We start from the raw sequence: 144,179 nt of genomic DNA, 5'->3' as shown, positions 1-144,179 counted from the left end.
TTTAACTGCATGAAATAGGAAATCAATGTTGTATTTATGAAAGCACCAAGGGGAACAGGATATAATTGAAGGTTTCAAGACACGTTCAGTACCAATATGATGAGTACACACTGACTTAGACAGTAGGTAGGATACAGGGAGGTCAGTCACATAAGAAGGAAAAACCACTAATATTATTCCTTCCACAGAGAGAAGGAATTTGGTTCTTTAAAATACAACTTTAGTCGGCTGTGTGGACGCCTTCCTCCCAGGGTGGCCGCAGCACGGCCTCTGTGCTGTGCCCAAGGGGCTGGTGTCAGCCCCGAGCCCGCTGCTCCACCTGCTGATGCCCGGCGCGCTCCACTCCCCTGCAGGAACCCCTTGGCGCTGCAGGTGCTGGTGGTGTGAAGTCCACGGTGTGGGGGCCCATGGGGCCTTTGCCCCTGCACGGCTGCCTACTGCCGGGCCTGCAGCCTGCTCTGGGGTTCAAGACCAAGGGCATCATCAAGGAGAACTGTAGGGACTGTTACCCCATGAAGAGGCGCAGGCACTGGTGCATCTGCTGCAAGACAAACCCAAAGCACAAGCAGTGACAATGTAGCTTTCAGCACTAAAATAACATGCAGCACTGCATCGCTTCTGGAGTAATGAAAGAAAAAATTTATACATTGCCTAAAAAAATAAATAAAATAAATAAAAATTAAAAATAAAAAAATACTATTTTATATTTTTGGCTCATTGATACATACACCATAATATAATCTAGGCCTTCTGATGAATTGTTTGTTTGTTTCTTTACCTAATTTAGTGTGATAGTAGTTTGGCTAAAATACTCAAAGTGTTTTCAGTTTAGTTGTTGGATGGTGAGGATCAGATCATGAGCTCAGGAGCTGTTGCATGGTGTTGAGGCTCAGATGCTTGACTTGGCATCTACTCTGCAGACCCAGGGCTACAGGTGTGGCTTTATCCCAAATACTGTGGGAAACTTACACAGTTACAGAACCTAAGAGAAGGGCACCCGGGTGGCTCAGCAGTTGAGCATCTGCCTTTGGCTCAGGACTGATCTCGGGGCCCTGGGATAAAGTCCCGTATCAGGCTCCCCACAGGCAGCCTGCTTCTCCCTCTGCCTATGTCTCTGCCTTTCTGCCTTTCTCTCTGTGTCTCTCATGAATAAATAAATAAAATCTTAAAAAGAAAAAGAAAGAAACTAAGAAGACTTATGAAATACATCTTAGGTTAAAATGATTTGGATTTGTTCTCTTATTCCCCCTCCTTTCTGTACCCCTTCAAGCTTTCTGGGGAACCCTTGTTTCGGGAAAAACTAAAGTATTAAAATTATCTTAAAGTACAAACTTTGCAACAACAAAAAAAGTACTTAAATGTTTGAGAAAGCTAATGCGAAGATGTTGTGACTTATCTCTACTTTAAAAAAGAACGTTAAAGTCTAAAAAACACTGAAGTGAGAAATTTCTAGACTATACTTCATATAAGGAAATATAATCAAAGAAAAGCTAAATTGCTTTCTCCCCAAAGCAGATCAAAATACAGGGGGTTTCGTGTATGATTGAGGGGAAAATGTATTTCTGCATCTACCATGTCATTTTTCTTTTCTTTTCTTTAAACATAGAGTCTCTATGAAGAAAAGAAGTATGGGGCAAAAAGGTAGATAATAGATTCAAAATAACTTTAATTCCCTCGTGTATACTTATTCTTCTATCTAAGCCTGAGTATGATTTTTTTTTCCCCTGTGAAAAAAGAGAAATAGATCTGGCAATCCAGTTGTAAATAGAGCAATATTTATCCTCTCATTTCAGAAGATATAAATTTGAAGTAAACTGATATTCATATTACTTATTTGAGTAACATTATATTCCTAATCCTAGAAGCATTTGGAAAAATAGTATACTTCAAAGCCTCACTTTCCCCAAAGGGACAATGTTAAAATCCGAGGGATAACTATAAGATATTTATGGTTAGAAATGAGGGTGAGAAGGGAAAAGGAATTCTTATGACTTGCTGCAGTTTTATCTTCTTGTTGGAATGAATATTGAATTTAAGAAACTACAATATTAGAAGCCCTTAGAAAAGAGTGAGTTCCATACTTAACAATTAATGTACTTAAATTATTTCAAAGTAACTTTTAATGCTATTTGTTAAATCTAGTTTGTAATATCAGACAGGCAGCTATTGGATAGAGCTTTTCAGGGACCATATTACTGTGATCAAATCTCTCAGATTCTATCAATATAATCAGGACAAATTATAGTGTAGTATCTGTGTAGCTATTCTTGTGCAAAAGCACTGCTAATGTTTCATTACTTGTACTCCAGACTATCTTCTGAAGTAGTAGAAACAAATAGAGATCACATATAGAACTTTCTTTAAAAAAAAAAAGATATTTTTAAACTCAGGCAATATACATATTAATCAATTAAAACTCTAAAAGTCATATGACTCAAAATATTAAATCTAGAATAATTTTATTTAATGTTTAAAATATACAACAAGGAGCTTAAATGGACATTAATCAAATAAGTTTTAATCAAATACACAAAAGACAGGACTATAAATCCCTGGCCCAAAGTTAGCTATAAGATCAAGTTAGCTTCCCCCAAATTAACAGATTAAATAATATGAATAGATATAAGCAAATGCACATATATATTTCTTAACAACACAATGGAATCTCAATTTGTAGCTCACTAATTAATTCAGATAAATATCACAGAATTTTTTTTTTTAAGATTTGTTTATTTATTTGAAAGAGAGCAAGGGGAGAGGCAGAAGGAGAGGGAGAGAGAAACCTCAAGCAGGGTCCTCACTGAACTCAGAGCCTGATTCAGGGCTTGATCCTAGGACCCTGAGATCATGACCTAAGTGGAAATCAAGAGTCAGCCACTTGACTGACTGAGCCACCCGAGTATCCCGATACCACAGAATTTTATAATCTATAAAGACCCTAAAGATATTCAAGAAAATATTTTATCATCTGGAGTCTCAAATTATTCCTATGACTTTGGTGTCCAATAGAGTCAAAGACAACTAAGCATATAAAAAATAAGACCCCATAAACAAAAATCAGCAGAAGCAACAGAAAACTGAAACAGATCCACAAGAATTATAGACAGTGGAATTATCAGACTACAGACTGAAACAACTAGTATTATAATAAAGCCAAGTTTAAAATTATCAGCACCAAAATCGAAACAGTGACATAGATGATTTGGGGAAAATCCACGTAGAAATTATAAAATTGAAAAATTAAGAACTCAGTGGAAGAGTCTATCAGATTACATTCAGGGAGAGTGAATCAGAAGATGGAAGAAATTAGCTGAAAGAAACATGAAGAAAAGATAGAAGATATTTTTTAAGTGTGGGATACACAAAAGTGTATATACTATGTGTTTAGTTGGAGGCTCAGGAGAGAACAGGAAAAATGAAGCAGAAGCAATAACCAAAAAAAAACAATGGCTAGGGACACCTGGAGGGCTCAGTGGTTGAGCATCTCCCTTTGGCTCAGGTTGTGATCCTCGGGTCCTGGTATCGAGTCCCACATCAAGCTCCCTACCGGGAGCCTGCTTCTCCCTCTGCCTGTGGCTCTGCTTCTCCCTGTGTGTCTCTTATGAATAAATAACTAAAATCTTAAAAAAAATGACTATACATTTTCCATTTTCTGATGGCAGATATCAGCCCACCTATTTGTGAGACCCAGTGAATGCTAAGCAGGAAAATATAAAAGAAATACACATGTATACTTATAGTGAAACTGAAAGAAACCAAAACAAATCTACAACTTTTAAGAGAAGCCAGTGAATAAAGGATAGGTTTATTTATTTATTTATTTATTTATTTATTTATTTATGATTTTATTTATTCATGAGAGACACACAGAGAGAGAAAGAGAGAGAGAGAGGCAGAGACACAGGCAGAGGGAGAAGGAGGCTTCATGCAGGGAGCCCAACGTGGGACTTGATCCGGGGTCTCCAGGATCACACCCTGGGCTGAAGGTGGCACTAAACTGCTGAGTCACCTGGGCTGCCCATAAGATAGATTTATTTAAATTTTTATTTATTTATTTATTTATTTATTTATTTATTTATTTATTTATGATAGTCACACAGAGAGAGAGAGAGAGAGAGAGAGAGGCAGAGACATAGGCAGAGGGAGAGGCAGGCTCCATGCACCGGGAGCCTGACGTGGGATTCGATCCCGGGTCTCCAGGATCGCGCCCTGGGCCAAAGGCAGGCGCCAAACCGCTGCGCCACCCAGGGATCCCCTAGATTTATTTAAATGACACATACAAAAGAACAAATAATCAATGACTCTCAGTTTTCATTGGTCTGAAAAGTTCTTTATTTTGTCTTTATTTTTGAAGACTATTTTGCTGGGTATAGAATTCTGACAAAGGTTCTCAAAGGCAAAAATGCTTCTGTCAGGAATACAACAATGACATCACAAAAACCTCTACCTGGCCATTTGGGGGTCCTTACACCAATGAACCAATAGGTAAAAAAAAAAAAGGATGTTGGTTTACAAATTGAAGTGATTATTCTCAATCACCAAATGAATATTGAGAGAGTGGAGGCAAGGAGAATTATGTCAAATTATGTCAACAACCCAGGGGATCCTCAGCGATGCCTCTCAGTACTTCCATGTCCCATAGTAAAAGTTACTTAGAAAATGCAACTAGAAACAGAATGGGTGAGGTCAAGCCATTCAGGAAAGTTTGTTTGGCTCACTTCACCAGATAAAGAACCCAGGGCAGCTGAGAGTCTGGCTGAGAGCAAGGGAGATACAGAACAGGCAGTTGAAGAAGGAAGACATAGCTAACAACCACAACCTTGTGACCAATTACAAAAGTGATGACTGTCAGAGCTTTACATATTTTCTCTTTGTTGTTGTTGCATAAATCTGTATAAACTCTAGCCACCTACTTCTTTCTTCCCATTCCTATTTTATACATGTTATTAGAAATTGCATTTAGATTTCGGTTTTTCAAGAATAGAACGATCTGTAGCTAAATTTGAGGAGGAATTAATATAGTCAGCAACTGATGCAATGATTATTGGGACCGTGAGGTTTTTCCTTTTCGGGAAAGGATAGGAAATTTTATGTGTCAGATGGATGGAGGTATCTTAGGTACAAAGATAGAATCGTTTTTGATGATGTAAGAAAGCTCATATGTACATAGAAGAGTGCATATGGAAGCTCAATAGGTAGTCAATAGGTGGACTGTGCCAGTTATCAATTATTGTCTCTCAGCTCCAAATTCACATTTCACTGTCTACTCTAGAAAAAAAAGGGATCTGGACCCTTTTTTTTTCCTTTGGCAATGGCTGTTAAGTTTTGTCAATAAAGGGTGCTAGGAAAGAGGAAGGGGCTTTCCATCGGGTTCTGGTGTGCTCATTTGGCAAGACTCTGCAGTGCATGAAGGCGGCAGCAGTCCATTGCCAGCAACTTCCCCTGGCGCCTTACTCAGGTGGCTTTGTAGCAAAATGCCTTCAGTGAAACACCTCCCCATGAACAGCTTTCCCCAGTGCCCAGGAGTATGGAATTTTAGCAAGTTCTCCAGAGGGCACATTTCCAGCAAGTTCCATAGCATGGCACCATGGTGACTTCTCTGCCATCAGTGAGCCACAGCTGTGCCTCTGCATCAAGATCTAGATCTCAACCCTGGAGAGAATCTTCCTTGAGCACTCTACCCTAGGGGTAGCAGCTGCTCCTTACACTACTGCTCCTGTATTCCTTAGAATCCTCTTTATTCCTTCATAGTGAATCTCTCATTATGCCAATCCCCTATTACAGTTCCCTTTCAAACTCTTTTTCCTTTCAAATTACCATGTGGTTTCCTTCTTCTAACTGGACAGACTGACACATGTGGTTTTCTCTATTTTCATTTTTCCTGGGGTTTGTTGATTTTCTTGGATTCTAAAAAACTACTCTGTACCACCCTCTATTTCCTCTAACTCTGACACCCTAATTGAACATACATTACACTGCTTGATATTCTCTCTCACACTTTATTCTGGATCCTTTCTATTGTTTATTCTTCAAGGCCATTGATCTTCTGCAGTGTCTGATCTCATGTTAATCTCATTCATTCTGTTTTTCTTTGTGGATATTGTATTTTTCATATCCCAATTCCTGTTGGTTCTTTATCATATCTACCATTTCTTTCCTCATCTTTTTCATGTTTTCTTTTACATCCTTGAGCATACTTAAGATTTATAAATGTTGTCTTAAGATCCTTATCTCCTAATTCCTTTATCTCTGTCGGTTTTGACTCTTTTGTACTGATGGATCTGGGTATCAGGCATATTTTTCCTACTTATTTGCAAGCAGAGTGATCTTTTTAAATCATTTCCTGACCGTTGTGGATTTCATGTCACTGGGTGTTGGATTTTGTTGTTTTCCTTCAGTATTTGGCTTTGATGGAATTTTACTTGCACATCATTTTGATCTTTTCAAGTCTTGCTTAAGCTTTATCAGGGCTGGCCTAGAGCACCTGCTTTAGAGCTAAGTTGCTGGAAACAATATTATGACCTCTCTGAGGTTTCTGCCTCACTCCAAGTCATATCAGATTTCTTCACCCAGGGTGGTGAGAGTGCAAACCCCCCTCAGACCCATTTGAACTCTGGGAATCATTTGGCCCACTGCCTTCAATTCACATTTGAGTGCAGACTCTGCAGATCTCCAGAGCTCTCTGTCTGTGCGGCACCCTCTCTGCCTACAAACTGTGACTACTTGCTGCCTCTCCAAACTAGTCTCTGTCTCCTCCAGTTAGCAAACCACCAGCACCACTTGGGTTCTCTGTCCACGCCACAGCCTGGAAACTGGCCCTGAGCAGCAACCTGAGGTGGTTGTAAGGCATGGCCCACTCTATGGTTTTCATTCTCTGGGGATCACAGTTCCATTTTCTAGATTTAACAGGACAGCAATTTCCAAAAGCATTTGACTCTTCAAGGGCAGAAGTGGAAGTCCTGCATTAAATATTATTTTATGCTTTCTTGGGAGTTAAAAGTGCAAATGCAACCCACACTTAAATCTAGTTAAACAACATATACCAACAGATATTTAGTTCCAGGATTATAAAAATCATCACAAATCATGTTTTCCATCTAGTGAAGCATCTCTAAAAAAAGATATCAGACATATTCTGTTATTTGTGTAAATGTATTCATCTGGATTTTTTAAATTATCCTACAAAGCTTTCATTCATTCACCCAACCCCAACTTTTCCAAATACCACTGATTTTTATGCCTGAAACTTCAACTACATTTGCTACTTGTTGGAGTTCTATAGGGGGAAAAAAAGGCCAGAAGAAAGGACACTGATGTTTGGCAATGGTGAAATCTGAGAGTTTCGTGTGTGTATGTGTGTAATACTAGCTCACTTATTGATAGGGAAAGAGGAGCACTTGCCCCAGACCACCTGGCTAATTAGAGACCATGATGATTCTGACTGCAAGTTCAAACTCTTTCTAAACCATCATGTTGTCTACACTGAGTGCTCTGTGCTCCTGTTCATTGCAATGACAATTAGCACTTAGAACGTGCTCAGAAAAGTGAAATATTTCTCTTCTAAGACAACTGCTACAGCCCACGTAGTCATGCAATGGGGAGAGCTCTGAACCTGGAACACTTCCATGCATTCAGTGTCATCTTGCCACTGGTGAGATCTGTGTGGCCTCTGTTCAGGCCTTGGTTTCTACCTCAAGAACCATGCATAACCAGAGAAGTGAAATATAAAAGTTCCTCATATGTACAATACTTCTTCTAGTTATGTCATAAGAGCTTTAAGCTAATGAAATTCCAGGACATAAGGTGCGAGCATCTAATGCCTCTTTCCCTCCTCCTCATCCTGTCACTTGACCCTTTTGCTCCTTCAAATAGTTGTTTAATTACCTGGCCACCATCATAAAATATTCACAGATGAGGCTTGATATGTGGAGGAATGACTATGCATTGTACTGAGTAGGCTGCCTGCCGCCCTCATTTACAGACTAACAAGGAATCTTACCTGTGATGATCCGGCTGGTCAAGGGTTAAGGATTAGTAATTTCTGTTTCAAAAATGACAATACATTCCTTGTCACTTCCTAAATCTGAGTCATTCGTATCACCCTGAGAGGTGACATTTTAAGGAATAGATCTTTCTCTGTGATTATTTTTTCCACTGGACTTATTTTTGCTATTTCTAAGGAAAGTGTCACAGGAAAGCAATATTATGTACATCCTCTGAGCCACCACACTGGATAAAGCATTAATGAGATGTTGGCTTATGAGTAGATCTGTGAGGAGAGGCAGGAGATAGGTGGAAGGGTGCAGATAATCAAGGGGGAAGAGAGAGAAAGAAATTTTGAAAACTTGGCAAAACAAAGCGATGCTATCAATGTGGAAAAAGTAAGAATTCTGGCATCAATATAACTCTATCACAGAAGGAATTCTAAGATTTTAACACTGCTCCACAGTCTTTCCTATAGTACAAAATTTACAAATGCTATATGTTAGGGGCCCCTGAATGGCTCAGTTGGTTGAGTATCTGCTCTTGATTTCAGTTCAGCCCATGATCTGAGAGTCCCGGGATGAAACCCCACATTGGTCTCCCCACTCAGCTGAAATTCTGCTCAGGGATTCTCTCTCTCAATCTCTCTCTCCCCCTGCTTGCGCTCTTTCTCTCTAAATAAATCTTTTAAAAAGTCCTTTAAAAAATGCCATATGTTAGAAAAGTCTCATACGGTTACAAAGATGGATATTTCTGACATCTTTAGAGAGAGAAGCAATCTAAATGGCCACCAAATTGTGAACAAATGAACACAATAGAGACATAAGATAGAACACTCTACAACATGCAGAGACAACAAAAACATAATATTGGGTAAAAAAAAGGCAAGATAAAATGATACTAACATAATAAATGTGTTAATAAAAACATGCAAAAGTAATATTATGTAGTGATATATATCTATATATATATAGATATATGCATTGAAATGAATTGGAAAACTACATACTAATTGTAGCAACTGCCTCAGAAAAACAGGTCAGGTAGTGGGACTGGTTACGTGGTCAAAGGAGATGTCTGCTTCATGTTATGCTTCACATCTTTAACAAGCGGGGAACACAGATATGGCAGATTTTTCTTTTATAAGAAGTTGGTATTCTTGGAGCAGCCTGGGTGGCCCAGCTGTTTAGCACTGTCTTCAGCCCAGGGTGTGATCCTGGAGTCCCGGGATCGAGTCCCACACATCAGTTTCCCTGCATGGAGCCTGCTTCTCCCTCTGCCTGTGTCTCTGCCTCTCTCTCTCTCTGTGTCTGTCGTGAATAAATAAATAAAATCTTTTAAAAAAAAGTTGGTATTCTTAATTTTGTTATCATTGTTTTAGCTTTTTATAAATTTTAAATTTATTGTCTAAAATAAAAGCAAAATAAAAAAAGACTCCAAGCCTGGAATAAAGCAGTAGTTTTCAGCAGCTTGCTTGGAGTGGTGATGGAGACAAGACACTGGAATCATGTGGATCAGAGTAAATGTGACTTTATACCATCTCCTTCTCAAGCTGTGGTACCATGTACCCTGAAATCAAATCAAATATATTTGTCTTATATATACTATACATAATATATAATATATTATATATATATTTATGTGCATTATGTGTACATACAAAACTGGTATGCTGAGATATGCACTGTGAACCGCCAAAGAAAATCTTGGCTAAGGGGATAAAAAGCCATTTAAAAACCAACATTTCAGTAGCGCAGGATGGAAGTATTTGTACAATTTATATACTTCAGCAGGGCTCTTTAAAAGAAACTCCAAGGAAAGCAGCAGCAGCCAACATTTGTTTTACAGGGGGCCTATTTTTATAACGCTGGCCAATAGTAGTTTAGGACACAGAAGTTAAGACACCCTTAGTTGGAGAGAAAGAAAGATGAGAGGAGGAAGGCAGGAAGAACTACAGAACTTGGAAGTGGTCAAAACAATCAGAACAAAATAAATAGAGGGAAAAAATATTGTAAATGTTCCTAACTTTTTAGACTTCCTTTTGAAGTTTAAAAACTCTAATAAGTCATATACAGTATTATGTATGCACTTAAAATCCACTGATTGAAAAAAATAATTGCAAAAAGCTGTTTTGAACTAGGCAATATTTCTAAAGAGGATTTATTTAATTAGTAATTCAAAATTATCTTTAGATACTTGAAAAATAGTAGCATACTATTTTTGCTTATAGGTAATATTTGAAGTATCTCTGATTCTGTGGAGCCCTATAACAATTTTGTAGAGCCCTTCCTCCTTCCTTCAGATTGTGGCAACATTAATCTGAATATAACCTCTGGTTTTAGGTGTTAAATGATTAGAATAAATGGAAAAACAACTCTACAGAAATTTGTGACTTGAGTTCAGCCGAGATTTCTGTGGACTTAGAAATGGATTAAGAAAGCTTAGTTGCTAAATGCTAAGTGGCAGAGCCAGGACTCAGATTAATCTGATTGATTCCAAAGCTTGCGCTCCTTCTACCCAACACACAACACTACTTTTTGAACACTGCATTTTGTACCCAACACTAGAATGAGTAAAACACAGTTAAAGCCAAGCTCAACACAAGTCATAAAGTGAAGACTTAAACTTTAGATAAATCAGTTGATATATTAGACTGGTAGAAAGTTATTTTTCATCAATCCAACCAAGATTGGTTTCCTGGGAATATATGGCTGAGCAAACCAACCTGGTACATCAGTGAGGCAATCTGGCAATGTAGGCAGGGCACTGCTGAATGGACAATAATCCTTGTCTTACTCTTCTGTATCTATGGATGCCTCACTCATGGATCCTAAGACCCACTGTAAAAACTGTCTTTCCATTTTTCCAATTTTAGCAAAAAGAGAGTCAGGGTAGACCTGGATCAAATGTACAAATATTTAACTGAAGAAAGGAATCAAGTCACCTGGTGTTTAACATCCTGACCAGGAACATGAGCAGCTAAGCAATGAAAGTGAAATCCTAAGTCATATTTCCAGGATCCAAATGCTGACTCTCATTTGGAGTATGGGTACAGTCCTGCATCTATATTGAAATGCAAGCACCATGGGATTCACATATCCCTACCGCTATATCCCCAGCACCAGCATGTGGAACAGTGCCTGAGACACAGAGGCACTCAAATATTTGTTAAATAAATGGATACTAGTAGCTGTGGGGATTTTTATTCCTGTCTTGTTAGTATAAATTATAAACATAATTCACTTGTAATAATGATAATACCTCTGAGCAGATCCATCTTAAGAACTGCTAATCTCACTAGGGTATCTGAGAGCTTCAGGATTAGCGGTCACTCCCTTACCTTTTCCATCTCAAGGCCGAGGCCTTTCCGAGTCCTTCACCTATGGTCAGTGTTGCATACCATAGGTAATGTATATATTTTGCTTTCACCTACCTTACCTCATTCAATTATCACAACAAATCTTTAAGAAGAAAAGCATCACTCCAATTTTACCAATGCAGAACCAAAATGTTCTTGTCAGGACTCAAACTAGTCTAATCAAAATGAAACACAAAAAGGTTAAAAGGAAATTGATTCCAAATAACTGAAAGATCCAGAACTGGATCCAAGTGAAGTTTAGAGTCTGTGACTCAAAACATGTCAGGGATCTCTCAGGTAAGCTCTCTCCAGCTCTGTGGGCTTCCTTCTCTGTGGGTTAAAGTTTATTCTTGGGTAAATTCATATCTGGAAACTAAGTTAATACCATCTATTATAGCTTATGATCCTGGGGAAGAATAACTCACTTATTCCTCTTTCCAGGAAACTCCAGGAACGTTCCCAGGTGGCCCACTTTGAGCCACGTGTCCTTCCATCCTGTGCTAATCACTGTGGCAAGTAAATTGAGTGTTTAGATTGCCCCATCCCACATCATATTATGGAGGAGGTCAGATATTGGCAACCTCGTTAGGTAGAACAGAGTTCCTATCCTACAGAAAACTACTGGGAAGACTAAATGTGATAGACTATCCACCATACCAAAGCTTAAAAAATTGAGTTCCATACACAAAATTCCATAGCCACTATGAGGCTGAGCGCCTGAGTGCTTAACACACATTTCCTGAGTAACGAAATAAATATGAGCCTGTGTTCTAACCCCTAAACCCATAACCTTCCACTGACTACACGGGGAGTCTCCTGTATTATTTTTTAATATTTTATTTAAATTCATTTTGCCAACATATAGTGGTACATCCAGTGCTTATCCCATCAAGTGCCCTCCTTAGTGCCCATGTCTCCTGTATTTTAAGCAAAATACAGAACTATCCCCAAATTCTCAAAGTGAATAGGATTGACCATGTGGATTGACATAGAAAATCGAATTACTGTCATTCTCAGAAGAACAATGCTACATAATATTGCCCTATTGTCCAATGATTTCTATTACTCTTGGTTTGTAAGGATTTGCTAATTGATCTAACACTTTGAAAATCTTTCATTTTCTGTGAACCTAGTCAGCCAACATCAGAGGTAGTTTAGCTCGATAGGAATGATAGACAGCCCTCCCTTAAGAGAGGAGGAACAGGACCACCGTGTCACTACTATTTCTTTCATCCATTATGTCTTATCTCTTCTCCTTTTCTGATTGATAAGACACTTGATTTGAATTAGTGAGAAAATGAGTGGCTGGTGTCTGTAAAATGTCTTTAAACCTCCCCTTTATCTTGCAAAAATCAAAATTATTTTTATTTTTACTTCAAGGAGAAAAAGAGAGACAAACCTAGAAAGCATCAGGCACAGGTGGGAGATATTTGCATTTCTGTTCTAACACTAAAGTATTTTTCTAGTGTCAACAAATGGAGAGCTCTATTTCAAATGTTGCTGAAATTCTTCCTAAACTCCATTATTCCATTCTGCTCCACTACAAAAAGGACAGATCTTCTTTCTTTATAATCTAGGATTCCTGGGGAAAGATTGAGGCATCCTTTCTGGCTTTGAGGTAAATGTGTGACTTTTCATTAACATTAACGGGAGTGCTTCTCACTGGAAAGGACAGACTCCATGTTTTTAAATGCCTGAGTGATGATTCACACAAAGCTGGGAAAAGCCTTTTTGTCTTATGCAGCTATGCCCACTGTTGCAGGACCAGGATTACGACTCACGGCAGGCTGTCCTTTTAAGAGAGTTCATCCATCCAGGGTCATTGCAGAATGCCCCTGCAGAGAAAGATGTCATGGCAAAGCAATGCAATGTGCCAGGCATGGCTCTTCACTGCAACATTTAGGTGACAAAGCTTTCAGGCAACAACACTCTTGTTAGGCAATTGTGAAAACAAAAAACCTAAGTTAATTGAAAAACTGCTTAGGGCTCTATATTTTCTCTGGTAGGTTTAAAGTAAAAGAAAAATAATAGCATTGCTCCTGTAATTGCAAAGGCTGAAGAAAATCCACTGAAGGACACATGGACACAACAAGCTAATCCTGGTAATTTTTTTTTATCCTGTATTTACCACATAAACAGAATGACGCTGTTTTTTTATGTTTCACTTCTAAATGAGGAAAGAAGCATAACTTTATAACCTTCTAAGTAAAATAATTATGGAAGAGGAAGAGATATTAATGGTTTTTTAAAGATCCAATAAATCATATAAACTAGTCTTTCCAGGGAATGTTTGCAAGTTGCTAAAGATATGAAGAGACGAAGAAATGACTGAAATTAATTCTGAAGACAAATCCCCATCAAAATGAGAAATAGTGCACTAGCTTACATTAAATGAAAAATCACTCGTGTGGCATAAAGTAGATAGAATAAATCTATTTTTAAAGGAATACAAATATGCAAAGGAGCCCTGTTCAAAAACAAGCAGAAAAGAGAGTAGAAGATCGGATGTTGACCAGGTAAAGGATGGGCCTATGAGACCACACGGTGAGTTTACCCATCCTTTGGGTTTGCTTTCATCTCCCTATCCAGTACCCCTCAGCCCGGCACCACTCAGTTCAAGCAACCTGCCCATGGACCAGCAGAGGAACGCCCAGCACCCACCTCCTCTGCTTTGTCTGGTGGATGCCCACCTAAAGTCTTTTTGGATTTGTCCTCTATAGCAGGGATAAGTCTGCTGGGTCTGGAGAAAATGGGGAACCTACAGGGTTACAGGATGCTGAGGAGGAGCCGAGGGGGCCGGGCCTGTGCATCCTCTTAGAGAACACTTTTAGAAAATAGAAACAAGGTCAGAAGCTGATAGAACAACCACATGTCCATTAGTTTTTATCAAGAAGACACGCCCATCCTGAGTGTACGACCCTGAACAACTGTGTTGTCAGCAAGGCAAAAAGAAGGAGGGTGATGTGGTTTTAGGATAATGTGAAAGGCCAGGAAGCTGCTGGGTGTTTTCCAGATGGCAAATATTTTTACCATGAAATCATGGATTCAGCAAGGATTGCAGGGAAGAGATGGGGGGGGCGGGGAGGAACACACACACACACACACACACACACACAGAGGTTATGCTTTACATTTCCGAAAAGATAAGTAAGTTAAATAAGTTTGTATTTAGTTGTTACTGAGGTTTGTTTGCATCTGGTAGTAAGTTCAGAATCTTTACCTCATTGGAGAATCTGTCAGGAATCAAAGTGTCTGGTACAAAACACGCTGTGGGAACCCATCAAAGAGATTGAAAATAGTCCTTATTTTTGAGGTATTAAACGCTGCCTGAGAGAAGCAGACATAGACCCAATACAATGTTTTGGAAGGCAATTTGCAAGTAAGACATTGAAAGCACATGAGAGAGCTAGGTTCTATTTCTCGGAGTCTAAGGAGTAATGTAAAATGTTTGCATGACTCGCCCCACAAAGTCAGCTGAGGGGTAGCAGCTCACTTACATCTAGACTCATCCGCTTGTTAGATGAGTGACTCATAAGGACATAAGCTTGTACATGTAAGGAGGCAGCCTCAGACCTCAGCTCGCAAGCCAGGAGGTGGAGCAGGCACCTGTCCTATCTCATCTGCTTCTCCATCTTGCCTCGTGACTCTGATCTGTCTTGGCCTGCCCCCATCTCTAGGGCACAGGCCTGCCAGTCCCCAGTTTCCCCCATTCCAGACCACCACGAATAATGTGGGGTCTAATCTCCAGAAACATCAAGCCAGTATTTGAAATTCTTCTGGGCCTTGTTGCTGGCTCTGGATCATTTATCCTCCATTGTCTCCAGTGCCTATTATAGTGCATGCTACTCATAATTAACTTGCATAATGAGTCCATTATCTCCAGTAGATAGATAAAGGTCAAATTTCATAATCCAGCTCTCAAAGTACTCAGTGTGATTAGTTCACCTGCCTTTTATTGTAAAATTTCTTCACTTTCTTGAATATATTTAGATTCAGCCAAAATGGCCCATCACCAACTCTGTACCCGGCCACCTGTTCCACCCTCCTCACCCCTCTCTTCCTGCTGGTCTACGTCCCTGGATGCCTTCCCACCTGTCTCTCTAACCTTCCTCTCCAGCTTTCAAGTCCTGTGCCACCTTCCCCATGAAGCAGTCCCTGCTCACCTCAGAATGTTCTTTTTTTCTTTTTTGAACATACTCTTTGCACCATCCATCTGGCTTTAGAAGATGCTCTGAATTATATTTAGATTTGTTTTGGGCAAGGATTGAATTTCCCTTAGCACAGCACTCTAATTGACACAAGTAAGAACTCAGTAAGTATTCATTGAATAAATAAATGATACACTTGCATGCTGTCACTCTCAGTGCCAAGGGAGAAATGTCAGATGTTACCAATCATGTTTAATTACAACAATAGAAGAGGAGAAAGAAACAGAAGGAGGAGCCTAACCACTGCACTTGACTTGACGTTGCCCATGTTTCCATGCCATCCACAGCCATCTTGTCTATTCCCTTCCTACCGTGCAACAGCCCTTGCCCTTGTGCATAGAGATGCCAGCTCACCAAAACACAAAATCTGCATCAGGACATGCATTATATTAAAGATAACTATAGACTATATTATAAGCATTAAATTAATCATCATTAATTAATCATCACCTGTCTGACCCCAACAACATGTAAACCTTATTTTATTCTACCTTCAGCTTCAAAGTGAGTCTGGCCCTCATCCCAGGAGGCATCTCAGTGAGCAGTACCACTTACCCCAATCAGTTAGGGGCCCCTCTCTAGAAAGCTCTACATTTCCAAAAGAGATAATGCATCATCTAAATGCATCCACACAAATAACTTCCTTTAGGAATAGTTTTCACAGTATTACACAGGGTATTTGTTAAATATTTCTGATGAGTGAAAGTTGAGAAGAATATAATAATGTACTGTTACATAAATTTCACCAGTCCTGACTACAGAATGGGCATGGAAAGAAATGGAATATGTACCTCAAGAAAACTTAACCAATGGTTATATTATAAATTGGGGTTTTGTGGTAGGAATATAAAGGAATACAATAAGGTAGTGTTCTAATAGGGTGGGATAATTAGAAATATGGGAGAATGGAATTAAAAGGACTACTGTTGGGATCCCTGGGTGGCGCAGCGGTTTGGCGCCTGCCTTTGGCCCAGGGCGCGATCCTGGAGACCCGGGATCGAATCCCACGTCAGGCTCCCGGTGCATGGAGCCTGCTTCTCCCTCTGCCTGTGTCTCTGCCTCTCTCTCTCCCTCTGTGACTATCATAAATAAATAAAAATTAAAAAAAAAAAAGATTATAGTTTAAAAAAAAAAAAAGGACTACTGTTAACTCACACTTATATTCTGGATCACCTCCCACAAACTGACATCCTGTCCAAGAAGGGACTTGTCTATTGTGTAAGTGAATGAGACTTTTAGTCCCAGGGTGACCCTCAAGTCTCCTTGTCACTTAATTCTGTACTCAATGTGCTACTGCAAAGAGCCCTGCCCATTTCCTAACTGTGCAATTCAATAATTCAGTAATTGCTGATTTTTTTTAGAACCTTGTCTAAAACCGAGTTAAAACAAAGCTATTAAAATTGTAATGTACTAGAACTAGATCAAACTCAGTAGCTTCAAGTTCACAGGTATCAAATGACCATCTATTTTTATCTGCTTCAGATTCTCTTGCTAGACTGTTTTCAGGCAGAAACTTAAGAAAGTTCTGTTCGCATTTTACATTTCCTTGGTGGATGAAGAGCAACTGAAAATCTACGTCTGTGCAGGTTTGTTCACTTTTTTGCACACACCAAATGAAGCAAACAGTCCAAGCATTGCAGCTGTTTGCCTTTGGTGCTCTATCATTATGAAGAAGTCCGATTTATCAATGTAGACGGGCAATCGAGGAGTTTACTTTCATTCAGGCATTTGGCCCCAAGAGAGGCCTCATTTATGTGGGCAATGAACAGACCACAGGCAAAACAAATGCTGACTCACCACTGGAAGGAAAAGCAATGAGCATTGATATCTAGTGAATACAGAAGTTCTTCAAATAACTATTTCACTTACCTTCACAGAATTTTCAACTCTCTCACGTAAGTGGCTCTTGGAAATTAAAATTTTACTTCCATTTGAGATAAGACAAGCTAAAAATTCCTAACAAGCTAAAAATTCTTAACCTAAACCTTTACCTAGCACACACCACCTGCGAATTAAGGGATTAAAAAAATCCCCATGCTACCCAGACTTCATGTTACTGCATAGGAAGTCTGGTGTGTGCTGTGATGGAATGTGGGAGATGATTGCAGTCAGATTCCAAGCAGAAAGTTACTTTTTCCAACCAGACTGGTGCTAAGTATGATATCTATCATGACATAGTGGAGAATGATATCAAGAGAGAAAGAAGCTGCCATAGAGGACACGAAGAGCAACTGTGAGATGGGAAGAGCAGAGAGCTGTGGCTTCTAGTGGCCACATTCATTAACAAGTCTGGGTAGCAGCCATCATCTCACAGAACATTATGGCATGAAGACAGCCTTCAAAAGAATCTGCTGAGAAAGACTCAGAACTTAACAACCGCACTTTGAGCAAGTACATAAGCAAAACTCTAAGAATTGTCAGTGCTGAGGAAAAAATTATAATGAGGGAAAAGGGAGTTGGCTTGGAAGAGAACAATCTGCAACACAAGGGCAAGATCCAGAGAGGATGATGTCTGTTCTTTTTGCTACCCTGCTTAAGGACTAATAACACTTCCTTCATGAGGAGGAACTGCAGATTTGTATCTGAGTCCTCAGTATCTTTCTTTATAGTTTGTTGTGTATAAATACTGAGTAGGACTTCCTTTACCAGCGTGGGCATCAAAACTCATCACATAACTCGTTTTGTAATGTGGCACTTTCATCTCCATATATCCTCATTCGCAGAAAGTCTAAGTACCCCCTTGAGGAACGCTGTCCCAGCAGCCAGCATTTGCATTCCAAGAGAACCAGTCTGGACACTTCATGTTTCTCCCATAGCCTTCAGGGTCACTCACATTCTGCATTGTTATCCAAGGCTGTGAAGGGTGGAGGGATCCTGAGAAGATTCCAGCCTCAGCCCCCAAAATACTGCAACCAGTCTTAACCTCCAACCTTTAGGCTTTAGCTTTCATCCAGTGTCCCCAGATCAGCCTGGTCCTCCCCATGTGTTGCATTGCTCTGCTGGGCCTCGGGGTGCCCTTCCCAAACAGTGAACTCCCATAGGTTTCCCTAACTTTCACACTCACTTGAGACACTTAGCTTCTTCCCTTCCCAGAAGGACCATAACTCTATGGAAACAGTGTCAACTCTACCCCTAAGCTCTCCTTACCGAAAGGAGCCTCCCCCTTGTCACACTCCCCTGTGCCCTTCTGCCAAGTGATGGATGCCTAGGTGTCTATGTTTGCATCTCTGAGAGGGGGTCCCTCAGCAACTCTAAAACACAAAGAAGTTACCCTTGGGAGACTGAATCTCTACCTAACTATACAAGAAGAAGGCATGGCCAGCTCTTTAAATTATGTGTCTGTGTCAACAGACAAGGACCGACTGACCAAATTACACTTTGTAAACATATACACTCTTCATTTCAGAGTATGGCTTCCCTCCACAAATTATTTCATCATCTTCCTTCAAGTATTTTGATATTCAGGCACCTATTTGAGGTCGATCCTTCCTAAGGACTATAGCTACTTTTAGTGCCCAGGATGTATGAAGGTGAAAAATGATGAGAGGAACCTCAGGAGATTTTGCCTTAGGGAGTAAGAGGTCCATGACCGTCTGTGCGGAAGCCCAGGTAGAGGCAGCCGCCATGAAACTGGTGATCCTTCCAAAAAGGCAGAAGTGAGTGATAAAGAAGAGAAGGAAGGGGACTGCATTGGGCAGTCCTGTTCCAGTTTCCCAGGGTTCTTGGCCACTGGTGGCAGAGTGCCTCCTTCATCCATGGACACACAGACCTGCCAACCATCACTAGGAGAGCAGAACCATAAGGATGGTCCATTCCAATCTCATGACAGAGTTAATATATATCATAACAAGACAAGGCAATGAAAACACTAGTTTCTTTAGCCTTTATATTGTACTCAGTGTCATGAAAAGTTTTTATTTGCTAGTTTGTCACAGGAATATTAAAGGTTAGAGAAAACCCACCTCTTGGTGTTCTGACCGAGAAATGAAAACCTGGAACTGGTTATCAATCATCTTGGATATGAAATGGGATCTGGGGAGATCTATGTAGTCTTGGTATGCAGAGAGGCTGAACACAGAGGTGTATACTCTGCAAAGTCTCCAGAAAGACTGAAGAATGGATTGGCAAGCTGAGGTTGCCAGTCAGCCTTTGCACTTAATGCCTGTCATTCTACAAACACAAGGATTGTTCTGACTCATTTATCACTATATCCCTATCACCTAGCACAATGCCTGGAACTTGTAAAATGGCATAATAAACAGTTATTGGACAAGTGGATACATCTTTTATATACTATCAAAACAACTATAGTGTAAAAGGGATTCTCTAATGTCTTAGACATTCCTGTAAGTGATGGGTAATAATACCAAACGCTCATTCATATATTCCCATGAGCACCGAAGCCTTAAAAACAAACAACTTAAGATTTAAATCTTGAGACCCAAAGACAAAGAAACTGATACCCAATGAGATTAAGTACATTGCCCAAGGTCACAGGCTCAGACTCAGAATTCAAATCAAGGAGGCTGGCTTTCGTCTATGCCTTGAACCTCTTGAATACCTGACCATCTGACCACACGATATGATGTGAGCACATAACTTGGAGTCAGACCAAAACCCTGCCCAGAGAATGGTGTTATGAATACCACCTTGAATTATCTAAGGTAATTACCCGTATCTACTACAGCCATTACTTTACTGTGGGTCTGGCTTCACTGAAATTCTTTGTTCTTCTTATGAAGTCTTCACAGCTCCTTTCATTCATGTACCTGCCCCAGGTGTGTTATCTTATGAAATGTCACTTTCTACTTGAAGGCCCTGTTCTCCCTCCCTTTGGCTATGCTGGGGCTTCCTTTCCATTCATCAGCTGGAAGAGATGCGCCACAGCTTCCTATTCCTGACTTTCCCACCTCAGAGAGTAATGGTGGGAAATAATGCTGTTGAGGCAAGTCTGTCTTGTTAAGAGTATCATGCAACACACTGGAAATATTCTAAAGGAAATCAAAAATACAAAAAAAAAATCTGCATCAGATGCAGAGGTCTGACCATAGGTACTTGACATATTTTTTTTCTTTCTGGTCAAAAACAGGAAAGGAAGTTTCTCTTGGCTAAATCAAAGGATAGAATTAAGAAACTCCAGAAATCAATTATGTCATCCTCTCTAAACAATTTTTAAAAGGTGATTTATAAAGAGAGAAAAAAAAGTTTCTTCTGGCTTCAACACTGTCTGCCTCCTTTGAACTAACTCCTATAATAGAGGGATTACAATGTAAGATCCGTTTAATACAAATGTATGAGAATATAAAAATACAGACCAATTGTCAATAACCCAGAAGAAAGAAAACTTCTCCAAAAATAGTACTGAAAATATGTATCATCTTGCCAAAGATGTATAAGTTAGCAACTATGTATCCTATAGTCTCAAGGAGGCTCTGAGAACAGAGGGACACAAGACTGGAACCCAAGGGTCAGACCTGCAGTGAGAAATATAATAGGAGTAATCAGTTTCATAAAATACTCTCAAATATGTGGTTTTGTGCAAGGACTAGTAGTAATAATGGTCCTAACCTATGTGTGATGTACCATTCCTGGAGCTAACTGCTCACCTGCTACTTGTCTCACACAAGACAGTACCACTTAGGACATTTTCTCACACTTCCATAAATGAGAAAATCACCTCCTTGGTGCTATGAAGTATTAATTTCTCTTCCTGGGAAGACCAATCTACTCATAAGAAGAACTATAGTTACATTTCCTTTGTGGGGACTTAGAAAATAAAAACCTCTGGAATTATTGGTTTCTTTGACCTGGTCTCTGCTTTTTCCAGACTGCCTTACATTTCTGGTTATGGGTGAAGGCTGAGCTTGGTCATCTTGACTATGGAGCCTAAGAGCAGAGGCCGCAAAGCCATCATAAAACACTTCAGTAGACTTGCATGTGAATTATTTTAAGTGCCTCAAATGTATTTATTGAATATTTGTAACTATTTCATATGAAAATAATTTCTAAATATGAATAGAAAAAAGCAGAAGAAATCACGTATATTATAGGAGTTTTTTTGTACTAAGACCATTTCATTCAAATGAGATTCATTCAAAAAAGTATTCATAAGGAAATTTATTTAATATGACTAAAATTTGAAGGGATCAATTTTCATCTCTGTCTTGTGCTACAATAATACTGTAGTTCTCCTTTATGCCATAAAGAAGCATCTTTATGTTATAAAAGATAACATGTTTTTCATGCACTGTATAGACTTTAATCTGCATTTTAAGAAAATCCCTTTGGGCCAGATTCTAATACAATTTCACAGGAAAATTCCTATTGAGGCTGACTGAATTCCAATATAATTTGAAAGCAATTAAAGTTTATCAAAGGGATTATGCAGTAGAGTTATTCTGGAAATGAATCAGGCCCAAAGGCAGTAAAACAAGCATATTAGGTCTTTGGAGTAGCTCTGAGAAATTTCTTAAGTTCTATTCACTTACTAAAACTATAGTGTTCCAGTGGAAGGAGGGAGGACAAAGGCCTATAGGGCAGTTTTATACAGATTCATTTAGTTTCAGAAACTGAAAAGTTTCTTAAATCTCGATAATGTCATTTCCAAATGGGCATTCCTGTACAACATGAAGTAGAAAACTTCTAGTATGCTTTAATAAAATACATCTAAGCCTGATACAACACAAAATTTCCAATTAAAATCCTTTCTTCTGTGTTGTTTTTATCTTTCTCAAAAATGTCCGAAGTGTCATGTTTCACCACCTCACTACCTCAGTGAGTGCCAGTTAAGACTTTCACACAAAAGTAACACCGGAAACAACTCTAAACAAAGGAAGGGAACATAGAAAAGAAGGAAAGAATGTTTCCGTGTGCATAACCTTAGGGGTCGCATTACATCATTGGTGTACAATACCTCATCTTTTCATAACATTCTATATACTATTAATTAAATTTAATTAATTGTAGGCTGCTTCTTATCATAGAAGTATTTGCTATATTAATATGTTCTAAAAGAAGAATAGATTCTAAGGAAAATGAGATTTATCAGGAATCTATGTATATCCACCCTAGGATTAAGTTTGTAGAGTTAAAACTTGAAAATCATCAGCACATGCTAGTTATCTGCTTTTAATTAGTTGGATAAATGGAGAAAGAAAATCTCAGAGTAATTAACTCAATAAGTTAATGACCAATATTATGTCCATCATTTCATTTTAAGAAATTTTACCAAAGACCACAAGTCTACCCTCAATCACAATGATGATATTTGACACAAAATTCTGAAAAATATGCTCCCTCAAGCGTAAATTCCAAAAGGGAACTAATAGCCAGACATTTCAAGCAATACACTATCTTAAGTGAGAGAAAATTATATCCAGAATGACAACATGAGGAGCTCCACAGACCTGCTCTCCAGCAAAACAACCATAACTGATAGAATTGGGGGGAAAAAAAAGAAAAGAAAAAAAAGAGAAAGAAATTAAAAGTCTCAAAAATTTTCTAAGGACATACAGCAAAAAAAGAAGCATTTAATCAAGAAAATCTACATCTCAGTAAGAACAGTAAGAATATTTGGAATTTGAGCCATAAACCCATTCCTTCCCTTCCCTTACACCAGGCTTAGCATGATTAAATCTCCACTCATGGTGGAGATGAACAGGAAGATGGGGCTCCCTCTCAATTCCCAATCAAGGAACACCAAAAAAGTTGCAGAGGCTAAGCCCTTGAAGACTCCAGCCAAGGGCTCACAGGCCCCTTTCTTCTACAGCCCCCCACTAACAGAGCAGAGGTTCTACGCCAAGTACAGCAAAGTGAGTATCCTGCAGCCTTTGTCATCTTTGTCCCAGCTCACACATACACTGGCAGTTCCATTCTGGGAGAGGCAAGTCACAAAGATCAGAGGCTACTGCCCCTACCCAGAGCCCTATTTGCAAAGCAGGAGTGTCACTCCAGAAGCAAGCCACTGACCCACCCACAGCTCAAGAGCTGAAACTTAAAGATTTTGCCTAGGGCAAGAGGCAGTTGGTAAGAGCAAAGAGCACCAAAACTTTCTCTCCAAGAACTAACTTGATTAGTAACAGAGTCTGGGGAAGTTCAAGCCTAAAGCTGTCTAGAAAACAATGGAGATTCTGATGGCAAGTAATTAAGAGGAGACTATTAATTGTATGAGGATTACAAGTTCAATCACTAGCTAGTTTATCAGAGAACCACGGAAAGTGACAGCCAAGAACCCTCCTAGGATGGGAACAAATCTCAAAGCTGACCTCAAAACCATTCCAAATTTAATTGAACCAGATGTAAAGAAACTTATATCCCAGGGCATTGTCAAAAACAATGAAGTCAACTAGGAATTAGTGGACCTAACAGCTAGGTGTGTTTGTGAGGCAAAGAGCTTACTGGAGAGATCAAGGAAAGAGACCACCAGAGAGAGTCCTGTTACATCACTGTCATCCCAGGATCACTGTACATATGCCCAGAGTTGCGGTTCTCTGAGGAGCCACATCATAGGCTTCACAGTGCATGGAGTAATAGATGTGATAAAAAAAAAAAATAGTCCAGTCAAGTCATTAAACAAATAAACAAAGCAAACAACAAAAACAAACAGGGGATGGAATGGATGGAAAGGGGAGAAAGTGAACATAGGATCAGAGAAATATGGGACACTATCAAGTGCGCTAACATTTACAGAATGGGAGTATTAGAGAAAGAGAAGGGAGAGACACAGAAAAAAAAATTAAAGCAGCAATGAACAAAAACATCCCAAATTTGATTAAATACTAATCTACATACCTAAGAAGCACAACAAACTCTAAGTAAGGTAAACACAAACAGATCTACACTCAGACAAATCATAATAAGAATAATAGGTAGGGGTACATGGTTGTGATCCTCGGGTCCAGAGATCAAGTCCCGCATTGGGTTCCCCACAGGGAGTCTGCTTCTCCCTCTGCCTATGTCTCTGCCTCTCTCTGTGTCTCTCAAGAAAGAAGAAAGAAAGAAGAAGAAAGAAAGAAAGAAAGAAATGGGGAGGAGAGGGCAGGTAACAGGAAGGGCAAAAAAAAGAATAATTTGACAGTAGCAACATAAAAATGACTTTTCATATAGAAGGGAACCCCATTAAATTTAATGGCTGACATCTCATGAGAAACAATGGAAACAGTGGAGGCCAAAAGGCAGAGAGATCATATTCAAAGTTCTAAAGGAAAAAAAACTGTCAATCAAGAATCTTATTTACAGCAAACTATATTTTACACAAAGGTACCAAAGACCACTGGTAAAAGTAATTATGTAACTATAAAAGACAGTGTAAGTGCATATTTCTTGTGTCTCTTATTTGAAAAGCAATTGTATAAAACCGTATTACATTTGACAGTAACATAGCTGAAGACAAAGTACGAAAATGACACATGGGGTCCCTGGGTGGCTCAGGGGTTGAGCGTCTGCCTTTAGCTCAGGTCATGATCCTGGGGTCCTGGGATCAAGTCCCATATCAGGCTTTCTGCGTGGAGCCTGCTTCTCCCTCTGCCTGTATCTCTGCCTCTCTCTCTCTCTGTGTCTCTCATGAATAAATAAAAATTAAAAAAAAAAGAAAATGACACAGATGGCAATATGAACGCAAAAGGCCAAATTAAAAGAACCAGACATGACAAATAAGAAAGCTAATATAAGAAATTGTATGAATAAGAAATTCTACTTTTCCTTCCTTTGCCTAACTGCTTTAATAGACAATTCTATAAAATGATGATCATAACAATGTGTTGTTTGGCTTGTAGCATATATGTATGTAATATATAAAACAATAGTAGCACAAAAGGAAAGGAGAGAGAATAGAGAAATATAGAGGTGATATTTCTGACCTCACTGTAATCAAGTTAGTATAAATCTAAAGCAGATTCTGATGAATTACATGTATATGGTAAGCTCTATGGGGTGCCTCAGTGGCTCAGTTGGTTAAGTATGAGACTCTTGACTTTGGCTCAGTTTGTGATCACAGGGTCGTGGGATTGAGCTCTGCTTCAGGCTCTGAGTTCAGCATGTAGTCTGCTTGGTATTCTTACCTCCCTCTTCTTCTGCCCCTCCCTCTGCTCACACTCTTTAACAAACAAACAAACAAACAAGCAAACCTTAAAAATAAGTATATGGTAAGCTCTAGAGCAAGCACTAAGAAAATAAAATCCAAAGAAAGTAAAAGAAAAAAATCATTAAAGCAATTGAAATACTACAATGGAAAATATTCACTTAATGCAAAAAAAAAAAAAAAAAAAAGAAAAAAGACCATTAAGGAGGGCTAGAACAACAACAAAGACATGAGACCTACAGGAAACAAAGAGTAAAATGGCATGGTGGGCACATATCTAACTATATCAGCAATAACACTAAACGTAAATGGGTTAAACAATCCAATCAAATATCAGAGCTTATTAGGCTGCATGAAAAAAACAAGATCCAACTTTAAATGTCTACAGGAGACACACTTTAAATTAAAAAATACAAATAGACTGAAAGTATGAGGATGGAAAATACAAATCATGCAAATAGCAACCATAAGAAAACTGCAATGGCTATACTAATATCTTACAAGGTACTTTTTAAAGGAAAAAAATGTTTTTATAGATAAAGAAGGACATTTTATAATAATAAAAGGATAAGTCCTTCAGAAAGATATAAAAATTACAAACATGTATGCACCTAACAACAGAGTCCAAAATGCCTAAAGAAAAAGTTGACAAATGAAAGGAGAAGGAGATAATTCAATAATAATAGTTGGAGCCATCAATATCCTATTTTCAATAATAGAAATAGGAAGATCAACAAAATATAATACTTGAACATCATACACCAACTAGACTTGACAGACATCTATAAAACACACCAACAGCAGTATATTACACATTCTTGCCAAGTGCACATAGAACACATTCCAGGATAAACCATATGCTAGCCCATAAGACAAGCCTCAACAGATTTAAAAGAATTGAAAACATGCAGAGTAAGTTCTCTGACCACAATGGAGAGAAATTACAGATCAATAACAGAAATTTGGGAATTCATAAATATATGAAAATTAACCAACACAAACCTAAATAATCATTAAATCAAGAAATCACAATACTTCGAGATAAAAGAAAGCAAAAACATAGCTAACAAAACTTATAAGATGCAACAGAAAGCAATGCTTAAAGAAAATTTTACAACTGTAACTGGCTTTATTAAAAAAAAATCTCCAACCAATAACTTAATTTTCTACCTTAAGATACTAGAAAAATCACAAACCAAACCCAAAGCAAGCAGGAAGGAAATTAAAGATTAAAGAACTTATTGAAATAGAGAATAGAAACACAGTAGAGACAACCAAGAAAATCAAATGCTGGTCAGTCTTTGAAAGGATTGAAATTATTGGCAAGCCTTTCACTCAACTGACCAACAACAAGGGGGAAAAAAGTCTCAAATCCTCTTTTTTTTTTTTTTTAAGATGAAATCATCTAAATTGACAAAACTTCTGAGGACAGTATTACTTTACACAGCATCAGGTACATTAATTACCATGAATTAGAGGCGCTTTTAGATGTGTAAGCTATGTGGAAAAGCACTTCAGTTTGTTGCTTTTTTTCCTGTTAGGTAAACAATCCCACCCTAAATTACATTTCAAGATTCGTGAAATGTGTCATTTATCCCTAGTTAACTCTTTCCCCCAACACAGACACACACACACACACACACACACACACACACACACACTTTGGCCTCGGGAGGCTCCCTCCTCAATTTCAGGACCCATGACATACCTTTCACTATTCTTTCCCATGACACCATCAAAACAGAATAGATTGGAGACCAGTTATTTGCACTTGTGTTGATTTACAAAGTATGCTTTCAAATTTATTCCTACATAAGCATCACTCTCACCAGCATTCATATTCTGAGCCTGAGGTACGTGTTTCCTAGATTAAAGCTTAGTAAATCACCACACACACAACCTCACCAATAGACGCCACAAGCTGGATCAAGTAGTTCATTTCAGTCTTTTGACTGAAAAAATACATGGTAAATAAAATTGATTGCTTCAATTAAAAGACATTGGAAGGGAGAATATGGGCAACTAGGTATCTCCCTAACGGTCACTTTGAGTTGTTGTTATGTTTATTCTGTGGTTTTCAGGGACAGCTGGTTGGAGACTCTAAGAAGCACCAGAAATCAAGTCCAAGAAGATCCCTTGGATGCTCAGTACCAACTGTATCAGAGCAGAGGTGGGGTGCATACTGCTTTCAAGGACTCAATACAGGCTCTCCCAAAAGAATGCCAAGGCATCTTTTGACTGGCTTCTCATCCACAAGAAAATTAAATCTTCAGAGGTCATCTTTGGAGGTCAGCTACACCTGCGGCTAAAGCTACAACCCATGTTTGCATGTGTGTGGCAAGCTTTAGTTTGGGAGATAGAAGTGTTTAAATATGCTTCAGTTTTTGCAACCATGCTTTGCCATTTCTTCGTTTTTGTATACAAGAAACTACGGAAAGGATGAATCCAGGGCTTCTCTCCACTTCTCAGGGGCTCTGCCCAATGCTGCCCTCGTGATCCAGGGCTAAGGGCAGACCCCAAACCTTTGCAAGCCCCCGCTTTTCCTCACTCTGCTGCCATGCCAGTCCTTTCTCTCCCTGATCAAGGCTCTACCAGGATCTTCCTTTGCTGCTATTTTCAGGGATACTTGGTGTCCTTTTTATTAGTGTTTAATGCTTTCATTATTACAGCCTCTACCCAACACATGTAAAATCTCACAACACATACTTATTGTACCTGTGTTATCTCTAACTTAAAACATTTTGCATCACAAAATCCCTCCAAATTAGAACTACGAAGTCTTTAGTTTTACACTAAGTATAACAACAAATAACATTTATTAAGTACTTGCTTTGTGCCACTCTACTGCTTTACATAAATTATCTCATTCTGTCACATCTAACTGCTTCTAAGCATATGCTTACATTCGCCAGTAGCACTTAAAATTAATTAAAATAAAGATATTGTTATCTTAGAAAGCAAGGTCTCAATATACTAAAGTAAACTCCATAGAATAAAATATTTTAAGGTCTTACAAAATGTACAGCACTAAATTATTATAGGTTACTATTCAATTTATGTTACTATCATGGAAAATACAGCATTTCTGGTACGTTGTACCCACTTATTTTTTCTCCAATTTTTATGCCTTTCTCAAACTCCTAGAAACCAGAGCTTCTAATATGTCAAATAAATACAATTAGATTCATACATTCAGTTTGATCCTTTGAGAAATATATAAAGTGATTTTGTTCTTGCATTAACTCCCAAATTGTTTTGCATAATAACCAGCCTGACATTAATTGTGGTATGAGGGCTGAAAAACAACATGAGATACGACTTTTACTAATCTTTCACATTCCATTTTCAAGCCATATGCTGTTCCTGATCAAAACTCTTATTTATTATCAAGAATTACATTATTCTCCGAATGAGTGAAATTTTCTCTTGGAGACAGGAAATGAAGGATCGCTAACACTGGGAATGTATTTTTCCTGTCTCAGTATTAATACATGATATATATTCATATTAATAACAACTCTGAAAACCAGTTACATTTCTTCTACACATAAGCAATAAACAGTATGTGCAAAATCTGAATCCTAGCAGTAGTGGTGTGGATATAGAATATTGGGTTTCCTTTGAATGTACAGCCATTTCTAATATTTCATTAGAGCAAGTGTACAGGCAACTGTCACAGATGTCCATCAAAGCTGGATTAGATGAAGACAAACAATGCAGGCTTTGAGGATAAACTGAAGCTGCAGCTCAAAAGTTTCCGTTTCTCATCGAAGGGCACTGTGGAATCATTGTCTTCCTCCTTGAGGCAAAGAGAATGAATCAATTATGTTACTGACATCCCTTCATAGCCAACTGAAAAGGTTTTCTTGCAGTCCAACAAGAGACAGTGAAAACCAAAGATTTCATAAGACAATGTGGAAATTTCAAAAATATCTTCACACGCAAGTTTGTAATCTCTGCGTTTTTTCCATAAACTCTGCCATCATTTTATTTCTGTGGCAGAAGCTACTAGGGCAAAATTTCACAGAACTGAGTGTTTTCAACTGAAGGCAATGCTTAAGCTGAACAAAAAATGTATGGAACATGTTTAAGGATAAAATTAAGCTTTAAATTATTGTCATTAATTTCATGTGTATTAATCACAGATGGTAACTGCTTGCACACAGACTTCTTCTTGCCCCCCCAAATAACTTTGCAGTCCTACTAAATACATGGATAAATAATAAATACAAAATAATACATGAAACAATGAGCTTTTTTGAGATAGTGCATTTCCCATTTAGGAAAACAAAATCTGCTAAGATTTTAGTTCAAGAACATCTACTCATGTTGCCAACGATGGGAGTGGCAAATCCAACTTTCATACAGTTGCTGCATGTGAACTCTCCAATCCTTTGGGCAATAAATACCTATTAAAATTCAGATGCATATATTCTCTGACCTGAAATTATATTCCTAGAAGCTTATCGTACAGATAGAACCATCCAATCATACAAAGATTTTATATGTAAGGATATTCACTGAAGCAATTAAATGACTTTTCCTGAATAAAGAGGGACATAACAGAGTACTTGAAAAATGGCCACATGTGGTGTGTGTGTGGATATATTTCACATACACATACATGTGTCTGCCCATGTATGCATGTGTGCATATAGGTACATGCAACTTCTGGAACAATTTATTAGAAAGTATTTGTAATGCTGGGGTATATTTTTCCAAACTACATTTCTTTTTTTTTAATATTTTTTTATTTTTATTTTTTTATGATAGAGAGAGAGAGAGAGAGAGAGAGAGAGAGAGAGGCAGAGACACAGGCAGAGGGAGAAGCAGGCTCCATGCACCAGGAGCCCAACGTGGGATTCGATCCCGGGTCTCCAGGATCACGCCCTGGGCCAAAGGCAGGCGCCAAACCGCTGCGCCACCCAGGGATCCCCCCAAACTACATTTCAAAGATAGTTGAGTCATAATCAAATCTTTACAATCTCAGAACTTTAATGGTAAAAATAGGACTTTGTGTGTATATTTGACAATTACAACCGAGCAAATTGTAACTCAAGGTGATTCACATGAAACTGATGACCAAAATTGTGAAGCCACAGCATTTTGAAGCTAAAATAAACCTAAAGGTCATGATGTAAGCATTTTCTGCAAAAGAAAAATAACCTGGAGTCCCCCATTTCCTAAATGTGTTCTGCATAACTAAAAATCAGTTGGAAAAAATGAAACTATGTTCAAAAATCTGTGGAAACCCTGGTCAAATACAGTAATATATGGTTCTTCCATACAAGACCATATCAGAGTCTTGAACATGCTTATGTGCACTGTAAATCTCCAAGAGGAGACTAATAAATCCATGAATCCCCAACTCTGTTGACAATCAGCTCTTGACTTAACAGACATCCTTAATGGCTATCTTATTGGCTCTGCAGAACACATTTGGAAAAGGCTAGTCTACAGGCACATATATTCCCAGTTTATGAAAGTAATGAAATTTCATTTTAAGGGTATATGAAATCATTCTAAAAATTTAACTACTGTGGTTCCAAACATCAATTAAACAAAAGATAGTTAATATGCAGTCTCCCTAATCATACAAATGCAAGTCTTAGCCCAATGCATTTTAACACTGTACATCCAAAATGCAACAGATGCACATGCTCATTGGCGTCTCATTCATTCTGAGGTTCTAAGGGTCTGATGTAAATAGTTCTCAACAGGTGCCAAGTGAGTTCTAATCTATCAGAGTGTGGACTCTCCTGGTGAATTTAGTACTCACTCTGCTAAAATCTCCCTTAAGAAGAAAGTAAAGATAATAATGCCCCATGCTTACTGGACTTTTTCTCCTCTATAAGGCACTGTGAGGATGATCTTTCTATTAGCTCCCCCCAAAAATGGATGTTTGACCTTGTTCACTGCAGAGACTGAGTTACTTGGGGAAATATTTCAATCAATCACAACCTGGAGTATGGATTTGGAATCAGGGAAATGGATGTTCAAATCCCAGCTGCCCACAAACTTTCTGTGAGATTTTAAGTAGCCTACTTGCCCCTTCTGAGCTTCAGATGATAGCTGAACCAGATACAATCTTCATAGGGTTCATATAGAGAATGTAGTGAGACAACAAATAAAACGTGACAGCAGTGAGTCCCAGGCACATAACTGAGTTACTAATGAGGATTTCAGCTGATTTATGGACATTTTACTAGCTGAAAATTGAACTACACCATGGCCTATTATTTTCCATAGCATGTGTTCAAAATTTACTTTTCAGAATTTCAGAGAAAGTTTTTATGGGATGAAATTATATTTGATCTCATTTGCACTCTGTTCCCAAAGTCCAAAGCAGTATCTGACCCATATCAAACATTGCAAAAAATGTGTGTGTGCGCACTTGCATGTAAATACATTAAAAAATATAACAAAAGGACAGTGGCAACTTTATTATATAATTTTATTTAATTTTTAAAATTCGTATCAAAATTACACATTCATATAAAAGGTTAAAGAGCTCTAAAAGGTTTCTTATGAAAACTAGCAGGCCCCTGTCTCTTATGCCACCGATTTCCTCTACTCTTTTAACTGGTCATTTTATTAACACCATAGAGCTAAATAATGTGATTCAATTTTTAGGATTGTTGACTTTCCCTATGGAGTATGAAGAGGAGTCCCTCCTTCCTTCTGTCAGACACCCTACACACATGCACACACCACCTACATGCATATAAACCCTTCCTTCACTCCAACCTTCCAATATGGTTATATAGAATTTTGGCTGGATCAGTTTCTATTATTTCTATTATTGTGATAATGTAAATATTATTCAGAGCTGAATTGTGTGTACTAATGTATCATTTTTTCTCTGTACTTTTTTTTCTCTGGAGTGAATAATTATCTTGGGTTTTTTCCACCATAGTTTTCTATGTATTCAATCCAAAACTACTTCCCAACCATCTGACACTCAAGACATTAAAGGCATATCATGCAGTCTATCAATTTCATCTTTCTGGAGGAAGTTCTAGAACCTTCTCATTGCTCACATCTGGACTCACAATCTCTATCTCTACAACTCTAACTCTCAGTCATTTCAGTCATCTCCTTTGCTGGATCTCAGTTTCTTGAATCCTCCACCTGTTCTCTCTACTTTGGTGAGGTATATTTTCTAGTACTCCCTAGGAAATAATTTTCAATGACCTTGATTTTAGAAATGACTACTTGAAGTTTGGGTAAAAAACTCTAGGTGAGGTATAATTTTCCCTCATAATTCATGTTTGACATTCAGCTTACAGTGTTGATGTTTATTTAAAAGTTCAAATTCCAGGTTCTTTGATTTTGATTTTTTTTTCCTCCCTGTAATTCCTCCCTCAGTGTCTAGAAATTTCACAGTGATACCGGCTGTATTTTGATTAACCGTGCTGGAAATTCAACAGGTCTTTTTAAACTGTAAATGTATGTCCATGAGCCCTGAGAAAATGTTTACATGATTTTGTTGCTGCTACCTCTCCTCCATTGTCTCTGTTCTCTATATTGAGTTTTCCTATTATTCAGATAATGGACCTCTGGACTGCTTCTCCAATTTTCTTAATTTTTTTTAATCTCTCTCTTTTTTTTTTTTGCTCTACTTTCTGACATTTCAGTTCTGCCTTCTGATCCTACCATAAAAGTTTTCATTTCTGCTATCATGTTTTTGATTTCCAAAAGCTTTTTAGAATATTCCTTTTCTTCATAACATCCAATTCTCATTTCATGGTTGCAGTTTCTTCCTTTACCTCTCTAAAGATATTAATGATCACTTTTTTGAATGTTTCTCTTTTCCTAAATATTTATTTCTTATATCTTGTCTTCTTCAGTTTGTTTTGGGCTCTTACATGTTATCCACTTTCTTCAAATGTCCTTAACTGACTGTACCTAAGAATGGGAATGACCACATCAGTAGTATCCTTGGGTAAATACCCAGTAGTGCAATTGCTTAGGAGGGCACTTGATGGGATTAGCACTGGGTGTTATACTATATGCTGGCAAATTGAATTTAAATTTAAAAAGTAATTTAAAAAAAAAGAATGGGAATGACCACTATTAAAGCAACAACAAACAAAACGAGAGTGGAGACTCTAAGCACAGAGCAGGCACTTATTCACCTGTCCTGCCTTCACCATAGAATGCACCAGCTGGGCCATTTCATTAAAGAAGTCCCTGGAGTTGCTCAGATTCTCCAGAAAGACCCTTCCATGCCCCTGTCTAAAGAGTAGAGGCCTTTCGGCCAGTGTCCTGAAGGCCAAGTGGGGGAGGAGAGAACATAAGATATAAGGATGTTATTTAATTACCTTATTTTTCAGTGAGGTATCTTGATACTCCATTGCACCTATGTCCCCTAATAGGGAGACTCTCTCCTCATCAGCTTTTAGCCACTACATATGATTTCAGCCTCCTCTCACTCCAACTTCTAGAGATTATCCATTGCCACCAATTCCTGAGACTTTGACTTTGTCACGTAAACAGGCTTATTCCTCACATCTGCTAAATCTGTTACCTCACAACCATCTGCTTCCAGCTTCCAAAATGTTTTTGCTACTGTCTCTTTTGTTTCTTCTCTCCTTGTAAGCCTGTGCACTTAAAAAAAAAAAAAAAACACTTTCCTGTTATTTTAATGCAATTTGTGATGGAAACAAAATTAATTGCCCATGTTCAATGGATTATCATTATTTGATACAAAAGTTCCTTTTTAAACATTTGTGGACTTTCTCAAGCTTCTACCATAAACTGCATTACTTGATAATCAGAATATAAACTTATTTAGAAAAGAAATAATACTTTCAATATACCAAGGTAATCAGGCTGACTCGCTCCCCTTTGGGACTTCCTCCAAATACCCATTTATGTGTGTATATATATATAGTATATAGTATAGTATATATAGTATATTTTATATATATCTATATATAAAATAAGAAAGCTTAACTCTAAAAAAGAATGTTCTATTATACAATAATCACTGTTAATAATGAGAACCTGAAGTATGGCCATGTCCTACGCAGTCCTCTAAATCATCTGCTATTTCATTATAATTGTAACAGATGCTATCTTTTCACATGTGACTTTTTCTGAACCTTAAATTACTTTCTGTGAAGAGACCCTTGGGAATGGGAATGAGTGCAAATCAAATCACTACTGGGAGAATTTCCTGAAAAGCTATAAAAAATAAACATTTAAAATTAAAAGAAATGATAACAAATAATAAAATAATAAAAAGACACGTGTGCACACATGTTCTACTTCTCAGAGGCCATGGCAGGTCCCAGGGCTGACCTAAGTTCTAGTGAGTCTGGCTCAGCTCACTGACAACCCATTAAAGTTTCCCTCTCTAACTGAGATAACTCAGGATAAAATCTCCAAAATAAGAATCTTGTAAGAGGTGATCTCTGGGTGGCTCAGTGGTTGAGCATCTGCCTTTAGCTGAGGGTGTGATCCCAGAGTCCTGGGATCGAGTCCTGCATCAGGCTCCCCACAGGGAGCCTGCTTCTCCCTCTGCCTGCGTCTCTGCCTCTCTCTCTCTCTCTCTCTCATGAATAAATAAATAAAATCTTAAAAAAAGAATCCTGTAAGAAATAGGGATATGGGGGTTCCTGGGTGGCTTAGTTGGTTGGGTGTCTGCCTTCAACTCCGGTCATGATCCCAGATCATGGGATCCAGCCCTGCATCAGTCTCCCTGCTCAGTGGGTAGCCGCTGCTCCTTCTTCTTCTGCTTCCCCTCCCTTGTGCTCTCCTTCCCTCTCTCAAATAAATAAATAAATAAATAAATCTTAAAAAAAAGAAAAGAAAGAAAGAAACAGGGACATGTCAGACGTGAGGATTCTCTTTCAGAATGGTCTCTTTGTCCTGTACATTAGAGGAACACCTTCTTGGGAAAGTTTTCACATGCTGCTTTAATTTGGAGTTAGCCATGTACCTGATTTACTCCCAACTCTAGGCTGGGAGAGTCTGTGTCTGATTATGTTTATATTTTCACACAGCCCCTAGAATAACACCATACACAGAACAGAAGGTTAAAGATAAATGTCCTTCCATGACAAGAAAGGGTGCATGGCCACCTTTTCTCCCCCCCCCCCCAACATACCCATTGATAACAACATCAGGTCATGAGGAAGGAAAGTAAAGGGAGAAAAGATGAAGAGAAAGGAAGAGGTCAGGAATGTCCAATGCATCTGAAGATTCAAAGAAAAGAGAGTGAGGAAAATGCCACTGTATTTGGAAAGAGAAGTCAAAGCATATCAGAAATAAGAAAAGGGTGCCAGATTATTCGACATTATTCTGAAATTACTCTATGGTGCGATAAGTACTGAAATTAGAAAGGAGAAGATTGTCATTATTTACATATGTGATCATGGTCTGTTTAGGAAATTCAAAATAATCAGCTAAAATGTTACTGGAATCTATGTGAAAGGTTAGATAAGAAAGCCAAGGACAAGGGCAGCCTGGGTGGCTCAGCGGTTTGGCGCCACCTTCAGCCCAGGCTGTGATCCTGGAGACCTGGGATCGAGTCCCACGTCGGGCTCCCCTCGTGGAGCCGGCTTCTCCCTCTGCCTGTGTCTCTGCCTGTCTCTCTCTCTCTCTCTCTGTGTGTGTGTGTGTGTGTGTGTGTGTGTGTCTCATAAATAAATAAAGTCTTTAAAAAAAGCCAAAGACAAACCTAAGCAATTATTTGATCAATGAAGAAATATTAACCCATAGAAAAATATAATGGAAAATAGCACTAATCAATATTGATAATGACAGCAGTAGCAATAATAATAGTAAAAAAATAATAATAATAGTAATAGTTCACATTTGTTGAACGCTAACCCTCTGCTAAGCACATGCTGCCCATTTACCTTATTTCATTTCACCTGCACATTTCTAGGAGGTATTACTCTTAGTATCTTTACTTCATAGATGAGGACACTGAGGCTGATAGAGTATCATAAATTTGCCCAAGTCGTGGAACAGGTGGCGCTGCCGTGCTCCCCACCCAAGGCTGATTCTAGAGCCCAAATGCACATCCCGTAGTAAGTCTAGTGATAAGAGAGAGCCATCCAATGAATGAAGAACATACAAATTTTAATAAATACTGACCTATGCATTGGTCCTTGATAGAAATATTCAATACTAAATACTGAATACTATATATTCAATGCAATCCAAATGAAATATTCTAGCAGGTTTTTTTTCTTTTCTTGAACTCTCTTTTTTGCACCCCCTCTTTCTTTTACTCTTTATTTCCATCCTTTTGATAGAATGATCCTCCAGTTTATCTGGAAGAATTAATTGTGTGCATAGCGAGAAAAATTCTGAAGGGACTAGTAAGGGATATTGACCCACCAAATGCTGAAACATACACTAATGCCACCAGCACTGTGGGTCATGAATAGGTGGACCCATGGAACAGGAGAGGGACTTCAGGAATAGAACCAAGTAGTCACGGGATTTAATGCTGCAACATATTTTTTTTCCTTTTAGTCAGACAGGTATGGATGAAAAATGTGAAAAGAGTTTATGTTGGTGAAGGTGAGGAGAACTATGGTTAGTGGAAGCATAAATGGACATAACTCCTGGGAAGAGCAATTTGCATATATACATATACATACTATATACTATATATATATATATACACACACACATACACTATAATTGAAACTCTCTGACGCAGTAATCTCATTACCAAGAATTTTAAGGAATTAGATTCATAAATCAACCACAGTAGCATTGATGATATCAAATACTGTAAATAACCTAAATGTATAATAATAGAGGAACAGCTCAGTAAAATTTTGGTACATTCTTAAAGGTCACGTATTTAAAAGGTAATCATTTATAAGTATGGCATAGATCTACTCAATGGCATAAAAAGATACATTAGTAAGCAGATATAAAAACAGCCTGGGGCACCTGCCTGGCTCAATTGGTAGGGCATGCAACTCTTGATCTCAGGGTTGTGAGTTCAAACCCCGCACTGGATGTAGGCCTACTTAAGAACAACAACGATGACAATGACCAGATTCTCCAGGCCACCTGACTGGCTCAGTCGATAGAACATGTGACTCTTGATCTCAGGGTTCTAAGTTCAAGCCCCATGCTGGGTATAGAGATTACTTAAAAATAAAATAAAATCTCTAAGAAAAAAACAAAAGAAAAAGAAAACTAGGGATCCCTGGGTGGCACAGCGGTTTAGCGCCTGCCTTTGGCCTAGGGCGCGCTTCTGGAGATCCGGGATCGAATCCCACGTCGGGCTCCCAGTGCATGGACCCTGCTTCTCCCTCTGCCTGTGTCTCTGTTTCTCTCTCTCTGTGTGTGACTGTCATAAATAAATGAAAATTTTAAAAAAAGAAAGAAAAAGAAAACTAGCCTTAGTTCCTTATGGGAACTTTATATGTCTACATATCCATAGGAGATAAATGTATAGAGACCAAAAAAGACAAAAAAAAAAAAAAAGACTAAGTTTTCACTGAATACTTACACTGTAGACCAAAAACATGTTAAGCACATTATATCCTCTCATTTTACCTTCACAATCACACTATGAAGTACTTATGGACATCTTTTAATTGATGAAAAAATAACTTAGAGAAATTAGTAACTTTTCCAAGATCACACACTAATTTGGTGGAGTCAAAATGGAACGCGAAACATCCCCACTATGCAATGGGGCCTCCACGTGCACTCCAGAGCTCGTGACAGCTGTCATTGACAGGAGGGTTTGAGAAATCGCTGCTGCTTCTTTATTTTGTTCTATATTGTTTGAAGTTTCTGTCATGAACGTGTATCATATTAAGAAACACGGGAACAGAGGGAGGGGCAAGATGGCGGAAGAGCAGGGTCCCCGAGTCACCTGTCCCCACCAAATTACCTAGATAACCTTCAAACCATCCTGAAAATCTACGAATTCGGCCTGAGACGTAAAGAGAGACCAGCTGGAATGCTACAGTGAGAAGAGTCCGCGCTTCTATCAAGGTAGGAAGACGGGGAAAAAGAAATAAAGGAACAAAAGGCCTCCGAGGGGGAGGGGCCCCGCGAGGAGCCGGGCTGAGGCCGGGGCGAGTGTCCCCAGGACAGGAGAGCCCGTCCCGTCCCGGAGGAGCAGGAGCTGCACCAACCTTCCCGGGCGGGTGGAAAGGGGCTGGCAGGGAGTTGGAGCAGGACCCAGGAGGGCGGGGATGCCCTCGGGCTCCCGGGGACACTAACAGACACCTGCGCCCCGGGAGAGTGCGCCGAGCTCCCTAAGGGCTGCAGCGCGCACGGCGGGGCCGGAGCAGCTCGGAGGGGCTCGGGCGGCGGCTCCGCGGAGGGGGCTGCGGGGCGGGAGCGCGAATCCACCAGCGCAGGCCCCGGAGCACAGGGCGCCGGGACACAGCCCAGGATCCGGCCTCCCCCGGGACAGGCAGAGGCCGGGAGGGCCAAGGACAGCGAGGACGCTCCTGCCCCGAGCTGAGCAGATCAGTGGCCCCGCCCCGGAGCCTCCAGGCCCTGCAGACGGAGAGCCGAGAGCCCCGAGCCCCGTAGTTCCTGCGGAGGCTGAATCCAGGCTTCCAGAGTTGCCATAGCAACTGCTGCTGTTCCTCCTGGGGCCCCACGGGTAAACAACCCCCGCTGAGCCCTGCAGCAGGCAGGGGCAGAGCAGCTCCCCCAAGTGCTAACACCTGAAAATCAGCACAGCAGGCCCCCTCCCCCAGAAAACCAGCTGGACGGACCAGTGATACTCCCCCGTGTTCCAATACAACTTGTTTTTGGCCACTCTGCACTGAGCAAAATGACTAGAAGGAAAACCTCACCTCAAAAGAAAGAATCAGAAACAGCCCTCTCTCCCACAGAGTTACAAAATCTGGATTACACTTCAATGTCAGAAAGCCAGTTCAGAAGCACCATTATACAGCTACTGGTGGCTCTAGAAAAAAGCATTAAGGCCTCACGAGACTTCATGACTGCAGAATTTAGATCCAATCAGGCAGAAATTAAAAATCAATTGAATGAGATGCAATCCAAACTAGAAGTCCTAACGACGAGGGTTAACGAGGTGGAAGAACGAGTGAGTGACATAGAAGACAAGTTAATGGCAAAGAGGGAAACTGAGGAAAAAAGAGATAAACAATTAAAGAACCATGAAGACAGATTAAGGCAAATAAATGACACTCTAAGGAAGAAAAACCTACGTTTAATTGGGGTTCCCGAGGGCGCCGAAAGGGACAGAGGGCCAGAATATGTATTTGAACAAATCCTAGCTGAAAACTTTCCCAATCTGGGAAGGGAAACAGGCATTCAGATCCAGGAAATAGAGAGATCCCCCCCTAAAATCAATAAAAACCGTTCAACACCTCGACATCTAATAGTGAAGCTTGCAAATTCCAAAGATAAAGAGAAGATCCTTAAAGCAGCAAGAGACAAGAAGTCCCTGACTTTCATGGGGAGGAATATTAGGGTAACAGCAGACCTCTCCACAGAGACGTGGCAGGCCAGAAAGGGCTGGCAGGATATATTCAGGGTCCTAAATGAGAAGAACATGCAACCAAGAATACTCTATCCAGCAAGGCTCTCATTCAAAATGGAAGGAGAGATAAAGAGCTTCCAAGACAGGCAGGAACTGAAAGAATATGTGACCTCCAAACCAGCTCTGCAAGAAATTTTAAGGGGGACTCTTAAAACTCCCCTTTAAGAAGAAGTTCAAGTAACTCTGAACGTGAATGGACTTAATGACCCCATCAAAAGGCGCAGAGTTTCAGACTGGATAAAAAAACAGGACCCATCTATTTGCTGTCTACAAGAGACTCATTTTAGACAGAAGGACACCTACAACCTGAAAATAAAAGGTTGGAGAACCATTTACCATTCAAATGGTTCTCAAAATATACCCTAAAAACTACAGAACACTTCTGAAAGAAATTGAGGAAGACACAAAGAAATGGAAAAATATTCCATGCTCATGGATTGGCAGAATTAATATTGTGAAAATGTCAATGTTACCCAGGGCAATTTACACGTATAATGCAATCCCTATCAAAATACCATGGACTTTCTTCAGGGACTTAGAACAAATTATCTTAAGATTTGTGTGGAATCAGAAAAGACCCCAAACAGCCAGGGGAATTTTAAAAAAAGAAAACCATATCTGGGGGCATCACAATGCCAGATTTCAGGTTGTACTACAAAGCTGTGTTCATCAAGACAGTGTGGTACTGGCACAAAAACAGACATATAGATCAATGGAACAGAACAGAGAACCCAGAAGTGGACCCTGAACTTTATGCTCAACTAATATACGATAAAGGAGGAAAGACGATCCACTGGAAGAAAGACACTCTCTTCAATAAATGGTGCTGGGAAAATTGGACATCCACATGCAGAAGAATGAAACTGGACCACTCTTGCACCATACACAAAGATAAAATAGATGGAAGATCTAAATGTGAGACAAGATTCCATCAAAATCCCAGAGGAGAACTCAGGCAACACCCTTTTTGAACTTGGCCACAGTAACCGGAGAAGGACAAACAGTGTATGTTCTCATTCATTTGGGGAATATGAATAATAGCGAAAGGGAATATAAGGGAAGGGAGAAGAATTGTGTGAGAAATATCAGAAAGGGAGACAGAACATAAAGACTTCTAACTCTGGGAAATGAACTAGGGGTGGTGGAGGGGGAGGAGGGTGGGGGGTGGGGGTGAATGGGTGATGGGCACTGAGGGGTACACTTGACGGGATGAGCACTGGGTGTTATTCTGTATGTTGGTAAATTGAACACCAATAAAAATTAATTTATAAAAAAAAAAAAAGAAACACGGGAACAATGAACAGAAAAAGAAATCAAAGGTGAGTCTTGCCACAGCAATTTCAAGAGGTAGATGGAGATGAACACATTTCAAGAAATTGAGGAAGAAAAAGATGAGGAGGAGGTAGAAAGTATATGAGTGATTTTTTAAAAATGGCAGAAAGACCTTCTATAAAATATTTAATCAGTGGTGCAAGCATACATACAGATATACATAAAGGGACCAAAAAAAACCTGCATTTTTTTTCTCTTGTCCTGCTTTTATTCTTACTAAGCCCTATACCTCCCCCTGCCCACTACACAGTTAATGTATGTTACCCTTGCAGAGGTCAAGGAGTTAGGGATTCTTTGGAGTCTTCCAGCACAATAGATAGCATCTTAGGAGTGACCAAGCAGGGTCATCATGAACGTTTTCCAAGACCACTGATTCACCAAGAGCCCTGGTTCCAGGGCATACATGACTAAAGGGTGACACCTGAACACTCATCTTTGTTCCTGGATGCCAGGGAAGACATGTGCACTGGACCACAATCCCCAGTAAAAACCCCAGGCCCCAAGCAAAGATGAGATTCACTCTCCTTTCTTCTCCTTTTCCAGTTTCCCAGACACTCCGTGTGAATCTGCACTTAATCTTTCTCCAATATACTCTGCTCTCACTTCTTCTTGGCTCGAGTTTGATTTCTATCCTGCGCTAAGCCAAAAACTAGGTTGGCTGGTCCTGCAGGAGCCACTCTGGGTCCTCAGGGATCCAGCCAGCCTGCATCATTAGCATAACCCTTATTATCATAACCCTGTATTTAGCAGTATGTTGCCAAATATGAAAACATATGTGTCCTTTCTTCCCAGAAATCTCACTTCCAGGAAATTATCTAAAAAAGATAAGGAGGCAAATATATACAAGGACTACATGACTTTCTGCCCTTTGTTATTTGAAATGTGGTTGTAGTGACAAGAGCTCCGGGTTTGCAGTGAAACCTACCTGGGTCTGAATCCCTGCTCTGCACTTTACTATGACCTTGAGTATGTTACTCAACTTCTCTCAGCCTCAGTTTATCTCTAACATGTCAATCAAAACACAGGCCTCACAGGATCCTTGTGGGGATTAAATGACATAAAATACAGCATCGTGTCCAAACTATAACAAAGCACTCACGCTTTTTCTTCCCACTACTCACTAATATGTGTAACTTAGAATGAATACATAAACTTTAATCAGAACTCTAAGATAAATCATACAGCTTGGTAATTTCTACATTATTCTGCATCAGAGTATCATAAAATATTAAACTTAGCTTTTAAGGTTGTTCAGTAGTAAACCTATGTTATGATACTTTGACACTTTCTCAATCTCAATTAGCAGTAAACCAATTAACAAAACTTTTATACACTACAGTGAGTCACATTTTTCTTTCTTCTTCTCTAATCCCTGGTGTGTTGTAAGGGTGATTGAGTATCTAATTACTTCTTAATTGAATGCACATATTATACATTTTTCACTAGTTCAAGCTTAATGCTTTTAGTCTAGAAATCAAAGTCAATGAAATTAAGTTGAATTGGGATTTGGGCAACTATTATAATGAGAGAAGGTTTGTATTATGTCTAATTATAAGTAAATGTGGATTTTAGCATTATTTCCTACGGAAATATTTCAGGTACAGGAATGTGCCATTACTGACTAATTTAGATGATTAATAACATTGTTATTCTTATTTACAATCTTTTATTCCTCATTACAGTGATTTTATTGTTGGAACCCACTAAATATAATCATTCTTTAAAGAAAAGATACCATTAGAGAATCATTAGTTGTACCAAAATCAGAATGAACATTCACATCTGTAAAAAACGAGATGAGTTTCTCTGCAGCATAAAAGTTATAGGAATTCTCACACGCTGCCAAAAGAAGAGAAATATTGGAATATAATTAGTTACATTAACAAAAAAATACTTATTTATGGCAAGCCATAAAAATTTTAGTATCAAAATGGCATTCCAAATTCAGTTAATACGTTATAGAGAGCCTATTTCATAAGGAGTTTTTTTTCCCTTTTTGCATTATACAGAAGTAAAAAAAAAAAGACATCTGAAGTAGATATTCTCCAACAACAAAGGTTTGCTTGCTTCTTTATATAGATGAGGAGACCAACTATCTGAAATAACTGAGTTGAAGACTTCTTCCGGCAGTTGACTGACTGGATTAAGCAATTTATTAAGGTTCAGTTCAACTCCGTGTTTACAAGATGTCCTAAAAAGATTTTCTGTAGACAAGCCCTAAAGACCTTTAGGAGTGTCTAACCACTGAAAGTACAAAAATGCAGAAATTTTGAAGGGGGTTAAAGAAACATTGTAATAGAAAATGGACTTATACAAAACCAATGTGGTTTTCTTGTTTTAACAACTAATTTATTTTGAGAATGTGTTACCAACCTAGTGGCAAATTTCTTGACTGGAGAAACTTCCCCATCACCTAAAAAAGACATCAGATTCTGCCCAAGATACTGGGTATTATCTAGATTATTTAGCTTTATATGTTACCAAAACAAGTTTTAACTGTACTGTTTGTCCAATTAAAACTGAAATAGCCAAAAAAATAAGGCAAACTTAGACACACACACACACACACACACACACACATCCAAGACCTTGCAGTTAAATGAATAACTTTTTATGGCAAATTTTTACTAGAAATATTTTAAAATATGTTGTTTCTCACATTTTTTAAAAAAGATTTTACTTATTCATTTATTCATGAGAGACAGAGAGACAGAGAGGCAGAGACATAGGCAGAGGAAGAATCATGCTCCCTATGGGGAGCCTGATGTAGGACTCAATCCCAGGACTCTGGGAACATGCCCTCAGCCAAAGGCAGATACTCAATCACTGAGCCACCTGGGTACCCTTGTTTCTCACCCTTTGAGAGTCAATATTCAACTTTCTCTTGCATGGTTTCTTCTCTATTTTACCTTTTTCCCTTCTTCAAGAGATGGCTTTTATCCCTAATAAAGAGGCCTGGGGTAGATTCCTCCACATTATCATGCCATAATTCTTTCCTCACCCTCATGCTATTTCATTTCCATGCTGAGATTTCAGATTCCCTAGGTTTAGCTATAATGTAAGAAATTTGCTATATATAATCATCAGGACCATAACTATTGCATAAAGAAGTGAAAATATTAAAAAGAAGACTTCAGTCATTCCCTCATGCTTCTATATTAAATATCAGTAGATCTAATGCAGATAGGTTTTCCAAACCCGGTTTTCAGGAGACTCTGCACCTTAAGAGTGGACATTTCAATCAGATGCCAGGAAGAGTAACTTTCATTATGGATGGCAATAACAAACTACAATACCATCATCAAACTCCAATGGCAGATGCTGCCAATTAGTCATAGCACTCCATCCCCCTATACTCATAGGTGGATTCAGTATTCTTTTCAACCAAGCACAGCTAACAGACAAGTTTGACTTCACCACATCATCCAGGTCTTTTATTTTTATAAATCTTTAAAAAATAATCCTATGTAGAAGAGAGGGGGGATGCTCTTGTGACAGTCTATGTGAGAGACAGGGCTAACTTCATGGGATGTGATGTTGGGGATGGAGACACAGAGACTGATTTGGGAGTTATCAGAAGGCAAATCTCAAAACCAGATGATAAACTGGAAATGTGAGGTGAGGTGAGGTGAGGAAAAGAGTTGTCAAGTATTACTTGTGTTTCTAAGAAAACTGGAAAAGAGCCAATTCTGTGGAGCAAGATCATAAATTCACTCTTTTATATACTGAGTTTAAGATGTCTCTGACACATCCAAAGAAAAAGTCATACGTATTTAACACTAGAACTTAATAGAGAGACCGAGTCTTGGCCTATAAATGGACGGGTCATCTGCATTTGGTGGGAACAGAAACTGTAAGTATGGATAAGACCTATAAAGAGAGCATGACTCAGGCTGAGCTGTGAGGACTCTTAACAGTAAGTGGCCTCCATGAAGGTCCATTTGAGTGCTGAACTTTTATACTTCCCCAGGTTGAGGATGACTGCTTTCCTAAATCTCTGTAAACTTCATCAAGAAAAAAAGAGAAACTTGAGAGAATAGACAGCAAATAAACGAGGAGGAAATGGAAATGAGTGCCTCTTTATGAATATGGTTTTCTTAAGAACTAGTTTTCTTAATAACTAGTCAAGCTAAAAAATTGATTTGAGGAAATTACCAAAAATGAGCACCAAAGGCCTGATGCCAAAGGCATAAGAGAAAATGTTTAAAGAAGATAACCTGCTCTTGGTAATTTTCTTATGAAAAATATAGCCTCTAGGTTTAAAATCGTGAAACCTACCATATTCAAGATATCAGATATATGAATGTTGAGCATAACTACAGATAAAATGTTCTCTTTTCTTCTTCCCAAAAACAATTTTGTTTGAATTCAGAGGGAGAAAAAAACTAAATCATTCTGCAATTTTTATCCACAATAAATCATTAACATTTCTAAAACATTAAAAAAAAAGGAAAAAAGGATAAATATAGAAGTGATGATTATTTTCTTTGTTGAGTAATCTTGAAGAAATGCCTATACAACTTTGATGTTTTTCCTTCTTGGGTTAATAACAATTTTTATATCACATAATCAAAACATAATATAATAGGTTGAGCACCCTTGATATTTTGGCCTTTTCCTGAAATCATTTTGAAATCCTTTAGGAAATCCATTCCATTTTCAAGAAATTCTATATGATACAGTAAATAGAAAACAGCTATATCCATCGAGTTTTCATTTCTCACCCTAATGCTGTGCATCAAGTTAAATTATTAGAGTGAGGGTAAGTCCAAGTTCTATTGACTGAAAATATGGCTTTGAGCTTTCCATTTGTTTGGGAAGGATAATAGCTTTTCCCTACTTGGTCATTCAGAGTTGACACTCTCCCCCCCTCCTTTTCTAGAATGCCTTCTCCTTTTCTAACCTGTAACTCTTTAGATTATAAAAGAGAACAGATAAGAAACTGATGCTTGCGATAGCATTATTAAACCTAAAAAAAGTTTTAATTGCAAAAGTATATTAGGGGGTGGGGAGAGTTCAACACAGTCAAGGATGGCTTCAAAGACCCAAAAAGAAAAATGAGGGCAAGCCTAACAAAGGGATCTATCAGAGCTGTTTAGTTAATAACCCTCTTTTTTCTTCTTCCTTTACTGTTTTATTTTTTTTCCCAGATTTACTTGGGGGCATACTTAGATTTTTCCCCCCTTTTAAGAGGGGAAGAAAGGAAACTATTTAAAGAGCCCCGTGGCATTGGTTTTACAGAAAATACATAATTATAATCAAGTATAGTTACTGTACACATGTTCAGCTTAATATTTGAGTTACTGGGGAAACAGATAAGTCTTTGAACAGTCAGAAAAGCTTTAAATAATGGGCTAATATTTCATGAAACAAACAGGCAAGTAATTATGTCATCAGAACATAAGTACCAATATTCAGATACCGAGAGCAACAAGTAAACTGGACCAAAATTTTAGTCTTGTTTTTTGTTTGTTATTATTAAGATTTGGTTTTCACACAGAAAATTCAATGGGTAAAGGATCATTTCATGTCCATTAGCTCCCAGAAATCTGAACTAGTGCTGCCAAACTAAATAATTTCTAGCACCTGGATGAGTTATGTCCTAGTTCTTTAAACAAGTATAAAACCTTACTTCACACTGCTTAAATGGTAATATAAAAAGTCACAGATTATTCATGGAAATAATAAGTCTTGGTTATCAAAGCCCTCCAGATGTCTAGACATGTCATGCAAAAAAAGGGAAAAAAAGTCATTTTAAGTCCAAAAACTAAAGTTATTTTAGTAAGACATAGCTAAAATAAATCTGAATTATTTTAAACATTTTTTTAGAGAACCACCAGAATTTTTTTTTCCTTTTCAGTTCCAAGAGCTTAAATGAAACATTCATGCATTAAACTCAAAGTCTGACTGTCAAATCATTTCACTTTAATAAAAATTTGAATTACCTGCCTTAGGGCATTATTAAATATCAAATAAAAAGCACACATCCATAAGTCTGATTTCCCAATATAATTTTTATGTAGAACTATGACTAGATTTGTATTACACATTTCAAGATAAAAGGGTCAAAAAATGTATTCATAGAAGGATGAAGTCAGAACTGGAGTTGCCTTTGAAAGAATTCCTGCATTGTTCTTAGGAAATTTGGGGGAAAGTGACCCCTTTTAAGTTACCTCAGGCACCAAGGTAAGGACACAAATCCATCCTCCTTTTAAAAGACCTAGATCATAATCAAATTAAAGCTTTGAAAAATTATACACTATCTTCCTATCATACAAAGAATATGAGGCATCTGAAATACATATCATCTCACCAACACAACATTTCAGTCTGTGTGCATGTGTGGGAGAGAAAGAAAAGAGTGATGGTTATTTAGATAGTTGGAGAAAGGCAGCTCTGGTCTAGGACTAGATATGGATAAAAAATTCAAGATAATAATCTGACTTCATAAAAAGTGTCATTTACAGTTACTGATATTCACAGAGTACACTAAACCCAGACTGGAGGAATTAATAAATTCACATTCACCAAACCTCACTGCACCTCCCCGCCCGCCCCTCTTACTGGGTCTACTGGGTCGCTACTGCAAGCCCACCCTCTCCCCCTTGTCTCCTCCTGTCACCTCTCCTAGCTGCAGCCCCATTCTTCCTGAAATAATAAAAGCAAGTAATGGAAATACTAAATCCATAAACCACCCTCTGTTTCCCTTCCTAGTACAGCCCAGAAAGTGACCATTCACATAACAAAGGCAGTCTTAACATTTGCTCAGGATTTTGTTGCCTTTCTTTTTTAGTAATCTCTACACCCAATGTGGGGCTCATCTCAAGATCCCCAATCAAGAGGTGCATGCTGTTCCAACTGACCCAGCAAGATGTTTCAGATTGCCCCCTTCCAAGTCTTTAGAGACTTCACTGCTAGGATTAATCCCTCTGAGAAATGTCACCTTCATCACTTCCCATCTCTACTGGCTCATTACCCCAACATACAGACAAGTGCTAGTGGGTTTTTTTCAAAAAGAAGTGTCCTGGGATGCCTGGGTGGCTCAGTGGTTGAGCTTCTGTCTTTGGCTCGGGATCCTGGGATTGAGTCCCACATCAGGCTCCCTTGCCTGATGTCTCTGCCTTCTCTCCCTCTGTCTCTGCCTCTGTCTTCTCCCTCTGCCTATGTCTCTGCCTCTCTATCTCTCATGAATAAATTTTTTTTTAATCTTTAAATTAAAAAAAGAAAGAAAAGTGTCCCTCAATTCCCTATCCCCCTCACTGCTGCAGCCTTCTGCTCTCCTACCACCCAGCTCATCAACAGCTGTCATCGCAGGGTTCCTCCCATCCTCCCTTCCCACTCAACTTCAGCCTGTTGCCAACACGCATGCCTCCGTATCACACGAACCTCACCGTCAGCATGCTGATGCTCTCTGGCCTCTGCCAGGCAGTGGATAAGAAAAAGGGCTCTACCAGTCAGGCTGCCTGAGTCCAATTTCCAGCTCTACTGCTCTATGACTGCATTATTTTGGCCAGTGATCTAACTTCTCCATGCTTCCATTAACTTACCTATAAAGTCTCACATTAAATTTTGTGAATGCTTAATGAGATGGTCCCATGCAGCATTAGAACATGATACATGTATATATAATCTCCATGCCAATGACTCCCAGATTCAGTTCAGACCTCCTTTCTGATCTCCACTTTTGAAATTACAGCTGGCTGCACGATGGGTCCACTAATTGACAGACATCTCTCATTCAACAAGCTCCAACTCAACTCTAACTTTCCAAAAGTCTCCTCCCACTTTCCTGCTGTCATTCAATGATGGCACTTCATCCACACAGTTTCTAAAGCCCCAAATCCCAGAGGTTATCTCTGAGATTTCCATTCCTCTCTGCCATCATCCAATTTGTCAACTAGGTATCACTTTTTCTTTAAAAAAAAAAAGATTTTATTTATTTGACAGAGAGAAAGAATACAAGCCGGGGGAGCTTGAGGCGGGGAGCTTACAGAGGGGGCTCAGCAGGGAGCCCAACACAGGGCTCAATCCCTGGACCCTGGGTCATAACCTGAGGCAGATGCTTAACTGACTGAGCCACCTAGGCACCCCTAAATATCACTTTCAATGTCTATTTAACATATTTTAACTTTTCCCCATCTCCACCACTCCTATTCTGACATCTGAGCTTCTCTGTCTTTCATCTTGGCTACCCAACAGACTTCTAAAATATCTCCCTACTCCTGCTCCTGGCCCATTATAATCCAATCTGTTCACTCCAAAGCTACTGTGATCTACTAAAAACGTACATGAGATCAGGCCACTCCCCAGAGCAGAAGTCTTTATAGGCTCTCAATGCACTAATGGCAAAATAAAGATGCCTTAATGTGGCTCACAGGGCCTCCAAGATAAGAGCCCGGGCTCTTTGATTACTACATCCCACACTCACAGGAGCTTCCCATTGACCTCAATGCATCAAATTCTTACCTCCTCCACAGGGCATAGCCCGTCAGGACCTTTGCAAAAGACATTCCCTCTAGCTGAAATCTCATTCACTGCATATTTTTGTTCTTCGCATTCTAAGTTGTAGCTGTAATGCTTTGGAAGTATTTATTTTTCCATGGTCAGGCTCCCCACATTAGATTCTACGTTTTCTGAGAGCAGAGACCTTAACTGTCCTTCTGACCGTTGGATACCCCGAACCAATCACACAACCAAGTAATGATTTTTGGTCAAATATAATTTTATTATTTGGTTCTTCCATTATAAGGCTTAGCTTAAAGTAGTCTTGGATTCTCTGTCGTTACCACATATGAATTACTAAAAGTCCCTTCTCATTCATACCAAAGCAACTTTGCCTGGCCCTCACCATCTCCAAAATCTTTTTTTTTAAGATTTTATTTATTCATTCATGAGAGACATAGAGAGAGAGAGAGAGGAGAGAGAGAGAGAGAGAGAGGCAGAGACACAGATAGAGGGAGAAGCAGGCTCCATGCAGGGAGGCTGACATGGGACTCGATCCCGGGTCTCCCAGGATCGCACCCAGGGCTGAAGGTGGCGCTAAACCGCTGAGCCACCGAGGCTGCCCAACATCTCCAAAATCCGAAGAGGAAGAACCATACTGGCTAGCTCAGAAATGGAGAGTCAGGGAATGACCAGCAGTGGCTGGCTGACAGACACTATATGTAGCTCTGAAGAATTTCTAATTGACCAACAGACACTCAAGACACAAAGTGTGATGTGTCATGACAGATTCAAAGTTACAGATTTCAACCCTTTAAAAGCTTGACCGTAACACAGAAAGAAATACACAAATAGTTAAATGGAAGAGACAGTGTGAATAGAGAGGTACAATTTAAGGGAGAAGAAGAGAATTCATGCTGAGAACTATATTTGAGTTGGGCTTACAGGGTAGCAAAGATTTTAATAGGCAATAAAAGGGGTGGGAAGGACTGTATGAGCAAAGCACATTCATACAAAAAAAAGACAGTTTGGATGGAGTACTGGGTATATATGGTATAGTAATAATAGAGAGGCAAGAAAAATGGATTGGGGCACACATGGACAAAATGGTCACCTTTTAAAATTCCCATGTCAACTGTCTAGCTCAAGAGACTGTGAGTCTCTCAAGGCCAGAGATTTCTATTCATCTGTGACTCCTAGTCTATACTGTTCCACTCATACAGTATGTGAGCTCATACTCACCAAGACCCATTAAACCAAGTCCAAGCTCTGTCCTATATACCTGTGTAACTTCCAACAGATGCTTTCCTCTTGTGGAAAGCAGTGGGTGGCCAGCTATGTGTGCTGACCTGTATGCACTCTTAGGCAATTCACAAGGTAAAGAAATAATCCAGTATTTCATTTTCCAGTCATTTATTCGTATTTGATCTTTCCCATGTCTGTGGTGTTTTATTTTGTTAGCTCTTTAGGGAGAAGGTATACATATATTGAATTCAATATATTAAAATGCAGAGATCATATTTCAGTCAATAAAGAAACGTACCATACTCACATACCTAATAAGTGCTTCTTGATCAAATAAAAACACTTCCGTTGGACAAGGATTTTAATGCATATCAGATCTACCCTCACCTACCCTAATAAAGAAGATCGAATCTGCATTAGACAGGGGTCAGCTCTGAGGCTCCAGTGGCTTTCTTTATGTTCCTTATGTTCCTCAATCATCAGGAGGTGACCGCTGCCATTTCAAGGGTGAGTACTAACAAAGACTTTACCTCTTTACCTTGAATAAAGAGGGGCTGCCTCTCTGCCTTGGGGCTCCCTACCATATAAAGGCCAGTATTAAAGCAAAATGAGAATTAAAAGCTGCTCTGGTAGGAAAACGTAAGGATTGTAGGTTCTTTATCAACACTGCATGAAACTTTTAAAGCCACCTGACTGGTAATTAAACAGGGCTTGAGAATGTGTCATCATTTTTATCAAAATGAAGTACATTCATACTGCTAAATTATCAGGATCACCGTGAGAATAACTCTGGCATGACAGGTATACGTAATTGTGAGCCCCATTTCCTTACATAATCTGCACATACCCAGATGAAGACAGTCTTGTTCCTGTTCTCTTTGACTACTGAAAGGCAGCTCTAATGACTCTGTCACTAAGTGGCTGAGTAGGTCTAAAATTGTCTCCCAAAATCCCATCACAGCCTTCCACAAGTTCTGCCCCCTTAACATGTGTCCTCAGCCTTCGAAACTCTTCGATCTGAAAAGAAGAACAGAACAAAACAGAGTCATTATTTACTGGACATGAACAAGACTGGAGTTTCATAAGTGGCTTAAAATATGCATGAATTATAACAATTTGTAAAAAGAAAATTGAAATTAATCTTCAAGAAGAGTAAAACAGACTTAATTCTTCCAAACCCAAGACACTGGACAGAACTGCTGCTCAAGAAATGGAGACAGCAGAAGTAGAAATACCAAGATCTCCAGAAAACCCAAACAGCCACAGAAACCTGCTGGATGTGGCTCATGCAAAAATGAAATACATCTCCCTCCAAAAGTTTTTATGCCTGTCTGTAACATAGAAGAAGTGAACAGATGAATTCTAGTCTAACTGTATGGTAACACTGATTAGATGTCAGATTTATCAGATGGAGGTGTCTTTCATCACAAGACCCTCTCCGCTGCTCCTCTAGACGTTTGGAGAGCACAGGTCCAATGAATACTTCTGACTTTCCAAAAATGTTAAGCGCAACTTCCTCCCTTAGCAGTATCAATTTTCAAGTTCATTTCCCTTTCTCAGGTGGCCTCCCTAGATCCCATGGATTCTCATTACACGTGAAAAAGATTCCCAGAGTCCCAAGGGTCAGTTTCTCTGACTTGCCAGGTCCGTGCCTCCTAAGAACCCATAAGCCTCTACGATCCTCCAAGCTGTAGTTGAGCAACAAGCAAACATGATGAACATTCTCCACGCTCATTCCCATTCATCAGTTTATCTACAGGACTCATTGTCTGGCATTTTGCTTAAATGCCACATAGTCATATGACAGTCTTCACTCCTTTCACAAAAGAAGAAACTGAAAGATTTAAGAAAGTTTCCACATTAGCGAGGTCTGACAGGCCAAGTCCACTCTTCTCCCAGCTTCACTGCTGCCACTTCAGAAATTCTAATCAACTCAGTATAGCCTGTCGCCTCCATATACCCCAGAATGTGGAACAAACGTGCTTTAAACAGCACCAATCCACCAAAAATCCACCAAGTGTGTATCATAGGGTTTTTTTTTAAGGATTTTATTTATTTGTTCATTCATGAGAACACAGAGAGACAGAGAGAGAGGCCGCGACACAGGCAGAGGAAGAAGCAGGCTCCCTGTGGGGAGCCCGATGCGGGACTCCATCCCAGGACCTTGGGATCACGACCTGAGCCAAAGGCAGACGCTCAGCCACTGAGCCACGCAGGTGCCCCTATCATAGGGTTTTAACTACAAGAGTGCTTCATACAGCACAGCCACAGAATTTTGCTGTTCATGAACTAAAATGAAATGCAAATCAATTCAGGGGGTTCTAATCAAAGTCTAGAAACCCCTAGAGACTTTAGGGGCTCATGAAACCCCCAAATGATATGCAAAATTTTACATGTGCATTTCCTAAGAAGGGGTTCCTGGATCACAAAAGAACTGAATCACACAGGATTCTAATATTCCAACCACTCATATATATGTGGGGAAACCAAGCTGAGGGGAAAGGAAGTCACTTGTTAGATCAGCACACAAGTTAGAAATCTAATATCTAAGGCCTTATTTTCTTGTGTCTCCACATGTTTTCCCTAAATAGGGTAAGACTGACCCTAACCTGGCGCTGTCCTGTTTGTTTGCTTTTTTATAATACCTACGTTCTGTACTTGTACGCAAGTGCCAGTGACACAAGCAATTAGGTGTTTAAGCAACACAGTGGTTTCTCCCTAGACCTTCTTGGGATCTTAGGTTGGAAATATGGGCATCACCTATCGTTTGTTGCACCTGAAAAATTTCTATAGCCAAGGCTGCAAGAGAATCCCCTGTCATTATTTGTTGAATGTATTTTTACTGACTTTTTCTCTAAGTCTGAAGTAGAAAGGAACCTAGTCAGGCTTTTTCAAACAGGAGACTTATGAAGGTGAAGGCAGCTGGGCTCTTCATCAAAAGTGTTCAGCCTCAGACACTTAAGACCCAAATGGCCAGATTATGTCACCTCCTTAAGCCTCAGTTTTCACATGTGTAAAAGAGATGATAGTAACCATATTTGCAAGGACAGTTTAAGAAGTGAGATAATTAATGAGAATCATTCAGTGTCCTTGCAGCACACAGAAGTGTTCAGTAGGTACTAGCACTTCTTTTGAAGTCAAACCTTCAGCACCTTGAGATAAATATTTAGCTACAATTTTCTACACAAAAAGTAGACTGGAAACAATAAACCAACTGACTGAGAAAACAGACAGTCCTCCCTCCTCGCACCCATTTTACATGTAATCACACGTAATGGCAGCAAGAAGAATCTACAAACCGTGCATGGGGTCACTGCTGAGCAATGCGGACTATAAAGTGTACTGCCTAAGCAGAACTTAAGAAATACTACATTTTGGAATGACTTTGAAGCTTATTTTAAAGCCAGGTTAATTTTATATTTACATATTCTGAACTGACAGTAAATCTTTCAAGCCCCAGACCTCAGCCTGAAGCAAATTCTGTGAAAACTGCTTCTTCTAGAACAGACGATCTGAATCCACAGCCAGCCAGTCTCAAATCACTGCATTCTTGGAGACAACTATTTCACAAGAGATGTTTTTCTCTGATCATAGCAACACTTTGAAGACTTCAAACATCAACAGAGATCGAGGGAAGAACACATCTTTCTGAAATGCCAATTTTTCTGAAGTAACCACCCCTCAAAACCTTTAGTCACTTCAAATGGTTTCAAGCCCGTCCTGCATTATCTCCCACTGAAAAGAGAGGTAGTGAGAAATGAGCAGAATAATATTTCAGGATAAAAGTCTGCAACGAAATTCAAATGTCAGGGCAATATAGAGACTATCACTATCACACGGATCAGTAGAGATGATTTTGTCAATTTTTAATGCCACTCTACTTAAACATGGCTATTTGTTTTTAACCAATATGAGAGAGAGAGAGAGAGAGAGAGAGAGAGAAACAGAGACCCATGCTTCAGGGAGAAATTTTGGTCTTCTGAAAGTAGCAGAGTTGAATAGCTACTGTTCTCTGAACCAGGCATGCACTCTACTTGGTCTAAGGCACTGACTCCAACCTTCACTGACTCAAGAATCAGGTTATTCACTCCAAGTTCAGCTTTAAAACCACTTTCTTTAGGAGTGCATTTAAAGTGCTAATTTACAGTGCTTGGGGTTTGGCACTAATTAATTTTAAAAATTCCCAAGTTCCTATGCATATCCTCTTAACAGACTTTTTTTGACTTGCATCTCTGTTACCATGTTAAAAGAGAAAAAAGGACACATGAAAGTCAATGTTCTCATTTTATTTTCTTTTATCATCAGGCAATGACAATACGTGAATTAGAGCAATATAATTCCTTATGGCAGCAATCAAGTAAGCATGAAAAGCAAGCTATGCTTAAATAGCCCATAAACACATGTATATACACTGAGATTATATGTCATTTATATGTCTCTCCACCTTTCATATATTTGGTCTTATCGTTTTTATTTCATCTTCTTCAGCCCAGTATTTCACTTCTTTTCTAAAATCACTGCTTTTTTTTTTTTTTAAAGACTTTTCATCCATAAACCAACTCATCTGTCATTGACTCCTTAGTCTGGTCTTTTCTAATTCTTCTGAGGAAGAGCTTGGAGAAGACAATACCCTCTACCCAGTAAGACTGATGTCAACCCTCCCTTATTCCAATCCCAAGTCCTAGTCTCTTCCCATCTTCACATGAGAACAGTTACTGATGAGTTACACATAAGCAAACATAGTCAAGAATTACAGTCCAGACTGGGTGATGGGCACTAAGAGGGCACTTGATGCAATGAGCACTGGGTGTTATACTACCTGTTGGCAAACTGAATTTAAATAAAATATTTAAAAAAAAAGAATTACAGTCCAGAGTTCGTGACCCAGGGTAAGTGCTCTCTATCAGGGAAGTCACTGAGGAAATACATCCAAAATTCCCCACAGGAAAAAAAAAAAAAGAATTCCCCACAGGTGCCTAAAAACAACACATTTTAAGAAAGGGAAGAGGGAGCAGTCCCAGGAGAGAAAATCTAGAGTTGCACTATCCAGTACAGTAATCACCAGTCTCCTGTGGCCACTGAGCTTTTGAAATGTGGCTGGTCTGACTGGAGATGTGCTACAAGTGCAGGACACACACTGGAAGTCAGACTTAGCAAGAAGGAACAGTATAAAAATATCCCACCCAGGATTTTTTATATTCATTACATGTTCAAAATGGTGTTTGGGGTACATTAAGTTAAAATACAATCTTTAAATCAATTTCATGGCTCAGTTGGTTAAGCATCTGCCTTTAGCTCAGGTCATGATCCCATGCTCCTGGGATCAAGCCCCACATTGGGTCCCTGCTCAGTGGGGAGCCTGCTGCTTCTTCTCCCTCTGCCCCTCCCCCTCGCTCATGCTCTCTCTCTCTCTCTGCACTCTCTCAAATAAATAAATAAAAATCTTTTAAAAATTAATTTCAGCTGTTTGTTTAGTGTTTTTTTTTTATTGTGGCTACTAGAAATGTTAATCTTATATATGTAGCTCACATCATTGTTTCCACTGGATCGCCAATGCTTACCTTGAGAAACTTGCATTCTGGTGTTAGAGTGCTGCTCTAAATTATACATGGAGGGAGATACAAATGGGCAAGAAATAAGGGTACTCAAAGTGTGCTTCCCGGAATAAATCCCTACCCAGTCCTACAGAATCAGCAACCGGGGGTGGGGGGGTGGGGGGGGCAGCAATCTGTGTTCTAACAAGCCCACCCAAGTTTGAGAATCACGGATACAGAAGAAAATTCACAAGTGTTCCAATTCACTTGAAATCATTTTCAGACATGACCATGCCATGGTCCCACAACAACTTGGGTCTTTAGGGTTAACAGACCCTCAAAACTCATGTGGAGCACACAGACAAGAGAGGCCCTACTGCTGAGTCCTAAACCTAATGAGACCTCATTTGTCAGTCGCTCAGGACCAGGTGGGCTCCCAGGTCCCACCGGCCAAGCACACACCATGCCCTCACTGGGGCTTGGGGCTGTGAAGAGTCACACTTTTCAACCTCTAGGAAACATGGAATGGGGAAGGATGAAGAGGAGGCAAAACTGAGAAAAAGAAAATTAAAAGTGGTCTTCCAAGTTCTAACAGACATAGATCCACATGGCGTAAAACAATAAACACAGTCCTTTGCTTCACTGGTGTTACTTACTGAAGTTGAAAGAGAAAGAAAAAACAAAGACAGGCGCATCTAACCTGAGAAAGCAGGTAAATTAAGAAATAGGAATAGATGAGTAAGAGGGGAACAGAAAAAGAGAGAAAAAAGAAAAAGAGAGTAAAATTTAATCATTTCTCTGTATGTGTGCATACTTGTACACATGCCACAGTACCAAAATACCACATTTTATCAATTCTGAATATTGTTCACATTTTAATGTCTCCGGAAATTAGGATGTGTCTTACAATCTGTTGACATATTTGCTGAAATTTGGTATTTTTCATTCTGTTCTTGGAACCTCATCTCCAAACATAACAATTCAGCTGAGAAAGTTTTTTCCTTCAGCTTCCTCATACTTGGACCACCGTTTACCGAAAAGTAATTTAACAGTTAGGGATGATAGCAAAATAAAAGAAAATTATACTCATTCAAATCTATCTGATCGCATGCTTTTTTTTCTCTAGCAAATGGTATGCTAACCAAGAATAAGACGAAAAATTCAACTGAGCAGAGGCTTCCAGTTGCATACTCTAGAATTCTGAGTACCCAGGAAGATGTAAATGTTCCAGGATAGGCTTAATCATCAACACTACACGTCAACAGAAGACTCCTCCTGAAATTAAGTTGCTGTGCATTTCATTAAAATACTGTGATGATTTAGAGCCTTTTCTTTAATGTGGCTACTGCCATTTCCTATGGCAGATGGTATATTTCAGGATACCAACTGTTTCCATAATAATGCCCAGCAGCTTAATTTATGTATGTTAACCTTGTGATCTAAAAGGAAATGTTTTTCCTTCAATATAAAGTTTTCTATTTCTCAATCTACTCAGCTATGCAAAGACTATCTACTATTTGCCATACCTTTTGTTATTCTACATACAAGTAATATTTTATAATTGACAGACTGCCTCTGTCTGCTCCTCTTTAAGGGCAGTAATAGGAGATGTCTCAATTTTTCTTGGTCTAGATTCTAGAATCCCATCCCTCCCTGTGGTCCTTCTCATTTTTTACTGCCCTCTCTGGACCTTTTCTATTTTTGCTCTGCTTTCTCTGAAGTTATATGAGCAGCAACAGTGAAACATTCAAGGACAGACTAATTTATATTCTCCTAAAATTATATTTTTTTCCAAAACCACTCTAAATTGCATTTTAATATGTGTGTGTGTGGGCATTTTACCACTGCTGCCCTCTGAACAGATGCTATAATGGAGCTTTGTGCTAATAGTTCCTAAATCTTTTTTTCTTAAAGTACCTAAACCTTTTTTTCTCAAAAAGCTGTAGCTAGTTGGAAAGTCATCTATTCTCAAGAGCAGTTGATGTTATTCCTTCCAATACACATTCCTTTGGTTCTGACTCCCAATTAGGAAGATATGGCTTTTCCCAACAACAATGAAGAAACATTACTTTTGGTGGGTCAGGGTTATTAGAGTTTGTCATTGGCTTTACTCAGAGGGATAACAGAAAGCAAGTTTCCCCTTGAAGACAGCCAAACAGACACAAAGGCAGGCACAGTGATTTGTCTCTGAATTTTAGCATAGCATGCTAGTCAACAGGGGAGTAAAAACATTATTTCTCACATTTACAGAATATCACTTAACATTCACGGTATAGTTCAACTGTAACATTCCCACGCTTTAACATGCTAGCAAGGGAATCCTTAATGGAATTCTAAGAGGAATTGAGAATCTTCTCTTCTGTGGCTCAACAAGGTTAATCCCAGCTAACTTTCAATAAACAGAAATTTATTGTGGTAATAAAGTTTTATTTTTCGCTAAAAGGTTTGATCTATTTTTAGAAAAATACTCCTAAACAAAGCAATGCTGAACAAATGGGACTGTAGACTCAGCTGCTCCTATTTCATCTCCATGTCTGAGATACCACGTCTCTTTGTGGCTCAATCCTATTAATACTTCTCCACCCTTCACTTACTGTGTGCAGAATCTGATACTTTTCATCTCTCCCTCCTCCTTAAAACCCACACTCCCCTTGGCTTCCAGACATTACATCCCATCAACCTCCTGACTACTCTTCCCACCCTTGAGTCAGTCCATGGAGACAACTCTCCCAATGCATGCACCTATCAGCTGCCACTCTCCATGCTCTGCATCCTTTCTTTTCTCTCCTTAAAGGACCTCCTCTTCTACCTGGATGGCTTCTACTATCACCTATGTATTATACTTCTTTCTTGGATGTCTCGGAGGCATTTCAAACTCTCAGTATTTAAAATCATAAACTCCTAATACTCTCCATAAAGCCTGCTCTTCTATTTTTATTCCGTCATGGTGAAGAGTGATATGTTATATGCACCAATCACTCAAGCCAAAATCCAGGGAATAATATGCAGGTGTGTCCTCTCTGGAACTCCTCCCATGTCGTCAGTCACCAATTGTACTGATTCTACTACTTTAGTATTTCTGAAGCCATTCCTCTCCTTTCATCTCACTGTCACAATCTTAGCTCAGATTTACATCTTAATACTGTAGCTACAGAGAGGTTTCTCAAACTCAGACTTGGCCTTGTTTCTCTCTCTCTCTTTCTCACAACATTCAGTAATTCCTTGCTGCCTTCAAGAAACCTCCACAGCACAACATCAGGCTCCCTGATGAATGTCAGGCCCATGATTACCTCTCCAATTTTATTTCATGACACTGGCCCTTTACACTAACAGTGGGCATCTTCAAATGACTCTGTACCCATGCAGACACTTCTTCCCCAGTTGGCAATGCCCACTAACACTCACACCACACCCAAATTCTGGACTGGTGAAGGTCTACCAATTGGCTAAATCTTATCAGGTGCCTGTCCTATGTGCTAGGACATATTCATGTTATACCAAGGCAGTGTTCACATGAAATTACTGTTCTTTAAATGTGAATATATTTGCCTTTCCCCTAGATGGTGAATTCCTTGAGATGAGAACCATATTTTATTGGTCCTCCCACTTTCAGTGCCTACTACAGCCTCTGGAATATAGAAAATTTTTTTCTTACCAAATCAAACAATAAATGCTTTTATTAATGAATAAATTACCCAAATTATTCTCAAAGAAGAAATTCCACATACTAACATCTGCCAATGGCAAGGGTAAAGGAAGACAGGACTATGACAACATATTACCTTATCATTAATTATTTGTGTTAATAGAATCAGTGACATATAAAGGCCAATGAATGAATCCTCAGCATCACAAAACATACTACATATTAAGCCTCGTTGCTTTGAAACTTAGTCATCTAAGATTCTGTGCTACACACAGCAACAATGAAGAAATATGCATAACGGTCCTAGAAGCAAGTTGTAAGAAAAGTAAATGCAAATGGATGATTGATCTTTGATATAGGTCATTCCCAGAACAATCACAACTCTCCCACCCCAGCTCAGGGTGGCCAAGGTTGCAGCTTCTCTCAGTTTTGAGCTGGATGGGGCAGCCAACAATAAGCACAGCCTTCCCATGCCCACCTGCTAATCCCACACGTTTTTCCCTGCTTGGAAATGTGATGCCAGTGAAAGAAGGGATTTCAAGTAACCAGATGGCAAATGGGGAGTAGTAAGTCCTGTAGGACCCTACCAGCTTAGAAGAGTTCTCTTATAAAAGACAGGATGCCCTCAGGAAAACCTGGTTCCCAGAACAACTGCAGAGAGAGAAGCCTTCACTGTGAATCAGAAACCCACTTGCTGGATTCTGAATAAAAAATAAATTTCTTCTGGGGCACCTGGGTGGTGCAGTCAGGTAAGCATCTGATCCCTGGTTTCGGCTCAGGTCATGATCTCAGGGTAATAAGACTGAGCCCCACGTTGGACTCTGGACTCAGCATGGAGTCTGCTTAAGACTCTCTCCCCCCCCACCCCACCCCCCAAAAAAAAGACTCTCTCTCCCTCTGCCTCTGCCCCCACCAACCCCCCACACTGGTGCAATTGTACACTCACCCTCTCTAAAAAAAAATAATAAATCTTTTTTTAAATAAATAAATAAATTTCTTCTGTGATAAGTCACTGAAATGCTGAGATTTATCTGTAACAGCAGCTACCATCTTTGTGGTCAGAATCCACACCCATAATCATTAGTCCAAACATCTATTCCTAACATTAAACTCAAATTTCTCGGGGATCCCTAGGTGGCTTGGAAGTTTAGCGCCTGCCTTTGGCCCAGGGTGTGATCCTGGAGACCCAGGATGGAGTCCCACATCGGGCTCCCTGCATGCAGCCTGCTTCTTCCTCTGCCTGTGTCTCTGCCTCTCTGTGTCTCTCATGAATAAATAAATAAAATCTTAAAAAAATAAATTAAAAACTCAAATTTCTCATTTCCTCCTTCTCCTTTACCAAACTTATTCCCACTATTTATCAGGAATTATTTCCTGTCCCTCCCAGGCCAAGTTGAGTTTCTTTCCTATGTGTTTCTGGAGCACCTTACTTCTCATAATTAACATAACCATATGATTGTTTGCCTCCTCAACTCTACGGTCAACATTTTGAGGGTAAAGACTGTGTTTTAATCTCTGTATCCTTTGTGTGTCTGCCTGGCACTCAGGAGGAGTCTCTTATAAGAACATAGGGATGAATGAATAAATAGGGATTTTTCATATTAAAAATATGAAGGCCTAAAGGTGATGTGATCCAAGTCTTTAAAAGGATGGAGAAGCTAAATTGGGAACTTTTTAAAATTAATCCTTAGAAAAAGAAAAATAAGAAGAAACTGTTAAAGGTTGAAAGGGTTTTGAAGATTTAAGGACAAGCAAAAGAAGGCTTTACTGAGTAGTTTAATAAAGTTAAAGTTCTTAGAAAGTGATAGGGGATATAAAAAAAAATTGGTAAAAAGTCACTAAAGGTAACTTGGTTTGTTTAGAGTACAGTCTAAATCTGCTGAGGCTGATCATAAAGAAAAACATTGAGCCTTTTTAGAACACATCCCTTAGGGATGCCTGGGTAGCTCAGTAGTTGAGTATCTGCCTTTGGCTCAGGTCATGATCCCAGGGGTCCTACGATTGAGTCTTGCATCAGGCTCCCCACATGGAGCCTGCTTCTCCCTCTTCCTATGTCTCTGCCTCTCTCTGTGTCTCTCATGAATAAATAAAATCTTTAAAAAAAATAAAAGAATGTATCCTTTAGATCCCTGGAGGACAGGAGACATTTAAAGGACCTCTTTTGGGCAGCCCGGGTGGCTCAGTGGTTTAGCGCCGCCTTCAGCCCAGGGCGTGATCCTGGAGACCCAGGATCGAGTCCCACATCAGGCTCCCTGTATGGAGCCTGCTTCTCCCTCTGCCAGTCTCTCTCTCTCTCTCTCTCTCTCTTATCTCTCATGAATAAATAAACAAAATCTTAAAAAAATAAAGCACTTCTTTTGTAATGATATATCATTTATATATCATATTATACTATTATTATAATAAACATATTATAATGATGATGTTGCTTCATACTCCACCAGTTAACGTCCCATGACAATTCAACTCAGTGCCCCCACCCACTGTGCATCAGCATTTAGAGCACCTATGCAAAGCCCAAAGTGGGAAGTAGGTAACCAAAAAGGGGGCTAGAGAGCCACCCAGCTCTTTGCAGAGCATTCTTTTTACCTCCTTCACCTTCCTGCCTCCAGAACTTTCCTGGGCAAGCCAAAGAAGTATTACAAAGCCTACATGACTCACAGAAATAACCAACATTTTCACTTCCAAAACTCTCTCCTCTCCAATCCTGGGAAATCCCACATAAAGAAATAACTAGACTAATCAAAAGTCTGACTATTTCAATGACTTCTATTTACTCTATAAAAACTTTTAAAATACAGATCATAAATGACAGCTGGGTTTTATTCATCCCTGACCTTTCCATTGCTTTCACTGGTTCAAGACATCTAACTTTCATCTGCAAAGACATGACTGATCTAAAGGAAACTAAAGCATACAACAGACGTTTCCCTTTTGCAGAAACAATATTTAACCTTTAACTCAGAACTTCTGAAAGATTTAAAGTGCTGTACTCACCTGCAGCTGGGATATAGTTAAAGGGTATCGGAATAATATCCAGGTAACACCTTCGCTGCAAGGTGGAATGGTAAGAGAACCTTCATACACCCAATAATCCCGCAGCAAAGGATCTGTGCAACCATGTGGACATGTCACAGAAAAGTTAGTTAATTAACAATAATTGTGAATATTTCAACAATAATTCTCAAAGTTACAAATTGTCTGAACAACACTTTTCAGGATGAGGTCATTTTAAAGTACAGCCTCACACATGAATTCTTAAACTAATCATCACCGAGAAAATAACCAATGGGAAAATATGATGAACCCTCTATTATTTATAGTGACTTCCATCTAGGTATCACTATGTAATCCAAAGGTGGCTATAAAACTTGATATATACATATATGTGTGTAAGTATGTATCAAGTTTAGTCACTTTAGAAAAAGTGTATCTGTGATATGTTTTACTTTATTGAAGGATTTACTTGACTTATTCACACCTAATCCAATACTTACTACATGTGAGGCACCATTCTAAGCATTTTACATGAACTCATTTAACCCTCACAACAAACCCACAAGACAGGTACTATTATCAGCCCCATTTTTCAGATGGGGAAACTGAACGACAGAGGGTTACATAACTTACTCACTCAACTAATAACTGGCAGAGCCAGGATCCAAACCCAAGCAGTCTGACTTCAAAGTCTGTTTTTCTAACTATTCGGTTCTAGTTATCTCTGAGATAATTAAAAATAATTAAAATATGAAAATAGTATTTTAAATATTATTAAAATATTAAAGTCCTCGTATGATAGGACAAAAGAAAGCATTCCTACGAAATCTTTTAGCTCTGCATTAGAGGCATTCACAATCCAATACGATGGATAAATGTTCAACACATGACAAAAACTGGTTTGTTCTAGAGCAATTAAACATAGGGCATAGAAGATACAATGCATCAGCACATTTGGTTTTGATCAAAAAACTAAGTAACAGCACATAATTTAAGCAGAACAAAGTGAAGACCAAAATCTTGCACAAAACAACCTTTAACTACAAACTATGTTTTGAATATTTTATACACAATTCTTATATGTTTAGGTATGCCGAGGTAATTAGACTAACACTTATATGATAGTATCACTGCAAAGGGTTATTTCACTCTAGAGATTAGTAAGAACCTCACTGACCAATCCTAGAAGTATATCAAAGTATTGTTATTACGCTCTTGCTGTACACAGAGGTAGCGATTTTTGCAAATGAAAATCCAAAGGAAACTCTTCAGAGAATAATGGCAAAAGTGACAAAACATTTATTACTTCAAAATGTTTACTCTCATATTTAGACCAATCAGAAACTGATACCTACTACAGAGAAGGCGAATTGTAAAGAAACTTTATTAACTAATAATATATCATTACATGCATTTTGAGGGAAACAATGCAATCATATTCACCCAATTACAATTCATCTTATGCGATAAAGATAACACGTACCTGGTAATAAAGTGTTAGGATTAAAGCAGGGTATTGTTTTGGACTTCCCCTGAAAAAGAAAAAAAAATCACCCTATGTTAACATAAAATTTCTTAATTTTAGAATAAAAAACATTACTAGCACTAAAAACCCAGATTGATGCCTTTTCTGAGTAACATCCTGGACCAGATGGGTCTGTAGGTATCTCACTCTGTCCTCTCACCAGAGCCAAAGCACCTGGTTCCAACAAGACACTCCTGTTCTGGGTCTGTAGCTATTTCTTTGCTACTACAGTTTGATTTTCCCTATAATTCCTGGAGTAAAACTTCCAGTTGTCTGCCTAGTGTCTATCTGGCCCACGCCAGCTACTTTTCCTGCTCTGAGCACATCCACACCAGAAACTTGGGCTTTTGGTGTAAAATGCCTGAACCCTGGTTCAGAGAATTCTTTTGAAATGACCTTCCTCCTGCTACTCTGACCTCCACTCCTAACCTTCTTGGCATCAGAACTTGTCTCCTAAATTTGCATTTTGTTTCATTTGCATTTGATAACTTGTCTCTATGTTCTAGATGTCCTGTCCTCCAGAGAGTGAAAACTAACACCAGAATGAAAACATTCCATTCTATGGGCGCCTGGGTGGTGTAGTCGCTTAAGTGTCTGACTCTTGTATTTGGTTCAGCCCATGCTGCACTGTGCACTGGGCATGGAGTCAGCTTGAGATTCTCTCTCCCTCTCTCTGCACCTCCAGCCTGCACTCTCTCTCTCACGTAAATAAATAAACCTTAAAAAAAAAGAAAATATTCAATTCTAATCGACTTTTATCAAAGCTGCATTTAAACTTCAATAAAATTAAAATAAATAACTCCAGAGGCACCTGGGTGGCTCAGTTAAGCATCTGCCTTCGGCTCAGGTCATGCCCCGGGATCCTGGGATTGGGCCCCACATCAGGCTCCCTGCTCCTCAGAGGGCCCGCTTCACCCTCTCCCTCTGCCTGCTACTCCTCCTGCTTGTGCTCTCTATGTCTCTCTTAGAGATAATATCTCTAGAAATAATATCTTAAAAAATAAAAATAACTTCAATAAAATATTTGTGCCATTACTCAACAGTTCACATTTGCGATCACTATTTTAAATAGTGCCACTTAAATTGCTCAGGCCCTTGAGGCAAAAAGATTTGTCACAGTAGTTAGAGATCTCTTTTATTACTCTATCAATGCAGACATAACAGGGCAAGTGAATGCGTAACCTCTTAGTCTCTTTCTTACTTCCACTTGACACATTAAAGAATCCAGCTCACTTGCTTCCCACCAGCCCCCTATATTCCATAAAAAAGAATGTTGTATGAGCTGAAGGAATAAAAGAACGTTTCTGAAGCCATTAAGACAAATGTCAGTCAAAATGTACCCTTCCCCCTCCTTACCAGGTTTTTGACTAGTCTGTGTCTTCTCTTGGTAGCTGGATTTATTCTAAGCCTGCCTGGGAAATCTATGGTGGATGTTCTTGCCTGGTCCAAGACGCCCTGGGCTTGTTCTAGCTTAGAGCTAATCAAACTTCATTCTCATTGATTTTTGGATTGGCCTTGGGTCTTTGGATCTCTGCACTGTATCTCTCATAGCCATTCAGGATTAAACTACTGCCCTCCAAGGCCTCTCCGATTCAATCCATCCAATATAAGCATAGAAAGTACTGGTTGTAACAGAACTGGGCTTCCAGGCAAAGCTGGGCTGAATCACGCCAGAGTCGCATCAAACCAAATCACTTTCTCTGAGATATAGGATCTTACAGCTTACATGTATTTGTCTTTTTTTCTTTTTTTAACATAAATGCTTTGAAGTATAGTTGCCATAATTTTAATTTGTTTCATTTACACAACTTTCCTATAACCAGTGGGCAGGAAGGGTTAACTCAGCAGGCTTGGGTTGTTCAAAAAGATGTCTGTCTTGAGGACTGGCTCCGAGGTCTCACAACATTCTGTCTGACAAGAGTGTTTTTGTATCCTAAGGCCTTGGGCTATGCTTGGGCTATGTTGGACCAGATTGGTTTATCCTGACAATGTGACTTATGATGACAGCTTGGTTTTGCTGGGGCTGGGAGCAGGAGGGATGGCGTCGGAGCAGCTGAGGGTCATTACACAGACACTGCGTGCTCTTATAGCTGACCCCTAATAAAATCCCTGTACACGAAGCAAGGCTTCTCTGGTTGGTAACATTTCACACATATCGTGGCATATCACTGCCAAAAGACTGAGGTTCATCCCTGTGTGATTCTACTGGGAGGAGACAACTGGAAGCTCGTGCCTGGCTTCTCTTGGACTTTACCCCACGTACTTTTGCACTGACCTCATTTTTACACGTGGGTCCTTCCTCTGGAATAAATTACAACCATGAGAATAGCTACCCTCTGAGTGAATCATCATATCTGAGAGTGATCTTGGGGACCTCTTTCAAGACCAGTGTTTCTATTTGCTTTTAAACAATAACTTACCTTGTACTGAATATCCTGGAGGATTTCGGTCACAGCCTTCAAGCCTACGTGTTCTTTTCCTATCTGAAATGCATAAAGTATAAACCATACCACAACAATTTTTAAATACTTAGCTTTCATTCAAAATAACTAACAGAAAGTGAAACTCAAGTTTCCCTGAATTGCCTTCTCAGGGAATAAGTAAATGATCATTTTATTAATAACCACATCAATAGCCACATAAGGCAATTGAAGGTGTAAGAGAGGCTAATATAAGAACCTATTAGTTCTTAGACAGCTTTAAGAATTCATTCTAAATACACCTTGCTGTGTATAGATTATCACCCACTGTGCTATATACAGTTAACCCCTGACCGATGAGGGAGTTAGGGGCACTGACTCCTGTGCCATTGAAAATCATATATATAGGGATGCCTGGGTGGCTCAGCAGTTGAGTGTCTGCCTTCAGCTCAGGGAGTGATCCCAGGATCCGGGATCAAGTCCCACATCAGGCTCCTTACAGGGAGCCTTCTTCTCCCTCTGCCTATGTCTCTGCCTCTCTCTGTCTATCATAAATAAATAAATAAAACCTAAAAAAAAGAGAGAGAGAAAGAAAATTACATATATATAATGTCTGAGTCCCAAAAACTTAACTACTGATAGCTTATTGTTGACTAAATGCCTCACTGATAACACTAGTCAATTAACACGTATTTTGAATATTATTATGTATCATATGCCACATTCTTACAAAAAAGTGAGATAGAAACAAAATGTTATTAGGAAAGTCAGAAGAAGTAGAAAATACATTTACACTACTGTAAAAAAATTCATGTATAAGTGGATCCACGCAGTTCAAAGCCATGTTTGTTCAAGGGTCAATTGTGTATCAGATGATATAATACTGTGATATAAACATTTCAAGGATACTTCTGAATTAAAATTGCTCATCACATTCCAAACCCTTTCATTTTTACCTTTGGCATTTCTAGACCATTGTTATAAAGACTGTATCTATGCTGAAATATTTAATAATTCAGAAAAGTAAGATTGTGATTTCATATGTTAAAGTCACCAACATCAGGACATCTCTTGATTACTACTGGATATAACTGTATAATTCTATTCTTAAATACATCAGAATATGCTGTTCATAGCCTTCTATTTTAAAATACTATATATCATTATATATTTTTAGCATATAAAATGCTCCAAAGTGTGTGAGACTTCAAAGAAATTTGACACTAAGTATTCTTGACTTTAACTGTGAAAATTCTAAAGGCCACCTGATTTCTATGTTCCAACCAGGTTTCAATGGCCCCTGACAATGGAGGACAATAATAAGAAATATATTTTAAAATCTTAGATAAACAATGTTATCATTTGCTTTTTCTCTTCCATATAAATTTGTGCAGGATGTCCTATAGGAGCTAGAAAAGCTGCCAACGTGTCCACACTCTCAGTTTCTCTCCACATGCACCAAATATGAAATGTGCCAGCCGAAGGGGCAGCAGAGAGAAGGGAAAAGAGACAAGAAACTTACATAATCTAAGATAAGCAATTCAAAAACAGTCAAGACTTCTACTGTTTCTTAAGTGTCTGCAATTCCTCAGACTGGCGTTAAAGATGGAAAATGAATTCTCTGAAGTTAAAAAAGTAACATGTAAGGCAAATGTACTCTTGAGTGCAGAAACCTAGGCATTAGCAGAAGCCTCTGCCAATCTGCAAGGGCAATGGACCTCTCTTCATTGTACTGCTTTAACCATGATGTAGAATTTGGAGGATGACGCCTCAGTTGGCATCTGTTTTCCTTTCATGTATCTTCTGTCAGATTACAGCTCTTTGAAGAATCCTTATCTGAATGTTGTAAGGCCACATACTGTAGTAGTTTGGGGGCAAGGCCACTTACACTGGATGCCCAGGATTCTGATCTGGACTCAAGTTTTTAGCCTTAAGCAAGTTAACTTCTATGTCCTTCTGCTTCCTCATCTATACAGTGGGGGAGAGCAGGCAGGCGGGTAAAGTGACAGGGGTTGAAGGTAAGACTCTAACAAGGACCTTAGAAGAGGGCATGGACCTTCCTAATTCAATTAATATCATCCATTATTATCCTTACTTGGCATCAGGTACAGGTACAGTTTTTACATACAGTAACACTTAACTATCACTGGCTCCTCCTTCTATAAAGATTCCATACTTTGTGGGCAAGAGTTTTAAACCTGCAACAAACTCCAGCTATTGCTCCATCTCTTCTCTTTCCTTCTTTGCCAGATTGCTGTAGGAAGAGGTTATAAACACCAAAGAGCAAGTACAGATGAAACTCTGTACAGCCCAGTCCCCAGAATTCTAGAGCAGTCCAGGTGATAACAGCCTGGAGCCAAGAATGTGCCAACAACCATGAGACCAACACCTCCTTCCCTCTCACCTTGGCCATCCTTCGCTGCCATCCAAAACACAAACCATCAGCCCTGCCCAGCCCTGGCCCTGTGTTTTTCAACTTCTCACTCTATCTCACCTCATTCCGCTGTGCCCTCTGGAACAGGATGTTGCCCATCTCTGCCAAGCTCTACCACCACCTGTTGGTCTGCGCGAACCCCTCATGTCTGCTCAAGGCACAGCTCTCCCGGGCCTTAAGAGCGGACACTGGGCCATTTCCTCCAGGGACAGGGCTGAAGGCTGTGGTCAGTGGCCTGCTGTCACCCACTGGTGGATACTCTGCCCCACGGGCACAAGGCCGTCCTTTTCTGGGTGGACCATCCTCCTCAGATACCACCACGCTCTACTTGTTGCAAAATAATGCTGTCACCAAGTTTTTTAAAAATGACCTGCTGGCCACTCCCTGATAGTCATCACCTCCCGCTGCTACTATGGAGGACTTCAACACCCTGGAATGCAGCTTGACCGCCCCTCAGTTCGTGGCTTTCAGCTCCATTCCACCTCAGCACCCAACCTGGGAACACACCCTGAATTTGTTTTCACTCTGAAAACTTCAGCTCCGAAGACCATTCCCTCTGAGCACAGCTTCTCATGCATCAGCTCTTACCCTCTTTTCTCTCTCTCCACTCACTGATCTAAGGAGCCACGGTTCAGGAGCATCTGGGCTTTGTCTCCTTCCCTTCCCACCTACCTGAACGACACCTCTCCAACCACCCTCAAGGCTCTAACCCTGTGTCTTCCAAAATCATCTGCTCTGCAAGAGATCAATGCAACAATTTGCTAGAATCTTCTACTCTTTAACTTGGATAGAGACAATCAACAGTATCCTGTTCCGTACAGTCTGTGATGTTCAGTCACAAGTGGGTCTCCCACACTGACTGTAAAGTCTATCATCGTTCCCTTCCTGGGCTATTTCAAAACCCAATCATCCACCCATGCTTCCCCCTTACACTATAAATAATTTTGCTTTGTAGGTCTCAGAGATAAGGCCATCAGGCATGAGCTCTTCTAATTTCCTGCCTTTCTTCACCTTTAAATTCATCCCATTTCTACCCATGTTTTCTTCCTGACCCTCTATTTTGGAGAAAGGGTGGGTGCCCCCTCCTATCCGGGGTTAGGCTAGCCACAAAACTCTCCATTCAGCATCCTCCTGTCTCCTCTAGGACTCTTTCACATCAACTATCCCTTCCCCCCCCCCCAGTATTTTTAAACTCTGAGTCTGCACTAGTGCTTTTTGCTCAGAATAAAAATACAGGCAGATCGCAGATTCTTCAAAGAAACAAAGAGGACATTCCTGTACATCAGCACGAGTTATTACCCCATCTGTGTTTCTTTTCTTGAGCCACGTTTCTCAAAAGAGAAACCTGTGCACATTGCCTCTGCCTCCCCGCTCCCATTCCCCTTCTCCTGCCCAAGTGTGAGAGCCCCAGATGGACGTCAGACCCACTCCGCTCTGCTTCAGTTGACCCTCCTTATCAGTCCTCCTTTCCTTCATGAACTTCCGCTCTCAGAGTTTCTGAAACCTTCCTCTCTCCTAGATCACCGGAACATCTCCTCACAGCAAACCTGGGGCCAATTAGAACAAGTGTGCATGCTCTCAGGCTTCCCCTTGCCTACAACGATGTGCTTCTTCCTGGACTAGTGATGCAAGTCCCCAGAATCCTGGCTTTCCAATCTAGTGCTCCATCAGCCCCCACCTGTAATAGGCTAAGGATCACTAAGTGAAAATATTCTAATACTTAATTCCATCCACAAATATTTATTGAATACCAACTCCAGAGATGAAACTAACATGTTCATGTTCCTTCTAGATATGACTGCTCGGTTATTTGTACTATTTTATTCATATTTTATTATTTTTTAATAACAAGACATTGCCTTCTACTTCTATAGCCTCAACTTCTCAATTTTGGGTGCTTTATTAACTTCTTCAGGTCACAAAAATGGACTTCAGCAGTTACTACTTTTGTGCACTAAAGATTATCAAAATGTATGTGTATATTTAAAAACATTTTTACCGATATCTTGATACTGTGATTCCATTCTATTTATATAAAGCAGTTATAAAATAGAAGGAATATAGGCCCTTGCTTAAAAAAAAAAATAAAAGCCATGAAGTGAACATTAAGAAGGTTCACTTAAAACTCTAAGAATTTGCTTTTAAATTCTATGACCTGTCATACTTTCAAGATACCGGTTGTAAAATATTAAAAGGCTAAAACCAGGTGACTGCTTCCAACCGTCAATAGACAAATACCTGAGAAAGAAATTTATAATGGAAAATTGTTGTACTTAATAATACTATTGAAATATGTACCACACAAAAGAAAGCAGGTTTGCAAAGGCCCAATTCTCTTTGGAAAATTAAGTTACTAATGATCACTATGCTAATATTACTACTCCAGGCCCACGTTTTCCAGGAAGCAGCCTGGAACCACACAGAGTTACAGAGTTACAGCAATGGTTTCTGACCCTTGACAGTGACTGTGTGTGACTGTGAACAGTGACTGACCTCTCTGGCCCTTGGTTTCTCTCCTGTAGGATAGGGAAGGCAGGGGGAAAGCAGGGTCTCTTCCATCTCTTCATCTTTTAGGACATCCAACAGATGATAAGACAAAGGTAAAGAGATTCACGGTGGGCGGTGGGGGGGGTGACGAGGAACTAGATTAAATTTTTACTTTTGAAAGTATGTGCTCTGTTTTTGTATGTTTCACAAAATTTAATTAATATCCTCTGCCCAGCACAGAGCTCAAATCTAAACTTTAAATTGACCATATCCACCAAGATCTTTGCCAGTCTTATTTTATCAGTGTTTCCTATTGGACGCTTCAAATCATCTTAAGAGTGAAAATTATTAATAACAAAGAGGCAAAAGAATCTGCTACATGATTACATTATTGATTTTTCTTCAATTTTGCAGTAAGCCAGAGTCCAAAAACATTTTCAAAAATTCTTTTTCATTAATAAAATGAACTCCTACCTTCAGGAGACATTTTCGACATCATTTCTCCAAAGACCCTAAAGGCCAGCATGAAGAAAATTTCTACTAACTAAATAAGCCATTTTCTACCAATGAATATGGCTGCTCTCTCACCAGCCAGAAAAATCAAGTTTTGTTTTTAAATTATCTGTGTTCTCTGTACAGGAGTTTAAAAAGTAATAAAATGGAGAGAGAACAGAAAATATTCTGCAAAGGAATTAGAAATAAGCATCTCTGAACAATACAATAACCACAGGAGGAGACCATTTACCTGAACAAACAAAGCAATGATGGCGATGCCATGCGGCTTCCCCACGGCCTCATCAATACTGCCAAACAGGGTCGAGTTCCAGTGGATAAGATGGAGCTGAGTAAACAACAGACAGGTCACCTCATTATTAATGTATTTCCAGTTAGAAAAACAAAGATAGATTAATTCTCCTTAATTGTATCTATTACATCTCTATGGTATCACATACAACAAAAGTATCCCAAGTCGACACAAACAGACCACTGCTTTTTTTTTTTTTTAAGATTTTATTTATGTATTCATGAGAGACACAGAGAGACAGGCAGAGACACAGGCAGAGGGAGAAGCAGGCTCCACGCAGGAAGCCCGAAGCGGGACTAGATCCCGGGACCCCAGGATCACGCCCTGGGCCGAAGGCAGGAGCCAAACCGCTGAGCCACCCAGGGATCCCCCAGACCACTGTTTTAACACAGGTTCTCTGTATGAGTTTTTTTACTTATTTCTAAACAGAGGTGATGCTCAGTGGATCGCTGCCTCTTGCTTTAGGGCCTAATCAGGAGCATAACTAACGTGACTGGCAGATTTCACATTGATTTAGTTGCCTTTCCTTAAATACTATCCCATCTGGCTCTCAGTAGAACAAAACTCTGGGTTTGGGCATAAACACCAGCACTCATGCCAGGGATTAGTACCTGTAAGATTGAATACTGTGTCACCCAGTATTTCCATCAAAAATAAGACAAAGCCAGCCTCAAATTCTGGTAAATTATTTCAGTTCTCTAAGGATATACAGAGATAGCTCCCTATAATGCTGCATCTTCTTAAAGTCATGGTAATATAATGAATGTTGATGTGGAGCCCTAAAAGAAGGCCATTTCCTGCACCGGAGATAAAATTTTATCTGTGAAGGAATGACAAACAATGCTCTAGAGGACTCCCTCACTCCTAGCTTCATAAAGCTTTGTAGCTTTCAAGTTTATCTAGAATATGCACTTGCTCCTACAGCACTGATAAAACACTTGCAAGAAGGCAAATTCAATTCCCTGGTTAAAATCAAATGCCCACTGAGGTTCTTAGTAAAACAGTAGCTAGGTAAACCTTCTGCCTAGAATGCTATCTTCATCACTATAGCTTTTAATCAAGTTATAATTACTTACCACTCCAAAACACTGCCTCATTTAAAAATTAGTTCTAATCCAAAAGGACATAGCTAAAATTCAATCACCATGTCATTTTAGCATCCGTATTAAAACGTGGAGGAAAATCATCATGAGAATAGTCACTAATTTGATTCTTCTACTACTGAATTTCTCCAATTAGAACTCAAAATTGCAAAGCTGACCGCTAGAGGGAGGTAATGAAGTCCTCTGCCTGTAATAGAAAGCCTAACCTAGAAAAAGACCACATTCAAGGCCAAGCTAGGACAGGCTATGAAAAACCAACATGGACCGTGACCACCCACTAAATGTAACTGTCAAGGCACTGCCTTTGAGAAAACAACGCTCTATAACATTTCAATTAATAACGAAAGACAGACCAATTTTAATCTTTCCTCTTCTGGCTGCAACAATAGCACGGAGTCCCAGTGGTAGAGATAAGTGTACAGTGTACAGATAAGAACTGATTGCCTTAATTAAATAAACAAAGGAGGCCCAAGGTTGAAATCTATTTTTATTTGACAAATCACAAAGTTCAAATCAACATTTTTCTTACTTCTCATAGCAACATTATGGGGTATTTTTTCTGAAACGAAACAACCCAAAAATACCCATGATTTGTTTTTGTGTTTTGCCTTGCCACTCCTTATAATTGAGCAGCATCATTACTCACACCCAATCTTCAAAACCTGCTTCATGATTTTTTTGTGTTTAAAAAACTGAGGGTCCTCACTCCTTAAGTGGATGCTGCACATGGTAACTTTGTCTGAGAGAGTAAATTCACAGTGGGAAAATAAACAGACAAACACTCCCTGGGCCGGGTTTGCAAAGTCGGCATCAACAGCCCTAAGTCGTGTTGATCGAGTGCACCCTTGACATGATGTGGTGAAAATGACATTTTATCCCTGTAGTCTTCCCCCCCAAAACCTATAACCCCAGCCTAATTATGAAAAAACATCACACAGATCTCAGTAGAGGGGCATTCTACAAAATACCTGACCAGTATTTCTCAAAACTGTCAAGGTCAACAGAAACCGAGAAAGCCTGAGAAAATGTCACTGACAAAAGGAGCCTAAGGAGACATAAGAACTAAATGTAACAGTATCATGGAGAGCTTTTGGAAAATAAATTAGTTTAAAACCAAGGAAATTAAATAAAATTAAAGCTTAATGTATAATTTTTGGTCCACTAATCATAACAAATGTAACATGCTAAGGTAAGATGTCAATAACAAGGGAACCAGGTATGGGTTATATGGGAACTTTCTGTACTATTTCCATGATCTTCCTATAAAGTTAAAAGTATTCTAAAGAAACATTCTATTAAAAAAAAAAGGAAATGCTGGCACTCAGCTGAAAAAGGATAATTGGAAGATCACTAAGACTCTTGTGTGACTAGCACATAACACGAAATGAAATAGAGGTCCTCTACCACCTGTTTTCCTTCTACCATCTGGGTCTTAAATGACCACCTGGGACTTGGCAATTCAGTGGCAGAAGAGATCCCCCCCCCTCACAATCAACAAGGGACCCAAAATTTGGAAACACAGCTCTGTTCTCCTACTTACTGGAAACCCTCTTCATGTGGAGGCTCTTGTTCTCACTTTAAAAAGGCCAAATATCATTAGAAATCCCCTTTCCACGCCATTAGAATGGGGTCTACTCAAGGACCAGGCAAATTTCCAACACTTTTGGAAATCAGCTGTAACCTAGTAGTAGTAACTGAGAGGCACAATCCACTAACCTAACACTCCACATTTCTGGGGCCTCTCCGCTCCAGTTCACTCTGTGCTCCCCAAGCCCCCACTCCATCTGTATTGGTTTGCTAGGGCCACAGTAACAAAGCACCACAGACCAGGCAGTGCAAACAACAGAAACTTATCTTCTCACAGTTCTGGAGGCTGTTAAGTCCAAGATCAAAGTGCAGCAGGTTTGGTTTCTTCTGAGGCCTCTTTCTTTAGCTTGTAGATGGCCACCTTCTCCCTGTGTCCTCACATCATCTTTCCCCTGTGTGTGACCGTGTCCAAATTTCCTCCTCTTATATAAAGACACCGGCCATACTGGATGATGGCCCACCCGAACAACCTCATTTTAGACTAATTACCTCGATAAAGATCCTGTCTCCAAATATTACTTCCTGGGGTAGCAGGAGTGAAGACTTCAACATATACGGGGAAGGAGGGCATAATTCAGCCCATAACACCCTCTATCTCATTCTTTCCTCTCCCCTGACCTCAAGAAAGTTTTTTCAGATCTCAAAATTTTGAATTATTCATATTGATTCTCCCATACCCCCTCCTTATTCCTATTATCTTATATTTTGCCTCATATTAATCTTGATTCTATTTCATAAAGCAAAGCCATTGGGATGGGAAATTATCAGTGTATACAAAGAACTAAAAGTACCTCTTCCTCGGAGGGTAGCTAGAGTATATGGGTATCTGACTGTGACGAGAAAGATGAAGCCAGAAGCTAGAGAGGTTCAGGTGGCACATAACTTTAAATTTTTTCCTAACTGTATTTTGGGGAATACTAAAGAATACATTAGCCCAGTGAATAGTATTATTATTTTTTCTGCTTAGAATCAAATTCACCCATGCCACTGTCTGTCCTTCTAAGGTCCTGTGGCAGTATGAGGGTGGAAAAGAAGTGGAAGACAGGCATAGGAGGCTGGAAGATAAGCTAAGAGGACATTACAAAAGCTCTAGCTGTAAAATCATGCCAGATGTACATGACGGTTAATTTTATGGGTCAACATGGGTAGGCTATGGTGCCCAGCTGTTTTGTCAAACACCAGTCTAGATGGCTGGGAAGGTAGTTTTTAAAGATGTGATAACATTTAAGTCAGATTAATCCCCATAATGTGGGTGGGCCTCATCCAATGAGGTGAAGGCCTATGAGCAAAGATTGAGGTCCTCTGAAGAAGAAGAAATACTACTTCCAGATTATGACACTTACAAACTCTACCTGAGTTTCCAATCTTTGGCCTGCCCTGCAGGTTTTGGACTGGCCAGTTCCCGTGATCACATGAGCCAGTTCCTTAAAACAAATCTTAGTTTCTCTGTCTCTTTCTCTCTGTGTGTGTCTCACATATGTATTCTCAATATATATTTTGTTTCACTAGAGAATCCTGACCAATAAACAGGTTGTACAAACAAATGAACAAACCAAAAGTGTGAAGACAAATGGAGGTTGAAATATGAACAAGACTAGTAGCAACAGGAATAAAGACAAGGAACTCTAACAAAGTGACAGTATTTGGAATTTACTCTCCTAAGCCTAAGCATGGTTCCCATAGGGAAGGGGAATGGAGATACAAAACAATTCACAGAAGCTCAGAAAATACATAGCAGAACTTCTACTCTTTTTTTTTTATCCTTTTTAAAATTTCAGTTTCCCTATGCTTCACAAAATAATTATATATACAGAAAAAGACAGAAGATAAAATATGTATTAGTGCATGATATACTATACATGCACAGGAGTAAAATTATATATTCAAAAATTTGCTGAGGGACAAATGAGTTTGAAGGGAAAGCCTTCTGACACTAAAGAACATGGTTTTAGAAAATGATGAAGCAACCCAACAAGTCAAAGGGAAGCTTTAGTAGAAGTCCAAGCAGATAATTGTTACCACTGAAGGGAACTCGGAAGCTAGTTTCAAAGTGTGACAGTCGAGACAGGCTCTGGGGGCTGTGTCTGGTCCACAGGACTTTACAGAGTGCAGAGGCAGGGACACACTTTGGCAACCCTACTGATAAATTCTTAGAGGCAACATGCTTTCCTAAAAGGTCTCTGAGCCAGCAATCCCAAGTCTTATTAGACTCTTGGTTCAGTTCATAGCTCTTTAGCTCTGCAAACTTCACAAGTCACTAACTCGTCTGAGCATCAGGATCTGTAACATAAGGAGAGCTGGAACTTCCCAGCTTGGCTTCTTCACACCTCTCTCTGCCCGCCCTGAGTACTCTCACTATTCCTAGATTTCTAGCACGTTTTGTGCTCATTAGCATTAATTATATGCAGGCAGCAAATGCAGAGAAGCAGGGTGAGGAATTCTGAGAATGGAGAGCAGCTTACTTGATAGTGAAGCTCAAGTATATAAATGCCCCTTAGCGTTTCCAAGGAGTATAGTAGGGGTTGGGCAGCATTATCACTACATCTGCTGCCTCGACTCACGACAGGCCCACTCTGCACGGCTGCCTTGCTCTATCAGGGTCCATGGCACTGAAGGGGACTGCAGACCTCAGCCTCACTATGGCCTTCTGAGGCCTAAACACACAGCACGGCAGGTGGCAGACAGCCTGCCTCCTGCCCTTTGAACCTCAACTCCTGCTATGGCTTCTGAAGACAGTAGTTGAAAAAGAGAGGAGAATTCTTCAACCAAAACAGCAGGGCAACAGGGCAGTTCTCAGCTCTCCCTTCAGAGACTCTCCCTCAAAGGACAAAAGGTGTTGGCTTTCTCCCAATTTGGGTATGTCCAAGTAGAAATGGCTTTCTCTATCAAAGCCGAGTCTTTCCTCACTTCTTACTGTTCTCCCCCCAGCCCTCACCACTGCCCATGTATGTGGCCTCATGTGAGTTAACAATGTACATATTATAGAGAAATAAAAAAACAAAGAGCCATTATTACTCTTATCAGCATCATGACTATCATTCCTTCCTATTAAAAAAAAAAACCTAACCATATGATAACTGTAAAGCATCCTTTTATAGTTTCAGAGAAAAATCTTTAAGCTTTTGCTATAGGGCTCACAAATTCAAATTTCCTGCAATTGATTATGCCACTACGCCATTAGTACCCGTGAAACGTTAATCTTAATGTACTTAACTCACAGCAACAGATAAATTTGTCCAAAGTTATGAAACTGTGACAAGCCATAGCCTTATAATCACTTATTTGTCACCGAGAAAAATAAGTTTGAAGATTTCATGGCAGCCTAACAGAAAGCTATCTTCAAGATAAATGAGGTTTATTATTAACATAAATAACACGACAGCATTAAAGTACAAAAGAATGAATCACAAGGAATGGAAAAAGCAGAAAAGGCACTTATGACTCACAAAGTTCATTCTCCAGCCCTATGCACTCGCTCACCCAAGTTCTGTGAAATCTCCTACCCTCAGATGTTTGATGGACAATTCCTTAGATGGCTTCCCGTCAGCTCAAGCTAAGTATCTCTAAGAGCCGACATCAGCTCCCTTCAGAGGTGCCCTCTTACTATCTCACCACGGAGCCCCAACCTCCTGGGCTTGAGACCTTGAACCCCCCCACTCACCCCTTTATCTCCAACTCACCAACGCCTTTCCTGGCTCCTAATTGTTTGCATTATAAAGCTCAACTGAGGTCTATTTCATGCAGCTTCCACCACATTTCCTCTGTTCCAAAAAGTCTAATTTGCTTTATTTCCTGCCCACACAAAATTATATTTCTCTTACCCCATCCCTCCCCATCCTATCTCCAAAATACTCAAGTATGACTCCTGACCGTTCACAACAGCCTCCCTACTTTATGTTCCATTCAATTGGAATGCCATACCCTATCCTATCCTGAGACTTAGCCAAGCTCTACCTATCCTCCTGGGCCTCGACAGGCATTTGATAGGCTGAAGACGCAGATGATGGAGATGGAAACAGATACAACTTGAACCAGCAGATACAAAGGGAAAGGAAGAACTGGGTTTCCATCTTGGACCACCTACCAAAAGAAAGAGGAGTTCAGTTGTAGAGAAGAGTTGAAAGTTACATCACAGTGGTCCAACTGGTTTCCCTTGAGTAAGTGATGCAGAATGAAGAACTGCCTTAAAAAGAGGGGCTGCTGGTACTGAGTGCAGATAGCCTTAGATATCTAGAGAGCTAGACCTACAGAGTCCATTCACCCATGGATCCAGTCACAAAACAGAGTGACAAAAGTATGAAGACTGAGCTTTCAGAAATGGTGAGATGAGAAAAGGAGGAACATCAAATATGCAAGAGGAAACCCAAGAAATTTCAAAGTCCTGTTTGGACAAAAGAGAAAAAGCTTTCTAGAAGAAAGTGTGGTCCACAGTGTCAAAGCTCTGCTCCCAACAAAGCTACAAAGAAACAAAATAAAATGAGGGAAGGAAGAGATTTGGGATTTCTTTCTCTTTAAAGATTATTGAGAAGGCAGTGGAAATAGAGAAAAGAAGCAGAAAGAGAATATAAAGACATTAGGATAAAACCAGTCAGGCAAGGCCACTCATCCAAGAAGGTGAGCAGGGAGTATCAGAAAACAAATCAAAATCAAAAGGTAGCTGAAGTGAGCGCTCAATGATTCCTTTATTTTAAATAAGGAGACACAGTGTGCTCGAATTTAAATCAAAGTCATATTGCGCCTTTAATATTCTTTTAATCCATTCTTGCCATGGGCAAAAGTAAACCTGAGAGAATCACAAGCTGCTGTAAGTTTTGACAAATCAGTATACTGATTTGACAAATCAGTGCATCTATGAACTCAGATGCAATTGTACCTGAAAACCATTTTTCTGCCAAACCATAGTCATCAAGTCTGTCTTCTGAGCTGGGCCACTACCTATTGTAGATTTTTCAAGAAAGGATCCTGGTTTCTGGGTCCTGATTTTGCTTAACTGCTTTCCTTGGTCCCAAAGAAATTTAAACGTGAAGAGTTGTAGCCCATTTCCCACTAGATGCTGAGTTTCAGAAGCCAAGAATGTCACCTCACCAGTGCTCTACTGCACTATGAACATCCATTTCCAGAGCACTCAGGAAGAGCCATGAAATGAGAAAAAGTTAAAGAAAAGACAATGTTCCAGCTACACTTATACTGAGAGGGTTGAACCAAAGACTGATGTTAAGTACTCAAATTTTAAAAACGACAGGGAAATTGGAAGTGAAATGTTTTAAGTAACAAAACTGGAGCAGTAATTAACTGAAGAGCAAGAAAGCAGCCCCTCTCTCCAGATCCACTCCTCCTTATTTGAAGCGGCCATTCATCTGCAGATAAACTGAGATTTAATGTGTATTATTTTCAGGTGCTGCTGCACTTTAAGATGTCACTCTCAATATATTATGCAGCTATTATTCAGAGGACATCCAAGGTGCAGACAGATATAATAGTGACAAAGCGCTGTAAAGCATGAAATGGAAAATAAATTATTTCAAATTCCATCTCTGACTGTCACTTACTTGTTATGTTTGCCTAAACTTAATTATGTATCCTCTTACATAGGTAGAAGAAAAATAGGAGGGTCTGTTAAAACATTTCAGGGCAACTTCATCTATTAATATATTAATATCAAAAGCTATTTATAGTGTTCTTCATGTTCAGAATTCTCAATTCAAAAGGCACTGGAATTCTCTGTAGTTTCTAAAAAGATTTAAAAAAAAAAAAAAAAACCAGAATGACCTCCTCTTTGAATGCTAATTTCCTTTTGTTTGCTTTGATACTGCTGTCCTCTTTGGAAGAGGGTATCTTGATGCTGTGAGGGCTCTTAAAAATGGAAGCTTCCTTCAGGAAAATCTCTAGGAAAGGTTGGAAAAGGCTTGTTGGGGCAGTCATACAAATCAAAGAAAACAAACACATCATTTTGAAATAATTTCTATTTAACAAAAGATGAAAAGCAATTAAAATTGATTCTTTGACATTGGTCTCTTTGTTTTCCAAGAAATATCCCATCTTTTTTTTTTTTTAATTTCCCTTTTATTTTACAAGGGAAAAAAATCCGAATTGTGGGTTATGGCTGCAATTAAATTGCTGTAACTAAACCTCTATATTTCATTTGTTATTCTATATAAGAAAGAAGGCAAGGAGCTGTCAAAGGGTCTTGGTGTTACAGAACAGAAGTCATTTAATACTTGCATCTGTTCGCTCTGTATGGTGAATCAGAAAATAATGTCTGTGTTCTTTCCCCAGAGCCCCGAATAAAAAACACATTTGACAAAAGAGTTCTGAAGTCACGGCAGCATTCAACAAAACGTTTACTGAGCACCAGTAATACCTGGGTTTTAGCGTTCACTGCTTTCAACACTGGAAGCACAAAAGACCTCAAATCTTTTTATAATACATTAGGGTATGAATAAATAAAAATATAAAACTTCTAATTCAACAGAAGAAAAAGATGAGTGAAAAGGGGCAGCTGCAATATAAATTATGGAGGAGGCTTTGGGTATCCGTATTTATTTAATATGTACTACCGGGACATTCTGCACCAGGCGCTGTTCGTTACAAACATGACCTCACTCCAGTCCTTGCCATCATCTTTATCATGACAGATGCTATGACTGTCACCAACACCCCATCTTAATGAGAAGGGAATGGAGGCACAGAAGGTAAAGTAGCTTGCCCAAGGGCACACAGCTAACCAGTGACAGAGCCAGGATGTGGCCAGGGTGGCTGGGCTCCACGACCTCTAGGGCAGCTCTGTGCTCCAAAGAGGGAGGGTAGAACAAGACTGGTCAGGGTAGCTGTCACAGCATAAGTCCTCACACAGTGTGTGGAAGAATGACACACGACGTGCTCTCTTGAGACAAGGGAAACCAAGGAGAAAGAGGGAAGAGTGTACAAACCAAGAAATGGTTTGCCGGGCTGTGCCTGATGCCAACAGTGCACACAGTGCCAAGGTGCACACCCAGTGTGAATGAACACTCTTACTCACTCTGAGCTCCTGGGGAACTTATCTGAGCTCTCGGAGTCTCTGCTATAAAAGAGAGATCATACTATCTACCTCTTAAGGCCATTACAAGAACAAGAGATATTACCTGGAAAGCTCCTGGAAAATATCAAGTGCTGGCCAGAGCCAATGAGACTGGGGAGAAAGAGGAGGGGCCAAGAGAAAGGTATTGTATTAAAATTGTATTAAAAGTCTTAGAAGGGGTGCCTGGGTGACTCAATCAACTGAGCATTTGCCTTTGGTTCAGGTCATGATCCCAGGATCCTGGATCGAGCCCATCGGGATCTTTGCTCAGCGAGGAGCTGGCTTCTCCCTTCCCTGACACCCCACTCCCCCACTAATGCTCTCTCTCAAATAAATAAAATCTTAAATAAAAAAAAAGTCTTGGAAAACAAAGGGATGCTCATCTACCTTCCTTTTGGCTATTTTCTCATTATGCTGCTGAACTCATCTATTTATTTTCCATTATAGAAAGCTGGATCACTTCTATCAGGGTTACAAATTCAAATGCTTCCAGGAAGCAGGCTAATCAATGAGAGAAAGCATGTGATGAACAGGGAGAGAGAGCTAGAAAAAATATCCTCTTGTCTCTTCTCTCCCCATTGAGCATATTGTTGTTGGGTAATTCTATACACTCCCAGGTCTTCACTGGCCATCTAGATGCCCATGATTCCACAATCAACGTCTTTCACCAAAATCTGTCCCAAGTCTAGATTCCTTTACTAAACGGCCTACTGAAATATTATAAAATTAGCATTTCATCATTGAAGTCCCTCCACCATTCCTTAGAGCTATGTCACCCTCTCTTTGCTTCTAGCTCTGTTAATGGACCCACGCCAGAAATCTCTTTCATCATCTTCTTCCCTTACGAATAACCAAGAGCTATGTCCTGCCATTTTCTACTTCCTTAAAATCCATCCACTTGACTTATTCCCAAGCTACTTTAGTTTAAGATATCCATAATCTATTGCTAGAATTATGGCCCAGGTCTCTTAATTAATCTCCATGCCTCCAAAGTTGGCATTTCAAATTCATTCCCCACCTTGCAGTTATAAGGTGCCAACGTGATGTCATCCTCCTTAGGAAAGCTCATCTAAGTTTTCTAACTGCCCCCAGCATACAGCCCACACTCTTTAAAACATAGTGCACTACAAGAAGGTCTTTCTATAATCTTCAAAGTGTGCCAACTTTGTTTATTATATATTAATGGTTCACGTATGTTGGTGGTAACAATTATAGTATTAAGCTCTTTTTAGTAATAAGAATGAACATAAAATGATTTTAATTAGGCTTAAAACTCACACTATTTCATTTCTCTGTAAAATACCTGTCAATTTCATATTCCAACTTTATATACCTACTACATTGCCTATTAACCTAATTTTCAGGAAATATATTTTAAATCCAATTAAAATATTCCAATTCACAATAAAGTGCATTTATCTGAAAACATTAAAGAAAATCCACCCTAATCCTCAAAAGGTACTTGTCTATTAACACAGCATATTCAGAGGCTTTCACTTTTACTTTTGAATTGCAATTATCTAGAGCAAAAATCAGAACCATTCTATTAGAAATATGAGAAGGCATATATCGTAGAAGGTAAAGAATGCTACTTGGTCTGAGTCTTAGCCATTACCGACATACCTGGGGCAACTTATTTAACGCCTCTTGACCAGATCATTCAGTTGAAAAATACACATAACATCTTCCTCTAAGGGATATTTTAATGATTAAATAAGACATAGCATATGCCTGACACATGGATGGTCTTCACAAGCCTTAATGCCATCTCCACAATTCCCTGAGCATTGCAGTAAAACGAATCCTGCATTAACTCCATGGACGTGAGATGATGCAAGGGACATAAAACTTTCCAATAAAAACATCTGTGTCTTCAAAATACTTTGAGAAAAGTGAACTTCAACAGGCTGAAGAAATAAATGTATACATAGAAACGCATGTCACAGATTTCCAGCAAAACACTCCACCCGATACAGGAATGTGGCTCTACAGCTAAATGAAAACTGAGGACTGCTGTCATCCTTAAGACAAAATGCTCTGCAAAAATCTGCACCTAGGCTTTTCCCACAAAGTACTTCCTTATTTATGTAAGTGTTTAATTCACTTTAATATTATAACAAACTAATCCAACTCACTTGTTGCTCAAGAGAGCAGCACAAAGAACCATTCTTCAAGAAACTCACTGTAAACCACATCACTTCTAGTGCTAATGAAAGGGGACCACGTTTCCCTGAAATGTGTTAAGACTCTCCCGTTAACACAGGAACAACACTACAGGGAACCAAATGTGGATCAAATTATCTTAAAGGGCATTTCAAAAAGTGGGTTTTAGCCTACTACTGACCTAAACTATGGAGTCCAAGTTTCTTTTCAATGCTGTGACAAGGTAAAGTATCACTCTGTTTGACTGAGATGGAACTTGTACCAAAGCACCTCGGGTAAAAAATTAAAAATAAAAAAATTTTTAAAAAAGGTCAACTAGGAACAGGAAAGGCATGAATGGGTGTGAACCAAAAAAAGCACAACAATTCAGATAGGAAATTTAACCTACGTTTGTATGGCAGTGCACTTCAATTTTGTACAGCTCACAGTGACTTAGGGGAAAAACATTTCTAAAACAAGATGATTACACTTTGTACATAATCCAAACTGAATAATCACCAATGACCATAGTGCTTTAAGTGGTCAGAAGGCAGATATGGCAGACAGGGGAACACCAATCAGAAAAGGAAAAACTGGGACACCTGGGTGGCTCAGTGGTTGAGAGCCTCCCTTCAGCCTAGGGCATGATCCTGGAGTCCCTGGATGGAGTCCCTCATCAGGCTCCCTACAGGGAGCCTGCCTCTCCCTCTGCCTGTGTCTCTGCCTCTCTGTGTCTCTCATAAATAAATAAATAAATAAATAAATAAATAAATAAATAAATAAATAAAATCTTTAAAAAACAAAACAAAACAAAAAAAAAAAAAAAAAACAAGAAACCTTGCCTATGCCTGAATTTGCCTACGAGTGGGGCCTGTCTCTCCAGTACTGACCCGAGTCTCTGTTTTACACTTATTCCACTGATGTGCACAATCACAGTTGTCAAACTCCTACTTTTACTGGACTACTCAGTGCCTTTATCATCTTGGCCATCCAAAACCATTCTCAAAAAAACCTATATAATTTCTTTTTTTTTTTTAATTTATTTGTGATAGCTACAGAGAGAGAGAGAGAGAGGCAGAGATATAGGCAGAGGGAGAAGCAGGCTCCATGCACCGGGAGCCCGACGTGGGATTCGATCCCGGGTCTCCAGGAACACGCCCCGGGCCAAAGGCAGGCGCCAAACTGCTGCGCCACCCAGGGATCCCAAAACCTATATAATTTCAAATAGAAACAAAATTATTTTTTCTAGAAGTCTTTATTATAGGTAGCGTATTTGTCTTAGACAACTGAAATATGTGAGTAAAACTATTTTGTGCGTATATGCAGTCATAGAGATGGGCCCCTTAGAAAAGCAAAGACCTTCCGTGCTCCACAGTAAAATATCTCAGAAGATAATTTTGCTATCTATAATTATTGGACAGGTGTACAGGTACTTTATTATTTTTGCCTTTATATAATACCGTATATGATATTTTTAATTAATTTGCAGTTAAGCCTTAAACAGTAATGAAAACTTAATGGCAATCCTGTTTCTGTGGGTTTACAGTGAGCACTTTCCAGCACATTTTCAGTAAGGCTCTGAGATGAAGATAAGAGGACTCACTACCCTGTGCAAAGGTCGACTTCAATTTATTATAGCAGGCCTAATGAAAATGTAATGTTAGAAAAATACAAATTAAAATGAGAAAAGCACAACCACTATGGAAAATACTTATTGAGACTTGCTATACTGAGCTACCCTGAACCAAAAGGCCTGTTAAATTTTTAAAGTAATTCCAGAAGAGCTATCTTCTGGAGCAAAAAGCCACTTTACTGATGCATCGAATTGGTTTGACTAGATGTTCCTACTCTTGGCAGACACATCTGACTTCCACTTGCCATCCATTCCCCTCCCCTTGCCTCCATGAGGACAGAACCTCAATTGTATTTATGTTATCAGGAGGCCAAGGGCTTATGGGAAGGCTACATCCCTCCTCAGCCCCACAGGGTGTACCTAATGAAACTTACAGCCTTGTCATTTCAAGGGAATGGAACCTGCATGTCCAGAAATTCTGGACAATGATACACGAGGTGAATTCGGCTGAATGGTAGGGGTGAGGATGACTTCTGGAAAAACATCTCCTGGTTATTAAAAAGAGATTCATAAGACTGGTAATGATATTCAATAGGGCAAATATTTTGGTTAGTTACTTGGCATCATCCACTATAGCCAAACTATGCCCTTCCTACTACTCATGCTACCCCTCTAACTATGCATAGCAAAAGGCTAGAATATTCACAGAAGCTCCATTCTAACAGACCAGATCTGAATGTAATCTAAATGTCTATAACTAGAAAAATAAACTGTGGAGAATTAATATAATGAAATACTATGCATGAAGATAAAGCAAACAAAAAGTACACAACATGGCATAAAACTCTACAAACAATGCAGAATTTAAAAAATCTAAGACACAAAACAACAACCACTATATGACTCAATTTATTTTTTTTTTAAATAGAGATATGTGCTCTCAATCCTGTGAGATTCTAATTTTTTTTTATTTATGATAGTCACAGAGAGAGAGAGAGAGAGAGAGAGAGAGAGAGGCAGAGACACAGGCAGAGGGAGAAGCAAGGCTCCATGCACCGGGAGCCCGACGTGGGATTCGATCCCGGGTCTCCAGGATCGCGCCCTGGGCCAAAGGCAGGCGCCAAACCGCTGCGCCACCCAGGGATCCCTATATGACTCAATTTATATAAAGTCCCCAAACAGGCAAAACTTCTCTATGATGCCAGAAGTCAAAAATATGATTAACCTTGGAGGAACCATGAAGGGAGCCTCTGGGATACTGGTTATTTCTGTTTATTAATCTCAGTGCCAGTTTTTCAGAAGTATGTTTACTTTCTGAAAATCCAATGAATTGTCTATTTGTAGTTTGGGTACCTTTCTGTGCATATGTTATTTACCTATAAAAATATTTTTGCTGTAAAAAAATAGAAATGGGACCAAAAGCACAAAGGTAAGAGAAAAAATTGAATTAGATTTCATCCAAATAAAAAAGTTTTGGACGTCAAGCAACACCTTCAACAGAATGAAACATGATACATATTCATATTTGTATTTGTGGGCCAGCAACCACATGAAAAGATGCTCAACATCACTAATCATCAGGGAAGTGCAAATCAAACCACAATGAGATGCCACTTCAAACCCACTGGAATGTCTATATAAAAAGGCAGACAATAATAAGTGTTGTCCAGGATGTGGAAAAACTGACACCCTCATACAGTGCCAGTGGGACTAGTAAAATGTTGCAGCCCCTTTGGAAAACAAGTTAGCAATCCTAAAATGTTAAACCCAGAGCTACCATATGACCCAGTAGCCTCACACCTAGGTATATGCCCAAAAGAAATGAAAACATAAGTCTCCACATAACCTGTATGCAAATGTCCATAGCTACTTTACTCACAACAGCCAAAAAGTGGATACAAGTGAAGGATCCATCAACTGGCAGCATGTGGTATATCCATACAATGGAACACTCTCCAGCAATAAAAGTTATAAAGTACTGATTCAGGTCACAACATGAATAAATGAACCTTGAAAACTTTGAGTGGTTCCATTTACATGAAATGTCTAGAATCAGAAAGTCTATAGACAGAAAGCCAATCAGTGGTGGCCTAGGGACAGGGGCTGAGGGTAGGGGATGGGGAATAGTTTTTTCTTTTTGGGGTGATTGAAGTGTTGTGAAACTAGACCATGGTTAATGGCTATGCGACACAGTAAGTATGCTCAAGCCATTGACCTGTACACTTTAGATGGGTAAATTTTATGGTATGGAAATTTTATCTCAGTAAAACTATTTTCTGATGCAAGAAAATACAACTTTAAATCATTAATTTGTGAGGATGTGACACTTGGAGGTGATATGGCCATCTTGCAACCATGAATCAACAAAGGTGAAAAGCCAGACTCCTAAAATGACTTAGCAGAAAACAAAGTAACTGTCCCTTAGAAACATGGCTTAGCAATTCAATTACCAACCCTGGAACTGCCCTTTGGGACCTTCTGTAATGTGGAAGGAAAAGCATCTGATCATTTCTTAGTTATGTCTCCTATTACTTGCCTGAAACTAAGGCACTCATCTAAAAGAACTGCAGGATGCTAAATGAAAGCACTCTGTTGGTTTCTCACATCAAATCTCTTCGATGCATGCATAGCATAATAACTCAATAAATAAAAGAGAAATTTTATTACAATGCAAATTTGGTCTTCTGGTAGACAAAATGCAATATTTCCTGAAAATAAAGTTAGGTCTAAAAACGGACAAAAGTGGATTGAGCTTTTTGCTCTGACATAGAGCTTTTCACAAAAATATTCCAAGAGGCATTTTCTATACCATCATTTTTAATACCTTGCAATATAAAGACATGAAAAATGTAAACCAGTTATCAGTGAGCAGAAAATGTATCATCAGCTGAAGCAATTTTAGGAGTATAAATCTAGTCTTAAATCTCTTATGCTTACATTAGTATTTCTTAATAAAAGCACTGGATTTTATCACTAGTTTATTATTGAGGTGAGTAGCTTAGTAAGTTTCAAGAATGGATTAATTATTGATGTGGATGAAGACAACATATGCTACTACGGCAGCTACAATCATAATATGTAAACTAAGGGCATAAATAGCCATTACCAGGATTAAGAATATAATTTCCCCTTGGTAAAGTATCATTAGGCTTACTCAGGAACATTACATACTCCTGTGATACCAATAAGCAGTAGTGATAGGATACCAAATTAAAATTGCAACTGTTTTCCCATGACATTGCAAAAAGAAAAGATACGGTGTGTTCTTATATTAACTCATTTACCTAGAGCCAGATTCAAATAGATACATAAAGTAAATAATATCAGCTACTGCAATAAATTCTGGTTGGTGACCTCTCTCCTGAGTTTCAAATCTGCATTTCCAGCCCCTTCCTGGGCATCCCCACTTGGAGGAAAGGCAGCTGTCAATTCCAGACCTATCAAAGTATACACCACGATTTTCCACCACAACAATCCCCCAGATGTCAAATTCAACACACAACAAAGTATGCACCACAACTGCCCACCAAAATAGTCCTCTTTTCTGACATTCCTTAAGATGCCCACCATTTTTCCAGTTACTGAGGCTCAAATTTTTTTTTTTTTAAGATTTTATCCATTTATTCATGAGAGACACAGACAGAGAGGCAGAAACATAGGCACAGGGAGAATCCGGCTCCCCGCAGGGAGCCAGATGCAAGACTCATCCAAGGACCCCAGGATCACAACCTGAGCCAAAGACAGACGCTCAACCACTGAGCCACCCAGGTGCCCCGACACTCAAATCTTCAAGGAATCAGACTCCCCTCGTTTCAACTGATCTCCAGAAAAGCTATCAAAGCCATTGGTAAGCTCTGAATGTTCTTTCTCCACACTGTTCCTCACACTTACTTCTTTTTCCTATCAAGGCCATCATCCCAGTTGTATCACATCTGGTGTTTAAAACGAGCTCCCCCATTGATCAACTTTCTGATCAATGAAAACGATTACATGTATAGTTTTATCAGGGAAGCTATTTTTGCATACTTTGCCATTGGTGTGTTCCTACTCCCTAAGACAGCCTGCCACCTGCATAGTCGGTGCTCAATAAATATTTAGGAAGTACATGAAAAAAAATGTATAACTGTGAAAATGTAGAACAGTGATCCTTTAGTGAACTGCCACATCATACACCTGACCAAAGAAGAGCTTATCAATATTAACCTGACATTCAAAATTTATCTCCAGCGACTTAATTTCTAGATCCCCTAAACTCCAGCTGCAAGAGATGACTGCAAAATTACTGTAGTTATATGTCTATACATATGGCATACACACACACACACACACACACACACACACAAATAATTACATACACTAAGTCACTGTGAAATACAATGGAGAAAACCACAGCAGGCTAAGGAAAGCTAAAGTTAGCTTCACTGATTACATGACATTGGAATAGAGAGGCGAAGGTGCTGAAGGAGCAAGCTACATGGCTCTGCAGTAGGAGAATATTCCAGACAGGGGACTGCAAGGACAAAGTCCTCCAAGTGGGAGAAGGTCATAACTGTCCTATTTACATCCTCAGAACCTGGCCTAGAACTTTCCCATATATTCTTTCACACTCACTTGTCTATATTTATATACAGCCCTCACTAAACCAGGAACTGAATCAGATTTCTATTAGAAATCAAACTTCCCAATGTGAAAATCCCTAGAATTTCTCTTTCAGTTTAATTGTATACAAATATCAACCAATCTCAGATTCAGCATGATTTCAGTCGACCCTGACAACTTTCCTCCAAAATTCCCTCTTCCTCCAGGCATCCCTGTGTCATCTCACAACGCACAGTGCTCCCAAGCCACCCCCCTCCACCCCGCTCAAAATGTCACTTTCTTTTTGACAAACATAATACTATGTACGTGCTTACTGAAGATTTTCTGCCCCCTCCCCAATTATAGTATTTGGGCAGCCAATTTTATACCATCCTCCCCAACTCCACCCCAAAAAAAGAAGGCTGGGAAGAGAAAGGCAAAGCCATTATCTCAAATCTTTGTCCCTACAGGATTCAATATTTATTCAATGAGATGCAACCAAGATGTTTTTGGCATTAGACTCAAATAACCAAGGATAATTATTCCTGTAAAGGAAGTTCAAACTTGACCAGAATTTAGCAGCACAAAGTCTAGTTCTCTAGAGCCTTCTGACTCACCAGAGCAGTAATGCCAGCAACGCAAACCCTAATAACCAAAAACAAAATTCTGTGTTGTTTATGCAAATATGGTTTTCACACCGAATTCAAAATAGTCTCTAATAAAATTTAGACATATGGAAATGTAAATATCAGCGTAACTTGATGCACCTTCATTTATGCTATTCCCAGTCGCTATTCCCAATCACTACCCTTTCTTTTTTTTTAATAATAAATTTATTTTTTATTGGTGTTCAATTTGCCAACATACAGAATAACAGCCAGTGCTCATCCCGTCAAGTGCCCCCCTAAGTGCCCGCCAGCCAGTCACCCCCACCCCACCCCCTCCTCCCCTTCCACCACCCCTAGTTCATTTCCCAGAGTTAGGAGTCTCTCATGCTCTGTCTCCCTTTCTGATATTTCCTACCCATTTCTTCTCCCTTTCCCTCTATTCCCTTTCACTATTATTTATATTCCCCAAATGAATGAGACCATATAATATTTGTCCTTCTCCGATTGACTTATTTCACTCATCCTTTCTATTTCTACCACTTTCATTTTTAAAATACAGAACTTCTAGAGCCATCAGGTGCACTGACAAGGCATGGATATCCATGTTAACAAATAACATGGCCAGAGGAAAGGTAGGATGAGGAGACACTCCAGAAACAGCAACTGAAAATGACAAGCTGTAGCAATTCCAAGGAGCACTGATATCAAGAGAGTCTCTTCAAAAACACCACCAGAAAGGAGAGGTTCTGCTAGGGTGTTGCCTAGGAAACCCAAGGCAGAAATACATGTTACCTTGCGAAGATCAATACTTTCAGATCATCAAACTAAAAAGAGGGGATGAAAATCCCAAAGCTGAAAATTATTTTCCTGAGAAAACAAATCACCTCCAATTAACAATAAACACAAACTAAAATCTGACAATCCTCCATTTAATGCACTTTCCTGTTGTGTGGAGAAAGATTAGCCCTGCTTTCACTCAGATTCTAATTGTACAAGGCTTAGGAGAACTTCAAATATTTTTCTCTCTTCACCTTACCTACAGCTGAGAGCATCTTTACAACGTTTCAAGGTACGGCAACCCCAACTCATGCTGTTTTTTACCTAATTTGAGAGTGTTCTGGGATTTAAAACAGTATGGATGGAAGTAAAGTGACACTTCTTAAAATAGTATCATTCATTGGGCAGCCGGGGTGGCTCAGCGGTTTAGCGCTGCCTTTGGCCCAGAGTGTCATCCTGGGGACCCGGGATCAAGTCCCGCATCCAGCTCCCTGCGTGGAGCCTGCTTCTCCCTCTGCCTGTGTCTTGGCCCCTCTCTCTTTCCTCTCTGTGTTTCTCATGAATAAATAAATGGAATCTTTTAAAAAGAAAAAAAAAGAGTATCATTTGTTAACCCAAATTCATCAGCCTCTCCCCACCATGGTATCTCACTTTCTGACTCCCTCATTGTCCTACTAATCGTCCCATGACTAATTCAGTTAGTCACATTCCATTTCTCAGTATCATATTGGCCTTTCAGAATCACTCATCAAGCCCTATCCCACTTGTCCTTTATGACAGGACTTGCATCCACCTTTCTTTTTCTGTATCACTTTTTCCTGCAAAATTCCTACCCAGTTGTCAAGTCCCAGCTCCAAAATCCATTCTTTCCACAGCTTTCTCCAAGCTTAGCAGAAATCCACTATTCTGTGATACATACTCCCTTTTTATATTTTATTCCCTAAAGCTTTTTTCATATTATAGCCAATTTTTTAAAGAATTTATTTATTTATTTGAGAGAGGAAGAGAAAGAAAGCTCGAGCACATGGTGGGAGGGGCAGAGGGAGAGAGAATCTCAAGCAGACTCCCCACTGAGTGTGGAACATGACGTGGGGCTCCATCTCACCACCCTGAGATCATGACCTGAGCCAAAATCCAGAGTCAGCCACCCAACCAAATGACCCACCCAGGCACCCCCTAATAGCCTTTTTTTTAAATTTTTATTTGTTTATGATAGCCACAGAGAGAGAGAGAGAGGCAGAGACACAGGCAGAGGGAGAAGCAGGCTCCATGCACCGGGAGCCCGACGTGGGATTCGATCCCGGGTCTCCAGGATCGCGCCCTGGGCCAAAGGCAGGCGCCAAACCGCTGCGCCACCCAGGGATCCCTAATAGCCATTTTTAATAGGTCTGCCACCCTATTGGGAATGCAAACTTCTTCTAGATCTGGATTATTTTTCATTTATTGTCATGTATCAGCACCACACACAACAGCAAACACACAGTAGTTGCTCCCTAAGTGTGGTTTGAATCATCTTACAACTAACCCTCCAATTGTTATCTCATCACATGTTTCTACCTTAATCCCACTTTTTCCAACCACACTCCAGTCATTAAACACAAATACCATTGTCTTATGGGTTGTGTATCTCACAGGCTTGGGCTTTACATACAAATACTTAACAAACGTTTGTTCACTGAACAGTATATACCCCTCCACCATCTTGCCTTCCTGAGAGACTCAAAATCCAGTTGTAGCTTTCTTTTCACTTGCTCATGGGGCAAACAGCCTCTAGAAGGGAAAGCCTCACAGGAGGCAACCCACTGGAGCTCAGCTAAGGAAAAGGTAGCACAGCACACATTACTACTGGTACAGCCTTTCTTCCACTAGACCCAAGCCACTGACTGACACAGGCAAGCTCTGGATCTTCTGGAAAACAGCAAGATTGGGAGTACAGTTACAGCATGTCAGGGCGAATAAGGTAATCAGAAACAATGCCTGCTGATAAAAATCTGTGATATTTGTTCTCCATGACAAGGTGGCTAAGTGACATTTGTTCTTAAAAATTATTGCAAAATAGTTTCAGCACAACCCCAGGATTAATCATTTAAGCCCTGGACTCAGCTCACAATTTTTGCAAAGTGCAACAGTTATTTATACATATAAACACAATTATATCTTCGTTTTAAACAATGAGTGGCCCAAGCTGAGATGCTGCACTGGGCAACAACCCAGCCAAGTAAATTAGAAAGGAGGAAAAAAAAAATTAAAGCCTGCACATGCATCAGAATCCTTGCTCACTCCATCACCTAGCTCCTTCTAGAAAGTGGGAAACTGTGTGACTATCTTCAGTACAAAGGAGCAGCAAGCAAAAAGGGATTTGGTCCCAGATGGTTAAAATGAGCAAACCTGCAATAAAAGGAAACAGAACTTCCTCCACTGATTCCCAAACATAGTTGGTCTCAGGCAAGCATCTAGTGCCATCGAATTTTTAAGGGTATGTGGGAGAATTTTTTGAAGAGTGTATCTTATTAACAGGAAATGCCTCTTCCCTGTTCCCGGTTCCTATAAAGAGGGATTTTCCCTAAACAAGACTGGCCTTCCTCTATACTCTGTCAACTAACTCCTCTTTTTTTTTTTTTTTTCCTCTTTTGAAATCTGAGCTACCCTTAGACAGCTGGCTAACCAACCCTACCTGGACCTCCCTACGGAGATCAGCTGGGTCCTCCCCCTTGCCCTACCCCCCTGCCTATAACTAAGTGGGCAGAGCCTTTTCTCTCTCCCACAAAGCTGCTGCGTAGTTCTAGTCACAATAGAGGTGATGTTTTTGTTCTCTATGTGATGTGTAATGACTCCAATAATGCCCTATTTCCTCATTTGCACAAAATTCAGGCTGGAGAAAGGGATCCTTTTATGGATCTCAGAGAACTCATCAATTTAGAGAACTTATCAAGGAATGTTCGGGAGAAATGCATTAACTCTGAGGCCCAATCAATCGGTTCCACTGAATAAGCTCTATCATCTGGAGCTCTAAGTGACTTGTTAAGTTGGGTTTAGAGAACGTACTGCTTCAGGGTCCCCAAGAGAAAACACTAATTGATGAGAAAAAGGTCCCTCTTTCATCCGTCAGGTCTTAGAAGCATAAATGTCTTCCTTCTATTTATAATGTTGATATTCAACAGTTTAAAATCAGGATTTCTTTTCTATTCAAGGCTTCTTAAAAAACAAAAACAAAACAACTACATGGCCATAAATTGCAAGATTTACACCCAATGCAGCTAATTATGCCCTTAAAATGCTTTTACAAAGTACTCTAAGTGAACACCAGATTGTGTTTAAACCACCATAGGAAACACTTAGTGCATGGTGTCTCCAATATTACACCATTAATTTTTACGGCCTCTCCCTACGTTTCATAAGGGTAGGTACAAAAGTATTCTCCTCATGTACCAGCGCAGGAATTAAGCTTAAATGGCTACATGTTAAGTCCCACAGCAAATACGACAGTGAAGTGAAATCAGAGTGGCTCCCCCTGACCAACCGTGCCTGCCTGTCACCAGGACAGGCTTCCTCCTGGAAAACCATGGCATGCAAAATTCCAGTTTCCCCTAGGGTTCCAGGCATGTGGTTCTCAGTTTCCACAGTAAGCACCTGCTGTGTGCAACCCTAAGAAGCTGAAAGAAAAAAATGTATCCAAGCACAACAAAGCTGTGACCAGAGCACAATTATCTTACCAACATCACTGTGCCACTTCAAGCTGTCATTCTTAAATATATTAAAAAAAAAAAAAAAAAAACAGAACAAGGGGCACCTGGGTGGCTCAGTGGTTGAGTGCCTTTGGCTCAGGTCATGATCCCAGTGTCCAGGGATCGAGTCCCACATCAGGCTCCCTGTGGGGAGCCTCTGCTTAGGTCTCTGCCTCTCTCATGTGTCTCTCATGAATAAATAAATAAGGGCAGCCTGGGTGGCTCAGCGGTTTAGCGCTGCCTTCAGCCCAGGGCCTGATCCAGGAGACCTGGGATCGAGTCCCATGTCAGGCTCCCTGCATGGAGCCTGTGTCTCTCATGAATAAATATATAAAATCTTTTTTAAAAATTAAATAAATAATCTTTAAAAAAAAAACAGAATGAAACATGCTCACATAGTTTTTATACTAATCAAGATCTTACAGAGTTAAAAATCTCTTAATCCTCTTCTGTTTGATTAGAAGTTTTATCATGTCACTCAACTATATTATACAGGATATATCTATTTGATTTTCACTGCAAAATAAGTATAAATTCTGCTGTGTATCCACACACCATAATCATAAAAATTTTCCTATCCTGTGTCTCACTGAGTCTGGTTTTAAGTTATTGAAGTTAAATTCACCCTGTAGCAGGGTTACACCTGACACAGAACCTTCTATATACTAGTTAATAAATGTTTTTTTGGTTGACAATCATTTACATCTTAAATAATGTATTTGCTTTCTAGTAAGCATCTTCAAAACCTTACTCTAATTAGCTTCTGACAGCCAGAGTTTGAATACTACATAGACAGGATAGAGGGGATGAGGCCTTTAACTGCCATGGAAACACTCTATTTAAATGCTCATCAATTTAGGGGAAAAACTGGGAGTTGACAACTTACAGTGCATTTGTACTCCCTCAATGTAATACGCCCCCCTGGTTGTCTTTCCCACTCGTTGTTGTATCGCTATCACTTAGCCCAGAGTCTGAACAGTGGATTCCCCAAGAAATACTTGATCAGATGCATGGATGCATGGATGGATGGACACATGGATGAACAAACAACAGATGGAAAAATGGATGAATATATGTAAGTGAGTTATTTTAAAGATGACCACTTCAGGGCACTCAGAGGGTTAAGTGTCTGCCTTCAGCTCAGGTCACAATCCCAAGGTCCTGGGATAGAGCTCCACATGGAGTCAGGCTCCCTGCTCAGCGGGAAGCCTGCTTCTCCCTCTCCCCACTACTCGTGTTCTTATTTGCACATGCTGTCTTTCAAATAAATAAATAAAATCTTTATGAATAAATAAATAAGTAAAGACAGCCACTTGATTATGGACTATATATTTAAATCAGAGTCTATCTTTTATCTGAAGACATATATTTTTTTTTCTAGAGGGTAGGGAAGCAACAGAGGGAGAGAGAGAATCTTCAGCAGGTTCTATACCCAGCATGGAGCCTGACAAAGGGCTCATCTCACAAACCTGAGATCACGACCTCAGCCAAAATCAAGTCAGATGCCTAACCAACTAAGCCACCCAGGTGCCCCTATCTAAAGAGGAGATATATTTTATTGTAGAATTTAGATCTGTTAGAACCCAATTTAAAATATTTTCTACCTGCAAGTCTATAATCACCTATGAATTTTTTAATCACCTATAAATTAATTACACATCATGCACATTTATAGAAACAATTTTTCATTTCATACAAATTTGCCTTAAGCTATAAAAAAACATATAAATGATCCTTTCAAAATTTAGTTTGCCAAAAACATTTTATACATCTTCAAACAACAAAGAATAATCAACAACAACAACAAAAAAACCTTACAAATATAAAATCAAAGGTAGGTTCAAAGACTACTCAAAGGTCAAGTTGGCCTTATACACTTCTATTTCTAAGTGGGAATGGCAGATTGCCACATCATGTGGTACCAGCTAAAAGAACACTTCTGTTTGTTCAACACTGTAATTTATTTCCTACTCAGTAAACTGTGAAGTTTCTACACTAAATACATTTTCACAAATGAGAAAATAAACATGCTAATTCAAAGCAGGAACTGTGATTTTTATGAAGTAAAAATGCAAGTGTTCATCAGAACTCAGGAAACATAAAATTTGTTTGTTTGTTTGTTTGTTTGTTTTTACCCAGACGTGAGAGGGAGTTTCCGCAATTATGACCACAGCAAGGCCATAGCAAAGATTCTAACTCCTTCATCTGTTTATCTATGAGATTCAATCTGCTAGCCCTGTGGAGGATTCCAGGATGCCAAACTGCAATCATAATAATCATTTTATTGACAATTTGTTCCTTTTTCTGATCAAAATAATAAAACCTCCCAGAGAAGCTGAACCTTCAAATTTCAAATCATTTCCTTTAGTATCAGTCTTAACTCCTCTTCTTTTTCTACCTCTATCCACAGTGGTAACCACCACTGCAAATAAAATCTCAACATTATCATTGATTTTCCTGCTAAGAATTAGCTTTGGAACGTGAAAAACAAAGCTCTCCTTGGAGAAGTCAGTTCACAGGTCTTGTATGGCCCCTGACACTTCCTAGGTGTACGACCCTCAGCTAGTCTCCAATTCCAGACCATGGTGAGCACCCCAGTAAAGTGGGGGGAGACTACAGAATCCATTAAATCCACCCCACTTCCCAGGGGGCAGCAGGAATTCTACCTTCATGACATCACACTCCTGTTATCTTCACAAAGCCACTGAGCTTTGTCTTCACAGCCTGTAAAGACAGGGCACTATGCCACAGCGTCCCTACCATCCTCCACAAAGGCTACAGCTTGCCCATCTCTGGATGGGGGTGCATGCAGACTGAAAAGCTCCTCACAGGGGTGTGGGGGTCAGGGGAGGTAAGGAGACAAAGACTGTTGTATTATCTCTTTCAATCTAACTCATTAGGGAAAAGACCAATATTAAAGGATAATTCTTTCTTAAATGGAATATTTAATTAAGCAAAAAAAAAAAAAACCTTCTCTACCCAGGCCATATACATTATGGCTTCCTTGAAGTTTCCCTGTGACCCTTAACCTTTTGGAGCTTCAGATTTCTCCTCTGTTAAACAGAAGTTTCTGCTGGGTGAGCTCTAAAGCTCCTTTTGAAAATAAATGATTTAATCATCTATCTTATAAAACAATAATGATGATGATTATGTAACTTACAGATCTAATCTCATCACATTCTCACACCAAAGTCAAGGAAAGTCAAAGGAAGTCTCTACTTTGGGAGCCATTCACAAACATGATGCTCTACTTGAGATACCTGTGGAAATAAAGTAACTTGAAAAGATACTCATTTCACTGTTAACCAGGCAAACTCTTCCTGGTATCTCCCCATAGTAAGACAAATGAATACACAATAAATGTCCTTCAGTGAGTTAGATATGCAAATGACTTGGGAGGCAGTGAAGCAAAAGGCCAGATCATTTTTACTAAAAGAAAATTTAAGTGGTAGACACTAGTATTTGCCTGAAAAGGAGAGAGAAATATAGCATAACTTGGAAGACCTGAGATTTGGAGTGTGGGGAATGGGTTATTCGAAACTGGCACAGCATTATGAGATACATTCTTCACAAGTGTTCTGTTGGCCTATTTTGCAACCAAGGCCTAGATTCTTCACAACTGAAGAATCCTGCTCTGCACAATCAAACTTACTTTTTCTTTTTTTAAATATTTACCTAATGCACTCAACTTCCCACAAACAGCTGGTATGTGGCTCGGTTACCACTGAGCCCTTTCAGAGTATACAGAGCAATAGCTGCTCTTTCAATAACAATATCAAGATAAGAATGTGTCCTACGACAGGCTCCTTCTGGGTCATTCACTCGAAAATTATAAACTTTTAGCCCCAAAGGGCAAGAAAGCCAGATCCACCATGCATGATCTCCTGCTGGTCTGTGGGCAGGATCAGTGTCCATCCTGACAAGACTATCATTCATCTAAGAAAACAGAAGTAATGTAGTGAGTTTTTTAAATACTAAAATCTGTTCAACTTACAACTTTATGTTTATTCTCAGACTGTATCCTTCCTACATTTAGCTAGTAAAAGATGCTCTCTCTATAAAATGATGGGGTCAGCATAGTTAATGTGTTCTTATTGGAAAAAATAAAACTTGGCCACACTATTGGTTTCCTCATCCTCTAATTTTTTTTAAAGAGTTATTTATTTATTTGAGAGACAGAGAGTAGAGGGGTGGGCAGAGGGAGAGAAACTCAAACAGATTCAGTGCTGAGCATGGAGCCAGATGTGGAGCTCAATGCCATGACCTCAAGATCATGACCTGAGCTAAAATCAAGAGTCAGACACTTAACTGACCAAGCCACCCAGGCACCCTTCTATTTTTTTTTTTTTAATTTTACTGCGCCAGCATAAAATCTGAATGCCTGGGAAGCACTCTACCATAAAAGTATGGAAGTAGCAATTCAAGTGTAGAGATTAATCATAATTTCTGAGAGTTATACAGACCACAGAGTAAGGCTACCTTGAAGCAGCAAAGAAGCTGACAGTCTTCTGAGACAAGTGACAAAAACAAAATATACAGCCTGAAAGCTCAATGTGAACCTAAATACTTAGAAGTTCCTCTATCAGTTAGATTTGTAATAAAAATCAATATGAATGGAATAAATCCAGTGGGATGGCAGATGCATGCAGCACACTACTGTGAGCAAAATGGCAAAATTCAGAGAGCATTAAAGTTGGACGTCATGAGCTACGGTATCTAATGATGTCCAAAGAAAATATGAAGCTTCTGCAGCCCCCAGAAGGACCAAGACACAGGAATTAATTTGACTGGATCTCAGACTTATCTTAAATCAACAACCTTCTACTCCTCTTGCCATCTTGATTAAATAGCTCAATGCAAAATATCTGCACGTTAAATAAGAGAATTCCAGCTGGTAGACATGACTCAGACGTTTGTAAGAATATAGTTAATACATGCAAACCCATTAGGTTTTCAGGTTAACAGGAAGAAAAATGCAGTGCAATTTATTCTTCTCTTGCTAAGGCACTGTCATGTAAGCATAAACCCAGAATATTAATAATAGGATTCAGGTTTACAAGATGAAAGCACAGTGAGAATGTCAGATGCCGTGAAAGCTTGTGCGTTTCTCAAAACTAAAAATCGCAGGAAGAAAAAACAGAAATGGCACGTCTAATCCATCTTGCTTAGCAAAAGAGCAGCAGTTTAAACTGTTTAAAGTCATAAACTGTTAATTTTTTTAAATGATGTGGGTGCTACTAGCAGTATCAAAATTATATTCAGGATTGCTTTTACTGTATTTACAGTTTTAAAAAGTTGAGGGAGGCTGATGAATTACTACCAATAGCCATTCCTGTGCCACATATAACAGACATGGTAATTATTTCTCTGCAGAGTTTAGTAAGCCATTCATTTAAGTTTAGGTGAACCCAACAAGTGAAATACGTAGAGGCACCTGGGTGGCACAGTTAAAGCTTCTATCTTTTGGTTTTGGCTCAGGTCCTGATCTTAGGAACGTGGAATGGAGCCCCACGATGGGCTCCGCACTCTCCAGGGAGTCTGCTTAAGACTTTCTCTCCTTCTGCCCATCTCCCACCAAAGGAATAAATAAATCTTTAAAAACAAAAAGAAAACATGTATACATATGAGATTGGAAATAATAGAGTTAAAATGTAAATAAAATATGGAAAGAGTCTTAAAAAAATTTTTAATCACATTCCCAAGGAGGTACCTACTTGATTCCCCTCACTCTCCACTATTCTGTTGGCAATGTCCCTGTGTTCAGTGTGACCCTCGAGGGCAGTTCAGACCAGGGGACCAGTGGCAAGTTACCTACTTAGCTCCATGTCAGCCATCTCATTCCCTCCTGGACTATTCTACGGAGAGTCTGTCTCTTCTCTCTCAGCACACCACGTGAACCATCTCCTCCCTAAAACCCAGCCCAGGGGCACCCAAGTGGCTCTGTCAGTTAAGTGTCTGCTTTTGGCTCAGGCCTTGACCTCAGGATCCTGCAATCAACCCCCATGTGGGAATTCCTGCTCAGCCAAGAGTCTGCTTCTCCTGTCTCTTCTCCTCCCCACCACTCATGCTCTCCCTCTAGCCCTCTCTCTCAAATTAATAAATAAAAGCTCTAAAATAAAGTAAAATAAAACCCAGTTCAGTATTCACAGCATCCATTAAAACAAAACAAAATAAACAGAAAACACGGGCCTATAGATCTCTCCCTGTACTTCTGCAAAGCCCCACATTTATGCACTCAGTACGGCACTAAACAAACCTGGGATGATGATACAAGCATTTTCTCTAGGACTGAATCAGGGATGATCTGGGATAACGAAGACCACAAATATTATTCATCACTTATTTTGGAAAAATTACAGCCAGTAATTCCATTATCCTAAATATAAATATTTCTGCAGAAACAAAGCCTATCAGAATGTAATCTTCACTCAAAACAAACCATTACCTGTGTTTAATGGACCAGAGCAGTCAAAACGCCACCAAATAACAGGACCAGCCTGAGCATGTGGTCTGGAAACTCTATTCAACCACAGAGCAAAGAGCACACACCACTGACTCACGTAATCTAATTAAGCTTTCCCAAGGCTGTAAATTCTGTGTGTTGCAAGCAAAGCCACTAAATTCTCATCCGGAAGTTGTTGCCTACCAGATTGCTCCCATCTCTCCGTAAATTTTTTTATATTATAGTAGGTCTTTGAAGACCGGTTTAGAGGAGATGATGAAAGAGTCTTTCAAATCCAAAGCAGCCCTGCCCACCCAGTGTCCTCCTCCCCCCACCCTGCCCTCCACTACCCTGCAAGTTGAACAGTTTGGGACTGTTTTGTGTCCTCTCTCCTTTCTGACACATCCTGGTGTGCACTTTTCCTTCTCGTGTTGGTGGGGATGGCACAGTCGCCAGAGGTGACACAGAGATGGCATAGAGCTGTTTTAAGTCAGTGCAAGTGAGACGATGCCTATAGGCACTGAGAAAAAACGCCCCCAGGGTGGTAACATGTGAAGGCCCAACCTTCCCCGACAAGACCTCAATCCCAATCACAAGGCCACAATCACATACTCGGGTGCTCCTCAACTTAATGCACTGTTTCCCCTCCTTCGCCCTCCTATAAAAAACATTTAATATTTCACTTTTAAGACTCTAGTCTTGAGGCAGCCTGAGTGGCTCAGTCAGTTAAGCATCTACTTTCAGCTCAGGTCATGATCTCATGGTCCTGGGCTCCCTGCTCAGCAGGGAGTCTGCTTCTCTCTCTCTCCCTCTGCCCTGGCCCCCCATTTGTGTTTGCACGTACTCTCTCTCAAATAAATAAACAGAATCTTTTTTTTTTTTTATGATAGTCACACACAGAGAGAGAGAGGGGCAGAGACACAGGCAGAGGGAGAAGCAGGCCCCATGCACCGGGAGCCCGATGTGGGATTCAATCCCAGGTCTCCAGGATCGCGCCCTGGGCCAAAGGCAGGCGCTAAACCACTGCGCCACCCAGGGATCCCAATAAACAGAATCTTAAAAACAAAGACAAAAACAGACTCGAATCTTTTTAATAAAAGGGATATCCTGAGATTTCAAAGGGACTTTCTTAAAGTGTAATTAAAGTAACATAGAGAAATACTTCCTCTATCTTCGTTCTGTGAAGTATATGTATCACTCCTGTGAATTACACAGTGATTTCCAGTTACTGAAATGGAACTGGGCATGGTACCCATTGAGCCATGCTCAATCCCACGCTTCATTAAGGATATGGGTACTTGGGAACTGGGAAGGAAGACAGGCACTCCAGCATCCCCCCAAAATACACTGTCAAGTGTCACCAAAGTGCTGTTTCCTGGAGAGAACTGCAGGTCCTTACAGAAAGAAGTATCAACATAGCCTGGGCCAACAGCAACATTGTCTGAAGTTCACCAACATGGATAGTCTCTGAGGTACCCAGCTATGGACTAAATAATGGGTGTAAAGAGAAGAACTGGAGGGAGACTCATCTTAAGGAGCTGTTTTAGTCAACGTCAACCGCTATAATAAACTACCACAGATGGAGTGGCTTATACAGACATATTTCTCACAGTTCTGGAGGTTGGGCGACCCAAGATCTAATGCTGGCACAACTGATGTCTGGTGAGGACCCACTTCCTGGATGGTAGGGAGTCACCTTCTTGGTGAGTCCTCACATGCAACGAGCAGGGAGGAACAAGCTCTATCTGGACTCTTATAAGGGCACTAATTCCATTCACAAGGATTCCACCCCTGTGACCTCATCTAACCCTAATTACATCCCAAAGGCCTCACCCTCTTAATACCATCATATTCAACATATGCATGGAGAGAGGGGTACTAACACTCTGGTCCATAACAGGAACCCAGAGGATCAGTGAGAAAGATACGGGGAACACTAAAAGTTATAATCCATGAGTGCCAAGGCAACAATCTGTCAAGTAGACTGGGCAAAAAGAAGAGAGAGAAATTAATTCTGCTTAGGGAAAGGACTCAGGAAAAGTCCCACAGAAGAAATGATACTTCAGGTAGGTATTGAAGAAAGAAAAGGAATTGACTAAGAAGGTAAGCAAGCAGTGAATTCTTAGACAAAAGAATGACTCTCTTAAAATTTCTTTTTCTTTCTCTCAAAATCAATCTCTCTCTCTCTCTCTCCTCCTCTCTCCCTCTCTTTCTCTCTCTCTCTCTCCTCCTCTCTCCCTCTCTCCCTCTCCCTCTTCCTGTCCCTCTCCCTCTAATTGCCTGGGGTGATTCAAACCAACTTACCAATTTTAATCAGAGCTAAACTAGACTTTTCACTAATGTTGACATTTGTCTAAAAGTTACTGGTTTGCAGTTTATCATCTATTCACAAAATCTACAAAAATGACCTACTGAATTTGCAAAGGCAAATTTTTAGAACAGTAACAATACTAAAATGAAACTTAATAGTGTAGATTACCTTTATGACCAATCACCCTTGTGCAATCTCCAAACTCAACAAAGTCAATGGGAAGTGTCATTTGCTGCCCAAGCATACATTTCCTTAAGCATTTGTTATTTTAATATAAACTGGTAAAATTTAAATGCTGTGCTTCTACTTCTAAACTAAACCGTTCTCAGTAGATTGCTGAATAGTGTACATGAACAATAAGATTTTCACAAGATGATTTTTTATTCTTACCTCCATGGGAAAAGCTTTGAAATTAACTGTGTGCTCAGAACCACGCTGGTTTTCTCTCCCCCAATGAAATCTAACTTCATACAGTTCAAATTCATGCCCTTGAGGCAATGGACCTCCTGATAGAACTGAAAAAAGAAAGTAAGTTCTGTTTAATTAAGAGAAAACATATTCAGCAGTACAGCATTCTCAACACGGAGGACATTTTCAGCCAGAAAGATCTCATGAGCTCTACAGATTACATTTATGTGCCAAAATAAGAAACATATTCTAACTGTGGGATGCGTTTACACTGTCATATTGATACAGTAGAAGTTTAAAAGCTCTGAAATACTTGCTAATATTGCATACCATCAACCTCCTGTGTGTTACAGGTAAAGGAGTGGTCAGAAAACACACAGCACTTAATTCTCCCTGAGGCTTACACTTAGCACTGCTCAGGAGACAAGAACAGGGTCTGTGCCTCAGACTGACTGGTAATTTGCTATCGACCTATCATCGACCTATCAATAAATTAAATTTTGTCTATAGATTATCCCCCATGTGTACCATACTCAGTTTAGAGAATAAGTGTAAGCTAACAAAGTCACCCATGACAAGAATGCTTACACCAATATGATTTTTAGACAAAGAAATCACACTTAAAAAGCGATTTCCCACTTAGTACCCCAGAAATGCAAATGGAATAAAATTACAGTAAAATATTAACAATACTTAAAATGTTAACCTTTGGGGGAAAAAATGTTAACATTTTGTCCGACAGGGCCCTGTCTCTATTTCTTAATTCCGGATATGACCCAGAACTTTGTCCCAAACAAGAATAACTCTAAAGGATGATGAAAAATACATTTGTGTAAGAACCTGTCTTGAAGCAATAAAACACTTTCCTAAGTTAAACACTTGCCGATGTCAAGGAGAAAAACCTCCTTTATGACGGATGATCCACTTTGACACAAATAAACGTTGTTTGTGTTCTTCCTACAAAAACTTCATTCCAAATGGCACCAGCTAAGAATTGTAAGTTCTTTTTAGCCAAGGAGCTGACAAAATTTATCCCCTCCCCCAAGAAGCAGTCTCTGAAAGAGATTAGCATTCACACTTGGGCCACCAGTGTGGAGGAGGCAGTGGTACCCCAAGCCGAGCACTACCCAGAGGGACAGTCTGCCTGTCCATCCCTATTCTAAACCTGAGAGGATTGGAAATTGGTGCAGCAATATTTATTTGTTTGCCTGGTTCTTCACCTCATTCCTTGTTGCAAAAAGAATTTAAGGTTTCTTCTGTCAAGTACCTGTCATACAGCCAGAAGACATAAATTAGAAGAGCAGAGGGAAAAGGCAGACAAGAGACAGAAACAGATGGAAAAGTCAAGTCCTTACAAAAAGTACCCTCCAAAAGTTTGGTTTGAAGCTTTCTATCAGCCCAAAGAAGAAAAATAGTACCAGCAGCAAAACACAATTAAAATTTTCCAAGGGTGTAAACCTCACATCTAAGCAGAAAGGTAGTGAGACATGTGACTTTTAGGGTAATACTATCTCACACGATTTTTATGTTTTCTTAATGCTTGGTCTTATTTTAAGTTATACAACAAATCAGAGGGGTCAGGGGCACCTGGGTAGCACAGTCGGTTAAACACCCAACTCTTGGTTTCAGCTCAAGTAGTTGATCTCAGGGTCTTAACTTCGAGCTCTGCATCAGGCTTGGTCTCAGTGCAGAGTCTGCTTGAGATTGTTCCTCTCCCTGCCCCTTCTGCTTGTATGCTCAGTCACTCTCTAATAAATAAATAAATCTTCAAAAAAAATTGGAGGGGTCAGTCAGTCACCATCCCCACAGAAAGGGGAGGAAATGTGGCTGGGATGGGCTTGGATGGACTTCAGGAGCCTGGAACTCCAATCTTCTGACCCACATCTCACACTTAGGACATGGAAATTCAGATCTCCGTATCCGTGAGCAGATAAAAAACAGTGAGTTCTTTAAGCCTGGATTTCTAAATTACAGTCCCTCCTTTGAGTACTACACTTCATCCTATTTCCCAAAACAATAAAGAAAAAATAAATAAATACATGGATCACACAGGTTTACAGATATCCCAAATTGCAGAGCAAAGGCACTGCATCTTCTCCAATAATCATCCATACGTTGAGTAAAATGCTTTTATTTCAACCAACATGCCACAGTTTGTGAATAACCTCAAAAATCACTCCTTTCCCCTGGCTGCCCAATGCTGGTCTTAAGAAAAACCAGGAAGGAAGTCTGGACTGTTCCCACTCCCAAAGGTGGAATGTACCTCACCTCCCAAACCAATAAAAAAAATAAATAAATAAATGGGAAAAAGCTTCTTATACATCCCATGCCACACCCCAGCCTGCATCATCAAAACTCGAAAACACACCCCTCCCCATGGCAGCCAGGCCTGACCTGGGGCTTGGGGGCTGGTTGTCCAACACTCTACTTCCAAAAGAAGTTGGAAACCGTCTTAGAGGAGGCTGAGCTCCACATTACTGAGGAAAGAGAAAGGAGAGCATTGTGAAATGAAGCACATGTTAAATGGGAAAGAGGATTTTAAAAATCTTTGCCCCAAACCTCTTTGTAGGGTGCACACACACACAAGCACACAGTATTTCTGAGCTGTTAGAGAGCTGTCTAGAAATACCTTCCTATAGAGATGGAGGAAAATGACCTTGACAGTGATTTCAGGAAACCAAAATACAACCCCCATTTGACTGATGCCCATTATTTCTTTCCTAGGAATGAAGCCTTTAGTATAGAACTTAAGGACCGAGCTGATATATTAACTGCCCTAGAAACTCACACTGGACCGATCTGTGTGTTGACAGGAAGCAGTGCCAGGCCCATTGGGTTTCCTGTACCCATCCTTTCAACTAATATTTTTATACCAGGTACCGTATTAAATGCGTAAGATACACTGAATTTGATAAAACCAACAAAATTCACTAGCCTTATAGATCTTACATTCTATTAGAGTGAAATGAAAATTTGCACATTTATGAAGATCAAGGTTTTGCTGAGTGGTATTTGGTCACTACCTGGCAGATTTGTCAGCCATGGTGCCATTATGTTTAATAAAATTATAATGAAATAAGATCCTCACGGGTCTTACCCTCTGTCGGGTTGAAAATAAACACAAAGAAGGCAAGCATTTTGCCCAGGCCTGGTCCCCAGGGAGAGGTGACAAAGATGCAGCCAGCAATCAAGGCTCTAGGTACCTTTCCCTTTGCTGCAGATGAACACTCCAAAGTTAAACCACACCGAAATCGCAAGGCTGTACAAAGCCATAAAAAATAACAAAATACTGAATTCAAAATTTTATGAGGTGCCAGCTAAAAGCATTACCTGTTCATCTCCCAAGAATGATTGCATTTATAGACCTAAAATAAATAGCAGCTCTGTTTTACCCTTTTGGCAACATCCTCTTAAAGTATCATTCTCCCTTTTCACAGCTTATTTTTTTTTATAGGGAAACAACTAATACTAAAAGGGGTACAACTTTTCCTACATTTATGAGTATCAAATTTTGCTGAGTGATATTTTGTCACCATGTGCAGGTTTATTAGTTGTGATGTCATTGTGTTCAATAAAATTACAATGAAACTCCCACTGATGACAACGCCATATTTCCTTAGAATAACACACTTGTGAAAAGAATATAAAATACACTGATGCCACTGCCACTGCCACTGCCTGCACTTTCTTTAATGTTCTTTAATAGGCATGGCTATTATGCTTGTGCATATAAAAAGAGCTCCTTTCAAAAGCCTCTGAAAAATCTGAGAACCCCATAAAGATACAAAATACACGCATTTACCTAAATCTAGCTAAGCTTCCACAAGCCTTTGCCGAAAACAAATTTGCCAGGTACTTCAAAGGCTGCTGATCAAGGCTTATTCCCCTCATTTCATTTGAGTCCAACACGCATTTTAAGATAGACTCCATGCCCAGCCCTGTGCTGTCCACCAAGGATTTTTGTAAAAAGAAGGACACAGTCTCAGTGTTGGCAGGGCATTCTCAGTGCTTAAGAAACTTAATACTGTAGTTTAAACAGATTACATTGGGAGCAGTAAGGGAAAGTGCCAAGGAACCAGGAGGGCACCCAGCAAGGGCCATGCCAAAACCAAGGGGGCATTGGAAAGTCAGAGAGGACTTTCCGGGAGGAGATAACTAAGCAGAGCTTGGAAAAGTAAGCTAAGAGAAGTGATTAAGTACAATCATCACAGAAAGAAGGGGCTGAGAAAGGCCTGAGTGTGCTTCAGGAAAATAAAGGTAGGCTTTGAGATGTGAGCACCAAGATAAAGGACTTGTAGGCTATGCCTAAAAGCTGGAGTTTATTACACAGGGAATCACCAATAACTTTTAATCAGACAACTGATATTTTTTGCATTTTAAAATATTACTCCCATATCTTCATGGACGGTGAACCATCAAAGGGCAAGCCTAACTGGTTGGCTCTCATAACCCAGGCATGGATGGTAAGGCCAGGAGACAAGAGTCCTCCAGAGCCATGTCTCCGACATGGAGGGAAACTGTTATTGGTCTGATGTGTCCCCTAAATGATCTAAAGACCCAAACAGGTCATTCTTGATGGATCTAAAGATTTTATAACCTCAGTTTAACTTTTAAGGAATCCAAAATGTATTCATAAAACATTCTAAAAGTAGTATAAATTAGTCCTTCTAAAAAAGCATTTGAGATCTTAAAAGCAGAAATCAATTATTTTACTGTCTTTAGTTTTTAAAATACAGTTTCATTTCATATTGAAGAACAAATATCATCAACTCCTCCCCAAGGGTATGGGGAGGAGGCCAGTTAGCCTGAGCAAAATACACAAAGTGAAGCAGATTAAGGCACTTGTCCAAGGAATGCAAGACCCCCAAAGTTAGCTAATAATAAGGACAATCATAAAGAAATTCAACCCTGATATCTCATATAAATAAGCAATACAGAGCTACTTCCTAAGTGAAAATAATTTTAAGATATTTTTGACATCATCTTAAAATCAGCAAGGCTATTAAGAAGCACTATAAAAGTTGTCACATTTTGGGGAAAAAAAGGTATGATTAATAATAAAAGTAATCTAGCCTAAATTTAATATTGAGAATTATAAAAGACCCAGAAGTAAAATTGTCTAATTAGGGTTTCTATAATAAGTTACAGTGAAGGGCACAAATGACCTACCCTGATTAGCAATTTCTCCCATACTGATGGGTCCGTTAAAAATGGCATTACCCTTAACACACTGATGGTAGTCATATGGAATGACATTCCATTGCAGAAGCTTGGCCAGTCTCACACTTTCTCATGACTTAAGTATCGAAACCACTCAGACTAGAAATCTATAGTTATATCTTTATATTTAAGCTATTCTTTATACCACTGTAATAATGTTTGATTTTTTTTTTTTATGATAGTCACACAGAGAGAGAGAGAGAGAGAGGCAGAGACACAGGCAGAGGGAGAAGCAGGCTCCATGCACCGGGAGCCCGACGTGGGACTCGATTCCGGGTCTCCAGGATCGCACCCTGGGCCAAAGGCAGGCGCCAAACCGCTGTGCCACCCAGGGATCCCAATATGTTTGATTTTTATTTGAACACTTAATGTTGAGATTGCGGTGATACAGCGATTCACATCTTGCAGAGAAATTAAATAATTTGGCAGCCTTCATAACATTTCTCCATACTCAAGGAGACACCAGCACCTGGAATGTGATGCTTGGCTCAACTCCGTGTTAAGAGGCATTCTTCACCTTGAAATATGTTCAGAGCAGAGGGTGAAGCACAGTGACAGGATGGGTCCGGTCACAGGGGCTCCACCCCAGTGCATCCCTCCAATGGTTTCCTCCTCTCCCTTGTTCCACATAACCCATCACTGACGTCCTGTGGATAGCATCTCAGAAATCTCACTGTGTCATCCCGGCCTTTCCACAGCACTGCCAACACAACAGCTCCCACTCTCTCCCAGATCCCACCTTATTCAGTAAGGCCAGGTTAATTTTCCTAAAACAACATATTTTATAGGAGGAAAAAAGAAAGGTCATACCTTTCAGACTTGATTCAAGATCCCTCATGAGTTTGCTCCAACACAACCTCTCCATTTAAACCTTGTGTATCATGAATCAATCTTTTCTTCCAGATATACCTCAGGATTCACTTTTCCTCATCCAATGTTTAGACCTTCCCATATCTGTGTCTTTCTTGCTTATTGCCCTCTCTTCCCATATATTCCAAAATTTCCAATCCAAATACTCTTCGCTCTTCGGTGATCACTGCAAATGCTACTTCCTCTGTCAATCCTCCCCTAATAATGTCACCCAAAAATAATCTCTTCCCGTACACTTATCTTTCATAGTACACCACTGTAACCTTCTTGAGGGCAGGTTGTGGGCCTGATTTCTATTTACCTGATTCCAAAGCCAGTAACACCTTGCAGGAGGTAAAACAAAGATTGCCAACTGAATCTTGCAAGCCAAAGAAAACCAGTAAAAAGAGCCAATGAGCATTTCTAAGTGAAAGAAGTCAATGTATGCTTCCAACTATATGACATTCTGAAAAATATGAAACTATGGTGATAGTAAACAGATCAGTGATTGCCAGGAGATGGAGAGGAAAGAAGAACCGATGAGCACAGAGAATTTTTAAGATGATGAAACTATTCTGTAGGACAGTATAATGGTGAAGACATGTCATTACCCATTTGTTGAAGCCCATAGGATGTACAACACCAAGAGTGAACACTGATGGAAACTGTAAGTTTTAGGTGACAATGATGAGTCAACACAGGTTCATCAGCTGTAACAAATGTACCACTCTGATTAGACTCCTTTGCCTGTGGCTCAACAATCAGAATGCTGAGAGCCAGGTGTGAGGCACCATATCCCTTTCTCCAGAAAAATGGATAAACCTACAAAAGCTCCTTCTACAACATGGCCAGATTACATAATCACGTTACTGTGACATCCACCAGACCTCAATCCCTGCCCAGGTGCACAGGGCCTCTAATCCAATTTTTAGATCCATTCCTAAATATGAACAAAGAGCCAAAGATAAGTAGACATTTGAAAAGAATAGAAGAAAAAAACCCAGAATAAACAGAGACATAAAGAGAAAAGAAAAAAAGCAATACAGAAAAGAATGGAGAAAGAGTCTGCATCTATGAAATAAATACCAGAAGCTGTACTTGAAAAACTAAAAAAAGAAAAAAAAAAGAAAAACCATAGAATAAGCACAACTTTTTTAGAAGTTAAAAATGTAAAAGCAGAAAATAAAAGTTTAATAGAAAGAAGCTAAGGAAATCTACCAGGAAATAGAACAAAAAGACAAAAATAGGAGCTATAAAAGAAGAAAAAAAAAGGAAAAACAGAAAACTATCAATTAAATAATGCTAGAAAATTTCTAAGAAATGGAAGACACAATTTTCCTGAGGAAAAGGCCCACTAATCACCCAGCACAGAGCCATATTAGGTATCCAAACATTAGCCCTCACATGCCTTTCTTCTCAGTGAACTACTTCAAGATGGATTTTAGGAGGGAATAAACCAAGAAATTCCCTGAAATGAGGGATTAACCTCAATAGTGGCTGCACAGCATCCAGGAAACATGTGATTGAACTCGAGACAAGCAAAGGGACTTCCCAGGCATAAGGTCCAGGGAGCTGCAGGTGATAGGGCTATAGGGCAGGCCTAGAGATCAAAGGGAGAGGCCTCCAGAGGGAGGTGGGAAGGACCAAGTGAAGTAAGGGAAGGGCTTCTCCACATAGCTCTGCCATCTGTCAGAGTCTGGAAATAAAATCATGATAGATAAATACGAAATTAAATAAAAATGCATTCACTCTGGAGAAGAAAAACTCCATGTCATTTAACAAAGGCAGTAGAATATAGTCCCAGCTGGGAACAACAGCTATGTCATCATAATGATAAAAGTACTATAATTTAAATAAAAATTGTCATTTAAGTATACAGGGACAAGAGAGGCAAAACCACAATGGGGGAAGGTAATAAGAGAACCAGCCTAATTTTCCATAGCAAGGAGTTATGACATTTAGATACCCTATATGTCAGACATGACAGTATGAACATATCCATAAGGGATGGAGACAAGAGAAACAGCTCAGAGTTGAAAGTGGTTGTCACCAGTGCAAAAAGTTTTTTTTTTGGGGGGGGAGTAGGAGATGGGGGGTGGGGCCTAACCAGTAGAGAGAGAAACATATAGTACTTACCAGTCAACTATTTAAATTGTGTTTATATTCTATTTTGATAAAATTAACACTTGAATTAAATAAATGAAGGGCAGGATGTTCAGGGCTTGCAGACTACTCCTTTGAGAAGCTTAAATATCCTAGGAAAATAAATGGTCCAGACACGGTATTTTTTGTTACTCATTTTTTTAAGTTTGAGAAATACTGAAAAGGCGGAAACGACAAAGAAGAAATTATTCCAGCAGCATGAGGGAGACAGGACATCTAAAGGGGCAAGCTGTCTAAGGAGGCAGGAGTAAGGTGTCTGGAACATGTGTATCCAAGTTAGGCTGAGACAGACAAGAGACCTCTTCCCTACTGGTCAGGGGTGGAGGATAGAGGAGACTGCAAGGGAAAACCATATGATCAGAGAGTCGAGGCACTGCTAGATAGTCTGTTTTGGGGATGAGAGACGGGGCAGAGGAAAATCATGAATGTTTGAGAAGGTACCAGAAGGAAATGTTAAATTCAAGTTGGTCGAGTTAATTGGATCCTAGTGCGGAGGGTATTCGTACTCAGTCATTCCTCCATGCTTCCATATTTCATAACATATTTACACTAGTATTTTAAAGGATTGCATTTTCACTAAACTATGACTCCTCAAGAATAGTCTTATGCATTTGTATGCAACCAATACCCACTCACCATGGTGCCTGATGTGAAATGCATTTTTGTTTTATAGATACATAAATATTTATTTCCAGAAATACAAAGGCATGTCAATACAACAGTACACATATATTACATTAATATGCTTTTTATAAGCCAAGACAGCCAATATTTAATAATTTAACTATATAGTTTAAAAATAAAAATAAAGCATAATGTCCCTGACTGATAGCTCCCCCACAAAAAAAAAAAAAATCTTATTTGAGTTCAAATTTACAACTGAACGGGTCTCTCTTTGACTCCATAAAGTAACACCTAGAATCTGTTTTGGATGATGCTCATACTTTGACTAAACTCAGAACATCAGGGAAGACTACATGATTCTATGACTAGCTCGTGGATTCTAAATTAAAGTTCAGGAACATTCACAATGAATTTTAAAAGAAAAATTCCATAGTTGGAAATCAATGACTACTCTGTTTCAAATAATAAACCTAAAGATTTTATGGTTTGAAATATCAAGTCATTGATTCAGAACTAGTTTACGCATAGGTGATCTCTGTTCAATTAGTACTTTCTAGTATTTCAACATACTCTAATTTTATATTCTGTCCAAGAGAGAAATCCAACAATTCACTAAGTGTAACGTTAATTCTAATTTTTAAAAAATTCTTCTTTCTTCTCCTCTACATTTATGCCAATTTCCAACACCTTTTCCACAATACATTTCAAATCCATCTCAAACAGGCTCAAAGGAGAGGAGAGCTAAAAATAAATAAATACTAATCTGAGTTCTGTTGGCCATTTCAATCTTTAACCAAGTTTAGAGGAGATTTTTGATTGCTATTAGTTAAAATTCTTCTTGCCACGTTAATATAGTAGAGAAAATTAATTTGAGAAGTCTATCTGGAATGCCAGATTATGTCCGTGAATCCTGATTTTTAGTTTTACAAAGTAGTGAAACAGAACATTATCATTTTCTGAATGAATTAAACTAATAAACAGTTTAGGACAAAATACAGACTAGTACACTTGCATATACTTTTCCTCAAATCCCACAAAGTTTAAGTTGATCAACTAAGGTTGTTCCAGCAACATCATATAACACAGAACCACCAAACTACCACCGTCATAATTTCATCCTTTTATCCTTTCAAAAATGTTTTAGAAATTAATTTCAAAAAAAATGCATCTTATAGCACATTAAGCTATCCTGATAATGGTACCATGTTTATTCTACCTTTAAAGTCATACAAGCCAAATCAATTCAACAGCTCCAGGAGGACTTCTAATTTACAAAGGCATGCAAAAGCATCTTCTAATATACCTGATTTTGACTTCAGGATAACCTGAATGGTATGTCCATCGTTGGTGACTTCGCAGTCTCGGCAGACCACATAATTTGGGGAAAGGCGGACATCCAGCAGTGAGGGGTCATATCTAGCTTCTCTTGAGTTTAAGTTGATGGGAGACTGGTACTCCCCATTAGCATCAGGAAACACCAAGCCCCACTCAACACCTAAGCACAAAATGAAGCAAATTTAGAACAGGTTTTAGAAAGTCGCAGTAAAATCTAACATGTAAAAGCTAGTTTAGACACTATGATCCTTGACACTCTTAAAGTCGTGACTACTGTCTGTCTGTAGATGAGATGTGGCAAATGGGTAGGAATTTCTGCATTCACATTCTCAACGATCTAATGCCACATACAAAATCGTGTACTAACAAAATATTCCATTTGTATTTGTCCACGTGGACGCAATAATTCATGACCCTGGGAAATTTAGGTCATCTTTAAGGGATCAAAAAAGAATTAATCGTTCCACAACAATTTCCTCTGCCCGTTCGTTCAACTACTGGGAAACAGCTGAAACTCCGAATTTGCTTGATAAGAGCCAAAACCCGTAAATCTGTGGCTAGTGAATGAACACCTCTTATCAGAAATGCACATTTCGAGGCGGGCATACGCGCACACACGCACACCGGTACGTTCTCAAAGCACGGACGTATATCCTCTTGCCATATTTCACGACTAAAGTCATCAGTCCCACATCTGGTGGGCAGCAGCACCAGGGGCCAAACCTCTCGAGTCCTACGTCGCCCGCGGGGAACGCAGCCGGCAAAACTTTTTAAAAAGTCAACCCCCTTGGGGCCGCACCCACTGATTCGGCTTGCGGCTTGGGACTGCTCTAGAAGTGGGGCGTCGCTAGCATCCTCCGCCCGGGGCCGCGGCAAGAACCCTGCCCGGCCGGCCCGGAGCTCGCGCTCGCGCCAAGGCGGCTCTCGCTCCCCAACGGGCCGGGCCGGGCCGGGCGGGGCGGGGCGGGCCGGGGGGCGCACGCGGGGAGCAGGGGCGCGGCGGCGCACGGAGCGGGGGAGCCGCGGGGACCCCGGGCACCCCGCCCGCCGCGGCCGGTTACCTTCCTCGTAGCCCCACTCCACCCCCTCCTCCTCCTCCTCCTCTTCATCCTCCTCCTTCTCCGGGAAGGCGACGGAATCCTCGATGAAGCTCAGGTCAGCCATGGGCAGGCCGGGGGTCCCCGGGGCGCCCCCGCGGGGAAGCGTGCAGGGGTGGGAGTGCGCGGGGGCGGGGGCGGGGGCGGGCGGGGGCGCGTCCCGACACCCGGGGAGCGCGAGCGGAGCCTCGGCGCGGGCAGCGGCTGCCGGCGGCTTATAAACCCGGCCGGGGCGTGTCTGGCGCGGGAGGACCCGCCCCTGCGCTCGGCGGCCCCCGCGCGGGGCTGCACCGGGGGGAGCGGCACCGGGGGGAGCGGCCCCGGGCTACCGGGTACCCCGGTCCGGGAGCCGCGCGAGCCCGCCCGCCCCGCCGCCCGCTCCCGGCTCACCTGCCCCGGGTCGCCCGCCGCCCGCCCCCAGGACCCCTGTGCGCGGGCCCTCGACCCGGGGCTTGCCACCTTATCTGCTGTCGGTTTTACTGCAGGAAATACAAATAATAATAATAATAATAATAATAATAATAATAATAATAATAAAATAAAATAATAAAATAAAATAAGCCGACGGGCGGGTCCGGGAGGACAGAGATTCATTGCCACGGGTAAGAGAAAAGAGAGGGCTGCACCGACCCCGTAAGTTTTCCACTCTGGATTTTTATCACTGGCTATTTACTTTATGATTCGTCCTTAGAGGACAGTGGAAAGGAGCATGGAAGAATTTCCGAGAAACTTGCCCTTCCTAAAACATGTAAGACAAAATTGTTTTAGAGAAGTAGATACTATTTGGCTTTTTGCCTTTTTTTTTTCCCCATTAATTTGTTTTGTTTTGTTTTGTTTTGTTTTACCTGAAAAGCAAGGGGAGTGGAAAGCAAAACAGAAAGGGCGTTTGGTTTTAGTTGCGGAGTCTGGGTGCTGCTGCAGGCACAGCTTGCTGTGTACACAGTTCCCAGAGGCCTTGTGAAATCGTGTAAATAATGAAATGCACACATTGCATAACAAACAGGAACTTTCCTGATCAAAGAGGTCGCATTGTTACCTCTTAAACATGTACCCGGTGACTTAATGCCTTCTGCCCCCTGTTTCAATGCGTTTTAAAAGCCCCAAGCTGAAAACCCCTGAGCAAGTTTACTCTGCATTTTTAGAAGGTGTATATACGTAATAAGCTCAGATTTGGACCTTAAGCAAAATTTGTTTTTATATGCTCCGTGCACGCACCAAAATGTCTATTAGCAGTTGGAATAGCCAGTTCCTAAATCACACCATCTGTATGAATGCTTAAATCCTTATAGAAGGATGGAGATTCTCCTCCTGGGGATTTTTAGGTTCTGTGCTCCTAGTCTTCACTGCCTGCTCAGCCCTCCACTTTTTTAAAAAAAGCCACCTAACAGGTTGTTAGAAATTAGCCCAGAAAGAGAGCTGGGATTGAAGGGGGGGGGGGCGGGGGGCAGCTCAAATCACTCAATTCTGACACTTTCTGGAACATTCGGCAAAATAGATGAAAACTATTGGTCAGCTTTAGCTTTGGGGATTCAAAGCATTCATTAAAAAAAAAAAAATGTTTCCCCTTAAGATAGAGACTAGAAAGTCTACCATTATGAGGACTTGAGCCACAGTCTAAGGGAGATGAAATTCATTCCTCACTCACTGCCTTTTGGGTGTTGTTTAGTGGATACCCTCTCTCCTCTGCTCCCTAATAAGCCTGAGATTGACAGAAGGGTAAGTCTACCCTAAAGCTATCATTTTTAAAAGTAATAAGCACTACCCAAAGTATTAACCATTTTTATTGAAGTTCTTCTAAAAGGAACATTTCACTTTTCCCATTGTTGAAAACTTTTTCACAATCTTGAAACTTTCATTAAAGTCTCTTTCTAGAAGGATATTCACACATGAATCAAATGCTGCAGCTAATGGAATCTGTAGAAAATAATACAATCATTTTGCCACCCTGAGCTCATAAGCAATGTCCATTCTGCTCTGCCCAAACATGCATAGATGCCAAACTTCAACCATTGTGTGACCACCAATTTCATTTAAAATATCACATGAATTATAGAGATGTTTACCAAACCAGAGGACAGCAAAATTACCCTGGCAGAAAAACTCAACGTTCCATGAGTAAATGGTGTGCCATATTTATAGCAGACAGGCAGAAAGATTGAATTATCAATATTGAATTTTGCAGCTAATAGGCCATTTTGTATATAGCCAACAATATATCACTATTCATAAATTCAGTTAACTACTAGACAAACATATGTTTACCCATATTTGTTCTTTCTAAATTATTCACCATCATGTGTATAATGTAGCTCCCCACTGTAAGGCTAGGATATCCTACCCAGCAACATACGAACCATTCCACTATGCATCCAAGTATTCAATTAACAGCCTTAATTGCTTTGAGACTGTGTGCTTCAGACTTCTGCTAATTAACAGCACCTTAAGACCTTCTCTTCTCAGGTCCCTGTACTATATTATCACTAAAGATGGAATTTCTATTTCTAGTTATTATAAGATATCTGTCACTATAAAACCTAAACACACAGACCGAAGATATAGGCCAATTCTTTGATTTATAAACTAGAACAAGCACACCTAAATCTAATATCAGAGAATCTAAAAATATTCGTGCTCTGTATTATGAACACAAGTACTCCACATATCCCTGTATGTAATTTTTAAGATATTTCAACCTAATATCATATTCAATTCCTTAAATTCACTTTATATTGCTCACTTTTAGTGTTTGCCTAACTGAGGTCAAACCACATCAGCAGAGGAATACTAAGAAAATAGAAATACCTAAAAGGGACAGACTGATCTAGATGTCACAGGGATGAAGAGACACTAAGATTGCTCCCCAGCACCCCTAACTTACACATCTCTCTCCTCCCAATCTTTCCCCATCTTTTCCCAACCTTATGGAGGCTTTCTTGTGTTGGTGAGTTTCGGCCCTACAGTAGTCATGAACAATTATTATTTTCTTCTTGTGTGCATCTTATGCTCTGGGAGGACCTCAAGGACAGAGCTAATATATGTATGTCAAATGGCTTCTAACCAGATTGCAAATTTCTAAATTTCAACGATCAACTTTATTCTTTCACATGCAGTGCTCTGCATTGTGCACTGTGGGAGACCCCCCAAAATGAATAACACCCCTTCTGGCTGCAAGGAATTCACATTTCTCTTGGGATTGGGAAGGGGGGAGTCAATAAGTAACTATAATAAAGGCAATGCAGTTAATAGAGATGCAAGCACCATTACGTCTAAGGAAGATGCAGTTCATACAGATGGGAGTGATCAAGAAAAGTTTCTTGGAAAAGATGACTTTTAAGGCAAATGCAAAAGGATGAGTAGGATTTAGAGGCCAGTGAATGAGCAAACAGCATTTCGAGCACAAGTCATGATGCCAAATCATGGAAGTGTGCTCGCTGTGGATCCATTTCTCCACAAAGTACCTCCATGACCTGCCAGGACTAACCTAGATTACTCAAAAAACATGGGCTTCAGTGGGATTATGTCTGAACTAAGACATTTCTTTGGTTTTGTTTGTTAGTCTGATTTTTGTTTTGTCAGTAAACACATTGTTAACCTTAAAAACAAAGCAGTCAGCAATTTTTTCGGGAAGAATAGATTTACTCAGGAATATCAAGAACTGCAATTCAGAACATGTAAACTACAGCAAACCGTAGACAAATCCAACACACAAAGGAGAGGGATATTACTTTATGGAGAAGAAGGAGGTTGGCAGGGGTCGTTCATCAAAGAAAAGCAAGAGTTCAGGGTGATAATGGTTTCTCATTAGCAGAGTTGCAGGGGTGACTTATTTTTTGTAGGAGATACGATGGACATCATTCTCTATTGGGAGGGAATTAATTAATAATTATTTGCTGCTGACAATTCTTCCTATTACAGAGGTTTGAGAGATTAGGCTCCCTCTGCTGTCTCCCCCTCCGGCCTCCCAACTCCATCTGAGTGAGGTTTCCCTTTATTAAATTTCACGATGTCAAAATTTTCATTATGTACATTTTGATTTCTGAAGCTTTCAAGTTTTGCTTATAAGGCAAGACATTCTGATTCTTTTGTATTTTTTTTTTCTTATCAGATGATCTGGTCTCATACTTTGCCTGCTTAAAGTTTTGTTTATGAATCTACTTTGGTTTGACCTCTTCTCGGGCTTTGTCTTCCGAACACCAGCTTTTAGTTTTCAGGCTTGGTACAGCTGTAACAGATTGGTGTTATGTTCCTGCCATTTGCTACCCCTCTCTTCGAGATCATACTTCACTGACTGACCATAGGACCCACTTTGATCAACTAAATATGGGTAGCTATGCACAAGCCACTTCTTTAAAAAAAAAAAGATTTATTTATTTATACATAAGAGAGAGAGAGAGAAAGGGAGAGGCAGAGACATAGGCAGAGGGAGAAGCAGGCTCCTTGCAGGAGCCAGATGCAGGACTCGATCCCGGACTCCAGGATCACGACCTGAGCCCAAGGCCCAACTGCTGAGCCACCCAGGCATCTCCCACCAACACAAGCCACTTCTAATAGAAGCCTCAGGAGTTGTCATGTGGTTCTGCCATCATTATTTGTTCCTCTGTCCCCAGATTACACAGTCCAAGAAAAGCACTGCTTCTTCAGTCAGTGTGGATCCTGGCATGAAGAAGACTCCTTGATCAGAGCCACAGGCAACCAGGAGTTGACATGTTATGTCAATGAGAAGTTTGGTTTTGTTTGTTTGTTTTAATTTATTTATTCATAGAGACACAGAGAGAGAGAGGCAGAGACACAGACAGAGGAGAAGCAGGCTCCATGCAGGGAGCCTGACTTGGGACTCGATCCCGGGACTCCAGGATCAAGCCCTGGGCCGAAGGCGGCACTAAACTGCTGAGCCACCCGGGCTGCCCAGTAAGGCTTTGTTTTATAAGCCGCTGAAATTTTGGGATCGTCTGTTAAGCAGCATAACCTAGTACAACCTAGCTGTTACAGTAGCTCATCAGGTAAAGGCCAGTTCGAGGGTAATTTTCATTTCCTCAAGTGCTTTTTTCATCTGTCTTTTTCTTCAGCTTAAAAGTACCTCTCTGGCCTGCAAGGAAATGAACAGTCTTAGGCAGGGCCCTTATCCTACCTCGTGAAGTTTTTAGAAGCCCTTGTGCTAGGTAGGATCCTCACAGCCTTACCACAGGGCGAGAAAGCCCTTATCCAGCAGAAATCCCCGTCTGCTCTAAGTAAACATGTGCCAAAACTCTCTTCACTTCTCTGAGTTCATACCACTTAGGTACGGGGCCCTACTTCTAGCACCAAAATGACAAAGGCTGCCATTGGAACATGGGATCATTATAGTGAGGCTTCTTAAATCTACTTTTATTAGGAAGCAAAACCTCTAGAGGACCTTCCTAGTGTATTCTGACAAATGAAACCCACTCTCAAGTGATTAAAGTGCTTCCACATACCAGGTACAGATCTCTAGTGCCAAAATTAAGACCGTGTTTGAAAAATGCGTTTTATAGTCATCCCCTCCAATCGACAATGAGCAAAGGATTCCTCTTATCCCTCTTTGTATCCCCCACACAACACATGGTAGGCACTTAGGAATTAGTTTCCCTGTGCCAGCAGCCATATGGTGACCTGATTAGCCTTTATAAATATATTAGTGCAATAAAAATTATGATTACCAAGATAGAAGCTTTCAGGGTGCAGTGGGACCAACAAAAAAGAGGGAGTGATCAAGTTTACTTGGTGGCAGGTGTGTCAATAGGGGCTTCATTAAGGAAGTGACATATAAACGGTTTTGAAAGATAAGTGCTCTCTTGCCCACAGAAGGCAGGAAGCAAGGAGGGGAAAAGGACATACTAGTCGAAAGGAAAAACAACAAAAACTCAAATACAGAAGCCAGTGTGGCTTCAACTTTTCTTCCTCTGTGGTGTTAGTAGTAGGTTTTCGGGACGCCTGGGTGGCTCAGCAGTTGGTGCCTGCCTTGGGCCCAGGTCATGATTCCAAGATCTGGGGTCGAGTCCCACATCGGGCTTCCTGCGAGGAACCTGCTTCTCCCTCTGCCTGTGTCTCTTCCTCAATCTCTCAGTCTGTGTCTCTCAGAAATAAGTAAATAAATCTTGGGGGAAAAAAATAGTAGGTTTTCTATGCTATCACCAAAAATGTAAAATGTCACATTCAAATAATGCCTATGTTTTTGTTGGTGATCTCTTATTTAAAAAGTCTCAAAATAATCTCATGACAGAAAACAAAATACACAGTAGATAATATGCTTAAGTGAGGACATAGTATTGACAGAACAATACTAAACATGTATTGAGCCCTCTTTGGCATAACAAGGAAATACAGTGGCCAAGTTAGAACAGTGCCTTGGCCACACCCATACTTTAGTTCTCACAGCAACTAGACTACCTCTCTCTGCCTTGCAGCATGCCATTTAGCTGTAGAAGATAGAGGGATGCCTGTTAGGCAAGATGACAAACAAATTCACAGAAAAGAAATAATTTGAGCACTGTTGTTGTCTCCAAAGATGGCAGCCACAATTCTTACTCACCTGTAGGCACAGGCCACTCTTCCATTCTAGGAGGAGGCTCTTTCCCCTCCCCTTAAATCAGAGCTGGCTTCGTGACCTGCTTTGTCCAACAGACTGTTGGTAGAGTGACCCTGTGCAATTTGGGGCTTAGCCTTAAGGAGGGCTGGCCAATTCCTCTTTTGCTCTCAGAAACCAGTGGTCACAGATGAAAGCCTACTGCCTTGAGCCCACCATGCTGCGAGGAAGAGCAAGGTAGGCAGGTCATGATGGGTGGAGGAGCAGAGAGGCCCAGGCGCATGCATAAAGCCCTTTGGGACCTTCCAACCCAGCTTAGCTACCAGCTGAATGCAGCCAAGTGAGTGACCCCAACTGATACTATGTGTAGCAGAAAGACCCTGCCTGTATTTCTGACTCCGAGAACTGTGAGAAATCATAAATCATTGTTGTAAGCCAGGAAGCTCTGTAGTGGTTTATTTAGCAGCATGGATAACCGAGACAAGCACTTGGCGATGTAGCAGATACTTTGTAAAGCATGCATGTCCCATGGTGTCCATTTGCTCACTTTCTCAGAAGAGTTTCAATATCATCTCATTTTCAGGTGAGAAAACAAAAGGCTCAGACTTGTCTGTAGCCACAGACAGAGGTGGTGAGCGACCTGAGGTCTGTCTCAAAAACCTATGCTCTGAGCTGCCTAATTAACTCCTTTAGACTTGGTGAACTCAGCTAATTTGCCCCATCACCATTACTGGGAAAACATGAGTTGTAGGAACTGTTAAGAATCAAACACCAACTGAAGTGCACACTCCAGCCATGTTGCAGCCTGCCTCTGAGAAAACTGGGAGATATGCTCAACCAGTCTTGGCAGCTGGGGTCAGGAGGGTTCAAAACAAGAGCAAAGGGGATCCCTGGGTGGCTCAGCAGTTTCGCGCCTGCCTTTGGCCCAGGGCGCGATCCTGGAGTCCCGGGATCGAGTCCCGCGTCGGGCTCCCGGCTTGGAGCCTGCTTCTCCCTCTGCCTGTGTCTCTGCCTCTCTCTCTCTCTATCTGTCTATCATAAATAAATAAATCTTTAAAAAAAAAAAAAGATCATTTCAACTATAACTAAAAAAAAAAAAAAGAGCAAAGGAAGTGAAAGAAGAAAGCTTGGAAAAAGAGACCTACTATAACTGAAACTTTTTTTAAATGTAATAGATTTTATTTTATGAACCCTTCTTTTTGTCCCAAAAGGATCAAGCAGAAAGTATAAACAATTGCCATCTACTGGCCTCCGCAGCCCAAATCCCCTGTTCTTAGCATCTTGCATTCCCTATGGTACATTTGTTACATAGACAATGAGCTAATAATACTGATATGCTGTGATTAACTAAAGCTCATAGGTTACATTAAGGTTCACTGGTCCTGTCCTACATGCCATGTATTCAAACTGTGCTTAGGTATAGAAATGGGAATCAGGGGCTGGAATTCCAGGTTGAAGAGATTTGCCCCAAAACCAGCCCTTCTCTACAACCTTAGTCCTCTACTTGCTCCTCTGACCTCTCCCTTCTCTGTCCTTGTGACCTCTGTTTCTACCCCTTCCCTAGCTTTTTTGCCTTGTGGCACATGGTCCACAGCTTGGCTTCAACCTCAGGTTTGCCCTATTCAGACTAAAAGCCCAGGATCTGAGGTCTCTTGGTGGACTGCAGAGTCCTCCCTCCTTAGCTGGCAATTTATGAATCACCTATCATATATTAAGTATGCAATGTGATTTAGCTTACTAATTTGTAATATGACAAAGGTATTATTTTATGGATGAAGAAACTGAAACTCAGAGAATTAAGTGCTTTAGCCATGATCACACAGGTAACAAATGGAAGAATTAAAATCTGAACCCAGTCCAACCAGCAATACAGCCAAAGCTTATTATTCCATAACCCTCTCCCACCTTTCACTCAGAGCCAAGTTTTAGCCACTATTGTAGCAAAAAGCCCATTCAGAGTGTCATTAGTTATTCATTCTTTCACGTTTGCAACCAACTCTCAATGGGATATGAATTAAGTGCCTACTTAGCAACCTAAAATGCTACTCCTCAAAAACAGAAAGCGTTCAAGATGTTTTATATTAAATATTTCTACTTCATAAGGAGTTTGTGTAATGAGGAGGAACCAGGGACACTAATGAAATACACAAAGCAATAAACATTTCTAACGCTAATGGAGCACAGCATGTTTACATTATGATTGGAACCCCATTGATTAGACTTCACTGAATATTACTTTTAGCATAATTATCAGTGATGAAAGAGAATGTGTAGCCTGGTGCTGAGTACATGCTAAGCACTAAACAAGATGGACTGCTCTAGTTTCCACTGGGCCTTAATTACTTAAGGGGCAGTAACATACAACCCTATGACTTGGTATTCCCTACCCTGACAAAGGAGATAACAGAAAAATAGACTAAAACTACAACATGAGAGATTTTGGTGAGACACAATGATTATCAGACAGTAAGAATTATTTAAAATGATCCTCTCCAAAAGTCTGATGGAAACACTGCTCTCATTAAATGTATCATTAACATTTAATGTTGAAAAACAGTGTAGTATAGTACAACATAATGGCTTTGTCACTCAGTAAGTTTTGATCTTGATCAGACTGCTCAACTCTCTGCCTCAGCCTCCTCATTAATGAAATGGGAACAATAATAGTACCAAACCGATGGGATGATTAAATAAGTTCATATAGATAATGCACTTACACTAGAATAGTCAGTTCTACTGGAGTGCTTGTTTTGAAAATGCAAATTCGTGCTGATGCAATTGATATATGAGGAACAATTTGAGCACAAGACTTCCCTGCTGCTTATGCACTTCTGCCAGTGAGAAAAGAAACACCAAACTAACACAGAAAACTGCACCTGGTTGAACTGAGTTGTGCAGGGTATACCCTAGATGCACACACATGCACACCTCAGACATCTAAAGTTATGTCAGTTCGGGATCCCTGGGTGGCGCAGCGGTTTGGCGCCTGCCTTTGGCCCAGGGCGCGATCCTGGAGACCCGGGATCGAATCCCACGTCAGGCTCCCGGTACATGGAGCCTGCTTCTCCCTCTGCCTGTGTCTCTGCCTCTCTCTCTCTCTCTCTCTCTCTCTCTGTGACTATCATAAATAAATAAAAATATTTTTAAAAAAAGTTATGTCAGTTTGCCACGTGTTAGCAGCCAATCCAGCTTCATCCGATGTGACAACTGTTCCTAAGATTTCAAGGAACCTTCCTCCTGCCCCTTCACAGTAACCCACAAGCTGCAGCCTTCTAATACCTGCTTTCACCAGCAAACGTCTTTTCCAAGTTAAAAGCCACACTTACTTTAGCATGTAATGCATCTTTGAAATGTGCAAAAAACTACCATTTTATTACATTCCCTTTTTTTCTTTAATGTGTCACTGATGAAGTTTTTGAGTGTTGGCCCCTAGACTCATTTTCTCCATGTGCCCTGTGATTTTTACTGCCAATTTTGCATAGCACATTAGTTGTTGTTGTTTTTTTAAGATTTCACTTATTTATTTGAGAGTGTTAGAGAAAGAGAGAACATGAGCAGGGCAGGGACGGACAGAGGGGGAGGGAGAAGCAGGCTCCTAGAGGGCTGGATCCCAGGAACCAGAGATCATGACCTGAACCCAAGGAAGGCGTTTAACCGACTGAGCCACCCCGGAGCCCCTTGCACATTGGTTTTTAAGAACACATGTGTTGGTTTTTAAGAACACATTATAGCAAAACTGACTCTACCTTTCATGTAATAAACACTCAAATGATGTCATTATCATGGTTATAATTATAAGAAACTGACATTTTGTGTGTATGACCTGGATATTTTCTTAGGTCATTTTACATTTAAGTTAATTTGATAATTACCAGTATTAATTTGATTACTGTCTATATTATCATCATTATTATTTTTATATTCATAGTCAGAAGTGGTCTTTAGGTTTTGCACATTTGTGAGATTGCACAAAGTATATAAAACAATACAAGAACAGTCCATCACTTGAGGATTTCAAATGTATTAAAAGCCTTAGGAAATTGACCATATCCTTTTGAGACCACAGATTAAAAATAGGACCTGCTGACGATCAGTAGGTGACTCTAGGTATTTGACTTCAAGATAGTTTGGTTTTAGACAACTATATGTATTCTAGACTGGTTTTTCCATAATCCTCTTTAACCAATGATCACATAGATGGGGGAAGGAGTGTGATCTTTACGTTTCAGATACAGGGAAGTAATTGATAAGTCTACCAGAGGAACTGAGGTTATAGGAAGAAGGCAAGAAGATAATTTGAGATGTGAATTTTTGCACACTTTGTCCTACTTCTTATGCACTTTCAAAAGCCCAAGTCACATGTGAGCAACCCTCAAAGACATGATGAAGATACAAATACCAAGTGCTGACTTTCTTTCAGGAGGTCCATCAGTACTGCAACTATACTGCTCTATCTAAGCTTTGATGACTTGAATGTGGCCTTTCATGCAACCATCCATTCATTCACGCAGCATTTATTGATTAAGTACTCTGCTGTAGTAGATACTGTCTAAAGGGCTGGGGTACCGTGACAAATGGTGTACCCATACACAGAATGCCTCTGGTAATTTCCTTGAGAAACAGGCCTTACAAATCATGTGTGACCATTGGGAAAATTCCAGAGATGAGGAACTGGTAGATTTCCTAGAGAGCCATCACCAGGAAAGTCCAATTTACAGACACTCCCAACTACAAATCAAAGGACAACTGTATGTGTTTTCATTGTGAAAAGAACCACTGACCCACAAATTACTTGATCCATATTCATGCATTCATGATGTTGATAAGAATAGCATTGCCCTCTATAAAAGACAAAAATATGATACTATGCAAGTATCAACTCACAATTATAAAAAACATATGAAGATTATTGAAGATTATAAATAATTATACAAATGTAATTATACAAATTTGCTTCATAATCACTGGTAAGTTGCTAAGTTGCTACTTCAATCATGTCTGTAGCTAAATTCATTCCTTACTTACCCCACCTGTTTTCACAACTTACTTTTCTTACGTTCTTTACCTCTGGTATGATATAGAAAGCTCATAATCAACCTGCACTATATTCCTTCTCACAAATGCAGTATTCCTCTCTAATTCAATCCTGTTAATTCCATTTCAAAGCATAGCTCTCCACCTCTATCTTTCTTTTCATTTGCACAACTACTTTCATTGTTCAAAACTCTGCCAGCTTTCACCTAAGTAGTCGGTCTCCACTCTCTCCTCATTGGTCATCTTCCATATCAATAGTGAAGGTAACATCCTGTTTCTTTCCTGCTTAAAAATCCCTACAGATGCCCTGACACATATAGTATATAAGATTCACTTTCTTCAGGCATAATGTTTCTTTAGTATGGAAAACAAAGCTCTTAAAAAAGCTGGTCAAATCTTACCATCTAGCTTCATTAAATTTCCTCAGTAATTGGTCCAAAAGCTTAACCACACACAACTTGTCATTAACTATAAAATACTCGCAATTGTTTTTATGCCCACCTTACCCTTTTGTATAATGTTTCTTTGTTGCCCTATTCTCTATTCCTGGGTAGATTCGAGGATGGGGAAGTTGGTAGGGGAACAGGTAAAGGATGACTGTACAGTGGGGGGGTATGTGACTCTTTTCCTAGGCTAGGAACTGACTGGAAACCTATCTCATTTCTCTGTACTTGCCTTGCTAGGGTCTAGTGGTTTCCCAGCTACAGTTTCCCAGCAGCTCAATAAATTTATAAACTAATGACTTTAAGGCCCCATTTCTATTGCTACAGAGTTACAAAATACAGCAAAGACAATGGAAGACTTATGGCCCCAGAGAATCTGACTCTCTTGGGAAGGCCCCTGACACAATGGCCAGATTCCCACTTAAAGGACATCCAGACATCTCCTTTGCCCATTTCAAACATCTTTTCACAACTTTTCCTGATGGAAGAGCCCCTGCAAATCCCTTCATTTAGAAGGCAGAGTTCAGGGGCACCTGGGTGGCTCAGTCCTGACTGAACCTCTTGATTTTGGCTAGGGTTATGATTTCAGGATCATGAGATCAGGTCCCACGTTGGGCTCTGTGCTAGATGTGGAGCCTGATTAAGATTCTCTCTGTCTCCCTCTGTCCCTCCTCTGCTCTCTCGGTCTCTCTCTCTCTCAAACAAAAACAAAAACAAAAGACCCAAAACAAAACAAAACAAAAAACACAAACACCTGCAAAATGCAGAGTTCAGAGTGGTCATATGATTCCCCCCAAGCTTACACCCTTAGTGGCTGTCTAAGATCTCCTGTTAATGCTTAACATTCTTTCCACTCTCCATAGTGAATTTGGCAGTTCTCTGTATCAAGATTCCCAACCTAGAACTCTAGTGATCTTCTCTTCTTTCTTCCCATTAATTCTCCCTAGCTTTTCAAGTTTCTCTGACAACACTTTCTTGGAATCTTTTCGCAGGGGCTCCGTAAGAGTTCCCTTTAATTGGTGGAGTTATCCCAGATGCTCACAACACAATGAAAGATCCAGTTGCCTCCAGCAATGCCTCTAGTAGTTTCACCATCAATTTTTTGGATAGACTCATGTATTACTAACATCTCCAGAGCTGAGTCATGTCCTACTATAAAGAAGAGTCTTCTAATCTGAGTCCTTAAAGTCATACCAAGTGAACAAAATTAAATAATCTTAGTATGTTATTTCTGCCAGGGGAAAAAAAAAACCTAGCTCATTTTGTGACCCAGAAAAGGAATCTTTATGATAAAATGAACTTAGGAAAAAGGTACTGGAGAACAATCATGTGACAACTTAAATGCTATTCTAAACTATCAACATGATTTTGCAGATTGAGTATGAATTATGAAAAAACACCCTTGTGAACCTCATTCAGAATGCTCAAAGCAGTGACTGTAGTCTGTGTGAAAAACTAAAATAACAGCCCCGGATCAGATGAATCTTCAGAAGAATTCTTTTAAATGAATTAACAGCAGTGGTTCTGAACTATGGGAGAGGTTCAGAGCCAAGAATCATAATTTCTAAAAGCTCTACCAATTAATATCAATATACAGCAGAACTAAAAATCACTGGGCTAGAGCAAACCTTCACTAAACCAATCCACAAGTGGCTCCAGTTCCTCCAGAAATGCTACAAAATTCTAAAACTTATTTCAATAAATTCAATGTTAAACCTATGAACAGACCTAAGAAAAAAACACATTTCACACCAAAGTAGGGGAAGGGGTTAGGACAGGAGCAGCAATGAGGACATTCTGAGCACCAAATTCGAATCAAGTACTATTCATATGGGAGAGCAAAGTTCTTGGCCCATGGAGTCGAAGAATGAATCTTGTGGACAACGGAGAGTGAGTAAAGTGATAGAAGTTTATTAAACAGAGATACAGAAAGCTCTCAGAAGTGAGAGGGGTCCCGACAGGGTTGCCACTGAGGGCTTTTAGTGGCATGGCAGTGTTTTTCTGAGAACCTAGCCAGGGAACCCACCGCCTTGAGATTCTTGTGCAGTCCTGGTTTGAGCAGGGACTATTGATAACGCCTTAATGACCTATTTCTTTCTGACCTGGTGAGTTTCTGTGATTACTTAGTAATTATCAAAGTGAGATACTCCCTAACATTTTAGAGCAAGGGAGCCAGGTTTATTATTTTTCTCCATTTTTACTATCTCATCTCTGGTTTCTTGGGATGAGAAGGAGCCTGACTCTGGGCCTTTCAGTGTCCTTGGGGTTTATGGGAGCCCACAAATTTCTGGGAGCCTAACTCTGGGCCTTTCTCTTATCTTCCCCTGCCTAGCCCCATCTGCCCCTAACTCATTCCTACATCAAATTAGACTTATTGGCTCATTTAATCCTCATGACAACTCTGAGATGTATTATTATCTCTGTGATAAAGAGGGGGAAACTGAGGCTCAGAGAGTTCATGTAACTTATCCAACATGACAAGCAATAAGCAGTGAAATTAGAACATGCACGCACAACCTGCTAGCTTCAAAGATGGTATGGCTTTCATTAATCCTGTAAAAGAACATTGTAACTCCAGAAATATGTGGATAATTAATAAGTAGCTGCTGATTGTTGACAAGCTCAAATCTGTTTTTCTTTTTCTTTTTTTTTTTTTATTTACTTATGATAGTCACAGAGAGAGAGAGAGGCAGAGACATAGGCAGAGGGAGAAGCAGGCTCCATACACCGGGGGCCTGACGTGGGACTCGATCCCGGGTCTCCAGGATCGCACCCCGGGCCAAAGACAGGCGCCAAACCGCTGCGCCACCCAGGGATCCCTCAAATCTGTTTTTCAAAAATACATTTGACATTCAAAATGTACAAGATGCTTACTGATAGACACAATCGAGTAGCAAGCAGGATGCTGGCTAATTAGACATGGTCATTTCTCATCCTGTCTGCTGCAGTCACCTACTAGCTGTTCTCCCTCCCTCTCGATTATCTTCATCTCGAATGCCACATGCTCTCAAAACTCCTAGGCATGCCACCCAGGGTCTATCTCATTTGGGTTGAATCAGCCTCTTTTATAACTCCTACAACACCAAATAATTTCTAGTCCCCAGATGTAATGCCATGTATTTCCTATTATGTATATTGCTTATGGTGCTCCCTCCATCTGAAGGGAGAACACCTCTTGCTCCTTCTTCTGTTCCCTACCTCCAAAACCCCCCTTACTCCCTCACTGCCTGCAAAACTCTACTCAAATTCTTTCTCCCTGCGAAACCTTCCCCAACTCCCACATATTGCAAAAACAGGTGCTATTCCCAAAGCATTTGCACCATAATTATCACTTGCATGTCTTTCTCTAGCACTTGAGGATAAGCTCTCAAAAGTCAATGGTCACATTTTATTCATCTTTGAATCTTGAGGACCTACTAAGAATCAGGCTCCTAGTAGATGGTCAAAATAAATGCTAGCTGACCAATTCACATGACAATATTTTTATCTTTTTTTAATAACCTGTAACATGTTTTGGAAACTCCATAATTTAAAATGAAAATTCTGGGTCTGTTGAAAATAATTTAAACACTCCCAAGCAAAAATAGCAAATATATTGTTTCATGGTACATACTCTGAAGGTCAAAATCCTATTCTCACATGGCATCTCTGAGCCACAGCACACCTAAAGGAATTCTTTTTTAGGAAAAGCTTCATAAATCTTTAATTTACATTTTAAAATTCTCTATATTTAATATTTTTAAGCCATTGATTTTGGTCCTCCCTGGGAATTGCTCCAGCTTGAAAAAGCTTTTCCTCTATAACAAAAACCTGATGGGAACCTGGTGTTCCTGACTAGCATGCACATCCAAGCCCATCTATATTTGGATTTGATGGAAACCTTGTGCATTCGTGAAGACCATGAAAAAATGGCCCCTGTTGTATTCCCAAACTTCCTAAGAAGGAGAAGAAACTTTTGTTTCTTGGCTACATGAAAATAAAGGTCTGTGTATCTGCTGAGAAGAAACTTTTGTCTTCTTGGCTACCAAGAATATCCAGGTCTGTCTCCTTTCCCAAAACACTGAGATGCAATTCCTCCTCCTCTTTTTTTTTTTTTTTCCATTTCATAACTGCTTTGGTCCTAACTGATCATTTGAAGAGGCCAAACCAAAACACTCATGCAAGAAATGTGGGTTTTGATAGCATAAGTTGAAAATGGAATTCCTTATGGATATAGATGGAGATAGCCATTGGATAAGCATCATTGGATAAGACCCGAACTAAAGTTCCCAAGGAGATATCTAGACACATTCTAGTTGGGAAATGATGTGGGATCAGTAAGTTAGATATAGATGTGATTGCCAAATACTGTAATAAGAAAATTTAAAAAGCTCTTCTTGGAAATCAAAAGATAAAATTCTAAGAAAAATAACTAGAAGGCTTACTTTATATATTTACTAAGCTCCAAAATTTTGATATAAAATGATTATTATAAAATTATTATTATAAAATTATAATATAGTTTAGCAAATTTATAGTTTCAAGAAAGATTTAGATAAATTCAGTAGCCTACAGATATGTTACAAAAGAAAAACAAAGAGATTTATATCTTTGGGGTCTAACACATTGGGAAATCATACCCCATCATTAAATGCAAATCAACTCCCCTTTCAAATCACCCTTATGTTAGTGTTTATCTAGTTGCAGTGAAATTTGTAAAAGTACCTCTGTTGAAAAACGAATGCTGAAAAACATTAGGAGCTCAAGATGATATGAGAGGCAACTTTCAATGAAGACTGAAAAAGTCAATCATTTTGGAGTCAAATTTGAGAAAAATCTCAATTTTATTGCACAAAGATCATCATTTAACAAAAATAAGTGACAGATGTCCAAAATGTATACCCATGTCAAGAGAAGCATTTCTCATCTTATAGTGTAAAGATTTTAGGTTTGTCTAAAACAAAAGTTTGTAGTGCACAGTCCCAGAAATCGTTAGACATGCAAATTCATGGGCTCCACTCCAGACTGAAGAGTTGGGGTGGAGCCCAGCAATAATGTCTTAAGAAATCCTCCAGGGTAAAGTTTGAGAACCAGTGGTCTAGACCTGTGCTGTCCATTAAGATCACTAAGAGCTACATGTCGCTGTTGGACATTTGAAATGTAGCAAGTCCAAAATGAGACATGTTGCCACCTGGAAAATACCCACTGGATTTCAGAAACAGCCCAAAAAATAAATAAAAGGTTTCATTCATGGTTTCTGTATTGATGGTATGCTTAACTAATAAGGATTTAGGTGTATCCGGTTAAAAAATGTATATTATTGAACTCAGTGTAATCAGTATTTATTTTAAATCTGGCTACAAGAAAATTTAAAATTCCACAAGTTGCATTGTATTTCTAAGACAACACTGCTGTAGACCAAATTTCTGAAAAATGTAACATTTAGATCTATGGGACGCCTGGGTGGCTCAGCAGTTGAGCATCTGCCTTGGGCTCAGGTCGTGATCCCGGGGTCCTGCGATAGAGCCCCACATCGGGTTCTCTGCAAGGAGCCTCCTTCTCCCTCTGCCTGTGTGTCTCCCTCTCTCTGTGTGTCATAAATAAATAATAAATAAATAAATAAATAAATAAATAAATAAATAAATTCTTTAAAAAAAAATAGGTCCATAAAATTCCTAAAAAAAAAAAAATTAGATAACCTCTGCTTGAATATTTCCAATGGCAAGGAACCCAAAAATTAGCCCTTTCACTTCCGAACAGGAGTTTCATATATTGAATTAGGATCTGCTTTGCTGTAACTTCCTGGGTTTTTTTGTTTGTTTTCCCTTTATCCTGTTCTGACCTCTTAAACCATAGAGAAGGATAGCCCTTTGCTTCATGACAATTCTGTAATACTGTATAACTTGAATCACTGTCAACAATGTATCTTATATTTGCCAGGTAGAAAATATCCCCAGTATAATATACTTTGTCTTCCCTGGGCTGAAATTATCCCACAGTTCCCCCTGCCCCCCCCCCCAACATCATTTGTCCATATGATGCCTGATGTCAGGAGTTTCTGCTATCACAGTTACTCCACACTAAATATTCTCCTCCTCGGTAATATCTCTCATATAGGAAAAATTGTCCAAATCCTTGGAAATGGGCCCAGGTGATTTCTGGTATTCTTTCAGTGGAGTTCAGAGCATTGGTAACAGACCCTCTAGAGTTATCTAATTCTATAAAGGTGTGCACTTCTGATTGCTTTGATTGACTTGGCTATTTTACAAATCTGTAGAGAGAGACTTTAAGTCATAGAAATGGGTAACAATGCAAATGTTCACCCATAGCAAGGCAAATGATTCCTGTCCTTGGCAATGCAGATGGGTTTTGTCTGGTAGAGTACGCAAGTCTCAGTAAGTCGGAATCTCATTTTAAGTAGATTGTAATTAATGAGTTAAATAAAATACTTGACACCTGTTCATTTTATTTTTGATTTTATCTTTTAGAAAATTATGCTTTAACACTTCTGAGATAGGATTCCCAGAACACACTAGGACGAACATACTAAATGTGGTCTGAGAACAGTGCTTGCCTGGTCACTGCACATCCCATAACTCCAGAGCTTTCTAATAACCTCATTAGCACCTACTGACACACTGCGTTTGTAGTGAAACAGGACACTTAATTCTTCTCTTCACAGATGATGCTCTAGCCAAGTTTCCCCTATCCTGTACTTTTCGTTTTAGAACTCAAATGCTAGATTATTTTTTTAACATTAAATCTTTTAAAATTAATATTGAGAAGTTGAGCACATTATTCCAGCCTGAGGATACCACTGTCACTTCATAGATCTCTTTATCAAAATGCAAAACAGATGCCAAAACCTCTCAGAACTCAGGGAGGCTTTTGGTAATCAAGATCTAACTCTATGGTTAGGATGGGAGAGATGGAGGGAAAAATTCTCTCTCTAGAGACAAGTTTAAGCAGAGGCTGAGGCACGTTTTCTGGGGCCTGAAACCTACTCGATTTGGGAGTGTGGGATCCTCTTCAGGAAGAAAAATGCAAAATCATCTACCCCTCTTTTACATGATGTCATACTTCAGTAAAATTACTGTCTTTGAAAACAAAAAACTAAGAACATAAAACTACTAGAGCCTTGCAAGGGACCCCAGGAAAATGAGGGGTCCTGAGCCCAAGCTTCTCCTCTGAAGGTCAGCTAATTTACTGGCATAGAGAAAGTTCTCAGTAACCAGTACTGCTGATTTTATGCATATGTCACAAGTTTTATGTCATTCATTTCTGTGGCTCCCTACCTCTTTCAAAAGATATGTATAAGACTCCATGCACCTATTTTTTTCAGAATCACTTAAAAACTATTCTAAGCTTATTTTGTTTTCCTTTTTTTTTTTAAGATTTTTTTATTTATTTATTCATGAGAGACAGAGAGAGAGAGAGGCAGAGACACAGGCAGAGGGAGAAACAGGCTCCATGCAGGGAGCCTGACATGGGACTCGATCCCAGGTCTCCAGGATCACACTCTGGGCTGAAGGTGGCACTAAACTGCTGAGCCAACTGAGCTGCCCTGCTTTCCCTTCTAAATGTGTCATAGATAGCTATTTCTTAGTGCCTGAGGTTTACTTAGGTTTTTCCCCAGTGTAAAACCATAAGAAAAATGCTCTGAAATTCACAGGTAGGTGAAATTGAGGTAAAATGTATCAAAACAAGATTCTTATAATTAAGAACACTCAGGAATTTTCAAAAGACACAGATTCAGGGTCCTCCAGGGAGGCCAGTAGCAACACCCTAGTTCCTGTGGAGGTCACTCCCCATGCAACATTTGCTGGTGATGATGAGCCCAGCAAACCCGGATTTCTCACACTGTCCTGTTTTCAACTTCCAATTCAATATTTATAAACACATTAAAAGAAACATCCAAGGACCCTGAAGGTAAAGACAAGTCACAAAAGGGGCAGGCTAGAGGGGCGCCTGAGTGGCTCCGTCAGTTAAGTGTCCAACTTTCAGTTTTGGTTCAGGTCATGATCTCAAGGTCATGAGATCTGGCCTGTGCTGGGCATGGAGACTGCTTGAGATCTTGAAAGTCTCTCTCTCCATCTCCCTCTGCACCCCCTGCCTCAGCTCATGCATGTTCTCTCTCTCTCTCTCTCTCTCTCTCTCTCTCTCTCTCTCTCTCTCTTTCTCAAAAAAGAAAAAAAGGGAGGCCAGAGAGAATCAGTGAGGGTATAAGATTTCCACAGAAGAGAAGCTCCACGTGCCTCAGTGCTCACTGAGTCTCAACATCTTTTTAGCAACAGGAGGGAAATCTCCTCCTATAGCCCCTTTTCACCTGCTATTGTCCCATCCGAACTTCATGAATGTTTACTTCCCACAGGCTGGGTTGCTTTATAAGAGCTAGGACGTGATGCTGAAGATCTCCCAGGAGCTGAAGGAAGAGCATGGTCTTACTCTTATGCCTGTGTGTGCTGCCAAGGTTTTGGGTAGGATGCTATCATTGCCATTGGGTATGTGATCTCACCATACCTGAATCTGTGTTTCAGCTCAGCTCACTTCTAGAACATTCTGTGACTCAGATGAGCCCCCACCCATTCCAAGTCCAATCCCAAACTTCATACCAAGGGAAGCGGCCTATAGAAGTCCACAGAATTATAATGGGATAAGGACTTAATAATCAAAGCATGTGTTCACTAACAGCAGAATTTGGATGGTCCTTCCCCTTTACTCCCACTGTACGTTGTGGCCTGATGGTATTCAGGACCAAATTCCACCTTTGCCACTTGTTAGTTGTATAACCTTGAAAGATCACTTAAACTTTCTAAGCCTCAGTTTCCCTATCTGTTGAATGCTGTAAAATAGGGCTAATAGCAACATTTCCTTTTTATGCGATGATGGAAATATGTTTAAAGAGTTTAGTGCACTTGCCGGTATGCCCTGGGTGCTTAGGAAAAGGTTAAGGCCTGTTACAACATTTGTCATTTGTCATTTTGTACTACAGTGACTATTTAACAGCTACACTGAAGTATAATTTACATAACATAAAATATACTTGTTTAAACTGTACAAGTCAGTGAGGTTAGTGTACTTACAGAGTTGTGCAAACATCACAATAATCAAAGTAGGGAACATTTTTATCAATCTCAAAAAGAAATCTATTAGGAGTCACTACCATTTCCTTTGCCTGCAAGAACCTCTAGTACGATATTGAATACAAGTGGTGAGAGTGGGCGTCCTTGTCTTGTCCACAGTCTTAATGGGAAAACATTCCATCTTTCACCTTTTAGTATGATCCTTATTGACAGTTTTTCTCAGATTCTCTTTTTCAGTGGGAGGAAGTTGCCTTCTATTCCTAGTTTGCTCTGAGTGTCTATCATGAAAAGGTGGTGGATTTTGTCACATATTTTTCTGGGTCTATTAAGATGATCATGTACTTTTTCGTCTCTTATTCTATCAATAGAATGTATTACTAATTTAATGGATTTTCTGATGTTAAACTAACCTTGTGCTTCTGCAATAAATCCTTCTTGCTCATGGTGTATAATCATTTTTATATGTTGCTGGATTTGGTTTGCAAGTTTTTTGCTGAGTATTCAAAGATAAGAATGTATGCCTTAATTAGGTCCAAATATCTAGGTGCATAACACAAGTTGTAAGTGTGTCCAGGGGAGCTAAAACTGAAAGAAGTCACATCCTATTGTTGCTAAAGGATACAAGAGCCAAACTTTCTTAGAGCAAAAATTCTCCATGGAATAATTGTGTTACAGAAATATGCTGGGTTTTACATTATCAGAACTAGCAGGCACCACTTTCAAACCTGATATAAATAATGCAAAAATGTATTTAGCAAATTTAAAAAATATATACAGCCATCTACAATGGGTTCTCTGTGAATATCAATTGATGGTGTTAAATAATATAAAGAGAAAAATGCATGAGAAGAAGAAAGAAATGTGTAGGCCTTGAGAAAGATTAAGAAATAGAAATAGTGATGAACCAAACATCTATTCATTCATTTTAAAAGCATTTGTTGATCACCTACTTGTGCCAGACTCTGAAAGGATAACAGAAAGACCAAGATAGAGACCTTGTTCCCAAGGGCTCATAGTCTAGTGTGGAAGGCAGAGTGATAAACAAATAATTACATTACAGAGTAAAAAGTCCAGAGTTGAATATGTACAAGGCTCAGAGGCAGCCCAGAAGAGGAAGTAAGAAAATAGTGGGGGGGGGGGGGGGATGTGGAGAAATGAGTCAAGTAAGCCTTGCTAATCGTTCCATGAGTTTATTATTGAAAGAAATTCTAGAACTTCTTGACTATGTTATACTGAGCTTTAAAAAAGCATATTGAACCAGTGCTTCTATGGTACTGAACTGCTAAGTGCCGGTTACTGTTCCAAGCATTCTGTAATTATTCATCCAATTACAATCCAGTGAGGTAATACTATTATCATTCCCATTTAATACATGAGAAAATTGAGTCTCTGAGATGTTAGAAAGTTGCATGATTCATGTTGTTCATTGGTGAACCTAGGCATTCTGGCTTTAGTTTCCATGATTTTACTGCTATGCTATGCTGTTATAAGAACTTGAGTTTTGGGCAGCCCCAGTGGTGCAGCGGTTTAGCGCCGCCTGCAGCCCAGGGCGTGATTCTGGAGACCCAGGATCGGGTCCCCTGCATCGGGCTCCCTGCATGGGGCCTGCTTCTCCCTCTGCCTGTGTCTCTGCCTACCGCTCTCTCTCTCTCTCTGAATGAATAAATAAATAAATCTTTAAAAAAAAAAAAAAGAACTTGAGTTTTAATCTAATATGTTTCCTAGGAAGTACTTCTAAAATTAGATTGCTAACAATCTTGTTAAAAAGCACATTCAGATTTAATAAGTCCAGTTTGGGGTCTGATATTCTGCATTCCTTTTCTTTCTTTCTTTCTTTCTTTCTTTCTTTCTTCTCTTTCTTCTCTTTCTTTCTTTCTTTCTTTCTTTCTTTCTTTCTTTCTTTCTAATATTCTGCATGTATAACAAGATCCCAGAGGATGCCATTGCTGGTCTTCCAAGAGACTAGGATCTGCTGTAGTTTTTTTTTTTAAATATAATATACTCATTCATATATTTTTCCCCATGTACATTCCTGTGCTTGTGGGAAAAATATGTGCCAACTTCACATCACCAGCATGAATACTTGTGGCTGTAACCAACAGCCTCTGGCACCTGCATGTCCTGTGTTTAAGCACATAAACAGAGCAAGCTAGTCAACTGAGGGAAAGATCAGTTAACTAGGCATAACAGCAAACAGGAGGTCAAGGACATGGGGACATAATCGGGGAAGCAGAAAGAAGGAAAGAAGTCTGGGAGCAGATATACCCAAGCCTCTCATGAAGGTTGTAATGTGTGGGTGTTTCTATACCTGTATACATATATCACCTTCTGGGTTTTAATTCCAAAACAGATAATTATATGTAATATAATTTCCAGGCCTTACAATCCAAGCATTCTATACTCACATATTCCTTAGTCTACCGGAAACTATCACTATTGATAACATCTATGGGATGAGATCATTGTGAGTATCTGTGCATCATCACTGGGTACATATTCATCTCCTCTGTAGGGATTACTGAAACTTTGATCACGATTTCCTTTGACTAACAAAACTGACTTTTCCACAATACCTCGGTTATTTTACAACTGCACTTCTTCCAAAGTTCCATAAATTTTCTACAGTGTCCTCATCTCACCTATTAAACAGGCAATTTTTCTTTTCTTGGAGTAATTCAAATCTATCCCCACCCTTTGACTGCAAATGACTTCTAAAGGCTTTGCATGAGGACAACTGACTTCTATTGAGGGATCTGAGTCATGGACCACTCTATAAGAATCCAGTATATGCCAATGGGTTATTTCACAACTCATGGCAAATTCCCAAAATTTAAATGAGGGAAAACAGTTTTAGCTCAAGAAATCACTTTGATTTTTTTAATTTTTTTTTTATTTATTTACGATAGTCATACAGAGAGAGAGAGAGAGAGGCAGAGACACAGGCAGAGGGAGAAGCAGGCTCCATGCACCGGGAGCCCGACGTGGGATTCGATCCCGGGTCTCCAGGATCGTGCCCTGGGCCAAAGGCAGGCGCCAAACCGCTGCGCCACCCAGGGATCCCAATCACTTTGATTTTTAAAAACGGTGGCTTTACATTTATGCCAAGTGATATCATGATGTTGTGGGTGAGGCTCACAGAATGCTCACTCAGAGCCAGGTGGTTTTTTGCGCATGTTAACTTCCTCACACCCAAGCACCCTGTAGGACCGTCCTCTGTGTATTCCTAATTGTTTGCCATTCTGAAACAGCTGACCAGCTCTAGGCCTTATAAATAAGGGACACACGTTCACAGGTGCACAATAACAGTTATTGCCATCCAATTTTTGTTTGAGTGAGCAGATGCACAGAGAAGTAAAGCAAATTACCCAAGGTTGCGCAGCTGGTAAATGTGAGACCCAGAACCTAAAGCCAGGAAGCTGAGATCCAGAGCCAACCTCTGAACCAGCGGGTTTTGTTGTCTCTCAAGAGTGAACAGAGAAGAGTCTTTACCAAAAAAATAAATAGTGGCCCCATTTATAGGTAAAGCATGTTTTAAAACCAATGAAGTAAAATGTGCAACACAGCCAAAACATTTTACTACAAAGTTGCAGGAAATGGAATCATTGCTTTTCAAACACAGTAAGGGCAAGAGCACCACAGGCTGACCCTTGGCCTCTGCCCCCAATGAAGGGAACTAGAAAGGCTAGAGTCTCCCAAGGAAAAAAGCAGGTGAGTTGTCCGGTTGCTGGGAAGCCGCTCTGTAGAAGTGGAAGTGAGTGCATTGAGTCCAGATGCAGCCTTCATACGCTGTATGGGTTGGAGAGCTTAGATAGAGAATAAGGCAAGGGCTGCCCTGGGGAGGTTCGCCTGGATGAAGCCTCCCCTGCATATAAATCCTTTCACTGTTGCCATTTCCCTCAAAACCGTGTTTGCATTCCTGCCCTCCCACTAAACAGTAGGCATCTGGTCTGGTGACTGTTGTTCCATGACAGCCAGTTGTGGAGTTTTTGCTTTACTCAGGTTTGGTCAGTGGGAGGTGGGGAAGCCAATCCACGAACTCTGCAGGGGAACAAAAAAGGTGCTTGTCTTAATTATCTATTGCTGATTCACAGGTTACTCTAAAATCCAGGGGGTCAGACAACTTACCATCTTATGGCTTCCATGGGTTGGGAATCTGGGCACAGCCTAGATGGCACCTCTGGTTCTCGCAAGGCTATAGTCTGGGTGTGGGCTGGGGCTGTGGTCATCTCGTGGCTCTACTGGGCCCAGATCCACTTCCAGCCTCCCTCCCAGGGTGGTTGGCAGCCTCAGTCCTTGCCAACTGTTGACTGGAGACATCAGGTCCTTCCCCACATGGACCTCTCCACAGGGTAGCTCCCAACAAGTCACGCAGTTCCCCTGAGAGAGAGAGAGAGAGAGAGAGAGAGAGACAGAGATAGGGAGAGAGCGCCAAGATGAATCCAGAGTCTTTTCATAACCTAATCTTGAAAGAAGCATGCCATCACCTCAGCCCCATTCTGTTTGGTAGAAAGGAGTAAAAAAATCCAGCCTGCACTCAGGGAGGGATTAACAGGAGGCCATGAATACCACAGGGGCTGCCTTCAAGACCAAAGAAGGACAATGACCCTGACGGATGTGATGAGGAAAATCTCTTATCTAAGCCTAAGACCATGATTTATAATACAAACACACTTCTCTGCCTCCCTAAGCTCCAAGAAGTCTATCAAATCATACAAATACAGGGGCACCTGGGTGGCTCAGTAGTTGAGCATCTACCTTTGGCTCAGGTTGTGATCCCAGGGTCCTGGGATCGAGTCCTAATTAGGCTCCTCCCCACAGGGAGACTCCTCTGCCTATGTTTCTGCTTCTCACTGTGTGTCTTTCTTGAATAAATAAATAGATAAATCTTTTCAAAAATTATACAACATATAAGAAAAATGCAGTGGCATTTTCTTATTTCTTGTCTGAGTTATCCACAAATCCTCAGCAATTTTCCTACCCTACTGCACCACTTGACCCTTTAGAGTCCCAGGGCTGGTGACCTATCATTAGTTGTGCTGCCAGTATTTGAGGCATGCACGTATGTAGGGTAGTAATTTATCATCCATACTGGAACGTTTTGAGAGGAAGGGATACTGTTTCTAATTATACGGGGACAACCAGCTGACCAGAATGCAGAGTCACCTCCTCTTAAGCCAAGGCAGTGATTTAAGGGATGTCTCTCCCTCTTCTGCTCCCCCTACCATCCTTTACTTCCTTCATTCCCTCTTCATTGGCTTTCTCCATACCACTGATTTTAAAAGTGATCTGGAGGGATGCCTGGGTGGCTCAATGGTTGAGCATCTGCCTTTGGCTCAGGTCATGATCCCAGGTCTGGGGATCTATTCCTACATTGGGCTCCCCACACGGAGCCTGCTTCTCCCTCTGCCTATGTCTCTGCCTCTAGTGAATAAATAAACAAAATCTTTAAATAAAAAATAAAAATAAAAGTGAGCTGGGGGCAGAAGCATCATCCATGTGCAGCACTGCTAATATGCTCCCCTGGTCTGTTGCTCTCAGCCCTCCTGGAAATCTTTTTTCTCCAGCTCCTTTGGACAATGAGAGAGCAGCCCACTCAGCGCTCCCTGCCATGACTTGAGTTCCAGACACCACTCAGTCCTTTCACTGTTATGTTTATCCGACACTTTTGCCACTTCAGGATGTGTCCTCCTTCCCATGGCCAATAATTCAGGGAGTGTGTGTGTGTGTCTGCCTATGGTATGTGTACATGTGTGGAAGGGGTGCATCTACATGTATGGTGTGTGTGCATATTTGTGTGCATTATCTATATGCAAGCATGTGTGTAGTGTGTGCATGCGAGACTGCGTATGTGTGTCTGTGTACATAGGACTGTGTGTGTATGGAGTGTTCCTGGTCAGAGTATCAGATATCAGAAAGGATTAAGAGTCATACTGTCAGTACTGCTGGGTTGATTTTTGTTGTTTTTTTTTTTTTAATATTTTGTATTTTTATTCTAGAGAAGGAGAGAGAAAGAGTGTGTGTGTGTGTGTGTGTGTGTGTGTGTGTGTGTGTGTGAGAGAGAGAGAGAGAGAGAGAGAGAGAGAGGCAGGGGAAGAAGGTCTACACTCTACTCTCTGCTGAGTGTAGACCCCAATACGGGACTTGATCCCAGGATCCTGAGATCACAACCTGAGCAGAAACAAGAGTCAGGTGCTTCACCAACTGTGACACCCAGGCACCCTGATTTTTGTTTTTATAAAGCATTTCATAAGCATCTCCTTGTACAGAATATCCGTTAGCTATTGTACCATCCTTTTTTTAAGATTTAATTTATTCGTTCATGAGAGACAGAGAGAGAGAGACAGAGGCAGAGAGAGAAGCAGGCTTCTCACAGGGAGCCCAATGTGGGACTGACTCAGTCCCCAACCCTGGGATCATGCCCTGAGCCAAAGGCAGACATTCAGCCACTGAGCCACTCAGGCATGCCAATGTACCATCTTTTTATGGTATTT

General features: G+C 40.0%; 1 protein-coding gene and 1 pseudogene across 2 annotated transcripts; one reads left to right on the top strand and one right to left on the bottom strand.

Annotated features, from left to right (window-relative positions):
- Nucleotides 1-28,512: 28,512 nt before the first annotated feature.
- On the bottom strand, nt 28,513-116,779 carry CA8 (carbonic anhydrase 8). 2 transcript variants are annotated; one of them, XM_055318141.1, is made up of 9 exons: nt 116,573-116,779; nt 115,480-115,671; nt 105,303-105,427; nt 72,950-73,045; nt 67,284-67,346; nt 64,822-64,870; nt 63,339-63,451; nt 52,009-52,178; nt 28,513-29,426 (listed from the first exon to the last, which is right to left on the bottom strand). In XM_055318141.1, exons 1-8 carry the CDS (start codon nt 116,673-116,675, stop codon nt 52,044-52,046), a joined length of 876 nt encoding a protein of 291 aa, XP_055174116.1. In that variant the 5' UTR covers nt 116,676-116,779; the 3' UTR covers nt 28,513-29,426; nt 52,009-52,043. The 2 variants fall into 2 exon arrangements, with proteins under 2 accessions (XP_055174116.1, XP_055174115.1); XM_055318140.1 differs by lacking the exon at nt 28,513-29,426 and having other exon boundaries at nt 51,325-52,178.
- Nucleotides 88,641-100,941, top strand: LOC129505211 (ubiquitin-conjugating enzyme E2 variant 2-like; annotated as a pseudogene).
- Nucleotides 116,780-144,179: the final 27,400 nt, after the last annotated feature.

This window comes from Nyctereutes procyonoides, unplaced genomic scaffold (genome assembly GCF_905146905.1).
Source record: "Nyctereutes procyonoides isolate TBG_1078 unplaced genomic scaffold, NYPRO_anot_genome, whole genome shotgun sequence".
Classification (NCBI taxonomy): Eukaryota; Metazoa; Chordata; class Mammalia; order Carnivora; family Canidae; genus Nyctereutes; species Nyctereutes procyonoides.
The sequence above is the reverse complement of the archived record's forward strand: the minus strand, read 5'-3'. Positions and strand labels throughout refer to the sequence as shown.

Coding starts and splice junctions, on each gene's coding strand:
- CA8 (XM_055318141.1), bottom strand. CDS start 116,675: ATGGCTGACCTGAGCTTCATCGAGGATTCCGTCGCCTTCCCGGAGAAG. Junction 105,428..115,479: donor TATCCTGAAGTCAAAATCAG/GTATATTAGAAG, acceptor TTCTTTTTTCAG/TTCTATCAGGAGGTCCATTG. Junction 64,871..67,283: donor TCCAGGATATTCAGTACAAG/GTAAGTTATTGT, acceptor TTTCTTTTTCAG/GGGAAGTCCAAAACAATACC.